We start from the raw sequence: 142,036 nt of genomic DNA on the forward strand, positions 1-142,036 counted from the left end.
CCTGAAGCCCCCCCCCCCGCCTCCTCCGTTGTAACCTCCGCCCCCCCCCCCGGCCTCCTCCCCTGCAGCCCCCCCCCCCCGACCCCTCCCGCCTCCTCCCCAGCAGGCCCGCGCGCCGGCTCCCTGCCAGTAGCGGCCGGGTGGAGGAGCGCGGGCGGGCGGACGGGCGGCGCGGCGTCCTTATCAATGGGCTGGGCGGCTTAGCGCGCTGCCACCTCTTCCGAGGAGAAGCAGTCCCGGGGCTCGCCGCGGCTTAGGTGGCCCTGCCATGGCTCCTCCGGCCGCGGCTGCCGGCCGGGGCGCGGGACCCTGCGGAGGGCGTTGAGCCCCCGGGCCGGGGGTGCGCACAGGTGCGCGGCCGTCGAGGCGCCCACGGGGAGAGCGCGGGGCACCATGCGTCCCCGCCCGCTGCTGTTGCCGTTGCTGCTGCTGCTCGCCTGCGCTGCGCACACCGTGAGTACCGTGCCTCTCCGCGGATACCCTGCGTGGCGGGCGTGGAGGGGTCCGCAGATCTTCCTCGATGGAGTGGGAACTCTAACACCTCGTCCCCAGCAAGGATCATCCCTGTCAGCTCCTCTCCCTATAGCCTTCTCTCCCAGGATAAAAACAGCAAGTGAGTCGGGCAAAGGCAGCTGTAAGATAAACCCCCTCGGCCCCCCAAGCCACCCCTTCCTCCAGGCTGCACTTCGACGGAAACTCTGGAGGCGCCCCTGCCAGCGCCTAATGTGTTCTGGGCACCCTCCATCCATAGTTCATTGGAACCTTACAATCGGCTGATATTGTCACCCTCGCTTTAGGGTCTAGGAAACCGAGGCTCTCGGAGGCCAAAAATCTTGCCCCAGGAAAAGGCGATTGGAACCCACATCCGTCTGCCCCAAAGCCTTGACATTTACACACACCACACACACACACACACACACACACACACGCACACACGCACACACGCACACCCACACCGGACTGCAGAAGGGAAAAAACCTCAAAAAGCTCTGGCTGGAGCTTCCGGCTCTGTGGTGGGAGCAGTCGCAGCTCCCTCCCTCTCCTGTGGGATTTGGCTCCCTAAAGTCTGCACGTCTGGGGAGTTCTGGGAGTAGCAGTCTCCGCAAACCCGGTCCAGGGAGGAGCTGGAAAAGAAAAGAGAAAGGCAGAGTGGGTGGCTTGTTTTCCTTTCCCACAGAAACTCCTGGGAATCCGGGGTCTCTCCCACTGGGATTTGTGAATGAGAGAGTGGCTGTACTCAGACAGGCTGGATGGAAGGAATAAGGAGGGGGTGCAGATTCCAGAACCACTTCTTCCTCCCAGCATTGCCAACTGGCCCTCAAGGCCTCTGTGCCAAGAAACTCCCCAGGAAAAGTGCTTGGGGACCCAATTCTGAGTCTCCAGTCTGTGTCCTGGGCAAGTCCTTCCCGGTATCCAACAACCTTGCCTTCGGTAGTCCTCTCCTGTTTGACTATAAGAAAAACCTTTGCTTCCAAAGCTGATGGGAGTGTTGATGCTCAGGAGATGCCCCCATCTTTCTGGCAGCTCCGTGACATTCCAGCAGCAGTAAGTTTGGAAGGGTGGAATTTGGGACTTTCGTTCCCATCTCCCGTGTAACCGCGGAGCCTCTTCTCATCAGTGGCAGTGCTGGTACTGGAATATGCTGGAACTACAGTACCCACTCATTAATCTGAATTCCCAGTTTGAGGAAATGCCACCTGGGACACTGGGGACAATTCAAATCCTCTAGGTATGTTGTTATAAAGAGCCCAGGGATGGGAGAGGCAACAGCTTCCTCCTTGTGACCTTTCCCACCTCCTTCTTAAGTATTTGCAGTAACCCTGAGGTTGTCAGAAGAAATCAACAGGTGTCTGGGCTTCAGGACCGAGGGTTAACTTTTTCATCTCAAAGGGACCCCTAGGGTATGTCAAGAATAAGCAGTGGGGGAAATGAGAGTCTTCAGTGTGCCTTGGAAGGCTGCTTCCTTATGCTCTGGTCCAATTCCCTTATTGTACAGATGAGCAAACTGAGACCCACAGAGAAAAGACACCTGCCCCAAATCTGCAAGTTAGTGGTGGAGCTGGGACTAGAACCCAGATCTCTCGATTCTCACTCATCCAGGGCCCTCTCCCTTATGTCGTCTTAAATGTCCTTTTCATACACTCATGTACCGCCTTGTATTATTATAAGATGGTTTCCTGTGTGCAAGTCTTGGTCCTCCGGGAGTTTCCTGGGCTTATCCAGACCTGAGGTCTCATACTTCTTGGCAAGAACTCCTTTAATAAATAAGAATGGAGCTGACCTACTTTGGTTGGAGTATTTCCCAGGCTTTGAAACCTTGCTTACCTTCTGTTTTTTTTTTTTTTTTTTTTTTCTCTGAGCGGTCAGACATTTGATTTAGACATTTAAGGGCATTCAAACAATTTTTTTATTCATTTGCCCCTCCCCCTTGAGGGAGATCACAGGCCTCTTCTTAATGGGTATTATTAGGCCAAATTGTTGATTGTCACTTCCCACCCCAGTCCCTCGCCTTGCCATACAGGGAGGTGTCAGGGGGATCCCTTGCAAATAGAAACCAGAAAGTGATGATGGTTGAAGGGGCCAGTGTTCTGAGACCTCCATAGGACATGTGGGCCACACTCCCCTTTGCTATCCCAGGCCCTGTGTATCTCATGAGGGCTTTTACCCGGAATGATATTGTCGTTATTTACTAGTGCATCTGTCCTCCTCCTCCCCAATACACACACCCTGAGAGTTCTTTCTATTCACTCTCTGTCCCTAGAGCCACCCCAGTGTAAGGAGGAGCCCAATGAGTCTGTGTTGGTTGAGTGAATGGGTGAATGAATGAAGGAGTGAAAGAATGAAACAGTGATACCCAAAAGGAGTGTCGTAAACTGTGGCGCTCTCATATTAGCAACGAGTAAGAAACAATGACACCCTGAGGACAATTGTTGCTTGCAAAATTGTGCATAAGCGTGTCAAGCAAATAAAAAATAGTCATTCAAGGTCCGGTTTTTTAATCCGTGGCATCTGGCAAGCTGCCAACTTGATAACCTTAGTGAGTTAAAATCAAGCGAGGTTTCTTGACACCCCTAATCCCGGACACTAAAGCTGAGTTTTCGGCGAGGGGTGCCAGGAAGGGGGCTATGCCCTCCCTCAGCATGGAGGAAGCGATAAGGTGGGAATAATGGAGACACGATGGAGAGAGGGGAGCCCCCAATTCTTTGTTGTGGGGGACTGGCCTGTGCCTCGTATGCTGTCTAGCACCATCCCTGGCCTTTACCCACTAGAAGCCAGGAGCATCTCCAAGTTGTGCCAACAGAAAAATCTTTCCAGACACTGCCCAGTGTCCCCTGGGAGGCTGAGAGGGCAGAACTGCCTGCGGTCGAGAACCACTGCCTTGAAGGTTGTCCTGTTTCCGGGGAAACGTGTTAGCGGAACTACCAACAGGTGTTCATCGCGTGTTGGATTCGGGGCAGTGGGTTTGGTGACAGGGAACGTGGGCCGAAGACAGAACAGGTGTACCTGATGAAAACCCACTTCCCGACAAGCCTTGCACCAAGACTGGACTTGATCTTCTCCAGCCTCCCTCCCACTTTCCCTCCTGTCTCCATCCCATCTCAGTTGATGGCTCAGAAACAGAAGTCGTGGCACACGGCGTTCCTGCATCCACAGGCTGACAAGCTCTGTGGCAAGCCGGGGAGCAGACTTGTAGGAAGGCCTGCAAGGGTCCTGAGGGGTCTGGCTATTGATAACTCCTCAGAGGAGGGTCCCTGGGATTTTTTATGTACCTGAAAAATCACTTTCTCGTTTTCTGGGGAAATATTTGTGGATTTCTTTTGAAATCTTTACTATCTCTAAAATTAACGTGAATGACGACGGTGATAACGGCTTGCCTTTTTTGAGCACGTACGTCACACCGGATACTCGGCCAAGTCCTCGCCAGCACGATCCAACGTCATTCCCACATCAACAATTGGAGCCTTTGGGGCCCCCGGGTGTCTCGGTGGGTTGATCGTTGGACTCTTGTGTTCAGCTCAGGTCATGATCTCATGGTTCGTGCATCGGCGCCCCACATCTGGCTCTGTGCTGACCCTATGGAGCCTGCTTGGGATTTTCTCTCTCTCCCTGCCCTTCTCCTGTTCATGCTCTTGTGTGTTCTCTCTCTCTCTCCAAATAAACTTAAAAAAAAAAAAAAAAAACAATCATAACCTTCATTGTGCAGAGGCAGAAACAGGCTCAGAAAGAGGTGAAGCCATTTGTCAGGGTCGCCCAGCCAAACGTGATGTGAGGACCCAGCCCAGGGATTCCTAACCAGCACAGGCATCTGGTCCCAGAAAGAGGCCTGCACTGGTTTCTGGTGCCCAAGGGGCTGTCATAAAATTCTCTCCCAAGCCTATAAATGACATTAATTTCAGTTTTATCTAATCGTGTTATAAGACATAAAACAAATATTGAATTACACACAGCATTTTATTGAGGCGGGTAGAGATGAGCTTGGGGTCACAAAATCAATCAAACAGGAGGTACACTTCTCAAACTGGTTAGGGGGGTTCTTTCAAGAGATTGCGTATAAGAAGGGGAGGGGCAGAGAAAGAGAGAGAATCCCAAGCAGGCCCCCCAGTGCCAGCGCGAGCCTGAGGCTGAGCTTAAACCTAGAGATCATGACCTGAGCCGAAACCAAAAGTCAGCCGCTTAGCTGAGCCATCCAGGCACCCCTAGGAGGCTCCTTCTCTTAGCTTTGACATCACCTTTCTGCATTCCCATGGAGCCCACCTCCCTCCACCCTGTCCCCCAAATCTCTGGCCTATGACTTCCTTCATGCCATGGGAGGGCTCAGCTCTCTTCCTGGCACCCCTCGCTGAAAGATCAGACTTCGTAACCAGCGTGAGAGTTCCCCGCCACAGTGGGACCCCCAATGTCCCTGATTTGCTCCTTGCTTCCCTGCCCTTAGCAAGCTGAGGTTCCTCACCACTGACCTTCACTGGGGCGTTGGGACGGCCTGCAGCCTGAGGTAAAACCCACAACACTCAGATCCTATCGACTTGCTTACATTATAAACAGAGGGCTGCTGAACATTCATGTGGACTCCAGAAAATAATAATATCCTGGTGCCCAGCCTCAGTATTCTGTGTCTGACCAATTCCAGAGGGCATTTGGGAAAGGGACACTCCTGCTTGGCCATGTCCTGCAGTCCCAGCCCACCATACTGCCAGGGCTCCCAAGGTTTCCAATCTTCTCCAGAATCCCCACATGTCCAACATCAGTCCCTCCTCTGTGGGCTCTCCATGATGTCCATGGGTCATCTCATGTTCCTGATGTTACCAACCTCTTTCATTTTCAATGGACACGCTTGCTTCCTATTTCCTGAAAGTCAGAGAATGAACTTACTCTGACCAACATCTTGCCCTCGTAGACGTGCCTAATTGTCTGCCACTCCCCACCCCTGCCCCATCCCCTTCCCTCCCATCTGTCTCAGTCGTCTTGGGCTGCCATAACAAATTACCACAGATTGGGTGGCTCAACCAACAGAAATTTATTTTCTCATGGTTCTGGAGCTGGATGTCCCAGATGAAGGGCTGGTAGAGCTGGGTTCTGGTGAGACCTCTCTTCCTGCTCTGTCCTCATCTGAGTGGGTACAGAGAGACAGAATGAGATCTCTGGCTTCTCTTCTTGTAAGGACACTAATCCTATCAGATCAGGGTTTCACTGTTATGACCTTAACCTTAATTACCTCCCTATAGGCTCTATCTACAAATATAGCCACAATGAGGGATGGGGTTTCAACATCTGAATTTGGGGAGGACGCATTCGGTCCATAGCACCATCCGAGTGGAAAAGAGGCTCTCCTGCTGCCTGTGTGGCCAGTCCCTACCCCTATGCTCCCAATCCTCCCACCCCAATCCATGGGGACCCCAATCCATCCTGAGATTACACAGTGAAGTCACTGTGCCCAGTCTTTACCGTCTTCCTCTTACCTGGCTGTCCCCATCAGCTGGTCAACTTGCCATGGTCTGTCCACCCGGTAAAGAGCCCTCCCTCTGCACTCTGGGCCTTCTAGCCACAGGTCCACTTCTGCCCCATAATGGCCAGTTACTTGGAAAAAGCATTCATGATGCCTCCCCTTCCACTGATTTCTCAGCCCACTGTAGCCTGCTCGTCCATCCCTCCCCCCCCCCCCCCAACTGACATCCGTCTCTTCATTTTGTGTGGCCTTCATTTTGCTGTCTTCACTACACGCTTTTCGGCCCTGGTCCTACCTAGGGTGACTGCATGATTTAGGAGACAGAAGGAAGGTTGTAAATAATGATGTTGAGACAGCAGGCATACACCCAAGTGTCCTGGGCAAAGTGGGCATGGGACCCTGGCCTCTCAGAGGCCTCTGGTGTGGGAACCTCCCTCCTCTCCACTCGCCTTTCTGCTCTTCACAGGCTCCTGGTCCCCATCCTGGGCCCCTTGCTGCCACTTTTGGTCCCCTATGATCTGGCCGCTGCCTTCACTGTGTCCTTTAGCTGTCGGCCTCTCTGGACCCTCTTGGACCATGAACTTCAAGAGCAGGAACTGTGTCCCATTCACCTTTGCGTCTCCAGTGATGAATCAATTGCTGTCCATAAAGTAGGTGCCCAGTGAATATTTGATGAAATTTTGCATTTTGAACTGGTTGTACGATAAGTTTCCTTTTCTTAGTTCTCATTGTATAAACTCGACTAGTATCGTATCTCCTTTTACTTGAAAACATTGAAAAAAATTCTTTCCAGTCTCAAGTTGGCAGGCAAGTAACTGTATTGTAAAGTGTGTACGCAAAGTGATGTTGAGTTTCTTCACCTTCTTCAGAATTCTACAGAGTTTTAGTTTATCTCCTCCCACATTTTACCTTTTCAGATTCAAGAGTCCAGAGTTACACTAACAGAACTCTCGCTTGATGTCTTTCCTCCCTTATTTTGCTTAGTTATTCTCTCTCTCTGCAGACTGGATTTTTCTCTCGCTTTCTGAAGGATAGAATATGGTTGCCCCATAATTTTCAAGATTACATGCTTTAGGAGTGGGAGAGGTTGACCTTGATTCCCCCTCCCTATACCAAATATCCAAGAGAGGAAAGTGCATTGTCCCAAACTGGGTTAAATTTCCTCTAATGGTCTGATCATTGAGATGGGACCTCACAGCATATCTCAGGATGAAGAGATCTTCCCAGGGAGGAGTTGTTGGCTAATAGGTTGAGCAGACACCTCAAAATATGTCTACCATCCGAGCAAATCCCCCTAAGAAACGGACAGTGGAGGGGCGCCTGGGTGGCGCAGTCGGTTAAGCGTCCGACTTCAGCCAGGTCACGATCTCGCGGTCCGTGAGTTCGAGCCCCGCGTCAGGCTCTGGGCTGATGGCTCAGAGCCTGGAGCCTGTTTCCGATTCTGTGTCTCCCTCTCTCTCTGCCCTTCCCCCGTTCATGCTTTGTCTCTCTCTGTCCCAAAAATAAATAAACGTTGAAAAAAAAAAAAAAAAAAAAAAGAAACGGACAGTGGAAACTCCTCACAATCATCAAGCCACAGGTATGAACTTATACTGTAGTGGGCCAGCCATGATTAACTACTAAGTGACATTCAAAGAGTGATACTTACATAGAGACATTGCTAGGTACATGGTCTTAGAACGTTTACAATGCAAGTGACTTTCTAAAAAGAAATTACTGTAGGTTATACCCAACGAAGCCGAAACTGAATCTAAAATATGAGATACAGGGGAGCCTGGCTGGCTCAGTTGGTAGCACATGTGGCCTTTGATCTCAAGGTCGTTAGTTTAAGCCCCACACTGGGAGGCTAGTTTTAAAAAATTAAAAATAGGGGCACCTGGGTGGCTTCGTCGGTTAAGCATCTGACTTCAGCTCAGGTCGTGATCTTGAGGTTCATGAGTTCAAGCCCCATGTCAGGTTCTGTGCTGACAGCTCAGAGCCTGGAGCCTGCTTCCGATTCTGTGTCTCCCTCTCTCTCTGCCCCTCTCCCGCTCACTCTCTGTCTTTCTCTGTCTCTCAAAAAACAAATAAACATTAAAAATTTTTTCAATTTTATTTTTTAAACTTACATCCAAATTAGTTAGCATATAGTGCAACAGTGATTTCAGAAGTAGATTCCTTACTGCCCCTTACCCATTTAGCCCATCCAGTAACCCCTCCCACAATCTCTCCAGTAACCGTCTGTTCTCTATATTTAAGAATCTTTTATGTTTTGTCCCCCTCCCTGTTTTTATATTATTTTTGCTTCCCTTCCCTTATGTTCATCTGTGCTGTGTCATAAAGTCCTCATATGAATGAAGTCATAGGATATTTGTCTTTCTCAGACTGACTAATTTCACTTAGCATAATACCCTCCAGTTCCATACACGTCGTTGCAAATGGCAAGATTTCATTCTTTTTGATTGCCGACTAATATTCCATTATATACATATATACCACATCGTCTTTATCCATTCATCCATCAATGGACATTTGGACTCTTTCAATACTTCGGCTATTGTTTATAGTGCTTCTATAAACATTGGGGTGCATGTGTCCCTTCGAAACAGCATACCTGTATCCCTTGGATAAATGCCTAGTAGTGCAATTGCTGGGTTGTAGGGTAGTTCTAGTTTTAATTTTTTGAGGAACCTCTACACTGTTTTCCAGAGTGGCTGTACCAGTTCGCATTCCCACCAGCAATGCAAAAGAGAGCCTCTTTTTCTGCATCCTCGTCAACATCTGTTGTTGCCTGAGTCGTTAATGTGAGCCATTCTGACAGGTGTAAGGTGGTGTCTCATTGTGGTTTTGATGTGTATTTCCCTGATGATGAGTGACGTTGAGCATTTTTTTCATGTGTCGGTTGGCCATCTGGATGTATTCTTTGGAGAAGTGTCTATTCATGTCTTTTGCCCGTTTATTCACTGGATTGTTTGTTTTTTGGGTGTTGAGTTTGATAAGTTCTTTATAGATATTGGATACTAACCCTTTATCTGGTATGTCATTTGCAAATATCTTCTCCCATTCTGTCGGTTGCCTTTTAGTTTTGCTGATTGTTTCCTTCACTGTGCAGAAGCTTTTTATTTTGATGAGCTCCCAATAGTTCATTTTTGCTTTTGTTTCCCTTGCCTCTGGAGACATGTTGAGTAAGAAGTTGCTGTGGCAAAGATCAAAGATGTTTTTGCCTGCTTCCTCTTTGAAGATTTTGATGGCTTCCTGTAAAAATTTTTTTTAATTAAAAATAAAATAAAATAAAATAAAATAAAATATGGGATACAAAAAAGTGGAGTTTACAAAGGACAGCAATGGGCAGATCAGTTCCACAGTTCTGAAAAAGAGAGGATTTAGTCCGGAAAGTCTAAGGACTCCTTGAAGTCAGTTCCAAAGAGGTTCATAGACAATATTCCACAGAGCTGCTCTATTCAGAACCTTGGAGTGCAACTATGCTATGTAATTGACAAGGTGAAGGCTTATGGATTTTGTGATCAACAAGAAAAAAGAAATTTGACTTAAAATTCTAGGAAAAGACAAAGGTATATGAAACATTTTGCAGTCTAAATATTTAAAAAGCCAAAGTTTTGACATGATTGCGCCAATATTTTTAAAACTCCAGATGTAAAGATGGGCTGAACTCAAAATCTGAAACTGAAGAAGAAAGTAATGTAATGTGTGTTTCTGTTTGGTTAATTAAAATAACAAAGGGGTGGCTGGGTGGCCCAGTAGATTAAGCTTCCCCTCCCAATCTTGTCTCGGTTTAGGTCAGGATCTCACCATCCCTGGGATTGAGCCCTCTCCTACCCTCCCCTTCACCACAGCATGGAGCCTGCTTGGGATTCTCTCTCTCTCTCTCTCTCTCTCTCTCTCTCTCTCAAAATAAATAAATGCATTTAAAAAATAATAAAAATTTTTATGGGGCGCCTGGGTGGCGCAGTCGGTTGAGCGTCCGACTTCAGCCAGGTCACGATCTCGCGGTCCGGGAGTTCGAGCCCCGCGTCGGGCTCTGGGCTGATGGCTCAGAGCCTGGAGCCTGTTTCCCATTCTGTGTCTCCCTCTCTCTCTGCCCCTCCCCCGTTCATGCTCTGTTTCTCTCTGTCCTAAAAATAAATAAACGTTGAAAAAAAAAATTAAAAAAATAAATAAATAAAAAATAAAAAATAATAAAAATTTTAAAAAGTACAATTTGGTAAATTTTTTTTCCTGATAATCTCTTACTGAATTTATGGGGAATACATATTTTTAAAGGTGCTTAGTTCTGAGGTGCTATTTGGTTTTTTAAAAGTGTTTATTTATTTTTGAGAGAGAGCATGAGCAGGGGACGGGCAGAGAGAGAAGGGGACAGAGGATCCGAAGTGGGCTCTGCGCTGACAGCAATGAGCCTGATGCAGGGCTCAAACCCACAAACCTTGAGATCATGAACTAAGCCCAAGTGGGAGGCTTAATGGACCAAGCCACCCAGGTGCCCCCTGAGGTGCTGGGTGTTCTTTAAAATTTTTTTTTAACGTTTATTTATTTTTGAGACAGAGAGAGACAGAGCATGAACGAGGGAGGGTCAGAGAGAGGGAGACACAGAATCCGAAACAGGCTCCAGGCTCTGAGCTGTCAGCACAGAGCCTGACGCGGGGCTCGAACTCACGGACCGTGAGATCATGACCTGAGCCGAAGTCGGCTGCTCAACCGACTGAGCCACCCAGGCGCCCCCTGAGGTGCTGTTTTTTCTACCAAACAGCATCCCATTCTTGGCACCAACTATTTTGGTATTTTCTGCTCAAAACATTTCACTTATGACACTAAATATGTGGTTTTTTTCCCCCCTCACATTGACAATCAATTCCCCAACTCTCCAGATACCAGCTGGGTGTTCTAAAATTCAATTCAGTTCTGACTCTAAGCACCTGGAATTAGCACAGACCCTACAGGTTGAGGACAGTCCACAAGATGGCTTCTACTTCAGACGCCAGTCCCAAGCCCGGGCCAAGTGCCCTTCTGACCAACCAGCTGTACTTTGGGGGCTCCCGTGACCTCCTCCTTGGAATCGATCATTTGCTAGAAGGGCTCCCAGGACTCAGGAAAGCACTTTACTTACCATTACTGGTTTATTATAAAAGATACAATGCAGGGACAGCCAAGTGGAAAAAATGCAGAAAGCAAGGAAGGGGACATGTGGAGCTCCCAGCATCTCCATGTATTCACCCACCAGGAAGCTCCAAACCCTGTTATATAGGGTATTTACAGGCTTAAAAAAAAAATGTTTATTTATTTATTCTTGAGAGAGAGAGAGAGAGAGAGAGAGCAAGAGGGAGAGAAAGAGAGCAAGCAGGGAAGGGGCAGAGAGAGAGGGAGACAGAGAATCCAAAGCAGGCTCCTCATGGTCAGCAGAGAGCCCCACACAGGGTTCGAACTCACAAACTGTGAGATCATGACCTGAACTGAAGTCAGATGTTTAATCGACTGAGCCACCCAGGCGCCCCTACAGAGGAATCATAGGCATGATTGTTGAAATCACTGGCCGTTGGTGATTAACTCAATCTCTACCCTGTCTTTCATCTCCTGTGGCCAGAAGGGCAGCCGGAAGTGCCAGTCTCTAACCACCTGAAGTGGTTATCTCTGCTGAAGTTATCTGCGACCCCCTCCCCCCCAGCCACTGATCATCTCATCAGCATTTGCAAAGTCACTCATCACTTCGGAGATTTGCAGGGTCTTGGAAGCTCTTGTATTAGAAGAGTCAGACCAAATATTATAACAAAAGATGCTTCTCTCACCCTTACTGCTCCGGAAACTACAAGCGTTTTAGGAGCGCTCTGCCAGGAACCAAGGATGAACACCAAATGTATATTTCTGTTATATCACAATGTTACATGAGGACATCCAGTTTAAAATGGCAGATTATCCACAAGTGTTTATCTGCTCTTCCCTTGGGAGCATCCTTAAAATGATAGTAAAGGAATCACAAAGGTATAAGCCCACAAAGTCAAAGGGAACAAGATAAGACAACAATGAAGCAGAGATTTCAAGAAATCTTCAGGAATGAAACAATGGTAGCAGTCTGGGAAAAATAACAATCTACGTCCCTGCACCGGGTGGAGGGGGATTGATGACAAAGTGTTTGATCGGCCCACATCGCCCTGGAAAGTCTCCAAGCGTGGAGGAGAAACATAAATCCTGACTGGGGGGACCCTCTCAGCCTGATTATTATTATTATTTTTTTTATAGCAAAGGCTACAAACTGTTCAGGCCCACAGTGGTTCCAAGGACCTCTTTAGTGCCTCAAGTGTAACTGTGGCATTGATCGCAGCACAGGGAATATAGCCAATGGTATTGTGACGGTGTGGTATGGGGACAGAGAGTGTCTACACTTGTGGCGACCATAGCAATAAGGTACGGGCTTGTGGAATCATTATATTGTGCACCTGAAACTAATGTAATAGTGTATGTCAACCATACTTCAATTACACACACACATATATATATACCTACATATATATATGTAGGTATACACACACACACACACACACACACACACACACAGATACATATGTATGTATGTAGATATGGCATTGAGGAAGGCCTCCAGTGTGAAAGCAAACAAACAGGAGAAAGGAACTTACAGAAAATGTCGTCCATGCAGAGAGGAGGAAAAGGTCACGTGACTACAATTAATATCCTGATATACAGTTCTTAACAAGGATGCAAGATTCAAGAAGAGGGAGTGTGGGAAAGAGGGTGCTGGAGAAATGGAATCACCAGAGAGTAAGAAAGGCTGCCTGGAAAGTAATTGTATGATGATGACAAAACATTTATTAGGAAACTCAACAGCACATCAGGGCGCCTGGGTGCCTCAGTCGGTTGAGCAGCCAACTCTTGATTTCTGCTCAGGTCATGATCCCAGGGTGGTGAGATGAAGCCCTGAGTCAGGTTCTGTGCTGAGTGTGGAGCCTGCTTAAGATTCTCTCTCTCTTTCTGTCTCTCTCTGTCCCTCTCCCCCACTCATGCTCTCTTTCTCTCTCTCTCAAATTAAAAAAAAAAAAAAGCATATGACACAACGGTAGAAGAGTCGAGAAAGGTGAAAAGATTAGAGGGTCCATCCACGTTGCCCATTATTCAAATAATATGAGTTCTAGGAAGACAGAATAGAGAAGATGAAGGGAGGAAATAATAAAATAAACCATATAACATTTAAAAAATTCCAACATGAAGAACACAAATCTTCAGATAGAAATGGCCCCTGAGTCTCTTGACCAATGAATTAAAAAAGGACCATTTCCTCAAGGAATTTAAAAGCGACTAAAAACAGAAAAATCCGAAATATTTCTACAGAGAAGAGAAAAGTCACATACAAAAGGTTTGGGAGCACAGTTGGGTATCTTATCAATACAGGAAGAGAGAAGGAGAAATGCCTTCAAGATCTGGAACGAAATTTATTTTCAACCTAGAATTCTCTGCCCAAATTATTCATTTGATAATTAATCAAACTAATAAAAGCTTCTTCGCTCCTGCAAAGGTTTCAAAGTTTATCTCCTACTTACACTTTCTTAGGTGGCAACTTCTGCAAAACGAGGAAGTGAGGCAAGGAAAAAGATGTGGAATCTACGAAATCAAAGTCTAGCCAGAAAAGTTGGGGGGAGGGTACCCCAAGCCACCAGGCATCAGGCCCAGGTTGGCACAAGAGGAACGAGGACTGGCAGAGAAGTCTCTGGAGGTAAGACAAGTACAACCGTTGATAGATGTCCCACGGAGCTGTTGGAGCACTTAAAAAAATTAGCCATATGTACATAGAACGCTAATCAAATGAAAAAACAAGGTAATAATTGACCTCAGGAAAAACAAAATGTACAAGAAGAGACATAATCATTTTACATGGCTAGACTCAGCAGTGGACAATACTTCAGAGTCAAAAGAAAACGTTATAAATACACACCATTCATTTCACTAAAAATTAAATCAGCAGAAGTATATGTAATATATGGGGGAAAGAAGTATATGTAAGGAGATTTAAAAACATCTACATCTTTGTCTTCCATAACAGAGTTTTGAATAATGTCTCAGATTAACAAACCAAGAAATAGTAGTATAAGAACATAATTTTAAAATATGGAGGGGCGCCTGGCTGTCTCTGGTCATGGAGCATGGTCTCAGGGTTAGGGGTTTGAGCCCCACGTTGGGTATAGAGATTACTTGAAAATAAAATCTTGAAAAAATATGGAGATAAAAAGGAAAATAAACAGCTAAAAAGAGTTGAAAATGATTGCCTCCGGAAAGCAGGTAAAGGTTAGAGAAGGGAACTGCTGTTTTTCATGATAATTTCTTTGGCACTAGTACAAGTAAAAGAGGGAAAAAAACCATGTACAAACACAAACTCAATTTTTTTACAACTGTTTAAGGGTACTTTTTAAGGACTAATAGTTCTGGTTTTGAGGAAAGTTTTAGCAATTCTCTAGTCTTCATTTGCTGTTTCTCCTGTGAATTTTGAGTAAAATTATATTTAATAAGTATACAGAAATATATGAATAAATATACTAATTTTCAGCTACTAATGGCTACTAATTTTCAGCTCCCACCCCCCCGCTTTTCTGGGTTAATTTAGATGGTCAGGGGGCTTGTGTCCCGTTTATTCTCCCTCTGATGCCTCTACCAGCTGGTTCCTCCATTGAACACACTCTTCTCAGCCACTCCCAGACCCCCGAAGGGCGCCTTTTCTTCTCTACTGGTCACCATCCGGGGCCATGGGCTCAGTCCTTTCAGCAGAATGCTTTCGCTGTCTTTAGTGGGCATGCCACCACAACCCAAAATTATTTTGGCTTATTAAGTTTTATTGGAAGGATCGAGGGTGAAAGAAATGTGGAATGAGCCCCTTCACACCCATCAGGGTGACTGTCACGAAAACAAAACACAAATAGGGGCGCCTGGCCGACTCAGTCAGTAGAGCATGCAACTCTTGATCTCAGGGTCCTGCGTTCGAGCCCCACATTGGGGGTAGAGCCTACTTCAAAAAAAAATACAGTGGATAAAAAACAAAACAAAACAAGGGTTGATGAGGATACGGAGAAAATGGAACCCCTGTGCTTTGCTAGTGGGAATGCAAAATGGTGCAGCTACTATGGAAACCATTTGGTGGCTCCTAAAAAAGTAAACATAGAATTACCATATGATTCAGCAATTCTGTCTCTGGGGATACACTCAAAAGAATCAAAAGCAGTGATTCAAAGAGATATTTGCACACCCATGTTCATAGCAGCATTATTTATAATAGCTAAGTGGTCGTAGCAACCCAAACACCATCCATCAACAGATGAATGGAAGAACAAAATGTAGTGTCTATACACAATGGAATATCATTCAGCTAAAAGGGAATGAAATTCCAATAGATTCTACAATGTGGATGAGCCTTGAAAACATACTAAGTGAAATAAGCCAGGTACGAAAGAACAAATATGTGATTCTACTTACGTGAAGCACCTACAATAGGCAAATTTGTAGAGTCAGAAAGTAGACTAGAAGTCACCAGAGGCTAGGGAAGGAGGGAAATGGGTAGTTATTGTTCAATGGGTATGGAGTTTCTGTTGCAATGCTGAAAAAATTCTGGAAATGGATAGTGATGATGGTTGCACACCATTGTAAAGTACATTATAAATGTACTTAATGCCATGGACTTGTACACTTAAACATGGTTAAAGTAGGGGCGCCTGGGTGGCACAGTCGGTTAAGCGTCCGACTTCAGCCAGGTCACGATCTCGCGGTCCGTGAGTTCGAGCCCCGCGTCGGGCTCTGGGCTGATGGCTCAGAGCCTGGAGCCTGTTTCCGATTCTGTGTCTCCCTCTCTCTCTGCCCCTCCCCCGTTCATGCTCTGTCTCTCTCTGTCCCAAAAATAAATAAAAAACGTTGAAAAAAAAATTAAAAAAAAAAAACATGGTTAAAGTAGTAAATTTCATGCTATGTATATATCACTACAATTAAAAAAAAAGGGTCAGTCGGTTAAGTGTTCAGGTCTTTTTTTAAAAAATATATTTAATGTTTGTTTATTTTTGAGAGAGAGAGAGAGAGCAGGGTAAGGGCAGAGAGAAGGGGACAGAGGATCTGAAGCAGGCTCTGTGCTGACAGAGATCTCAACACGGGGCTGGAACTCATGAAGCATGAGATCATCACCTGAGCCGAAGTCGAACTCTTAACCAACTGAGCCACCCAGGTTCCCCCATTAAACATCCAGGTCTTGATCTCAGGGTCATGAGTTCAAGCCCCACGTTGGGCTCTGCAATGGGCATGAAGCTTACCTTAAAAAAAAAACACACAAATATATATATAAAGTTAAACTGTCTTCTGATTATTATTCTTAAAAAAATTTTGTTTAACTTTATTCATTTTTGAGAGACAGAGACAGACAGAGCATGAGCAGGGGAGGAACAGAGAGAGAGGGAGACATAGAATCCGAAGCAGGCTCCAGGCTCTGAGCGGTCAGCACAGAGCCCGATGCGGGGGGACTCGAACTCACCAACTGCGAGATCATGACCTGAGCCGAAGTCAAACGCTCAACCGGCTGAGCCACCCAAGTGCCCCGTGATTATTATTCTTTCTATAGTCCAAGGTAAAACTGCCAAGGAAGTTGAACTTTTCTTGGAGAGATGTTCCCAGGATAGGTGTTCTGTCATTTCTAACCTTGCTCCATTGCTCTCAAGAGTCCACTCTGTGGGAGTACTCCTTTCTTTAACCCCACAGTGCAAATCGCCACCCATTTGGTAGAAACTTCAGCTCCCTAAATCATGCACCTTGGTGCTGCCTCAGAATCTCTTTCCTACCGTATGTCATGCATAACAATCACAAAAAATCTCAGGGATATTCAGCAATAAGGCTTTATTTCTCTCATGGTGTTCGCAAGTCAACTAGGGTTTGATTGATCCAGGCTGGGCTCAGCTGGCTTGGCTCCAGTCCCTGGGTTGGGTACAGGTCTGCTGCACGACCTGCAAGATACCCCAGGTGGCAGAAATGCAAGAGAGCAAGCACAGCTGTGCAAACATATTTTGAGCCTCTCTTCCTATCAGATCTATCTAATACACCAGTGACCAGTCACATGGCTAGGCCCAAGGAAGGAAGTATACTCCACCCACCTTGAACTCATATGTATAAACTCCTATATGGAATTGGGACTGATAATTCTGACTACGATATGCCTCTTTCCCTGTCCTTGGCAGTAAATCTCCTAAGTCTGTTACGAGTTACTTTGTCAATGTTAACACCAAAAGGATGCTATGAAGTGTGGAAATTCACAAGTGCAGTCCCCCATGGGTTTTGTCCTCTGAATCTGGCAACATAGTCAAGCCTGAAGCATTGCCCTCATCCCCACGATTGAATATGGCTCATCACCGTATCCACGCATGAAAGGGGGAAGCATGTCCCTTTCCTTTTATGGGCACGAGATTGTGCTTGCACATGTGTCTTTTGCTCTACTCCATTGCTAGAACCTAGTCATGTGGGTGCACTTTAGTTGCAGGGAAGCTGGAAACTCTAGTCTCCAGATGGGCAACCATATGCCCAGTTAAATTCTGATTGCAGCAGAGGAAGAGTAATTATTAAAGAGACAAAGATCAGTCTCTGCCAGAGAGGTTACAACTGGAGGTAGGAATGGGAACAGAGCCACGGAATTAAGTATCTACCTTCCTCTATATATTTACATATTTTTAAAAGTGTATTTATTTTGAGAGAGAGAGGGGGGCGGAGAGAGAGAGAGAGAGAGAATCCTAAGCAGGCTCTGTCCTGTCAGCACAGAGCCCCGATGTGGGGCTTGATCCCACAAACCTTGAGATCATGACCTGAGCCAAAACGAGGAGTTAGATGCTTAACGGACTGAGCCACCCAGGGGCCCCTACAATGTAAACTTTTGCCTCTGAGAGAATTGTAGATGGTAAGAAATAATGCGGAAAGATCCCCGCATAGCCTTTTGTCAGTTTCTCCCATTGATAAAATCTTTCAAAACTATAGATAGTACAACATTACATTGATGCAGTCAAGATACAGAATATTTTTGTTACCCCAAGAATCTTTCATGGTGCTCTGTTACAGTCACAGCCACTTCCTTCCCACTCCCGTCCCTTCGTTAATTCCTGACCACTAATTTGCTCTCTCTTTCTATAATTTTGTCATGTCAAGAGTTCATACAAATAGAATCATATGGTATGTAACATTTTGGGATTGGCTTTTTTCACTCCGCATACTTCTCTGAAGATTCATCTCCTTTTTATTTTTTTAAGCGTTTATTTATTTATTTGTTTTTGAGAGAGAGAGAGAGAGCACAGGAGAGGGGCAGAGAAAGAGGGAGACAGGAGACAGAATCTCAAGCAGTCTCCTCTGCACTGTCTTCGCAGAGCCAGATGTGGGGCTCGAACTCATGAACAGCGAGATCATGACCCAAGCTGAAATCAAGAGTTGGATGCTTAACTGACTGAGCCACCTAGGCAGCCTTAGTTTATTCCTCTTTATTGCTGAGTGGAATTCCATAGTATGGATGTGCAGTGATCTGTGTAATCATTCACCCATTGAATAAAAACCGCTATAAAGATTCGCATACTGGTTCTTGCAGGAATATAAATTTTCATTTCCCTGAGATAAATTGCTGGATCATGTAAAAGCTGCATGTTTAGCTTATGTAAAACACTGCCAACCTGTTTCCCAGAATGGCTACACCATCTTACATTCCCACCAGCAACCTATGAGTGATCTAGTTTCTCCACGACGTCACCAGCATTTGTGGTTACTAGTTTTTTGTATTTTAACCATTCTGATAGAGTATAGTGATAACACATTGTGGTTTCAATTTGTGTTCACTTAATAGCTAATAATTTTGGAAACCATTTCATGTGCTCATTTGGCATCTGTATATCTTCTGTGAAATGTCTCCTCGTGTCTTTTGCCTATGTTGTAATGATATTGTTTGTTTACTGTTGAGATTTGAAGGGTCTTTATGCATTCTAGGTATTAGTCCTTTCTTGAATATGCGAATGCAAATATTTTCTCCCAGTCTGTAGTTTGTCTTTTCATCTGCTTAACATGAAGTAAAAGGCTTTAAATTTTTTTTAATTTTTTTTTAAAGTTTATTTATTCATTTTGAGAGAGAGAGAACCCATGCACTTGCAAGCAGGAGGAGGGGAGAGAGAGAGAGAGAGAGAGAGAGAGAGAGAGAATCCCAAGCAGGCTCCGCACTGTCAGCACAGAGCCTCATACGGGGCTCGAACTCACAAACCATGAGATCATGACCTGAGCCAAAACCAAGTGTCAGACGCTTCACTGACCAAGCGACCCAGGTGCTCCTTTTAAATTTTTATGAAGTCCACTTTACCCGATTTTCCTTCTATGGATTGTGCTTTTGTTGTCACATGTAACCCTGGAAGTCTGTTCACTTTTTGTTTTGTTTTTATTTTTTAATTTATTTTTTAGGGACATTTGGGTGGCTCAGTCGATTAAGCGTCCAACTTCAGCTCGGGTCATGATCTCACGGGTTCGTGAGTTCAAGCCCCACATGGGGCTGTCTGTTATCAGCATGGAGCCCTCTTCGGATCCTCTACCCCCTCTCTCTGCCCCTCCCCAGCTCGCTCTTTCTCTCTCTCAAAATATATAAATAAACTTTAACAGAAAGTAATTTATTTTTTAAGGATTATTTTAGCGTTTTCATTTCACTTTTTATTTTCGTAAGTAGGCTCCACGCCCAACGTGCGGCTTGAACTCATGACCTCAGAGTGGCATGCTCCACTGACTGAGCCAGTCAGGCCCTCCAAAGTCTGTGCCTTTTTATTTTCAGTTTAATTTTTCCCTCCGCTGAGCCCTCCCACTGAGCTTTTCTACTTCAGTTATGGTCTCTTTCAGTTCTAACTTTTACATTTGATTGCTTTATATCTTTCATTTCTTTGCTGAAACTTTCCTCTTTTTGCCGAGGTGTATATTTCTAGTTGTTCCAAGTGTACCTGTAATTGCTCACGGAAGCATTTTTATGATGGCTGCTCTACAACCTTTGTCAAATCATTGCAGGTCCCTGTCACCTCAGTGTTGGCATCTATTTTTTTTATTATTATTTATTTATTTTTGAGAGAGAAAGAGAAAGAGAGAGAGAGTGCCCAAGCTGGGGAAGGGCAAAGAGAGAGAGGGACACAGAGCATCTGAAGCAGGCTCCAGGCCCCAAGCCATCAGTGAAGAGCCTGACTCAGAGCTCAAACTCATGAACCATGAGATCGTGTTCTGAGCCCAAGTCGGACGCTTAACCAACTGAGCCACTCAGGTGCCCCTAGTGTTGGCATCTGTTGATCATTTTTCATTCAGTTTGATGTCAACCTTAATGTGATGAGTGATCTTTGACTGAAAGCGGGACATTTCGGGGGCATCTGGATGGCTCAGTTCGTGGAGCATCGGACTCTTGATTTTTGTCTCAGGCTGTGATCTCGTGGTTCGGGGGATCAAGCCCCACATCAGGCTCTGTGCTGACAGCGCAGAGCCTGCTTAGGATTCTCTCTTTCCTTCTCTCTCTGCCCCTCCCCTGCTTGTGCTCTCTCTCTCAAAATAAATGAACCTTAAAAGAAAAAGATTAAAAAAAAAAAAAAAGAAGAAAGTGGGGCATTTTCTATGCCGTAGGGCTCTGGGTCTTACTTAAACCTCTTCGTGGGCTTTTTCTGATGAGGAAGGGGGTGGATGCTCCCTCATTTCTTCCAGGTGCAAATAGAAGTCCAGCTTCCCCACTCTGTCTGATTTGACACTGACAGAGGAGGAAGGGTCCCCCTTACTGACAAGTGAGGGGTGGGACTATCAGCTCCCCACATGGTCTCATAACACTACAGTGGGGGCTCCCGTCACACTGGTGATGGTGAAAGTGCCGAGTGTCTGCCAGGCCTCCTTGTGTTTAGAGAACCTTCCTTTAGCCACTCTTTTAGGGGAGGATGCTGACAACGAGTTCTTTGAGTTTTCCTTCCCTGAGAATGTCTTGACTCTCCTTTCATTCCTGGAGGTATCTTTTGCCGAGTATAGGATTCTGGGTGGGCAGTTCTCCTGCAGCACCTGGGACACCACCCCGGTGGGGAGATGAAGGGGACCTCCTTCCTTCTGGGCTGGGGGGAGAGTCCAGTCTCCGCTGGCATCACGGGCTGGGGGGGCTGTGTTACCACACAACAGGGCTGAATGCGCCAGCTCCTTGCTTGGCCGTCTGAGACACCGCCCTGGCAGGGAGGCTGGGGCCCTGCGTCACAGCCTGGGGAAGGTGGAAGTCCTGGCTCCCCAGCTGACCACAGGCTTTTCTGTGGTGTTTGGCTGGAGTGGGCAGTTATCGCCTATACATTTTCTTCTTGCTAGACTTCCTCTTTCCTGGCCCTTGGCTAGAGCGAGCAGGCTTTTGTTGGGGCTTTTTCCTCTGCATCTGGCTGCATTTCCTTATTGCTGATTTCTTCGGCTCCAGGAATGGGGTATATGGGGTGAAAAGAAACCTGACAGAACTCACCACTTCCTTGGGTCATGAGGTCTTTAGCCACTTTGCCTTCTGTCCACCTTCCAGAATCTTCTAATGCTTCTTTTGTATATAACGTCCAGGGTTTCTTGTACTTCGCGGGAGCAATAGGAAAAACGTACGTGTGCTACATCTCCCAGAAGCCCATCCCTTTGTTTTCCGTTATACTTAAAGCTGTCGCAGAATCCTTCTATATAAAGCTTTTGCCACCTACAGGGTGGATTCTCAGAAGTAAAGTCAGTCGGCCAAAGGGTCTGGACATTTTTGTGACACTTAACATATGCTTACATATATACACTTAAAAGATTGTACCTGTTCACACTCCCTCCTGCAGCGTCTCACCTTTTAAGAGTAATGTTAGCTTCAAAGTGGCACCGAACAGGCTGTGTGCCTACTTGAGACCTTTGGTGAACTAATGGCAGCCTGCCAACCCACAGGTGGATTTTTCCACTCAAGCTCATCTACCGCCTCCGCCGAAAAGCCAGAGGGTGGTGGTGATGATGGGCTTCCGCGAGGACCCGGAGAGAACGCCACAGGGAGACAAGGGCACGAGTATGCGGGGCTGCGTGCCGGTTCTCCTGACAGTGACTATATTCTTAGGGAACGTTTTAACATAAGTGTCTAAATATAAGAGTCATCACAAGCGAGGTGATGAAGTCATGTGTTATAATGGTCAGGCATGAGATGGAAACTTAGGGGTGATGAACGGGGAAGGAATGAATTTTAAGTGTATTTATTTTGAGAGAGAGAGCGCGCACGCAGGGGAGGGGCCGAGAGAGAGAGAGAGAGAGAGAGAGAGAGAATCCCAAGCAGTCTCTGTGCTGTCAGCACAGAGCCCGATGCAGGGCTCAAACGCGCAACCTGTGAGATCATGACCCGAGCCGAAACTAAGACTCGGACACTCAAGTGACTGAGCCACCCAGGTGCCCCACATAATGTGATTTTAGTGCTGGGTAGACACAGATGGTCCTGCAACAGCTCTGTTGTGGCTGACTGTGGGCTCCGTGCCAGGGGAGGTGATGTGTGTGTTTCATGGGGATCACGGATCCAGTCACTTATGGTCAGGGAGTAGCTGGAAGAGAGCAGCTGCTGACGGCTGATAGGTGCTTTCTGACTGCATTAGTGAAGGGTCATGAGATGTGGAAGATCCAAATTAACAGAGAGATCGTCAGATTATTTATGTTTGCCTTTGGAATCGTTTGAATACAGTGCTACCTTAGGTGCCCTTCTCTGGCCCAGAGCTTTTGTTTATTTGGGCCATTTTGGAGCATGGCCTTGTCGCCGGGGACTTCTCCCCCTGTTCCATTATGTTGACATTTCCATCCACGAAGCATTTAGTGCAGGGGTGACAAGAGGGTTTAAGACTTGGTCCTTGACCTCTTGGAAGGCCGGTTTCTGAAATTCAGAACCTTGGGTATAGGACCTTGGTCACATGCCCTAACTACTATGGGCCTCAGTTTCCTTTTCTGTGTCTCTTTACGGGGTTATTTTGATGCTTAAGTAAGTTAATGTATGCGAAAAGACTCTAATATTAAAATTCCATACTCTGTAGGGGCGCCTGGGTGGCTCAGTCGGTTAAGCGTCCGACTCTTCGTTTTGGCTCAGGTCATGATCTCACGGTTCATGAGTTCGAGCCCCACATTGGGCTCCGTGCTGACCACATGGAGTCTGCCTGGGATTCTCTCTCTCCCTCTCTCTCTGCCCCTCCTCCGCTCTGTCTCTCAAAAGAAACAAACTTTTAAAAATTTATAAAAAAAATTCCCTACTCTGTAAAAAGTAAAATAAGGGTTCAATTCATTGGTGTTTTGAGTTGTTCCTTCCTTCCTTCCTTCCTTCCTTCCTTCCTTCCTTCCTTCCTCCTTCCTTCCCTCACTCACATATTTATCAAGTGTCAGCACAAATGAAAGAATGGAGCCATGCTCTGGAAATCTACTCTAGGAAGAGCTAGGAAGCCAGGACTGTGTGCCAGTCCTTCCTGTCCAACACATCCCTCCGTCAGTGTTTGCCTGGGGTGGATATATGCTCTCTTCTGGGGAACAGGGAGATGGTTGAATGTAGGTTTCAAAGACCCTTGAATCAAAACTTAACTTGCCAAGCCTGAGAAATGAACACTGTTGGAATAAACGAAGTCCTGCAGACTAATAGGTCCCCAGAAAGTAACTCACCGGGCTCGGGTGTCCTCGTAAACTCAAGGGCAAGATTTGCAGGGGACAAGCTACAGATGGTTCGAGCATCCTGGCTGTCCCAGAATTCAGTGGCCTGAATTTTCTCCCAGGAGTGGCTGCCTCTACCTCACTGTGAAGAGCTCCCTGCTGGATTTTACCCTCCTCAGTTCGAATCCTCACTGTCTAGCCCCACTCGTGCTCACAGAAAGTCTCTTTGTGGTACAGTGGAGTTAGTGGCACGGATGTGCATTCTTGGTTTTGGACTTGCAGGTGGGTGCCCTCCCCCGACTGTGTGATGTGCTCCAGGTGCTTCGGGAGGAACGGGACCAGTGCCTGCAGGAACTCTCCAAAGAGAAGCCGGGAGACCCGGGTGTGGAGCAGCCGGCCCCAGGTATGTGGCCTACTTTAGTCCACTCTTGGACATGCATTGTGGCCAAACCCACTGCGGTACGGGAGGCGGGGCCAGCTTGGGGACGCAGGGGACGGGACTGGCTGTATTCATTCAGACAATCAGCTGGGGGGAAGGGTCGGGAGTGATCCTGGTGAGCGGTTGACTCACACCTAAGAAGCCACATCAACACCACTCACCGTTTCTCTGGGCTTGTGGATACGGCCTGTGTTTTCATTCCACCAACTTCTGCATCATGACTTCACCAAGGGAAGAGTTTGGTGAGAATTACAAGTCAAGGAAGTGTGCCTCTTACCCATTCTTTCGCCTCCTCTGACAAGTTTGTTGTGTGAGGTAGTCAGAGAGGCAGAGAGGGGTCAGAAAAACCTGGGGTCCGAAGTTGGCTCACACTCGCTGGCTGTGCAACCATGGACAAGTTATTTAACCTTCTGAGCCTTGGTTTCTTGATCTATACAATGGAGGTGATAATGTCTACTTTGGATTATGATGATAAATGAGATAAAGTATGTTAAATACTAGTGATTCTTAAATATTATTAATGTAAACATTATCATTAATCATTAAAAAATACCATTAATTTGATATTTTATATGTTAATTTTATTTTTATTCTGTTTTTTAAGTTTCCCTCTTCTAAGGATAAGGAAGGGTGTAGTATTAAGAAAAGAATCCATTATAGGTCTTCAAACAAAGACTTGTACATGCATATTCATATAGCACAACTAGTCTCAATGGCCAAGAGGCAGAAACAATCCAAGTGTCCATGGACTGATGAATGGAGAAAAAAACGTGGTGTATACACACAATGGAACATTATTGAGTCTTAAAAAGAAATGATGGGTTAATACATGCTACAACATGGATGCATGCATCTTGAAAACAAGTTAAGTGAAGAAAGCCAGTTACAGAAGACCATGGATTGTATGATTCCATTTATATGAAATGTCCAGATCGGGCAATCCATACAGACAGAAATTAGATTAGTAGTTGCCTGGGGCCAAGGGGAGGGAGAATGGGGAGTAACTGCTGAGCAGTTCCCTTTTGGTGGTGGTGAAAATATCTTAGATCTAGATAGAGGTGATGGTTGCATGATACTATGAATGAGTTAACCACCACTGAATTGTACCACTTTAGAATGGATAATGGTTAATGTTATGTTGTATGAATTTTTATTTTTATTGATTTTTTTAAGTTTATTTATTTTGAGGGAGAGAGAGTGCCAGCAGGAGAGGGGCAGAGAGAGAAGGAGAGAGAGGATCCAAAGCAGGCTCCACACTGTCGGAGTGGAGCCCAATGTGGGGCTTGAACTCACGAACTACGAGATCATGACCTGAGGCGAAATCAAGCGTCAGACGCTTAAGCGACTGAGCCATCCAGGCACTCCAAGGGTTGTATGAATTTTAAAATGTACTTTATTTTTTAGAGCAATTCACTGCAAAATTGAAAAGAAAGTGCAGAGTTCCCATACACTCTCTGCTCCCCACTCAAACACACAGCCTCTTCCCCCATTAACATCCTGTACCAGAGTGATAACGCTTGTTATAATCGTTGAACCTGCATTGACACGACATTATCACCCAAAGCCCATAGTTCACATGAGGATTCACTCTTGGTGTACATTCTGTGGGTCTTGACAAAAGTATGACATGTGTCCACCATTATAGTATTTTCTGTGCCCTAAAAATGCTCTGTTGTTCCACCTATCCGTCCCTTTCTCTCCCCTAACCCTTAGCAATCACTGATCTTTTTTATTGTCTCCATACTTTTGCCTTTTCTAGAACATTGTATAGGTGGAATCCTACAGTAGTATGTAGCCTTTTCAGATTGGCTTCCTTCACTTAGCCATATGCATTTAAGTTTTTCTCCACTTCTTTTCATGTCTTGATAGCACGTTTCTTCTTTTTTTTTTTTAATTTTTTTTTTAACATTTATTTATTTTTGAGACAGAGAGAGACAGAGCATGAACGGGGGAGGGGCAGAGAGAGAGGGAGACACAGAATCTGAAGCAGGCTCCTGGCTCTGAGCCATCAGCCCAGAGCCCGACGCAGGGCTCGAACTCATGGACCGCGAGATCGTGACCTGAGCTGTAGTCGGACGCTTAACCGACTGAGCCACCCAGGCGCCCCGCACGTTTCTTCTTAAAGTAGAGTAATATTCCATTGTCTGGATGTAGCACAGTTTACCCGTTCACTTACTGGAGGACATCTTGGTCGCTTCCGCATTTCGATAGTTGTAAATAAAGCTGCTGGGTGTGGACACAAGTTCTCAACTCGTTTGGTTAAATACCCAAGAGCTTGATTGCTGGCTCATGTGGTAAGAGTACGTTCAGTTTTGTGAGAAACTGCAGAACCGTCTTCCAAAGTGGCAGTGCGGTTCTGCGTTCCGCGAGCAATGAAGGAGTGTTCCTGTTGCTCCACATCCTTGCCAGCTTTTGGTGTTGTCAGTGGTTTTTTTTTGTTGTTGTCTTTTTCTTCTTAATTGTGGTAAAATACATATAACATAAGATTTACTGTCATAATCAGTTTTATTTATTATTTTTTTTTAATTTTTTTTAACGTTTATTTATTTTTGAGACAGAGAGAGACAGAGCATGAACGGGGGAGGGTCAGAGAGAGAGGGAGACACAGAATCTGAAACAGGCTCCAGGCTCTGACCGTCAGCACAGAGCCCGACGCGGGGCTTGAACTCACGGACCGCGAGATCGTGACCTGAGCCGAGGTCGGCCGCTTAACCGACTGAGCCACCCAGGCGCCCCTGTCATAATCAGTTTTAAATTTAAAACTTTAAGCTTTAGTGGAAAACACGTAACATGAAATTTACCATCTGAACCGTTTCTAAAGGTACAGTTGGGGTGGTGTTGAGTACATTCACCGTGTTGGGTATCCAGTCTCCAAAACGGTTCATCCCGCAAAACTGAAACTCTATACTCATTAGAACAACAGCTTCCTTTCTCTCCCTTCCCTCAGCCCCTGACGGCCCCCATTCTACTCTCTGTTTCTATGAATTTGACTACTCTAGGTACCGCACGTAAGTGGAATCATACAGCGTTTGTCTTCTGGCTATTGGTTTATTTCACTTAGCATCATGTCCTCAAGATTCATCAAGGTTGTAGCCTATGGCAGAATTTCCACATTTTGGGAATCCATTCATTCCTGAAAGGACACCGGACTTGCTTCCGTCTTTTATCTGTGGTGAATAATGCTACTCTGAACATGAGTGTGCACGTATCTATCTCTTCAAGTTTCCGCCTTCCATTCTTTTGGGTGTATACCCACAAGTGAAATTGCAGGATTGTGCGGTGATTCTATTTTTCATTGTTCCTGGGTCCCGTATACCGTGTTTTTCCATAGTAGCTGTACTGTTTCACATTCTTACCAGCAGCACACACGAGTTCCAATTCCTCCACATCTTCACCAACACTTGTTACTTGGTTGTTTTGGGTTTTTTTAGTAATTTTTTTTAATGTTTATTTATTTTTGAGAGAGAGACAGAATGTGAGCAGGGGAGGGGCAGAGAGAGAGGGAGACACACAAGCAGGCTCCAGGCTCTGAGCTGTTAACACAGAGCCTGACGCAGGGCTTGAACCCACGGACCGTGAGATCATAACCTGAGCCAAAGTCGGATGCTTAACTGACTGAGCCACCCAGGCGCCCCGTCACTTGGCTGTTTTTTGATGATAGCCATCCTAATGGATGTGAGGTGATATCTCATTGTGGTTTTGATCCGCATTTCCCTAACAATTAGTGATGTTGAGCATCTTTTTATGTGCTGGTTGGCCTCTTGTATATATTCTTTGAAGAAATGTTTATTTCAGTCCTTTGCCCATTTAAAAATACGGTTGTTGTTGTTTTTTGCCAGTGAATTATAGGAGTTCTTTATATATTCTGGGTCTTACCCCCTTATCGGATATATGATTTGTAAATAATCTCTCCCATCGTGTAGGATGCCTTTTCATTCCGTTGTTTGTGTCCTTGGATGCACAGAAGTTTTTAGGTTTGATATAGTTGGCTGCATCTAGTTTTTACTTTTGTTGCCTGTGTTTTTGATGTCATATCCAACAAATGATTGCTAAATTTAATCTCAGGAAGCTTTTCCCATATGTTTTATCCTAAGATTTGTTTATAGTTTTAGCTCTTACATTTAGGTCCTTGGTCCTTTTTGAGTTCATCTTTGTATATGATGTCCACCTTCGTCCTCTTTTTTTTTTAATGTTTATTTATTTATTTATTTAGAGAGTGAGCGCCCGCATGTGCACGTGCCTTCTCTTGGGGGAGGGCAGAGAGAGAGAGGGGGAGAGGGAGAGGATCTCAAGCAGGCTCTGTGCTGTCCATGCGGAGCCCAACGTGGGGCTGGATCTCATGAACCGTGAGATCATGACCTGAGCAGAAAGTAAGAGTCGGATGCTTAACTGACTGAGCCACTCAGGCGCCCCAGAACGGCTAGAACTTTAACAGATACTTTGTATGCACGGCTCACCTGAAGACAGTTTCCCATCTTTTCCTAAAGGGTTCAAGTTGGCGCTCTTTGCCACCACTGGGTATTGAGGGACGGGGTGGACAGAGTAAGGAAGGGGTGTAGTGCCTTGCAAACAGGACACGGAATCAGAACGCCTTTCAGTGGTGATAACTGGCGGTTCATGCTGGGGCGGGGTTGGCAGCTTTATCACTTGGAGTCCCCTTGGGGGCATTTTAGGAGCCAGCACAGAATATACGCCTCAAAGTGGCAGAGGATCTGGGATATTTATCCACCAACACCCCATCAGTCAGAACCTGGGCTGTTTCTGGGGAGGGTGCATGGATTCCCCCGCATTTCCCTTTGCCTGCTGTCCTTGGGGGGAAAGTGGGCTCCAGCACCTGGAGAAAGCCTTCAGGCAAAGGGATCCAGGGGCTACCATTTGAAAGTGAGGTTGGGGGGGCGTCTGGGTGGCTGAGTTGGTTAAGCCTCTGACTTTGGCTCAGGACACGATCTCACTGTTGGTGGGTTCAAGACCCACGCTGGGCTCCACACTGAGGGCGTGGAGTCTGCTTAGGGTTTTCTCTTTTGCCCTCTCTCAGCCCCTCCCCAACTCACACACATACTCTCTCTCAAAATAAATAAATAAATTTTAAAAAAAGGGAAGAAAGACAATGAGGTTATTGTGTGCAGGAGAGGTAGACCAAGGAGATAGATAGGAGAGCAAGGTCTTCTCCCGAGGGAGGTGGAGGTGGAAAGGAGCAGCTGCATGTAAGACCAGTGTAGATGGTAACCCAGACGGGACGTGGGGGTGACTTTGCTCAGGGGCAAGGTGGGACAGTGCATGTCCAGGATAACCCCCAAATGTTCCTTCTGAGCAGCGGGAAGATGGGGCAAAGGAAGACCAGGGACTCTGGGCAGTAGAGACAAAGATCAGGAGGTGAGTGTCAGCTGTGCAGAGCTGAGACTTCGGAGGAGGGGCCAGGGCTGGGGAACCCCTCTGCACAGGTGACAAAGGGGCTGAGGTTGTGCGAGGTGAGGGTGTGAGAGAGGAGAAGAGGTGCCCAGGAGTGGACCTCAAGATTGCCAGTGTGCATCGTCGGGGGCAGCCAGAGGCAGGAGGAAGATTCAAGGAGTCGTGGGCAGCGGGGGCCAAGCGGTCTGGATGTTGCAATGTGCTTTAACCGATTCGCCCACCCTCTGCCTGAGGGACAGGGTCAGGATGAGCCTCTCCCATAGTTCCAGCCTTTCCCTCCTCTCTGCTGGCTATGAAAGCTGCTTGTGGGGAGGCAGACTATGGTCTTGCGCTGCTCACTGGGGGGCACCACTGAGCCTGAGTCTCCTGATTTCCCAAACCCTCCTGCTACCCTAGAAACTGTTTGGAACAGCAGGAAACAAGGTCTGCCTGCTTGTCCCCAGTGTGAATGCCTAAAATTCCAATGACAGGGCATGGGTTTTTCATTCAGCTCTGAGACATACAGCCTAGAGATGCTAGGCCTTTGGGAGAGATATGGTGAGCTTCATCTCATGCTGACAAGTAAGGGACACTTATTTTAAAAGTCAGCATCTGATGTGTTTAAAATGTCCCACTGCTCTTCATCCCAGGATAAGGTCCAGCTCCTGACTTGGCCCTTGTCCCAGCCTCCACTCCAAACATGTCCTCTTGGCTCAACCAAATTGCTTACAATTTCATGACTATGTGACTATGCGGGTTTCTCTGTGCCTCCAGGCCTTTGCACATGCTGATCCCTCTGCTACACCACCATTCCCTCTTCTTCACTCGGCCAACCACTCTGCTTTTCAGACTCTTCCAGGAACAATTTCTGCTGCCACCCTGAGTCCTGCAGGACCCTCTGCTCCTCTCCCCTGCGGCACCTTGCCCTTTCCCTGGTGCGTGGCACAGGGCTTGCACAGATCGGGTACTCATTGTGTGTTTGTTGACTGACTTACTGAGTGAATGAGTGAGTGCAGATACTTACTTGGCTGAGAGCAGAGAGAGAGGAGAAAACAAAAGAGCTGGCCCGGAGGAAACAGTGGGAGATGAGACAAAGCCTTTGGAGTTCTAAGGACCCCACAGGGGACGTGGATGGCCCCCACCTTGCCCAGCTTGTCACATACTAGCTGAGGTGAGCAGTGTAGCCCATGCTGCTCATGCAGGGGTGCTCTCTGGAGCCTGACCTGGGGGCAGAGAGGTTGAGCCCTTTGTCCTCCTAGGGCCTCCTATAAGAAGCAATCCGCTGCTCTGCCAGCCCCACTGAGGCCCTGAGTGACCCACCCCACTGGCTGGGCCCCCTGCTTGACATTCTGGGTGTCCCAGTGTTCCTGTCGGCTTCCACACCGCAAGCGCAGATCTGTTCCTGTAACAGCGGGAGGAGGTGGTCGGCTGTGGGCTTAGCACGGGGTGGGGGTGGGGGGGGGGGGGGCGTGAGCGCCAGGCTGGGGGACAGGTGGAGCCAGCCAAGTTGTCAGTGCTGCTGCTTCCTCTCTGTGATCTTGGGCAAGGGGGGCTCATCCCTCCGCTCCTCAACGTGCGCATTTTCTTTTATTTTTATAAAAGAAATAAAATATTAATTTTTTTTAGAGAGAGAGCGAGGGTACAAGTGAGCGAGGGGCAGAGAGAAAGGGAGAGAGAATTGCACGAGGGGCAGAGAGAGAAAGAGAGAAAGGGAGAGAGAAAGAAGGGGGACTCACCCGAAGCAGGGCTCGTGTCACCTGATGCGGGGCTCAAACACACAAACTGTGGGATCGCGACCTGAGCCGAAACCAAGAGTCGGGTGCTGAACCGACTGAGCCACCCAGGCGCACCTCAACTTACCCATGTTATTTATTTTTTTATTAAAAAAATTTTTTGGGAGGCGCCTGGGTGGCTCAGTCGGTTAAGCGTCCGACTTCGGCCAGGTCACGATCTCGCGGTCCGTGAGTTCGAGCCCCGCGTCGGGCTCTGTGCTGACAGCTCAGAGCCTGGAGCCTGTTTCAGATTCTGTGTCTCCCTCTCTCTCTGACCCTCCCCTGTTCATGCTCTGTCTCTGTCTCAAAAATAAATAAATGTTAAAAAAAAATTTTTTTTAAGTTTATTTATTTATTTTGAGAGAGACAGAGACACAGTGCCAGTGGGGGAGGGGCAGAAAGAGAGGGAGGGAGAGAAAATCCCAAGCAGGCTCCACGCCGTGGGCACAGAGCCTAACTCGGGCCTCCTGTTCACGAACCCTGAGATCACCACCTGAGCCGAAACCAAGAGTCAGACGCTGAACCGACTGAGCCATCCAGGCACCCCTCAACTTGCCCATTTGCAAATGGGGATATAATCTTATGACCTCACGGCCCTGCTGGCAGGACGCGAAGGCAGGGATCTCGTTGTCGCGGGGAGCTTCTTTCCTGGCCCGGTTGCTCCGTGCGGACAGGCTGGCCTCTGCCATGGATGGGCAGCCTCCACCGGGCCCTCTGTCCCCCTGCGTGCTCAGCCTCGCCCCGGGAGGTTCCCCACCCAGTCACCCTGTGGACGCCGGCCTCACGCTCCCAGTGCTTGGGGAGGTTGTAAGGGTGCCCTCACTCAGGTTCTGGGCTGACTCGTCTGGAGCAGATCTGGTCATGTTTCCTCCCGAAGGCTCTCGTGGGGTCCTCATTGCGTATCCAGGTCCGAGAAAGCTCACTAGGGACTCCTGCCCTCGTTCCGCCTCTAACTCCCTGGGGAGACGTGGGTGAGGCCCTGAATACACCTTGTCTGGACCTCACTCGCCTCATGTGAGAAAAAGGCTGCGTCGGATTTGCAGTATTTGAGACTGTTTGGCAAGGCCTGGCCGGTGAGTGAGAAGGTGGCCAGGATCCTCCCCCCCCAGCCCCCTCCCCACCACCGCCATCACCTCCAGTGTAAGGAATCTGTGGCTTGGCAAGCCTGGTTTAAGAGCCCTCGAGGCCGAGGATGTCTGAGCACTTGGCCTGCGGGAAAGTCTTCAGGCCTGCTCTGCTGAGAGACTGAGAACGCGGGGTCACTCATCTCCGTTTGGAACGAATGTGTGGCCAAGGGGGAAGAACTCCCTCAAAGACGGAGGGAGAGGAAGATAGAAACAGCAAAGGGGGGGGGCGAGCCGTCGGGCGTGGGTGTCCGTGTCAGAAACACGCAGGCACAGGGCCTACACGCTGGCCCAGCCCTGCTCTGAAGACTGTCCACGTCCCCACCAGGCCACCCAGGCCCACAGGCCCACGGGAACTCCGTCCCTTGGCGCCCGAAGCAGGAGAGGCTGGTGGACTCTCTGTTGGGGGCACAGGGTTAATGGTTAAGCTGCCCAGTCCTCCCTGGAGAGGAGGTTAATGTTTGATCGCCAGACGAGTCGCAGGAAATGCCACTCACGGAGTTGTCAGTGAGCCCGGCACACTTATCACAAATAAAAAATTAACTCTTCAGCTATTCCGGGTTAGGTGGCCAAGGCCTTCCCAGCATTTTGTGGGAACGTTTCAGGGTCACCCTAATAGCTGCATGGACTGCTCTACTGGGCTATTTATTGCTCTGTTTACAGAAGCTGATACCTCCTCAGAGTTGGCTGGTGGAAGAGCTTTGGCTCTTCACAGGGAAGAATGTTCCAGAGAGTCAGTGTGGTGGCAGGAAAGGTGTGGGCTTGGCAATCAGAAAGACCTGGGCATGTGCATTCCTCTGTCACTTAGGGGCTGGGTGACCTTGAGCAAGACACTAATCCTCTCTGGGCCTTAGTGTCCTCGCCTTCAGAGTGGGTCATTCCCTTTTTCCCAGCTTGCCTCTGCTAGCTGGTTGTCCAATCCTGAAGAACATGGGCAGGAGGCAACAGGCTGACTTCTTTTCGAGGGGTGGGGTGGGAGGGGCCACTGGGGGTAAGGGGGCAATGAGGCGAAATTCACAGAAGAACTTAACCATCATACAGTGAGCAATTCCATGGCATTCGGTACATTCACAAAGCTGTGCAGCCAGCCCCCCTCTAGTTCCAAAATGTTTTCATCGCCCCCAACTAACACCTCATGACCTGTAAGTCAGTCCTCACTGCCCCCCTCCCCTGCCCCTGGCAACCACCAATCTGCTTTCTGTCTCTATGGATTTGCTGACCCTGGATTTCTAAATGGAATCATACAGTATGTGACCTTTTGTGTCTGCCTTCTTCCAAGTTCACTCACACTATAGCATGTATCAGTGTCTTACACATGCTGGCTTTTAATGCGATTTTCTCTCACAAGCATTCCTGGCTCCTGATGGCTTTCCACAGCCAAACACCCACCCTGCCCGCAGCTCACCTCCCCCCATTCTTTCCTTGGCACAATGATCTTGGCTCATTTTTCAGAAACAAGCATATGTTTGTGTAACATTTCAGTCTTTTTATTTTTATTATTATTTTTAAAAAATTTTTTAACCTGTACTGTAACCACCATTATTGACCCCATTTTACAGATGAGGAAATTGAGGGTTTGAGAGCCTCGGGATCACCCGGATCTGAAACAGGACTCTCAGCCCAAATCTTTGACTCTAAATCCTGAAGATTTTCTAGTTTGCATTCCAGACTGAGCTGTGAATGAGTAATGTCCTCACCCTCCCAAGAAGGGATTTAGAAATCAGTGGGGGTGCCTGGGTGGCTCACACGGTTAAGCGGTTAAGCGTCTAACTTTGGCTCAGGTCATGATCTCGTGGTTCGTGAGTTCGAGCCCCGCAGCAGGCTCTGCCTGACAGTGCAAAGCCTGCTTGGGATTTTCTCTTTCTCCTTCTTTCTCTGCCCCTCTCCAACTTGCGGGCACACGCTCGCTCTCTCTCAAAAACAATAAATGACTAAACTTTAAAAAAAAAAAAAAAAAAAAGAGGGTCTCCTGGGTGGCTCAGTTGGCTGAACTCAGGTCATAATTTCCTGGTTTGTGGGTTCCAGCCCTGCATCAGGCTTGATGCTGTTGGCACGGAGCCTGTTTTGGATCCTCTGTCCCCTCTCTCTGCCTGTCCTTCACTTGTGCCCTCTCTCTCAAAAACAAATAGACATTAAAAAAAAATTAGAAATTAGAAACAAAAAAGACAGACTGTTGACGCCAATTAATCTTTAATTAGTGTGAGAAGTGGCTTGAAAAGAAGAGCTTTCAGCCAGGGGAGGGGGATTTTGTGAGGCAGGGTACAGTTTGCACAGTGCCTGGGAGGGAAAGGGCTCAGCATACAGTGCTCAGAAGCTCGTCTCCAGCTGGCCTCCTGGAGGGGGACCAGGAAATCAGCCTTCGGCTTCAGGCTCGAAGCTGAAGTGCAGCCTCCATGCAACGTCTGAAGCATATCCCCGTCGGCTAATTCCGTGCCTCTGTCTGCTTGAATACTTTTAGTGGTGGGAAACTCACTACTCCCAACACAGTTTATCCCGTGGAACAGCTTGTGCTTCGTGGTTTAAAGAGAACCACTGCCCCCTCCCCCCGACTATCTAGCTGCTCCTCCTGTGCTGTGCTTTGAAATGCCCTTGCCACCTGGGACTTCAGCCCCTCTGACCCCATCCTGACCACTTCTGTGTGTGGTCCAGCCATCGCCAGGAGGGCAACACCTTTCATGACCTAAGTACTATAGATCAGCTAGTTAGCAAAGCCAGGGAAACCTCACCGAGTTGCCCCTTGGATGGCCTAGGGATGAGGCCAGGGTAGCTAAGAAAGGCAAAAGGAGACAGGAGGAAGCCTGAACCACCAAGGGCTCTTGGGGAGGAGAGAGGGTGAATGGTGGGAAGCAGGGTCTGGAGGCACCTGGGAGATGAATATGGCAGCTGTAGGTGGAAAGAGTTAACCCTGCACAAGCAGACGCCAGGGGACGACCAGAAGGGCAAGGTGAGGGGGACCTTGGATTCCGTTTTGACCTCCATTAGCCTGCACAGAGAGCAGCCGGGGGCAGGGCATGGAGGGACGGCAGACCCACTGCCCGAGTCAGCATGGCCCCGGGGCGGCCTGGCTTGATCCTGGCCCTGTGGCCCCACAACCGGACACGTGGCTCCCGAAAGGCTCCCAGGTTATCATCAGGCCATCTGAGCTCATTTATAAATAAATCGAGGACTGGAAGATTGATGCTCCTGTCTGGTGGGACACAGGGCAGATGGGCAGTTCGCAGAGGGCCAGGCTGTGTTCCAGGCACCGGGCCGGGTGGGGGTTTAGACATGCCACAGGCTGTCCTGCCCTCTCCAGTCACCTGGGCCTGTATTCTAGCCCCCTCCCCATCGCCAGACCTGCCTCTGGGGCCACTCTCCTATGGGGGCAGGGGGTGGGGGAGGACGGCGGGACCAGGATGGCAGGACAGAGGGAGCTCTGGGCCTGGCGAGGTGCTGGGGGCTTCACAAGAGTAAAGGAGACCAATCTCTGTCTGTCAGCTCCAGTGGGCAAAATAGAATTTCCTCAGTTTCGTAAGTTTAATTCTGACTCCATTCTCCTGGGGTGGAGAAACCTCAGCCTTGATATTTTCTGGATCTTCCTCAACTTGCCCAGGGTTTCAGAGATTCACACGGTGCTGGGATACCTGGGGGAGCCCGTGTGGTCTTGAGCTCTACGGAGTGGTGGCTGACAGACCTCTGTGTTTCGTGGGGAGGCATGGGAGCCGCGAGGCTGTCTGTGGTCCTGCTCTAGACATGTCCCCACAGCCATTTATCCTGTGGGCTATCCCACCATCCGGGCCTGGTGGGCAGCGGGGTACCCCTGCCTCTTTCTGGAACCTTATCTGTCCTGCTCATCACTTGCCCTGCTTACCTCCCAAGTCTGAGGGAGGTCTCGCTCCTTTTTTGTTTTCTCAAGCATTTTGTTTACACCAGAATTCTTGTCCACCTCCTCCTGCTCCCCGCCCCCTATACCGCAGGGCCTTTGAAACCCCAAGCTAGGAAGATTATAAGTTTTCCTGACCACCTCTGAGAATGTGAACCAGTAGTCTGAGGAGGAGGGACCAAAAAAGGCGGGGAGAAAAACCAGAATGGAGATGAATACATCAGAAAATATTCTCCTGCACACAAATCATTTAATCCACACCAAAATCCCCGGGTATGTTACTATGCCCATTTTATAGATGAGGAAACTGAGGCCCGCAGAGGTAACTGGCATGCCCAAGGTAGATTTGGGTCCAAAGCTAGCTCTGTCTCCACCACACCACCACTTCAACTCAGGATCCTGTGCTCTCCTCTGGGGCCATGGCTCAGCAGGTGCCCCCTGCTCCCGCAAATGACACTTGTGGCCCAACATTGTTTTTTCTTGTCTCCCCACTTGAGCTTCCCCAACCTTCCACCCCATCCCTCCAGCCGGGCAGTCAGTGGTGACAGTGACCAATCAGAGATGGTGGAGGGCTGCGAGGTTTGCCCGTCACCTGCCCCGGGCCCTGCTGGGGCATTTGAGCCCTGCCTTTCCAGAGGCAGTGAGCCTTGCCTACTGGCTCAGTAACATGAGCCGCCATTTACCAAGCTCCACCAATCTTTTTTATCTCATTGGACGGCCCCTCTCCTCCAACTCAGGAAGCAAGCGCTGGGGCTCAAGATTTAAAACTACCCAGGCTTTGTCCCTTCCCCACCAGTACTCCAGAAGGAACCTAGTGCCAAGACACCCTCCTTCCCTCCCATCCATGCTCCACCTGTGCAGGCCTCCCCGCCCCCACCTCAGAGCAGGAGACTGGTGGGAAGTGGGATGTGAGGCCCTCCACTCACACCCTGGAACAGTGCAAGCAAGGAAGGTCCCTGCCAGCAGTCAGGAGGCCACACAGAACCACCCTGCTTGCCTGGCCACAGTCCCTGAGCCCAGCTGCAGCCATGCACAACCTGTACTGGTTTCCTTCATCCTTTCTCTTTAAATCGATTGACTTTTTTTTTCCCAGCATGCTGTACATTAGATCTTAGACTTACTCATCCTTCATATGAGGCTTTGTGCCCTTTGACTAACCTCTCCCCGTTTTTCCAACCTCAGCCCCCAATGACCATTCTACTTTCTGCTTCTGTGAGCTCGAATCGTGCAGACTCCACATGAGGGAGGTCACGCGGCACGTATCCGTCTGTGTCTGGCTTAGTTTATTCAGCATAGTGTCCTCCAAATTCATCCATGTTGTCACAACGTGGATGTCTTTTTTTTTTCTTATTTTTTTTAAAAACTTTTTTTTTTAACATTTATTTATTTTTGAAAGACAGACAGAGCCAGAGCGCAAACGGGGGAGGGCCAGAGAGAGAGGGAGACACAGAATCTGAAGCAGGTTCCAGGCTCCGAGCTGTCAGCCCAGAGCCCGACGCGGGGCTCGAACTCACAGACTGCGAGATCATGACCTGAGCTGACGTCGTCGGCCGCCTGACCGACTGAGCCACCCAGGCGCCCCTGATTTCTTTCTTTTTTAAGGCTGAATAACATCTCACTGTAATTTTCCTTATCCATTCATCATGTGATGGACACCTAGGTTGTTTCCACACAGTGGCTATTGTAAATAGTGAAACATGAATAGTAAAACGTGGGTCAGATATCTCTTTGGGATCCTGATTTCATTCCCTTTGGCTGTATACCCAGAAGTGGGATTGCAAGATCAATGGTAGTCCTACCTTTATTTTTTGAGGAACCTCCATACTGTTTTCCAATGGTGGCCGTACCAGTTTACGTTCCTGCCAACAGTGTGCGAGGCCTGCCTTTTCTTTCAATTGACTGTTATTTTTTAACTTAGCCCCATCCTAAACAATGATAGCTGTAAAATCACTTTTTAACACATGTTAAATTCTTTCTAAAAAAAAAAAAAAATGTGGAGCTATGGAAATGAAAAGCATCCGACCATGCACCAGCTAAAAGAACGTGCCAGCGAGGATGTGCTTCCTGCACTGGGAGCACTGGGTCTGTCCCCAGACGGCGAGGCTGAAGCTGGGAGAGAGTGTGGCCGTGTCACAGCTGTGTCACAGTGCTCCAGACACGAGCAATGCAACGGGAAAGTAGCATCAGGTCTGCTGCCACCGAGGGTCAGGTGGGAGGGTGGGATCCCAGCTCCACCAGTGGCAGCTCTGTCCCCCCACACATGTCCCTTTGCCTCTTGGAGCTTGCGTCCCACGTCTCTATCATCCCTGCTGTGGGGCAGCGACGTTACCCAATCCCTACGGGGTGCACGATGTCTGAAACGTGCCCGGTGCCAGCCTGGCTGGCCCCTTCCCCAGCCTTTTCGCTCTGCAGGGTTGATATGAAGGGCGTGACAGTGACCCAGCTGTCAGGGGGACCCCAGGCACCCTCAGGGGAGCCGGCTCCCACCTTACCACCAGTCACTCCCCCGCCGCCTTCTGCCAGCACCAGGGCAGTGTCCCTGTGGGCCCTGCGCAGCATGACCCGGGGCAGGACGCCTGCCAGGTGACCTGGCTCCCTCCCCATCTGTCTGGCCAGCTGCACATGGGTTGTCCAGCTTCATGGGCAGGAGGTGTGGGCCGATGCTCTGGCTGACCTGGCCGGCTCCAGCCCTGAATCCATTTCTCCCAAAGTGAGGAAAGAGGCCCCTGGATTTTTCCACAGCTGGGAAGTGCACCAACTGCTTCCACTACAAGAGATGTGGCTCATTATAAATGAGGCATCCTGCTGCCGCGGAGAGTTCTGGGTCAGCCTCACCCCCCAGACTCCAGATGCCGGAAAAAGTCAGAGTAGACAGACACAGTGGGACATCTGTTACGGGCCTTCCCAGCACCGTGTTGCCGTCCCAGGGGCATCTGGGGAGGCCCGAGTCATGGGGTGGGGGTGGGAGCGAGTGGGGGGAGGGGCGAGCAGCGCCCACAGCTGGAATCTGGACAACTAGCTGCCTAGATGGCCGTAGAACCCTGCTTGGGTGCTTTGGGTGGGGGGCTCAGATGGAGAGCTCCAGCGGCTCTTTCAGGGCTCGCTGTGAGAGTCAGGGTGAAGGTTCAGGGACATCCAAGGGGCTGCTCATCTCCCACATTCCTTGAATGACACAGACCCTGGTCCTCAGTCTCCACATGCTTCCACTGTCCTGCACAAGCCCCGTCCGAGCCCTGCCTCTGTGTCCACGCGCTCTCTCATTCTGCACCAGCTCCCTTGCCCAGGGCCACAGCTGTCTGTCACTTCAGGGGCTTCTCTGCCTCCAGAGCCCCTAGCCAGGCATCCTGACCTCAGGCCTGGCCTCCTGGGGGCAGGGCTCCCACTTCCTCTCTCCCTCTAATCCCTCTGGGGGCTGACCCTCCTGCAAGAGAAGAGCCCCATCCGCCCTCAGCCCAGCTCTCCGCATCCTCCCTCTTTCCCTCCTGTCCCAGCCTCACACCCTGCCTCCCCCGACTCCTGGCCTCTCTCCAGCTTCCCTAGCCTGGCTCCATGAGCCTGGCTTCCACCAGGAAGCTGGGGTTGGTGCCCGAGGAGACAGGGCAGGTGGGCAGAGCCTGTGAGGTGGCACCGAGCAGTGTGACTGGAACAGCCACTTCCCGGCCCCTGCATTTCTGGGCTGTGTGACTCCAGGAACCTTCTTCTTTTCACTGCTTATTGCTTCATTTATAAAACCAGGACAGGGCAGGTGCCTTGGAGCACACTGTGGGTGCTTCCTGTGTGTGAAGCACGCGGTGACTGCCTCCCACTAGCACCAAACCAGAGCTGGTAGGCAGAGGACCGGAAGGCCAGGACATTAACATGGAATTTAGAAGTCAGTGCCCAGATAAAAGCCTGCTTCCAAGGGATGCACGCCAGGGAACGGTGCGGGAGCTGGTTTTAACACAGTATTATGCCTGGCCCCCTCCCAATACCGATGAAATCAGGATCCCTGGGTGTAGGGCCCCATCTGTATGTCTTTAAAACTCTGCAGACGGTTCTACCGTGCAGCCAGGATGGAGGCCCGTGGCTGTCGAGTCCTTTAATGCAAACTGAGGCCAAGAGGTATTTCGTCTTCCACTCTAGAGAAATCCACACCAACCCTTAGGAGGCTTATGTAAGATAATGGGTGTTCCTTCCTGCCTTCATGCCTTCAACATGAGCACTTACGGCAGAGTCAAAGATTAAAGATTAAAAGCATGTTAGGGGTGCCTGGGTCGCTCAGTCAGTTAAGCGTCCGACTTTGGCTCAGGTCATGATCTTGCAGCTTGTGAGTTCGAGCCCCGCATTGGGCTCTGTGCTGACAGCTCAGAGCCTGGAGCCTGCTTCAGATTCTGTGCCTCCCTCTCTCTCTCTGCCCCTCCCCTGCTTGCACTCTGTCTGTCTCTCTCTCTCTCTTTCTCAAAAATAAGTAAACATTAAAAAAATAAAATAAAAGCACATTACATACCATTGGTTCCTGATGTCAAGGGGTCAGGACCTGATGGGAACTCCTGGCGGGCAGGGGGGTTGGGGACGGCGACAAGGTGGTGGAGAAGGCCCTTGGCCCCCGCTCCATCCCTGACTAATGCTACTGTTTCTCTTCACAGGTTGCGAGGGGCTGTGGGACAACATGAGCTGTTGGCCCTCCTCTGCCCTGGGACAGACTGTGGAAGTGGGGTGCCCACAATTCCTTCGGATGCTCACAGGCAGAAACGGTAAAAGCTCTCAGCCAGAGGGTCTTGGCTGCGAGACAGTGGGTGGCCCTCTGGGTAGGGCCTTGGCCCGGAGGCCACAGAAACTCTAGGGACAAGCAGTGACTGGAATGGTGACAGGTGGTCTTTGTTGGGAATCGGAGGCCTTGCTGGGGGTGTGGGGCAGGTTCCACTCGTGGGGTCCCAAGGAAGGGGGCCAGGAAGCATTGTATCAGAAAGTGATGAAGGAGACTGGGTTTGCTTCTCTCTGTCCCACACCTGCATTTATGGGCTACCCCACTCCCTTTGACGTTTCTGTCCCCTAAGCAACCAGACCCCTTGTTCTGGCTCCTGGATCTGGGTCCCACCCTGGCACAACCCAACTTTCCAGAAATTTACTTCCTATGTGTCCATTCTGTCGGGCCCTGCTGATAAACCACACCCTCCCTGAAAGCCCCTGGCCTCCTGGGTGATTTCTTGGCGAGGAAAATTGCAGTTTACAAGGATTTTCTTAATTTGAGGCAGAGAAGTACGTAGGCTGTTTCAGACAGGGGATATTCAGGGACTAACATTAGCTGAAGCTCCCCTACGTGCCAGGCATTTTTAAACACATGGGCTCATGCAATCATTACAGCACCCCTACAAGTCACAGACCTTTCTCCTCCACGTGACCCAGTAGAGTGGAGATAACAGGGACAAATAGGGGCTCAGCAGTTTGCTTAAGGTTCACAGCTAGAAGACAGCGAAACTAGGATTCAAACCCAGATTTCTCAGACTTCAAAACTATGCCCTGTCCTCAAGGGCATGGTCAAGGTGGGACTCTGGCCCCGTGGTGGGGGTGATGCTGGGTGGAGGCAAGGTCGCTTCATGGCCTTTGGCCCCTGGCCTCAATGAGGTCATTTAAAGTCTAAAGCCTGACCCAGCCCTGCTGCCCTTCTCCCTTCACCGGTTTGCAGCGAGAAAAGCTGGCCAATGAGGCCCTTAACAAGAAGGAACCAACAAAGATGATTTCACAAAAAAACCCACCAGCATCCCAAAGCTAGGGATGGAAACCAAGACCGGGTGGTGTGGGAGAGGAGTGTGAATTCCTCAGTCTGTAATTCTCTAGTACGCATGTGTGCACACATGCGTGCACGCACGCACACACACACACACACAAATTTGGGGAGCACACTGTGGTAGCTGGCTGTCCCTCTCAGCCTCATTGGTACCCAACATACAGGAAGTGTAGGGGGACCAGGGAGACAGGTTTGAGTCCCCTTCTCTGCTTACTGCTTGGATGCCAGCTGCAGACACAGACAGATCTCCCAAATCTCAAAGCCTTCGTTCACACAGTGCCTTCCCCACCTAAAGTCCAAAACGGGTGCTTCTAAAAATATTTTTTTTTACATTTATTCATTTTTGAGAGACAGAGAGAGAAAGAGAGAGAGAGCACGAGCGGGGGAGGGGCAGAGACAGAGGGAGACACAGATTCCGAAGCAGGCTCCAGGCTCCGAGCTGTCAGCACAGAGCCCGACGCAGGGCTTGAAATCACAAACCGCGAGATCATGACCCGAGCCGAAGTCGGACGTTCAACCGGCTGAGCCACCCAGGAGCCCCCAAAACGGGTGGTTCTGATTAGCAGGAGGCCTGAACGTGACCCCGCTTCTGCCCACATTGCCTCTGCCAGAGCTAAGTCATGTGGTGACATTTAACTGCAAGAGACGTGGGAAAGTGTGGTCCTGCCAGGTATCAGTCTCTGCCTCAGAGCCCAGGCTACTCATTCTCGGCCTCATTTTTCTCACCTGTAAAATGGGGAGAATAAACAAGACAGGTCCCTAAGGCCGTGCTTGGAAATGAACTTTAAATACCTTCCTTTATCTTTTCTCTCCCTCTCTTCTCCCTTCTTGCCCTCCCGCCCATCCCCCCAAGTCCCCCCACCTGCACACACATGCTAGGAAACTTACCAACAGCTTGACCACTCCCAGCGTGACCCCTCCACATCTGTGTCTGGGACCCACAGAACTCTAGAAAGACCCATGAGGTTAATCCACACATGGCTGCCCCGGAGTAAACGCTGGTCAGGTGTAAGGCTAGGACCAGATCCTGGACTCCCTGCCCAGTGCTCCTCCCTCGCTGACCAAGTTCTCCTGTTGGAGGGACTAGAAGCTCTCCTCCTTTCCCAGCCTTCCCTTCACAGCCTTCCCAGAGCCGCGTTGCCTCTGCCTCCCCCAACACCACCGGTCCTACTTTCCCCCAGAGCGCCAGGCAGATCCGTGCTCATGGCCAAATCCTTCCCAGTCAATTGCTAGAAACCCTGCCTGCCTCATTAACTAGTAGCCCTCTCACTCCTCTTTCAGGCTCCCCAGCCCTTTCATTGCTCGAGACCTACCAGAGTTCACCCAGGAGTGCAGTTCAGGTCTGCACGCTGTGGGGGAGGAAGCTGGGGTCCTACGCCTACCTCTGTTGCAGTTTCCTCTTGATGACACATGGTGTCGCTGTGGGGCTGCGGGACCCACCCGTCCGCCTGTCCACAGGGACCCTGCACCCCAAGCGTTACCCACACGTTGGAAGGCAATGTCATCTCCCCTCCCCCACCTCCCTACCGCGGGGCCACACCCAGCCCCAGGCCCAGGGCATCGGCCAGTCCAGGAGCACAGGTCGGGACCAGGCCAGCCTCAGTCACCAAGAACCATCTCTTACCTCCACCTTCACTCCTCATAGATTCCAGCACCCCGGTCTCCTCTCAGGAGGGAAGGCTCCCCTTAGGGATGTCCTACAGGATTCCAGGGCTCACCCACCCAACCCAGAGAGGAGCACCCGATGAGGACAGTCTGGTGTTTTGGTCCAACCCTTCCTTCTGAAGGAAGAAAATAATAATAATAAAGTAATTCTTTCTCAGGGCACCCACCACCTGGGCCCAGACAGGATGGTTGTCCGTGTGACTGGAGAAATGGCAGGCTGGACTCTGCCCCCAGATATTTTTCTGTGTGTGCCAAGGTCTAGAGTGTTCCCTCCAGGATGCATTCCTTTGATTCTTAATAGGACACTGGTCTTCCAGAGTGCCTCATTAAAAAACACACTTCCCGGGCAGGGTCAGACCTTGGCCTTTCTCTTCTATCTTGGGACTGGAGCCTTAAAGCAGTAGAGGTTCCTAACCTGATTAGGGTCCTGGAGCCTTTTGAGGATTGGATGAAACTTTGGACTGGCTTTTCCCCAAACTGCACATATGTATATGCACAAAAATCCTGACCGTGCCCTCAGGGGCCCTGGAGGTACACATTAGTCTGAAATGGGAATCACTGATCTTATCTATTGGGAATTAAACCCAGGGGAAGTGGGTGGGGTTGAAGGGACTCCAGAGAGAGGCTAACCCTTGTCTCTGCGTTTCTGCCAAGAGCCCCGTCAGTAAAGGGCACTGCCTTGTGAGCCACGCTGGGCGCCTGGCCTGGGTCACATTCAGCATCTGTCTTGGGAATCCCCCTGGGTCGGTGAGAAGGGCTCAACACAGGCGGCCCGGCTCAGCCTCTAGGCACACGCTGTCTGATAACCTGTTCTGGGCTCCAGGGAGTGGGTGTTCTCGTAGTTCAACTTCCCATCCAACCAGCCTAAATCTGACCACCATTCTCTCCTGTCTGACAACCTGTAGCTTCCTTGACTTAACTAGAAATCTTCCAGCCCCTACTAAATCCCGAGATTCCAAGCCCCACCGCTCCTGGTTTGTTTGCGAAAGGCCAAAAGGAAAAGGGAGCCATGCCTCGGTGTTTGCAGGTACTCAGCCTGGGCAATTCTGATATGCTGTCGTGCTTCCTGCCCCGTCCTGCAGAGGGGGTGGTTACTCCGCAGGGCACAGAGAAGTCATGCACCCAGGTGACCCCAAGATGACCAAGAGGCGATGCTGGGTTTCAGACTCAGATCTGGCTAGTTCGAAACCTGTGCTCCAGGTCTCGTGAGCCTTCCTTCATAGGCTGGGCATGCCCAGAGTCCAGAGGGCGTGGTCTCCTGGCGCTGGAAGCTGTCCCTGGGACTGCAGGGAGAGTGCCCAGGCGGGAGGGAGGCACAGTGAAGAGTCACGTCCTGGCTGGACCCTGTGGCCCAATTCCGGGCCTTGGTTTTCGTATCTGTAAAGGAAGCCAGCAGCGCCTTCCTCGCTGGGTGCTGTGAGGATTAGATGGGAATCTGTAAATTAGCATAGTGGCTGCTTCTAGAAATGCCAGCCATATTTCTCCAGCTCAGTGGAACCCATTTGACCCTGAACCCTGTGAGCCAGTGGTCCAGACCCTGAGGCCTGTCCGAGAGGAGCACGGGAGGCCCAAATGGGGTGGTTAAGGCGCCTCCAGAGGGTACCCATTAGAGCAGGTGGCGTGTGAGGGCTCCTATCTCCAGGGCTGTGACCAGCCCCCTGTCACACCCGCTGCAGCCGGACCCAGGGACCAGCACTCGGCTCTCCTGGGCATCCAGAGTAGAGGATGCAGCTGGGCTAGTCAGTCCATGGAGGGAAACTCCTCCTGGAGCTCCTTCTTGGACTGGCAGCTTCCCTTCCCCAGTCTTCGGGCTCCTGCTCTACAAGCTCCTTGTGGGCAGACCCCCCTGTTCTCTCACAGAGGAGCTTAGCCCGGGGCTGCTTCTTCTCCACTCAGCTGCTTGTCTAGGCATTCGGCCAACGCTGGATGAGCAGGGGCTCTGGGCCGGCACCGGGAGCCCTCGGGAGCTCATCGTCTGCTGGGCGAGGCAGGGAAGCACAATGAGCTCTGCGGGAGGACCGCAGTGATGCAGAGAAATGCGGAGCTGGCCTTGTCCTGGTTGCTGGACGACCAAGAAGGCCTTCCCTCCCGTGAGGAGCAGCTACCTGGAAGGTTTCCCTCGGTGCCGCTCTGGTGGTTTGCAGGTGTGGGGAGCAGGACGTGAAGTTAAATGTGAAACAGAACTTCCTTGGCGTGGAAGCAGCACCCGGAGCCTGAGTTCACTCTGGGAGTGGCCGGGTCCCTGCCAACCACGCCAGATTCTTGGGGGATCCAGCCTTTAGATGGTGGCAGGACCCCGGATCAGGATACGCAGGAGAAGGAAAGGGGATCGGCACAAAGTGTGTGGCTAAGAGTAAGGGTGCCCGGATGGCTCAGTCAGTTTAAGCATCCAACTCTTGGTCTCAGTCCAGGTCATGATCTCACGGTTTCGTGGGTTCGAGCCCTGCATCGAGCCCCGCGCTGGCAGCGTAGAGCCTGCTTGGGATTCTCTGTCTCCCTCTCTCTCTGCCCCTCCCCCACTTGCACTGTCTCTGGCTCTCTCAAAATAAACTGGGAAAAAAAAAAAGAGTAAGGGTCTGAGATTCAGGGTTCAAATCCCACTTCCCTCACTTCCTCTGCTGTGATCTTAAGCACCTTATTTAACCACTGAGTGCCTCAGTTTCCCCAACTGTAAAATGGGCACAGTATTTACATGTTATGATATATTTTATTATAAAAGTAATTGCCAGGTTCATAGTCTCGTTAGGGTTAAATGAGCTGCTACCTGTCACAAGCTTAGGACAGTGCCTGGCACACAGTCGTCATCATCATGTGTAGTATTACTATAGTAGAGCACAGGACTTTGTAATTGAGCAAATACGCAATCATTAGGGAGTGAGATCAGTGGCTTTTTGGTTGGCGGGTGTATCATCGCTTGGGACTGCTGTCCTCGAGCACTACACTTGGCCCCTCGAGTCCTATGGGACATGACAATCCCTGAAAGAGAACTGGTGTCCTACCAGTTCAAAGCACGAGGACTTATTATTTATCTCCCTTGAACACCCAGGGGTGGGGGAACAGCCCCCTGTTTGGGGAAAACCCTCCAAAAGCCAGCAGTGGCTCCTCAGCCAGTGAGGGTAGAGGATGGCAAAGGGAGGTCCCTCCTGGAGCTCTGAGGGATGTTGGAGCTGAGATCAGAGCCGGAAGGGGAGGTGAGGGGTGCGGTGGGAGGGGACGGCCATGGGGTCTAAGAGAGCCCTGGAGTGAGGCTGGGCCTGAGGGCAGCAAGCTGGGCTGGGGAGCCGTGACCGGAAGTTCTGCAGGGGCCTGGGGTCTGGTGGAGGAGAGTCACTGGGGCCGTGGGGGACTGTGACCTGTGTGATAAGGTCCCCCTGTCTGTGAAACCCTGGGCCTGGCACAGAGGGACGGGCGGGCGGGTGAGGCGGTGAGGGCCCCGGGAGGAAGGCAGCAGTGCTTGGAGGCTGGACGGGGTACGTGTTCAGAGCTGGCATGGTTTGTAGATCGAGGCATCAGGGGTCAGCCGGTCTGCCCGTCTCTCTCACATGTACACACACATCTGTGTCTTTGCCCCTTCTGAGGCCACCTCCCTACATTCCTTTCCCACCACCTCTCCTTCCTGACTCTTACGTCTTCTTCAAGGATCAGCTGGGGCCGAGTGACAGGGCAGGGCCTGGCTGCCCCTAAGGTGTGGCAGAGGGGACCCAAGACACCAGGCCGTCTGCCTCCGGTCCCCACTGCTCACCTGCAGGATGCTTGGCTCCCACAGGCTCCGTGTTTCGAAACTGCACAGAGGACGGCTGGTCAGAAGCCTTCCCTAGGCCTGACCTGGCCTGTGGGGTTAATGTGAACGACTCATCCAACGAGAAGCGGGTAAGCCTGGGCGCCCCTCTTTCTCGGGCTGGGGGCCTGCAGGGTGAGAAGCCCCTGGGAGAGGACAGAGTGGAGCCAGCCCAGGGCCACGGCCAGGGGACCGGGAGCTGCTCCTGCCACCCACCCCCTCCCACTCATCAGCTGGGGTTCGTTGGGCCGGCCTCACTGCCCTAGTCTGTCAGTCTGGAGACGGTGCTCATGGAGACTGTGGCACAGTGTGAACCGCCCCACGCAGCCACGAGACTGAGGGTGATTTAGTCAGGAAACGAAAAGAGCGCCAACGTGGTGGCTAAGTGCCTGGAGCCAGGCTGGTGAGTCTAACCCTGACGGTGACCTTGGTGGGGGTGGGGGGGACTTAACTTCTCTGTGCCTCACTTTCTCCATCGGGGAAATGGGGCTAATAATGGTTCTGACCTCACAGACTGGTCAAGAGAACCAAATGAGGTCATCCAGGGAGGTGCTGAGAAGGGTGCCTGGTCATAGGAGGTGTTCAGTGAATGTTCGCTCTCAGGAGTCTCAGGCTCTGACGGGAAGAAGAGAGCCCAGCTGCTGCGGGGCAGGTCTGGTTTGAGAGAGGGTGCTGAGCTGTGGGCGGAGCTTCCTCGGGGGCTGCAGAGGCCTCCCAGAAGGTGTCCGTGAGTCTCAGAGAGCCCTTCTGTCCTCACTTTTCCTGCCTGATTTATACACATCCTCCAAGACTTCACTCCTGCCCGTCAACTCCAGAAAGCCCTTTCTCCCCACCCCCACCCCCAGGGAGGGCCCTCTTGATATGCTGAGTTGGTTCCACCGTTACCTACTACGTTACACGAAATCGTCTGCATGTGCCCATGTGCATCCGTTTCTCTCACCAAAATGCGAGCTCTTCAGAGGCATTAATTCACTTAACATTTATTAAGCACCTACTGTGAGCCAAGGATGGGTCTAGATGTGGGAATATGGCAGGGACATATCAGAATCTTATTCATTTGCAGGCCCCCAGTGCCCAGCACAATGCCTGGCGCCTACTAGGTGCCCAGTGAATGTTTAGCGTTGTACTGAACACCTACTATGTGCCGGCTTCCTGACACACAATCACACTAAGTCCTCAGAAGGATCCATTATTTTCTCCATTTTGCAGATGAGGACACTGAGGCTCAGAGGGGTTAAGGAACACACTCAGACAATAGTGGAGGCAGGAGTGAAACCGAATCAGTTCCAAAAAGAACCCGTGCTCCTTCCTCTAGCTTCTGCTGCCTCCCTGGAATGGTGCATGCCTCCCCTAGGAGATGCGCTTTTGCAGTTTCCATGGGTTAAACTCCCCAGTGGGAATACGGATGGGCAAGCACGTTTGTCCCTTGGAGAATGGGGTGGGGTCACGTTAGAGAAGCGTGGGGGGCAAAGGGCAGAGTGAAGGGAGAAAGGCTGAGGTTGGAAGACAGACCGTGCCCGCTTCTGAAGTTTTTCTAAGACTCCTCTCTCTAGCCAGTCAGTCCTCTGTATGAAAGACACTGAATGGGGGACCAAGTTGGAGCCTCAAGTTTCTTCCCTCCAAGGGAAGAACTTGTTATCCAGTTGGGGGAGTCACATGAAGTCTTCAGATCTGGCCAGAGTGGGGTAATTTAATAACGAGACCCAACAAAGATTGATCAGTGGGTACAGATGGTCTTGGGGGGGGGTGGGTGGGCTCTGATCCCTGCAGGTTACCATTTCCATCACTGACTTACATGAGGACAGGAAGTTTATGTGTATCACGTTGGTGAGATCCATAGAATGAAGAGGGAACATTCTTATGACGAGCGGCAGCATGGAAGTTCAAAGGAATGCTTTGGGCTGCAAGAAAGAAATTTCCAACTTGCCTAATAAACGAATGTGGCTCATGGAACTGGGCTGCAGAGAACAGCCTCCATGGCTCTTATAAAGTGGCACTAAGAAGCTGCCCAAGGACCGGGCTCTCTCCATTTCTCTCCCTGCTATCCTGATGGTTCCTTCCCCAGGCTGGCACCTCCCTCGATGTAAGATGACTGCCATTGGTGACGATAGCCACAGACTCCCCTGTGCCTGCTTGTCCAGGAGAAGGGATAGCCCGAGTTCCTATGGCTCCTTCCTGAGAGCAAGAAAGCTGCTTCTTCTTCTTCTTCTTCTTCTTCTTTTTTTTTGTTTAAAGTTAATTTATTTATTTTTGAGAGAGACAGAGAGAGTGCACAAGTGGGGGAGAGGCAGAGACAGAGGGGGACAGAGGATCCGAAGCAGGCTCTGGCGTGACAGCAGACAGCCTGACGCAGGGCTCGAACTTACGAACCATGAGATCATGACCTGAGCAGAAGTCAGACGCTTAAATGACTGAGCCACCCAGGCGCCCCAAGAAAGCTTCTTTACCAAACCCCAGCAAGCTGTCCTCACATCTCAGTGGCCCAGTGACTTGAGCCTGCCCACCCCTCGACCGACCCTGGCAGGGGGGTGGAATACAGGATAGGCCTAGGCCAGTGGTTCTCAAACCTTTTGGCCTTGGGATCCTTTTATACTCTTAAGAATTGTTGAGACCCCAGGGACCTCTTGTTTTTGTGAGTTATGTCTACTGAAACCACATTTGAGACTCTGTTGGCTTAGACTAATCAGCTGGGAAAGAACAAAGCCCAGGGCCTTAACCATGATATCCATCCAGGGTTGAAACTGTAACATCTCCAAACAAGGAACTAAGAGTTAACAAAGGTAAATGCAAAGTTTGGACTTAACTCAGAATATTAATTGGCCAAAAATAGTGGAAAGGAGACTTACCTTGGCTTCAGCTCACATAAAAAAATTAAAAAATTAAAAAAATTAAAATTCCCAAGATCGGAAGGGTTTCCAGACCAGCATGATTTCCTGGTGCCTAGATGTTGGTCCACACACTTTGCCTTTTATCCTGAGGTTTGAATCATCCTATTTCTTATTGTTGAAATGTCTTTTTTCTTTTAATCAAAGGGTGATGGAAATATACATTTGTTGGTTTCTTTTTTTTTTTTTAATTTCCTTACTTGGCACATAATACTCTATTCATTAACAAAAGTCAATAGCGGACTCAGATTAGCAGAAAGACCAGGTTTGCTTACCTGGAGCAGAGTTGGGCAAACTATAGCTCTTGAGCCAAATCCAGCCCACCGCCTGCTTTTGCCAGTAAAGTTTTATTGAAACATAGCTACGCCCATTTGCACTACAAGGGCAGAGTTAAGTAGTTGCAAGAGACCAAATGGCCCCCAAAGTCTAAAACGTTTATTATCTGTCCCTTTACAGAAAAAGGCTGCTGACCCCTGCTCTAAAGGATATAGAAGGAAAGTGGCCTAGTCAAGAAACCCAGCAGAGACAGGCAACTTGATCCAGGGCTTCTGGACCCGATGCCCTGTGAGGACTGGTGCACCGTTATAGATTATCGAGGGCTGGGGCACTCAGGTCATATCAAGCCCCCTAGGAGCAGGGCTTTTTCTGGGTCCGAACTTAAAGACATAACACAGGAATGAGTAGAGTTGGCTGGTATCCTGAGGGTCCCCCGGCAATAATGAACCCAGCCACAGGACAGTGCAGAGTAATCAGCCTGAACGCCCCATACTTGTCACCCCATGCCTCCTCACGCTGCCACAGACGGGCCCAAATCTGTTTCTGAACTGAGGGCTGCAAAACCAGGTGTCCTCAGGAGTGAGGCTCATGCCCTCTTGCATGCGGCTCATCCTGCCCGTGGCAAGATTATCGGCTGACAGCTGGGGCCTCTAATTTCTTGACATCTGACTGCTCTTTAATATCCCAAAGTCTAGGCACTATGGATCTAATGCAACCTACCACCCTCTTGGCTCTCTTTCTTGTCCCTGGGAGGTGGCTCCTGGCTTCTGGGACCGCCGTCACATTAGTGGGGAAGCTCAACGTCACATGACAGCCATCCCATCGAAGGCCACCTCTTGCTTTCAGAAAACTTTCGGGCACTCTGAGTCAGATTTCTTCTTGGTAACTTCGTCCCACTGGAGCTCACCGATTGGGTCTTACGCTTCTACCTGTCAATCATCCTAATCTTTCTCTTCCCTAAGTTTACTTGTTAGTTTCCTCAAGGCATAATGTACCCAGTGTTTTCCATGCCTTCTTCCCTTCTCCAGAAATGTTCCAGTTTGTTAATGTGCCTCTTAAAATAGCATGATGCCCAGAACTGGACGAAGCACTCCAAACGTTCCAACTTTGTCCACTGTCCCCACAGCACTTCATTACTGTAACTGAGAAGAGGCCTAATTTTTTTAGCAGCTATCTTATACCTCATAGTTCATACCATAATCTTGGACTGGTGACTCATGTTGAAGGGTGGATGATGGGGGTGGAGGGTGGAGGTGGGGAAAAATGAACATGCCCTGAGTGTCTTCTAAGTGCCAGGCATTGTCTAGATATTCTACCTGATACTTTATTTGTTCTTCCAATGAGCCTGCAAGGTAGATATTATCCCCATTTTACAATGAGGAAGCTGAGGCTCAGAGAAGTTAAGTAATTTGCCCAAGGTCACACAGCTGGTGAGTAACAGTCGTGGGTTTGGAAACCTTGTCTCTTGGCTCTGAAGCCTGTGTTCTTTCCCTACGGTACATTTCTTTTTTTTGTTTTATTGTTTATTTATTTTTGAGAGAGATACAGAGCATATGCAGGTAAGGGGCCGGGAGAGAGGGAGACACAGAATCTGAAACAGGCTCCAGGCTCTGAGCTGTCAGCACAGAGCCCGACGTGGGGCTCGAACTAACAGACCATGAGATCATGACCTGAGCCGAAGTCGGCCGCTTAACCGACTGAGCCACCCAGGCGCCCCTCCCTAGGGTACATTTCTTTTTTCTTTTTTTTTTTTTTTTTTAATTTTTTTTTTAACGTTTATTTATTTTTGAGACAGAGACAGAGCATGAATGGGGGAGGGGCAGAGAGAGAGAGGGAGACACAGAATCTGAAACAGGCTCCAGGCTCTGAGCTGTCAGCACAGAGCCCGACGCGGGGCTCAAACTCACGGACTGTGAGATCATGACCTGAGCCGAAGTCGGCCGCTCAACCGACTGAGCCACCCAGGCGCCCCATCCTAGGGTACATTTCTTAACACCATGGAGCTCGGGCCATTTGAACCTCAAGGTCATTTTCATATGAACAGCTGTCGGCAAGATTTCCCCAATACTATTCTTGTGCCTGTTATTTATTTATTTTTTTTAATTAATTACCCTCTTCTTCTGATTATACCATAGTACTTACCCACTGGAGAAAAATGAAAAGAGTAGAAAAAATACAAATAAAAATAACCACTCTAACCACAAACTTATCATCCAAAGTTAACCATTATTAACCTCTAACATCTTTTTACATCTTTTTTCAATCTTTTTAGAATCTTTTTTCCGTGCATGTTTGAAATTGAATCACATGAAATCATTTCAATCATTTGATCTATAAAAAAGGGCAATTTGATCTATAAAAAAGGGCAATTTCATGTAATGCGACCTAACACTTTTTTTAAACATATAGCAGGAATCACACTGTACATGTAAAATTTGTACTCTGCCTTTTCACTTAACATTACACTCTTAGCACATTCTGACCTCGTTTAAAACCCTTGGTAAGCTGCATTTCAATGGTGGAGTCACATTAAAATAATTTGATTTGAAATAATTTAGTTAATTGTTCTATTGTTGGACATTTGAGTCTTTTTCATCGCAAATTGTTCGGTGATAAACATCTTGATACATAAATATGCTTTTCCATTTGTGCTTACTTCTTAGAATTAATCCCCTTGGGGCGCCTGGGTGGCGCAGTCGGTTAAGCGTCCGACTTCAACCAGGTCACGATCTCGTGGTCCGTGAGTTCGAGCCCCGCGTCGGGCTCTGGGCTGATGGCTCAGAGCCTGGAGCCTGTTTCCGATTCTGTGTCTCCCTCTCTCTCTGCCCCTCCCCCGTTCATGCTCTGTCTCTCTCTGTCCCAAAAATAAATAAACGTTGAAAAAAAAAAAGAATTAAAAAAAAAAAAAAAGAATTAATCCCTAGTGGTAGAAGGGAGGTCAAAAAGAATGCATATGTCAAAGGTTCTCGATACATGCTGCTTTCCAGAGAGATTGAAGCAATTTTTGCTCCCACTACACCCTCACCTGCATAGAATATTATTACAATTAAGTATTTGTTAATTTGATTGGCAATAGACAGTACAGCATTGTTGGTTTAAATTTTTTTCTTGATTCTTTTTCAGATTGTCGTACAATTTATTTTTTTGAACCTAAAAGATGTAGGTCTTAAATTGATCTTTATGTGTCACATTCTTCCATCCCATTGAGATCTTTCTTTTCTGTTGTTGTTGTCTTGTTTAAGTTTATTTATTTATTTTGAAAGAGAGAGAGGGAGTAAGAAAGCGTGTGTGTGCACATGAGCGGGAGAAGGGCAGAGAGAGAGAGAGAGAGAGCGAGCGACAGAGAGGGAGAGAGAAAATCCCAAGCAGGCTCTGTGCTGACAGCATGGGGACTCAATCCTATGAACCATGAGATCATGGACTGAGCGGAAATCAAGAATTGGACACTCAACCAACTTGAGCCACCCAGGCGCCCCTCCATTGAGATCTTTCTGAATCAAAGATGAGTCAGTAATGTGAAGGGGCTGTTGGCTACGTTAAGTAAGTGCCTGCTTGGCTGTGTTAGTGTAAGTGCAGTGTATGGGTCCGGGGAGGTGATGGTCCCACTCTACTCCTTCCTGGTCAGAGAATACACTAGATTTTTCCAGCTGTCCGTTCTGGGTGTCTTATTTAGGAAGGGCATTGACAAACTGGAGCATATTAATTGAGCAGAAGGATAAAGGACTGTGGAAAGATACAGAAGGCACAGGAAAAATGTAAGGCTGAAAATACATGTGAGAGATGAGAGGGTAGAAAAGCTGTATTAAGAAATGACAGACCTCTCTAAGATCTTTGCAACTCTTCCATAAGTCCAAAACTATTCTAAAATGAAAAGTTTATTTTAAAAAAATAATGACAGAGGGGCGCCTGGGTGGCTCAGTCAGTTAAGCTTCCGACTTGGGCTCAGGGCATGATCTCATGGTTCATGGGTTCGAGCCCACCGTGGGGCTCTGTGCTGACCGCTGAGAGCCTGGAGCCCCACTTTGGATTCTGTGTCTCCCTCTCTCCCTCTCTCTCTATGTCTCTGTCTCTGTCCCTCTCCACCTCACGCTCTGTCTCTCAAAGATAAATAAACCCTTTTAAAAACAATTAAAAAAATAATGACAGGTCTTAGGTACATGACAAATTCAGTTTATTTTAAGTGGCTCCAGAAGCAGACTTGGGACAAATAGCTGCAATTTAAAATAGGTTTTAGTCTCACATGAGAAAAAACTATCTAATATTCTGCCCTGTTGTATACCAGACGACTTCCTCAAAAGGCAGTGAGCCCTGAATCCTTGGAGGTATTCCAGCAAAGGCTTGAATTCGGGGTGGGGGTAAGGGGTCCTATACACGGGGTAGAAGTTTGAGTTGGCATCCGATGATCCCCAAGATCTTTACCGAAGCCGAGGTGTTCCGAGTCTGTGAACTGATGTCCGTGGAGTCGGATCAGCACAGCATTAAGAGCTGAAAGGTTCAAGCAGCCTGAGCAGGTGCACTCAGGCTGGGACTGATGCATGCCTCTCTCTGCAGCACGAGTACCTGCTGAAGCTGAAGGTCATGTACACCGTGGGCTATAGCTCCTCCCTGGTGATGCTCCTGGTTGCCCTCAGCGTCCTCTGTGCTTTCCGGTGAGAACACACTGCCAGCTCTGTCTCCCCAGCCTTCCGCAGACACAGATTTTGGGTCTTTTTCAGTTGCTCGGGCCAAGAGAAAGGAAGGTCTGGGTGGGCCACTTTGTTAGCCCTTGATCTAAATGTTACCTGTGGCAAAACATTGATGTTTCTGAGACCTCGTTCATTCTTTTATGCATTCAACATCGACTCGGTATATGTAACTAAGAACGTAACGCACAGTTGCTTTACATGTACTATTTCTGATTTTCACACAATGCTCTAAGGTAGGTATTATCACCCCCATTTTACAAGTATGTTAGCCAGACTCTTGGGTACAAGAAACAGAAATCCACCTTAAAACAGTTTAAGAAGGGGCGCCTGGGTGGCTCAGTTGGTTAAGCATCCGACTTCGGCTCAGGTCACGATCTCGCAGTTCATGAGTTCGAGCCCCGAGTCGGGCTCTGTGCTAACAGCTCAGAGCCTGGAGCCTGCTTCAGATTCTGTGTCTCCCTCTCTCTGTGCCCTCCCCCGTTCATGCTCTGTCTCTCCCTGTCTCAAAAATAAATAGACATTAAAAAAAAATTGAAAAAAAAAACAGTTTAAGAAAGCAAAGGTGACCTGGCACACATAACTGACAAGTTCAGGGGTCTCTGGCTTTAGGAATGGCCGGCTCGAGGCGGTCAAAGGTATCAGCAGAACTAGATGTGTCTCCCTCCCTTTCTCTAGTCTGCGTTGGCCACATCCTCAGGCAGGCTCTCTGCAGGGGCACCTTCCACCAGCTAGGTAACACCAGGACAAAGAGAGCCTCTTCTCCATTAGATGCAATGAAAAGTCCTGGGGGGAATGGGGGGCGGGGGTTGTTCTCATCAGCTGGGCTTGGATCACATGCCCAACCTGAGCCAGGGGTGGAGTACTGTGATTGGTCGAGTCTGTCAACAGGGTGGGAGGGTGGAGTCGCCCCCACCCAGAGCTGCAGTGGGTTCCCCATAAGAGAGCGTGGTTCTCGTACCAGAAGACGAGGAGCAAGCAACCGACGCTGACCCTCCAGCAGAGGAGGAAACAAAGTCCCTGGAAGGTGAAAAGGCTTGCTCGAGGTTGTACAGCCCTTGTGGTTCCGGCCCCTATGGCCCTGCATTCTCTCCCTCCAGGAGGCTCCACTGCACCCGCAACTACATCCACATGCACCTGTTTGTGTCCTTCATCCTGCGTGCCCTGTCCAACTTCATCAAGGACGCGGTCCTCTTCTCTTCGGACGATGTCGCTCACTGTGACGCCCACAGGGTAACATGCCTGCGTGCCCTGGGGTGTGGCCAGGCCGGCCCGCTCTCCCCAGCCTGACTTTGGAGAGGGTGGTAGCCACTTTGCCCTTCCCGAAGGTCCCTGCGAGGCTGCACCCAATGCTTCGTAGAGGGCCCAGCACTGGAGCCGGGCCAGGAGGTTTGGGGAGAGTCCCATGTCTCCCCATGCAAGGTCTGGGTCATGTATGAGAGCAGTTTGTCAGGAAGCCCCTGGGGGCTGCCCTTCAGCTCCCAGCATCCAGGAGTGGATTAGCCACTGTGGCAATTAGATGTATAGCAAGGCTTGTCTTTTCCCTTCATCTGCAGAGTCCTAACTGTAGAGAGATGGTCAAGTTTAAAGAGGGTTGAGGTTGGTGGTAGAAAGAAAAGTATGAGCATATTCCTATATATCTGCACACACAGGTCTGCAGTACAACAATTGTTTTGCTAAGTCTAACACTTTTCTCCTTCTGAGTGCTTAGAGAGCCTTATTTCTTAGCAATATCTCTCTGTGTATCAGTTGAGACTCTCTTTTGCTGCATATAACAGAAAACTGCACCTCAGTGGCTTAAACAGACAGGAGTTGTTTCCCACATAAGCAGTCCACAGATGGGCAATCTAGAGGTGGCACAGTGTCTCCATGATGCCATGGCGGGCCCAGTCATTTTCCCTCTTTCTGCTCTGCCATGTTTGATTCCATGCTTTACACCGCATGTTTACAATACGGCTGCCACAACCCCAGGCTTCACATCCATGTTCCAGGCACAAAAAAAAAAGAGTCAAGATGAAACTTTTTTTTTTGTCTTTGGGCAGCTTTGCCTTTTTATGGTGGGAAAGAATCCTCACCCCAAGACACCCATCTACATCTCGTTGGCTAGAACCATGTCATGTGACCACACCTAACTGCAAAGGAGGCTGGGAGATTGAGGTTTTTTTTTTTTTTTTTTTACCATCATAGTCTCCACAGCAGAGGCAAACAAGAGAGAAAGGGATTGGAGATTCAGATTGGTTCAGTCAACCTGCCTGTCACTTCCCACCACTCACATCTGTAATTCCTTAACAGATCTGTTAAGTTTGTACCATTTGTAGTTGTGTGTGTGTGTGTGTGTGTGTGTGTGTGTGTGTGTGTATTTTGACTCGAACTGAGCCGTCCCTGCAGGAGGGCCTTGTCCCTTAGGGAGATTGGCAGGCTGAAGTAAGAGTAACCAGTGTGGGAGTCAGAAGACTTAAATTCAGACCCTACCCTCTCACTGACCAGCACCAGGGAAGTCCAGCAATGCCCAGCAAGGAACCTTCTAAGGTTCTACTAAACATTAGACTCGTGAGCCAAGCATGGGAACCTCTGAGAAGCAGAGTCTGTGGGTGGCCGTAAGGCAGGAACCACAGCTGGCCAGCAGGACAGTACCAGGTGCCACTCCTCTGTGGATGTGACCTCGAAGCAGTCCATGCAGCAGCCCTCGGGCCATTCCAGGAGCTGTCCTCTCCCCAGGGGTCAGCGCAGTGAAAGGAAAGGGACCCTTGTAGTGTGGGAATGGTTTCCTTGCTGGCGCCCAAGTCCCGTGCTCCACATCCCCCCAGGCATAGCTTCCAGTGATCCTGGCAAGAGACAAACCTGTAATGTCACTGAATCGAGTGCCCCCATCCGGTATTTAGAGGTCTCCAGAACAGATGCAGAGTGCCAGTCAGGGGCCATTTTCACCGTCAGTGTTGCCTGCTAACATAATTGGTACATCCCTTCAACCGTTTCTGGGGAAACAGCATGGAAAGGATTTTGTTAACCCTTTGCTCAGAAATCCCTTTCCTTCTCCAGGCTTCTTTTCTCATCTGCAAATGAGGAACTTGGGAGTCGGGCGACATCTGACACAGGTTTACAACTGGCAGCCAGTTCCAGAATTTGAATGTAGTTCCTGCTTCTGTGATGGCCCATTAACCTTTTTGACTGAGCTACCTGCATGTTGAGTTCCACCCTCTAGAGAACTCTGTGGGCCTGGTCTTCCGATAATGGAAGGCCACAGGGGATGGCCATGAACCTCAGGGACTCGGTCTGCAGCATACCGTGTCACTTCCTTTGGGGGTGGCCACCAGAGGGAAGCCCATGGTTACCCAGCCTGGGGCTCACCTGCCTCTCTCTGTCCAGGTGGGCTGTAAGCTGGTCATGGCTTTCTTCCAGTACTGCATCATGGCCAACTATGCCTGGCTGCTGGTGGAAGGCCTCTACCTTCACACGCTCCTTGTCATCTCCTTCTTCTCAGAAAAGAAGTGCCTCCAGGGATTTGTTGCCCTCGGATGGGGTATGTTTCTCCGTAGGTATAATGGCTGTGTGTATGTGGGAAATGGCACTGAGTCAGAGGATTTGGTTTTGAGTTCCAGCCCCACACTTAGTTAAGTTAGTTAACTTGTGTCATCTTAGGCAAGTTGCTGCTGCTTCTTTTTTTTTTTTTTTTTTAATGTTTATTTTTGAGAGAGAGAGAGAGAGAGAGCAGGGGAGGGGCAGAGAGAGAGGGAGAGAGAGAATCCCAGGCAGGCTTGCACTGTCAGCACAGAGCCTTATGCGGGACTCGAACCCATGAACCATGAGATCATGACCTGAGCCGAAACCAAGAGTCGGCTGTTTAGCCAACTGAGCCTTTCGGGCGCCCCTCGGCAAGTTGCTTCTTGTTTAACCCCCTGGCTTTGGTTTGTTTGTATGTCAAGTGGGAATTAACAGCTAAAATTTAGCCCCAATTTCTGCCATCCAAAGTCTCTTACAATGTGATACCCCCCACCCTCGTTTCATCTTCCTTAGACATTTATTCATATATTTTCATTCTTGCTTCCTTTCTATATCAGGGTACTTTTGATTATAGAAAATCTGGCTTAGATCAGCTTTAAACATAAAAGAAATTAATTGGCTTATCTGTCTGAATGAAAGTCCAGGGGTCACCAACTTCAGGTGAGGCTGGATCCAGCAGCTCAACATTTCTTCGTGTCTTTCCACTTTGCCTTCAGGAACATCAGCTTTGTCATTAGGCTGGTGCTCCCAGTGTAACTGCCAGCAACTTCTGGGCTAACAGCTTCCTTGTTACATCTAAGGAGAGCAAAAGGCTGTGTCCCAGCATTCGCAGCAAATACTCTGAGGTTCACCCTGATTGGACTGCTTTGTCTCATACACGTTCCCTGACCTGAGGAATACACTGATTGGCTTAAGCTACTCAAACCACATGGCTTCCCAAAGGAAATTCAGGATTCCTTTGTAGGAAGGAGACGACATAGTAGTAAGACAGCCAACTCAGCCTCCATCGAATCTCTTCCCCCTTCCCTTTCTGACCAATGCAGATGATAACTCCCATTTCTTGAGCACTTACTATGAGCACGGTACTTTACATGCATTATTTTATTGGCACAACTTCCAGAAGCTTCTCAAAGAAACCTGGCTCAAGGACATGAGGTAATATCCTCAGCTCACACTGCAGACAAGGGCAAACCAGGATTCAAACCAAAGCCTGTCTGTTTCCAGAGCCCCTTAACTCCTATTCTGCCATTGATGGACATCTATCCATCTGTCCATCCATCTGTCTGTCCGTCCATACATCCATCCATCCATGTACCCATCCATCCATCCATCCATCCACTCAACCATCCATCAACTGTTCATTTGATAAACATATGTAAGTTACCCACTGGGTTCTGGAAAGATCGCCAGATTCTTCTGAGTGCCTCACATGCTTACAAGGATAGTCATGTGTACCAGCCATTAATTTCATTTGTTTTCTTCTTGGTGCCTTTAATTAAGAAGTGCCCCTGCCAGGAATGCTGTCTTTTCTGCTTGTCTAAATCCTTACAGGCAGAGGCTCTATCTCCTCACATCAGGGAAGTCATCTGAGCTAGAACTGCTGAGCCCTCCTGTAGACTTTGGCAGCCTAATTAGCACATGACCTTTGGCCAGCAGGAGCTGTAGGGAGGACTCTGCAGATCTTTGGATTTCTGCATAGGCCAGTTGTCCCAGAGTGCTGGGGGACCAGGGACTTGCTTTATGCAGTTGACTGCCCCCCAAAAAGCACCCAGTTCAAAACCTAGTTCACTGACCTTGACACCCAGATCTGCCATGACCTTGCCATATGAACATGGGCAGTTTCATTATCTATAATATCAGGATCATAATTTATTCAGCTTTCTTTGACCACTTCTTTGTGTTCAGAGGGGCTTCTAGAGATTACAAAACCCAAACCAAAAAAGTCTCATCATTCAGATAAGATCAGGCGTGTTCAGTGTGGTATGGCCGTAGACGAAAGTTCCATCATTCAAAGGAGTCACAGTCTGGTGGGGAGATAAAATTGCATTGTCACATCTCCATCACAAGTTTTTAGAAAGCCCCCCTTTCTTCCTCAAATATTTACTGAGCATCTACAATATGCCAGACCCTGGGGGTGGAACAGCACATAAATCAGGGGTTCCTCCCCTCCCCGCCTTTCTGCCTGCACAGCCCTAAGGAGATCCTGAAGGGGCTCACGAAGGTCTAAAGTTCTCCAACTGGGAGAAGCCTTTCTCTTGCGAAAGCAGTGGCCCCTTCTCAATTTGTCCGCCAACTTGTCTCCCCAGAGATAGGTTGCTTAAATGAGTACACACGCGCTCACTGTAAGACTTTGCAAAGAAAAAAAAAATCAAGTAGAAAAAAACTTAACGTCGGTCCCATCTATTGAACACTTTGGAAGGGTTTCCTTCCAGACTATGTTTCCTCCTCCGTTCCCCCCCCCCCCACATTGTTGTGCTCATGCCGTATGGAGAATTTTGAATCCTGCTTCTTTCCACTAACATGTAAGCATGCTCTGTATCCTTCCGCCTCTGCCGATAAACATTTTTAACTAGTCTATGGGTGTATTTAACCCAATACCTATCATGTGGGCATTTAGGTTGTTTCTGATTTCCACCATCATAGGTAACACCGTGATGAATACTTTTATGGGCAAAGCTTATTTCCATGTATGATATGGAATCCTAGAATTAGGATCACTGAATCAGAGGGAGTGAACGCTATTGAAGTTTTTGACTTAGCCGACACTTTTACTTTTCGCAAGGTGGCTGGGGTGTCAGTCTGTGCCTGGAAAAGGGCCATACCTCTGGCTTTTATGGGGACGAATGAAGCTCCCACTCACTGAGCTGGTGGTTCTCCAAGTGGAGCCAATATCAAGAGTCACATGGAGGGTGTGTCAAACCCAGCTGGCTGGACCCCACGTTCTGTGCCTCTGAGCCAGTTGGCCTTGCGTGTAGCCAGAGACTCTGGATTTCTAACGAGTCCCCGAATGACTCTGATACTGCTAGTCTGGGGACCACACTATGAACCCTAAATCAAGGCATTATCGGTTCTCCCGCTTTCCACCAACTCTGTTAAAGATGGAAGGCAGTGAACAGGAAGGCTTTCAGAACCCATGTTTTTGCCCAAAGCATTCAAAATTGAGGCAGGAATTTTTTTTTTAAGTTTATTTATTTTTGAGAGAGAGAGAGAGTGCAAATGGGGAAGGGACAGAGAGAGAGGGAGACAGAGGATCTGAAGCAGATTCCACACTGACAACACAGAGCCTGACGTGGGGCTCGCACCCACAATTGGCAAGATCATGGTCTCAGCTGAAGTCAGGGACTCAACAGACTGAGCCACCCAGGCACCCGAAGGCAGGGAATTTTTTTTTAGTGTTATTTTTATTAAAGTCATGCACATACTTGGTTTAAGGAATTAAATAGTGTGGAAAAAAAAAAGCAGTCTTCTGCCCCCACTTCTGCTCCTCAGAGGTAACACCCTCAAGATTCCTTAGCTGGTCCTTCTAATGTTCACTCTCATGTTTCTGAACAAGATTCTGCTGTTTCCTGAGTTGTCCATCTGAGGCGTTACCGGTTGCCTCCTTATGATGGAAGATAAGGATATAAAGTTCTCCATCCTACCATTAGTTTTTTAGTTTTTGGTTAAGTTCGAATCAATGTATATATCATTATGTCTGTGTAAGTGTTGTTTACTCTTGAGCCAAGTGATGTACAATGATTTTACTTCCAATGTTTAACCTTTTGTTTTTCATGGAGTCCCTTTTTTTTTAAGTTTATTTATTTATTTTTGACAGAGAGAGAGAGAGAGAGAGAGAGCATGAGCAGGGGAGGGACAAAGAGAGAGAGGGAGAGAATCCCCAGCAGACTCTGCATTGCCAGTGCAGGCCCCACATGGGACTCGAACTCACTAAACACGAGATTATTACCTAAGCCAAAACCAAGAGTCAGACGTTTAACCGACTGAGCCACCCAGGCGCCCCTTCATGGAGTCACTTCTAATTGATTTATTTGTTTTGGGTTGCTGTCATTAATTCCCCTAAATTCTCCACCAGAACCTGAAAACCCTCTAATGCTATTCTCCAAATCAACCAATGCCAACAGGAAATCTATTAGTTCATATTTGGTTGGTTTCTTCCTGCTGGATTCGTTTCCTAGGGGTTGCCTAACGAATTACCACAAACTTGGTGGCTTGAAACAATAGACATTTATTCTCTCGCAGTTCTGGGGGCCGGAAGTTCGAAATCAAGGTTCTGGCAGGGCTGATTGCTTCTGAAATGCTTCGTGCCTCTCTTCTGGCTTCCAGTTGTTGCTGGTAGTCCTTGGTGGTTTTTTTGGCTGGTGGCTGCATCATTGCAATTTCTGCCTCCATCTTTACGTGGCCTTCTTCCCTCGATGTGTCCTTTCCCTCTGTGTCTCTCAAGACCTCCTTGTAAGGATGCCAGTCATATTATATTAGGGGCCCAGTACAACTGGCATCCTTATACATATGGCCTCTTCTTTTTAAAAAAAATTTTTTTAAACATTTATTTATTTATGAGAGACAGAGTGAGACAGAGCATGAACAGGGGAAGAGCAGACAGACAGGGGACACAGAATCCGAAGTGGGCTCCAGTCGCTGAGCTGTCAGCACAGAGCCCAACCCGGGGCTCGAACTCACAGACCACAAGATCATGACCTGAGCCGCAGTCGGACGCTTAACCGACTGAGCCACCCAGGCGCCCCATGTATGGCCTCTTCTTAACTGATTACACCTACGAAGACCTTATTTCCAAATGAGGTCACCCTACAAAGTTCTGGGTAGTTATGAATTTGGGGAGGATGCTATTCAACCCAATAGACCCACCGGGGTTCTTCTTAGAGCCTCTGCCCTCCTGCTCTATTTGGGCTGGTGGTTCTTTAGACTTGCTTAGTTCCCTCACTCTCATGCGGAGAATTTCCTTCATTTTCCTCAGCAAATCCTATTCCTTTATTTCTTGTCTCTTCCCCTTGGTTTGCTCCCTAGTTGTGTTGGGGCACATGTTCCGGTACCTAACAAAGAGTGTGTGGAAAGTACGTTTTTGCATTGCATATCTGAAAATATCTTTTTCAACGTTCACACCTAATTTGTGGTTTTCCCAGGCATAGAAATTAGGTTGAAAAATCATTTCCCCCCAGAATTTTGGAGGCCTTCTATTTGGGCAGCTGGGTATAGAATGTGCCGTATTATTCTGTTTCCTGAGCATTTTTACTCTTTGTAAGCTACAGAAGCCTCTCTCTGTCCCCCGTGTTTTGAAACGCCATCGGGATGTGTCCCCACGAGAACTGCTTTCATCCTTTTTGCTGACATCCGGTGGTCCTTTCATCTGGAAACTCCCATCCTTCATTTCCTGGACAATGTTCTTAACATCACCTATTTGATTTCTTTCCCTTTGGTTTTTATCCTCTCTTTCTGAAACTTTTAATCAGATGGCACACATCCTGAAATGGACCCCTGAGTTTCTCATTTCTTTCCTCCTGCTTTTCATTACATTCCTTTTGTGTTCTGCTTTCTGGGCGATTCTTGGTCTTTATCTTCCAACCCATCTGTGGGTTTTTTAAATCTCGGTTATCATGTATTCAATTTCTAAGCCCTCTTCCTTGTTCTTGGAATGCTCCCAGTTTTCAGCATCCTGTTTGGGTCCTGCAGAGGTGATCTTTCCTCTTATCTCTCTGATGATATTCCCTAGAGTTGTTTGTTCAAGTTCCTCCAGCAGCCTGCATGGTCTGTTTCCTCTGAGTTCCTTCTCTCTGATTGTTTTGGTCCTTGCCTTTGATGTAATCAGCTTTCCACAGATGTTGGTGACCTTGACTGTTCGTGTTTAAGAATGAGTCACTTCAGGGACACCTGAGTGGTTTAGTTGGGTAAGCATCTCAGGTCGTGATCTCAGGTCGTGATCTTACCGTTCATGAGTTTGAGCCCCCAGCGGGGCTCTGTGCTGACAGTGCAGAACCTGCTTGGGATTCTCTGTGTCCCTCTCTCTCTCTGCCCCTCCCCTGCTTGCATTCTCTCTAAATAAATAAACAGATAGATAGATAAATAAATAAACAAATAAACAAACAAACAAACTTAAAAAAAAGAAAAAGAATGGGATGCCTGGGTGGCCCAGTTGGTTAAGCGTCTGACCTTGGCTCAGGTCATGATCTTGCAGTTCGTGGGTTCCAGCCCCATGTTGGACTCTGTGCTGACAGCTCAGAGCCTGGAGCCTGCTTCAGATTCTGTGTCTCCCTCTCTCTGTGCCCTCCCCTGCTCGCCTTCTGTCTCTCTCAAAAATAAAAATAAACATTTAAAAAAAAACACTAAAAAAAAAAAAAGAATGAGTCACTTCAGAGCTGACTGAAGGCCCTGTGTGTGGGGTGGGGGTGGGGGTGGGGGGGTACGTACGTGGTATGTCTCTCAGGGAGACTGGCCTGGAAGTGGCCGCTGTGTTGGGGGGTCCCCAGCATCACCATCTGTAGGCCCTTTGTCTGAGGCTGTTTGATTCCTCCAGAGAAAACTCCTTTGATCTCCTCCCTGGGGTAGAGGTGTGTGTGGAGGGCTGGAGCTAGGGTATAAACCTGGCTGCTGGAGGTCTGGAAGCCGCGCAGCCTAGGGACGTGGCTCTTGCCATTCAAGTGCAGACAAGCATGTCCATTAGAAATAGAACGAGCCAGGGCGCCTGGGTGGCTCAGTTGGTTAATCATCCGACTTCTGATCTCAGCTCAGGTCACGATCTCACAGATTGTGGGATCGAGCCTTGAGTCACAGAGCCCGCTTGGGATTCTCTCTCTGCCCCTCTGCCTCATTCTCCCTCAAAATAAATGAACTTAAAAAGAAATAGAATGGGCCACATATATAACCGAAAATTTTCTAGGGGTACCTGGGTGGCTCTGTTGGTTAAGTGTCCGTCTTGGCTCAGGTCATGATCTTGCAGGTTGGGAGTTCAAGCCCTGCGTCGGGCTTCCCTGCTTGGGATTCTTTCTCTATCCCTCTCTCTCTGCCCCTCCTCCACTCTCTCTCTCTCAAAATAAACTTAAAAAAATAAACGCAAATTTCCAGTAGCCACAGTAAACCCATTAAAAAGAAACAGGTGAAATTAATCTTAATAGTATATTTCATTTAGCCCAGTGTAAAAATACTATCATTTCAACATACAATTAACATAAAAATTAACACACTTCACATTCTTTTATTCCTACAAATCTTCAAAATCCGGTGTCTTGCACTTACAGCACATCTCCCCCGGGACCAGCCACGTATCAAGTACTCACTCGCGACATGTGGCGAGTGGCCACTAACAGCACAGGTGTAGACCATCACTTCAGCCTTCTCTTCCTGGCAGAGGCCCTCCTGAGTCTGGCCCGGGCTCCCAGGAGCCCCGGAGCCCCTCGTGGCCTTCAGGATCCATCTGATGCCCAAGGCGTCCTCAGTTCCCAGGGCGTCCCTGCCACCCTTGAAGCAGGAGGCTACCCATTTGCACAGGATTTCCTAGGGGGTTCCATGCACCTGTTCACTACTGGGCTGGGGTAACTGACCTGTCCCTGTGCGGGTGTTGAAAACTGAGTCCCCTCTCTCCCGTCCCTCCCTTTGCTTTTATTCTTCAGGTTCCCCAGCTGTTTTTGTTGCTTCGTGGGCCATCAGCAGGCACTTCCTGGAAGATGTTGGGTAAGCTGCTTGAAGGAGAGGTAACGGGAGAGTATTTTATATCATCCAGCTCTTCGAACAGGATGGACACTTGTTGGGAGCTATCTAGGAGAGGCCTGTTTTTCAAACTGGGGGCCACAGGCGAGTTCTCTGGAGGCATCGTCAGCCTCAGATGTGCTCTGAGCCAGAGGGGAGAGTCGGTTCTGATAGCACTGGGCACACAGCCGCAGTGCTCAGGGTCACCAGCATGGGCCATTCATACGAAGGGCTCCTCAGAGGACTAGCCTTTCCAGGTCAGCTCAGCTCTCCACGCCTAACGGAGCCTGGCTGTCCACAGGTGCTGGGACATCAACGCCAACGCGTCCATCTGGTGGGTCATTCGAGGGCCTGTGATCCTCTCCATCCTGGTGAGTGGCCATCTTCCTGAGCTGGGCTCCAGTGGGAGAGAGGGAAACAGTGACTGGCCTGGACAAAAGGCCAAGAGACAGGGCTCCCTCCTGGTGCCGGGAGGGATCAACCACAGAACTTCCAGAGGTTGGCGGGCCCGCAGGAGGGTTTAGAAGCTCCGCCCCCTGAAGAAGGGCGGATGGAAGTGGGAGGGGCAGTTAGGAGGTTACATAACTCCCTTTGGTCTGTGAGTAGCCACTGAAATGTGATTAGCCGAGCTCCTTGCCCTAACCTGGCTGCCTCTGTGATGAAACCCCCCCCACCTTCAGATCCTTTGGGTCCTGTCCTGATCTGTTTTCTAGGCATCCCCTTGTTACTGGGAAGAATCATTGAGCTGGGATCATAGGCAGGGAGCTGAGGAAAGCTGAGTGAGGCATGGTCTTGGGCCCTCAGGGTGCTGTTGGGAGGGGCGGGGAGGAGATACAAGAGTGACTTAGGGACAGGGAACCCAGAGGGTCTCAACTAGGATGCCCTTCAGAATCACCTGGGAGCTGTTTAACAATACTGATGGCCAGAGCGCCCGAGTTCCTCAGTCAATGAGCGTCCGACTCGATTTCAGCTCAGCTCATGATATCACGGTTTGTGAGTTGGAGCCCTGCATCAGGCTCTGCGCTGACAGGCGAGGCCTGCTTGGGATTGTCTCTCCCACTCTGTCTCTGTCCCTCTCCCCGTCTCTTTCTCAAAGTAAACCAATAAACATTAAAAAAAAAAAAAAATACTGAGGACCAGAGATTCTGCTCTTGTTCTGGGGAGGGGCCCGGACACCAATCTCTGGTTTACGTTCTCAGGTGCTTCTACTCTGCAGTCAGGGTTGGGAGCCCTGGAGCTGAGCCTGTGGGTGTGGATATGAAATAGGGGGACAGAGGACGGGGGACACCCTCGGGTTGTCTCCTGGATGGAATCAGCCCCTCAGCCGGGCGCAGGGTTCAGGGGGACCCCATGGCTACAGGACCAGTTGACAGGAAGTGCCCTTCATGGGTTCTCTGGGGTGGGGCAGGGGTGCCGCACAGGGCAGCAGCCCCTCCTCTTCCACTGGCTGGCTGGTGACCTTCTAGGGGCAGTTGGGGGGAGGGAGCCATCCCGCCATCCCATGACCTCCCTCCTTTTTTCTTTTTTAACGTTAAAAAAATTTTTTTTGGAGGTGGGGGGAGGGGCAGAGAGAGGGGAACAGGGGATCCGAAGAGGGCTCTGTGCCGACAGGCTGACAGCAGTGAGCCCGATGCGGGGCTCGAACTCGCAAACCATGAGATCCTGACTTGAGCGAAACTTGTAGGTGCAACTGACTGAGCCAAGCAGGTGCCCCTTTTGAGCATTTTTTAAAAGTTTGTTTATTTATTTTGAGACAGAAAGTGAGTGCACCTGCGTGAGCGGGGAAGGGGCAGAGAGAGAAAGGGGGAGAGAAAGAATCTCAAGCAGGCTCCATGCTGTCAGCACAGAGCCCTACTCGGGGCTTGATCCCACGACTGGGAGATCATGACCTGAGCCAAAATCACGAGTCGATGCCTAACTGACTGAGCCACATAGGTGTGCCCGCCCCCTTTTTCTAAATAATAGACTTCATGTAAAAAGAAAAGTTGGAAGATACAAAGTCTGGTTTTCAAAAGGGAATAAAATCACACATACTTTTAGCACCTAGATACACACAATGAACACACATGTGCTTTTCTTTCCTTTTTCTTTGAGGAAAAACATACTTTTCTCAAAATGCTTAATATAGTTTTGTATTCTAGTTTGGTTTTTCACTTAGCAAGAGATGTGAGGTGTCCCATGTCCTTTGAAATTATCTAATGAACCAATGTGCTATGACTGCATGATATTCCCACAGGAGGGCATTTCCTCATTCAGTTAGGCCAGTTTCCTTGCTATAATTCTGGGAATCTGACAGCCCAGCCCAGGAGAGCCACAGCGGAGGGACAGTGGGCCCCAGCGTCCTGGCAGATTTCATGGGACTGGGTCTATCTAGTGATTGAATGTTTGGTGGATACTCCTGATGCAACATATCTCCCAACAAGGGCACCTGGATGGCTCGATTGGAAGAGCATGTGAATGGGGCACCTGAGTGGCTCAGTCAGTTAGGTGTCTGACTTCGGCTCAGGTCGTGATCTCACAGCTTGTGGGTTCGAGCTCCATGTCGGGCTCTGTGCTGACAGCTCAGAGCCTGGAGCCTGCTTTGGATTCTGTGTCTCCCTCTCTGTCTCTGGCCCTCCCCACTCATGCTCTGTCTCTGTCTCTCTCTCTTTCAAAAATAAATCAACATAAAAAATAAATAAAGAAAAATATAAAAGGTTTTATCTTAAAAAAAAAAAAAGAAAAAAGGAAGAGCTATGACTCTTGATCTCAGGGTCATGAGTTTGAGCCCCACATTGGGTGCAAAGACTACTTAAGTAAGAACTTAAAAAAACAAAACGAAACAAAATAAAAACCTCCCAACCAGTTGGTCACAGGGCCTGGAATTTCACTATTTGGGACTATTCTTGGGATCTTAGAGATTTTTTTTTTTTTTTTTTTTTTTTTTTTCCTTCCAGTGCTCCCTATTAAATTGAATCCAACTCTAAGACAAAAAATAAATGGAAAAAAAAAGCTTTTATTCATATACACCATGCATAGCCAGCTCTGAGCGAGAGGCATAAACAAACAAGCTGAGAAGCATATTCCTGAAGAAGCAGCTGGGCTAGGAGTCCTGACAGGCCTCTAATCCTTGTCTTGTGGCCAGCATTCCCAGGCCCCAGGCTGTTTGTGTGAACAATGAGGGTGCCCGGCTGGCCGAGCCCACTGATCCCTGCTTCTGTAAATGGTGCTGGAGCCCGTAGGTGGGTGAGAGAGGAGGAGAGGTACCACCGTGTGGGCATCTTTATAACATTCTGGCACTGGGCCCCGGGAAGGCAACACCAAAAGAAATAAACAGACGACATTCCTGTCCTTTAGGAAGTTGGGATTGGGACTGGCGGATATGTGGACACGCACAAGTTTGACAGACGCATGCGTTTGTCCTCTTTCAAACATTTCAGGTGCTTACACAGCGACATGATCCCTCACTGCAATATATCAGGAAAAGAGGTGATCAAGGGTGGCTTCCTGGAGTTGGTGATTGAACTGCAAAGTGAGGCTATAAGGCTCTGAGGCAGTGGTTCTCAAAGTATGGTCCCCAGGCCGGCAGCTTCACCATCACCTGGAAGCTTGTTAAAAGTGCAAATTCTTGGGCCCCACCCCAGATTTACTGACCTATAGCCTTGGGACCCCACCCCCACCCCCCAGTCAATACCCTAAACCTTAAGAACCTCTGCTGGTGGGGCACCTGGGTGGCTCAGTTGTTAAGCATCTGCCTGTTGGTTTTGGCTGAGGTCATGATCTCAGGGCTCGTAAGTTCGAGCCCCACATCGGGCTCTGCACTGGCAGTGCAGAACCTGCTTGGGATTCTCTCTTGCCCCGTCTCTCTGCCCCTCCCCTGTTTGAGCTTTCTCTCTCTCTCTCTCTCAAAATAAATAAACATTAAAATGACAACAACATGGGGCCCCTGGGTGGCGCAGTCGGTTAAGTGTCCGACTTCAGCCAGGTCACGATCTCGCGGTCCGTGAGTTCGAGCCCCGCGTCAGGCTCTGGGCTGATGGCTCGGAGCCTGGAGCCTGTTTCCGATTCTGTGTCTCCCTCTCTCTCTGCCTCTCCCCCGTTCATGCTCTGTCTCTCTCTGTCCCAAAAATAAATAAAAAACGTTGAAAAAAAATTAAAAAAAAAAAAATGACAACAACAAAACCTCTGCTGGAAGAAAGCCGTGCTACTCAAAGTGTAGTTGAGGACCAGCTTTGACATCATCTAGAGCTTGATGGAAATATAGACTTTCAGATCACCTGAAACCTGCCTTTTAACAAGGTCCCCAGGGGTTTCAATGCACCCCCAGTGTGAATAATCCCTGATGGCAACTGAGCAGACCTCAGAGCTCCAGCAGCCAGGGGGTAGGAGCGGGTGCCGGGTCAGTCATCCCCTCCCATAGGTTTGCTCCACCAGGACTGTGGGGCAGGTGAGGGGAGGCACAGTGGTGCAGTCTCGGGTGTGGCCTGCAGTGCCTTCTCTGCCCTCAGGTCCAGGAGTCAGGGGCCTGGAGGGGTGGCGATCACCTTCAGCCCCACCTCTGTCTTGTGTTTTACAGATTAATTTCATCCTTTTTATAAACATCCTAAGAATCCTGATGAGAAAACTGAGAACCCAAGAGACAAGAGGAAATGAAGCAAACCATTATAAGTAAGTGGAAGGCAAAGACAAGGCTTGCTCAGTCAGCACGTATTTCCTGAGCACCTATTGTTGACCCAACTGGACCTAGTTCCTGGGAGGTTACAAATGTAAATAGGAATGGGGGCGGGGTGGGGGGTGGGATGGGTCCTTTGTGCAGCCTGAGAAGGCTGCCCAGTGGTGGGAAGATAAGAAATCTCTCAGGATCCCAGGAAGCAGAGATTTGTGCTTGGGGCAACGCCAGGGACTCTCCTGATGGGTTTCGGGGACCCAGCTTCAGGGACATCAATATAGGTCTGTGTATTGTTCAAGGGAGAATGGCCTTCATCAGATTTTCAAGATATGTGATCCAGAAATACTCTGAAACCTTTAAGAAGTTGACGGGAGATGATGCTGTACTAGTTTGCTAGGTCTACCATAACATAACCACACACTGGGTGGCTTAAAGAAGAGAAACTTACTGGCAGTTCTGGAGGCTGGAAACCCAAGGTCAAGGTGCCGGCAGGACTGGTTTCCTCTGAGGCCCCTCTCCTTGCCTTGTAGATGGCTGCCTTCTCCCTGGGTCCTTTTGTCTGTGCTCAGAGGTGTCTCTTCCTCTTCTTAAAAGGACGCCAGTTGTGGGGCGCCTGGGTGGCGCAGTCGGTTAAGCGTCCGACTTCAGCCAGGTCACGATCTCGCGGTCTGTGAGTTCGAGCCCTGAGTCGGGCTCTGGGCTGATGGCTCGGAGCCTGGAGCCTGTTTCCGATTCTGTGTCTCCCTCTCTCTCTGCCCCTCCCCCGTTCATGCTCTGTCTCTCTGTCCCAAAAATAAATAAAAAACGTTGAAAAAAAAATTTAAAAAAAAGGACGCCAGTTGATTGGACTAAGGTCCCATCCTTTTTTTTTTTTTTTTTTTTTTTAAATTTTTTTTTTTCAATGTTTATTATTTTTGGGACAGAGAGAGACAGAGCATGAACGGGGGAGGGGCAGAGAGAGAGGGAGACACAGAATCGGAAACAGGCTCCAGGCTCCGAGCCATCAGCCCAGAGCCCGACGCGGGGCTCGAACTCACAGACCGCGAGATCGTGACCTGGCTGAAGTCGGACGCTTAACCGACTGCGCCACCCAGGCGCCCCAGAGATAGGTATTTCTGAGGTCCTGTAGTTAGGGCTTCAATTTATGAATTGGGGCTGGGGAGATGTAATTCAGCACAGACGGTTAAAGACAAATCAGTGTCCAGCAAGGGCTTTCTCTGTGAGGTTCTGAGCTTTGAGAATCCGGCAGTGAGTTGGATTACTTGGTGACAGATTCTCCAGGACATCTTTAGAGCAGTGGTGTCCAGAGTAAGCTGGAGCCGGGGATTCAGGATAAAGCTGCAAGATGGAATACAGGATGCCCAGTTCAGTGTGAATTTTGGATAAACAACAAATAGTGTTTTAGTTACTTACTCAAAAAAATATGATCCTTTGTTTGTCTGAAATTCAAATTGAACTGGGCATCCTGTATTTTTTATTTGCTAAATTTAGCATCCCTAATCTGGGAAGAAAAAAAAAGCACATCTCCTTATAGGTATTTATTATAAAAAAAAAAAAAAAAAAAAAGAATCCTGGCTTTGCGAATAATATGTTAAATAACACATGCACATCATTTATAAATAATAAAGTTGTTTGGGTGGGTTTGTGTCCAAATGTTATTTGCCGATAGGGGTGCGTAATCAGGTATTTTGGGGACTGGCCATGGGTGGTGGGTATGTGGGAGTTAGAAATTCTCTAGAATGAAAAGTCAAACCACAAAGGTTGGGGGGGGGGCCCTCCGCTGGCCTCCTGCAGTCAGGCAGGTTGGGTGTGTGGAGCCGTGCCCTAGGGGAAGGGGGCAGGACACCGCAGCGGGTCTGGGTCTGTGTCTGTAGGCGCCTGGCCAAGTCTACCCTCCTGCTGATCCCCCTCTTCGGAGTCCACTACATCATCTTCGCCTTCTCCCCAGAAGATGCCATGGAGGTCCAGCTGTTCTTTGAATTGGCCCTTGGCTCGTTCCAGGTAAGTTTCGCGGGACTGTGACTTTCGGGAGTTCTCTCTTTCCTTAAAGAGAAATGGAGACCACAGAGGCGGCAAGCCAGGTCTTCCCAGAAGGGTCCAGCAGGGGGTTTTGGGGTGCCTGCTTTGGCCGACATCCAAGAGAAGCTGGGCAGGACCTCACTGTGCTGTGGGACCCAAGTTCCCTACCAGTCAGATGGGGGTGGGAGGTAAAACTAAGGAGAGAGACTGACTCCAGGGAAGACGAAAGGGAAAAATAACCCCACATACTGCATTGCACACCTCTCCACAGTTTATAGGTAGTCAAAATAGCCTTACTGCTGAGGGCTATGGCTGAGCCATCAAAAAGCAGGGCAGGAAGAGGAACATTGTGGGAATGAGGGAGAGGGCATCTGAAAGAGAATAATATCTTCGTCTTCATACTGGGAAGTCCATAAAAAATGCCCCAAACCGAAAAATCCAGAAGTAACATCATCAGCATATTCTTCAGAACCAGTGAAAAGAATTCCAAGTAGTTGCCTCTGAGGAACAGGAAATGGGGGCAGGGGTGTTAGGAGGCTGCTGTTGTTTTGTGACAGCAATCATTTGACTCTGAAACTTGCATGCATACACAACTTACTGAGAATAATACCCAACCTAAAAATAAAAAAGGAAGAAAGAAAGTGAGGGAAGAAAGCAACCTACCTATTCATTCGAGATGTTGTGAGGCTTAAGAACAAAACAAAACAGTAAACGTGTTTAGACAGAAGGACTCTTAACATGAATCCCAAACGTCACAGTGTTATTTTGTTTACTCATCGCTGTCTCCTTCCAAAAATAATATGATGTAGCTTTCAGGAAAACCATACAGAGGACAAAAAAAGAAAAGAAAAAAAAAAGGTAGTGAAGGATCGGTGAAAAAAATAAAAATAAAAACCAGAATTGAGTTCATACAGAGAAGCAAATTCAGGAGAGTGCTAGGAAGGTGGGAGAACTTAGAGATTTCCAGTAGCCAGAGCAAAAACAGAAACACAGTCTGTTCTAAGATTTATAATATCCGCAATGGAAACAAGCAAATTCCCAGGAAGAGCCTAGAGATTATAGGCTTCAGGGCCTGAGAGAAATTTCTCCCAGCGGATTTTCCTAAAGAAGCCAGCCTGTCCGCAACAAGATTGATTATCCTGCAAAGTCCTCCTCACTGGGGAGGCTTTGGTCTCAGGACGGGGCTCAGAGTCTCCCTTGTTGCCTGAGTTCAGTTCAGGGTGGGTGAGGCCGGGGTCACTCTTCTGTCACTTTCAGGTTCCGGGGAGGACACATCACTGGGCACACGTCATTGAGTAGAGTCAGGTCTTCTCCACACCCTGCCTTCAGACCCTACCCCAGGGCTGTCCCCTCTGCCCAGAGCTCCCTGCCGGTGCCCCAGGCTCCAGAGAACCCAGCCTCTTATGTAATCCACATTCTTCGTTTCTTCATCCAGAGTTTCCGTGTCCACCTGCTCTTGTAATGTGTGGGAAGGCTGGGCTCACAATGGCCCATTCAGCAGGTGGTGGATTCCAGGTCCACATGGGTGGAAGGCCATGACCTGGCTTCCAGAAGTGGGTAGTGACCTCACTGAGAGCACAGATACCCGTGTCTGCCTCCCTGCACAGAAAGGGAACTTCCTGTCCCCTGGAGTTGGGGCTTGTGGCTGGGGCTGGGCCATTTGGTTTCTCTCTAAGGAAATGGCTTGTCAAGAGAAAACCCAAAAGCACTTTCAGAATGTTCTCACAGAAACATTCTATGTTTACAAAGAAAATGGATCGTTAAGGTTTTTTTAAACTTTGCTCACACACAAACATATATCACTTGATTATCTATTACCCATGTATATTTTATATAATGTATATATTTTAAAAATTCTATATTATAGAAAATTTCTTCCATATATTAAAGAGAATAGTAGATAGTGAGCCCCCATGTAGTCATTGCCCAGTCAAGGAGGGTATGTTTCATGTCTGTCCCCAGCTGCTTCCTCCTCCATGTCCCCCTCATTTTAATCAAAGACTGTTTTATTCAAATGTGAATATTCTAGTCCGAATCTCTAAAAGACAGGGGCTGAACGAACACACACAGAACCACAATACATTATCAACGGCATATACTTTTATTTTAGTGTTTATTTTGAGAGAGAGAATCCCAAGCAGGCTCTGTGCTGTCAGCACTGAGCCCCACGCGGGGCTCGATCTCACGAACCGTGAGATCGTGACCTGAGCTGAAATCAAGAGTCGGACACTTAACCGACTGAGTCACCCAGGCACCCTGTCATATACTTCTGGCTTTTTCTGATTGTACACGTAAGAGTTGTTGTAGAAAATTTGGAAAATAAGGAACCATTAAAAAAGAAAAAAAATCATCCATAATCTCATGGCCCCAGAAATAATCTGCTAAAAATGATGGTGGGTTTACTTCTACGTCTTTTTTTTTTTCTTTTCTTTAAAGTCTCTTTTCTATCCAGGAAGACACTTATGTACGCACAGCTTATATAATTGAGGTCATGCTATGTGTGGTTTCCCTTTTTTTTTTTTAATGTGTGGTGTCCTATCTTGTGTGTTCTAATTCTCTATCTTCCTGTTGCCTCCACATCACTAAAATTCTTCAAAGACTTCATTTTTAATGATTGTATAAAAACTGTGGAATTTCTTTTTTTTTTTATTTAAAAAAAAAGTTTTTTTTTTTTTAATGTTTATTTATTTCTGAGACAGAGAGAGACAGAGCATGAACGGGGGAGAGTCAGAGAGAGGGAGACACAGAATCTGAAACAGGCTCCAGGCTCTGAGCTGTCAGCACAGAGCCCGATGCGGGGCTCGAACTCACAGACCGTGAGATCATGACCTGAGCCGAAGTCGGCCGCTCAACCGACTGAGCCACCCAGGCGCCCCAAAAACTGTGGAATTTCTTAAACTCACTGGCTGTAGGAGGCCTGCCCTATATGTACCTGGGGCACAACTCACTTTCCCTCACCCAGGGCTCTGGCCCTCACCTGAACTGTGAAAATGTGTCTCCGGATCTTGGAGGCCCAGGCACCCCCAGGCCCCATGAGGTGGGCGCCATCCACAGCCAGCAACCTGACCACTGGCTCTGGGCCAAGCACAGGGCCAGTCCTGCCTAAACCCCTGTGACCCAGTTCCCTCACCTGTAAAATCGGGGCCCTCCCCCTCCCCCCTAGGGTTTTGGCAAGGGTTCAGTGAAGCCCCTAGAGCCCAGAACCCCACGGTTATGTAGGTCAGACAACTCCACATCTAGTTGTCTCACCTTAAAGCCTGACTTTTCCATCTGCTGACAGAGGCTCCCAGATGAGAATGCCGGAGAACCACCTGGGATTTTTTTTTTTTTTTTTTTTTTTTTTTTTGAGACAGAGAGAGGGGTGGAGGAGGGGCAGAGAAAGGAGACAGATTTTCGGAGACAGATTTTCAAGTAGGCTCCATGTCCAGCACAGAGCCCAATACGGGACTTGATTTCTCCATGTGATCATGACCTGAGATGAAATCAAGAATCAGACACTTGACTGAGACTCCCAGGTGCCCCAGTCTGAGATCATCCGTCCTCAGGCATTCGGATTTGGGGTAACCTAGGCAAAAGCTCCCAGGCGATCCTAACGTGCTACAGAATTTGGAAACTGCAGCCTTGAGTAGGCGTTCCTGCCGCCCACTTCCCCCAAATGGTCTCTGTTCTATGTAGCAGTCCCCGATGCCCGATAGTCTAAAGCAAATCCTTGAGTTTTGTCACTCTTAAAATGCCAACAGTCCTGAGCCATTGTATGTATTAAGTCCACCATAGCTGGGCTGGTTCATCATCCTCTGGGGTCCTTTCCAATGTGGTAAGTAGGTAAAGGCAGGTCTGGATGGGACCGGGAAGGGGAGGGGAGCCCCCCTGAGGTCAGCGCTATGGCACGCAGACCTCTGAGGGGAAGGGTGCCCACCAGCCAGGGAAGCTGCAGGGCAGAAGGAAGGGCAGGCTGACCTGAGGGGTCCCTGAGGAGGTGAGCAGAGACCCTGCCCTTGGCTTATGGTCCCCAACAGGCCTCTTGGCCTCAAACCCTGCATCTCAAGACTAGAGTCCCTGGCCGAGCTCCGTGCCAGGACCACTGGGAAAACAGAAGCTGCAGATACTAGTGAGGAAGGGTCCTGACAGGCACAGACCTCCATCACACCAGGGAACATAAGAGTGCACACAGCCCCGAGGCCCCTAACCAAGGAGATGTATACGGGGAGGTCGCACACACCCCACTTTTGGCAGGCCAGCACCAGCACGCGGGCTTTGCTGATTTCACATTCACACCTTCGTGTTTCAGTGTGAAGAGCTGGCCGTGGTGGACCACCTCCGGATTTCCAGCTGATCTTGAACATGAGCCCGCACCAGGCCCAGGGTCTCGCAGGGGCCGGCCCCTCCCCCTACCTGAGGGACAGTGCGCTTTGGGCGCCACCAGTCTCTGCTTCTCCCAGATGGCCCGCCTTACTAACTCAGGGGACTGGCCTGGTCCCCACGGGCCCAAGTTAGCAGCTTCTACTCTGTGGTTGCTGGAACCACAGGCGTCCAATGCCCGACGCTGGACACTGGGCTCACAGACAAAAGGGGCCCTGCCCTTGACCCAAGGAGCTGAGTCTATGCTGGATGATGCCAGCAGAGCCAGGGGTACAGTAGGGGGCTCAGAGGAGGTAGCCTCAATTCCCCCTGAGGTGAGAGGTGTGAGAAGGCTCTGGGACACTTCCTGGGGAGAAGTGAGCCTGGGGCTGGCAATTCAAGGATGTGGGGGGGGGAAGCTGAAGGGAGGCTGGGTACAGGAGTACCTGCACTGACCCCTGCTGCCTTGCCACCCCCCCGCCTCCCTCCGCAGGGCCTGGTGGTGGCCATCCTGTACTGCTTCCTCAATGGGGAGGTGAGTTCTCAGCTGGCCTGGAGAGAGGAGCTTCCTAGCCACTGGGTCCCTGTTCAGGAGCTCCCCGGAAAAGGTGGTGGGGAGAGGTGGGGTGCGGGCTGGGTCTCCTGAGCTCACTTCGTGGGAACATCGAAGCACCCAGAAGCCTAGTTCACACAATTACTGCGCATGACCCTCAGTTCAGCACAAGGGGGATTCTGTATGTCTGGGCTGGAGCCTGAAAATGTTTAACAAGCTCTCTCCAGGAGGTTCTTACCCTAGAGCAAGTCCAGGAAAGAGGGAAGTATGGGCACCCCAACAAGAACCCGGGCTCCCGACTGCTCTGCTGCTTTGCCTGGTGGGTGACCCTGCTCACTGCCCACTGCCCTTCAATGGGCCTCAGTGTTCCCATCTGTAAAATGGCGCAGAGGCAGTAACAGCAAATCCATCCTCAAGGACCCTCCAAATGAGTGTTGACTCCTGGGAGGGCCAGACACTTACTATGAAGTCTCTGCTCCTGTGCAGAGCAGTTGGGGGAGGACACACACAGAAGCAGCCCAACCACTAGTTGAATACAGTCCTTCACACAAGTAAGGCCTTTCTAGAACTGTCGACCATCAAACTGGTTCGCCACACTTGAATGGGAATAACCTGTTTTCCAAAACTCAAGCATGAAGCCTGGCTTCAAAGGTTTGGGCTGCTACAGCTGGGCACCGTGGAGGACATTTCCAAAGAGCAACTCCCGGGCCCCCAGATTAAGTTGTGAGCTAGGGAGGCTTCATGGGAAGGAGTCCAGTTTGTCCCAGGTGATGACCTGATTAATTCTGGAGTTCTGGAATTTGTGAAACAGCCCTAAGCCCCTTCCTTGGGACCCAGGCGGCAAGATTGAAGGTGAAAGTGTCCAGGAGAGAGGGGCCCTCAATCCCTACTGGATGTTGGGGCCGGAAATGGCCAATCTGAGGGGCCTGCAGGAGAGGGGAAGATACGAGTCGTGGGACTATGCTGAGGTCCCGGGGTGGGGGTGGGGGGGGGCGGTGAATGGGACTGTGGGTACAAGGTCGGTTCTTCTCTCCTCCACTGATGGTGGTCTCTGGGGGCAGGTGCAGCTGGAGGTTCAGAAGAAGTGGCGGCAGTGGCACGTCCGTGAGTTTCTACTGCGCCCCGTGGCCCTCAACTCCACCTTCAGCAATGGCACCAGCGGCCTCACCCACAGCACCAAGGCCAGCACCTCAGAGCAGAGCGGGGGCACCTGCAGGGCCAGTGTCATCTGAGAGGCTGCAGCAGGGCCACGCATGGGACAGAGACCAAGATGGGTCACGAGAAGCCTAGACATTGCTGCAGGACAGTCCGTATCGGTCTTCTCAGCAGACATCATAGGCTTTTCTCCTGTGACCAGGAACTCCCCTCCTCTGGGCCTTGGGTTGGGGAGGGGGCTGTGGTGAGAATTCCTCAGAACTGATCAAAGCACAGGCACCATGGGGCAGGACGAGGGCCTGGGATTTGGGTCTGTTGTGTTATGCGAAGGGCAGTTCAAGGGTTCCAGAAGGCAGGGAAATAAATGGTAGCTGGGATGGGTCTGGCATGTAATTGCCCGCTCTCCTTTAGCCCTCGAGACACAAGGTGAAGGATGCTGAGGCTGGCCTTCCCTACCCCTTCCTGCAGGAATAAGCTCGAAGCCCAGGAAACATGGCAGTCGAGACCCTTGGCCCTAGATGGACCCTCCTTATCCCTCACTACAACTCACCTGTCCAGTAGCTCTTACCCTAGAGCCTCAAGACAACTGGATTAACCTGACCATGTCAGTGAAGCCAAGAGAGACGCCAAGACCCCCAGCTTCCTTTTAGTAACCCAACAGGGTACAAGGCACCCTCCCGTGCCTCCTCTTTCACAGTCACCTGCAGCCCAAGAGGCAGAATAGCCAGGAAGGGGGCAGGATTCCATTGGGCAGAAAAAGAAACAGGTTCACGAAGGTCCTGTGACTTGCCCAAGATACTCAGCAAGCAGGGGCACAAGTTCAGTCCAGGGCTTTTGGGTTCAAATCCCTGTGCTCCAAGGCTGTGTCTGTCTTCACTCCTAGGCAGGGGGGCAAGGGCCTGTCTCCCTGTCCCATGGGGATCTGTCTCCCCTTTTTGTCTTTGGATTTTAGTTTCCTGGACTATTGGCACTCCCTCTCCCACCAGCCGTGTGAGGATTAAATGGGACTATTTGAACCCTTTTACAAAACACAGCCTATTAGTGTTCAGGGGAAAGCATTCTGGACAGAAGCCCCAACATAAAGGAAAAGGCATCTTGCTGGTGGGGGACCTTGGACAAGTGCTGTCCCCTCCTGGGCCCTGGCTTCCCACCCCTGCATCTCCCCACTGCAGAGACAAGGAAGTCACCCCTTTGTACCTTGTGAAGGGTCTCTGGAATGAAAGCCCAGGTGCTTATTTTCCAGGGCCAAGAACGCAGCCTGTATGGTTGATGAGCTCTGCTCTCTGAAAAACTGGTTGGCCCATGACATCTTTCTTGATCTCCATGGACTCCACATGCATTTGGAAATAGAAGTTTTTAAAAAGCTACAGGGGGTGCCTGGGTGGCTCAGTTGGTTAAGCGTCTTGATCTGGGCTTGGGTCATGATCTTACGGTTCAGGAGTTGGGGCCCCGCATCGGGCTCTGGGCTGAGAGCCAACGCAGAGCCTGCTCAGCATTCTGTCTCTCCTTCTCTCCACCCCTTCCCCACTTGTGCTTTTAAACTTCAAGTTTAAAAAATTAAAAAAAAAAAAAAGCCACAAGGGATAGATAGAAGCACCCAGAAAGGGCACCTGCAGTAATAAGGGTGGGGCAAGAGACCAAAAACCCATACAGTGACCAGCAGCCAGGATGGACCAGGTGGAGGGGGAAGGGGCTAGTGTGGAATGAAATGGTTGAAGCTACTGGGCAGAAAAGAAACTGGGAAGGGGGCAATTGGCTGCACAAAAACGCAGATTTGCCAGCAAGGATGGAACTCTCCACTGGTTCCTGGTCCCCTTCACCTGCACTCATCCCCAGGGCGGGTGGTAATCATTACAAGTGTAGGCAAGTCCCCTTTACCCCCTGGATTCCAGCAGGTCCAGATATGTGCTCTGGGAGCCAAAAATGGTACCTTGAGGCCGTCTGACCCTTGCCGAAGACAGACACGCACACATGCTCGCCTCAGGGAGGACTGTGTATTGGAAGGTTGGTGGGCCATCCTGGGAAGCTGGTTCGAAGAATTAAGGCAGGCAGGATTCCCACAGACAGCAGAGATGGCCGGCTGCTGGCGGCTGAGGTTATTCATTGGATTATGCCCCACCCCCACCCCCACCGCAAAGGTAGGGTTCAAATCAAGTCAAAGGGTTTAAAAACCTATTATGTGCAAGACATTGAGGGAATCCTCAATAACATGACCAAAGCTATAGCAAGGAAAGGTGCACAGAGGTCCTTTGGGCTGGTGGAAGAAAGTCCTAGGCACTGACTGGATATGCTTAGCTGGAAGAATGATCTGCTCTGGGCAACCCCAGGGGATCCCAGGGACCCACCTGCCCCTATCCTGGCACACAGTCAATAAAACAAGGGTGAACTTCACTTAGCTGTGTAGCCAGCCCAGGCACCAGTCACCCAAGCTGCTTCCTAATCTAGTCCCATCCTGGGAAGAAGGATTCAAGAAAAGAGTTTTAAAATGTGTTAACTTCTAAAATCAACATCCTAATAACTTCGCTAAGGCTGTGCAGCTGGTGGCACTAGGGACGCTCCTGGCCTCTGCAGGCCAGCTGCAAAGGCCACTGGGCTGGTTCTGGCCAACCACCAAAATGTTATGGACTAAGCAGCAGCAGTTTCAAGGTCACGGTCCCACCCCTACCCCCATCAGAGGTCACGTGTTGAAAAAGTCCCGTCTTGACCACACTTTCTTGTAGAACCTGACGTCCTCGGATTTAGGAGGGAGGCCTAAAACTTCCTTGGTTGGCTCCAGGGATGGGTGATGCTGTTGACGTGAAGGCCGCTGATGGCATTCAGAAAGAAGAGGAAGGAGGCCGTGAACTCGCACCAGAACATCAGGGTGAAACCAATGAGTGTGACCTGGTTCCAGAGGAGGATCACGAAACTCAGGAGCCCCCCGGACGAGAGGATGAAAGAGACGAGGAGGAGGACACAGCCCACAGCCCACTTGCGCCGTGAGTGGAGGTCTTCACACACCTGGGACACCATGAGGAGCTCCAGGCCCAAAATGGCGACCACCACAGCCAAGGCGCCCACGCTGCGGGCCAGGACCATGCCCACGGCCAGCCCAGGCACGTGGGCCTGACTCAGGTCTCTGAGGCAGCGTGGCCCCGTCTGGTTGGAGGAAGTGCAGAAGTGCCAGAGCCCAAAGAGGCGGTCCTCAGCCAGCAGCCAGTGGCCATCGCAGATGGAGACGGAGGAGAGGACCAGGGCCAGGGCGGCGCACACAATGATGAGGACCCGGATGAAGGATTCCAAGAAGGGCCGCTGGGGCCTCCGCCGGGCCAGCAGCCTCTGGGCCTAGAAGACACCACAGATGGCATGTCAGGGGAAACCCTTGCCCACGCTCCCGGCTTCCCATAGCCTTATTTTCTGTTGCCGTCCCCTGCGAAGCTTGGGAAGCCCACCTTTGCAAGTAGCTTCCCTCCCTCCCAGCCCCTCCTTAACTTGCAGCACAGACCCGCCTTCTTGGGGAGCCCTTCCCCCACTCCACCTGCTCCCTGTCCTCTGTTCAAGACCCAGAAGCACGGACTGTCCAGCTATTCACCACAGGCACGAAGGGTTCCCTGACCTTTCTTTCTCTAACGATCTTTATGAAGAAGAAATCCAAATTCTACTGACCAGCAAGGTGGCAGATCCTAGTCTGTTCAGAATTCAGAAAACTTGTCAGACCAGGCCAGTGTGACCTTGAACTTGCAGCGCCCTGTGGGTTTCTTTGTATGCAAAGCAAGAACCCTGCCTAAAGCACTGTGAAGGTTGTTAAAAGCACTGGAATCTTATTCTTTTTTTTTTTTTTTTTTTTTTTTTTAACTTAGCCTTCTAATACAAGGCTCCATTTTCCCTCTCCCAGGATTTCCCAGTAGACTTCAGTTTCACCCTACTCTCCACCCAGCTGGTTCTGCACATTCCAGGCTAGGTGTTATTACCTTGTTTTCCTCAGTACCGAAAGCGATGTTTGCACCTTACCCTTTAGTCTTGCTCAGCCTGAACCTGAACCCCACCCAGCGCTGGCCAACTGAACTGTCTAGCAGCTTCTGGGCGTGGGGGAGCCACGGAGGCTCTCCCTCAGCCTCTAGTTGCAGCCCTGGAAGAGTGCACCCACCCCTCTCTTCTGGCAAGCTGGGCCAGGCGTCCGGTGAGGTGTCCCTTATCTCACAGCCCTGGGACACCACCCAGGCATGGGTCCCCTCCCCAACCCAGAAAGCAAAAAATAAAAAGAGAAACACTTTGAAGAATCAAACTCCTTACGACACACCATAAGCCCTGCACCTTCTGCCCTGCCTCCCCCTCCTGCTTCACCTCCCAGCACACGCTTCCTGGCCCCCTCACTCAGACACGGCTGCACTCGTTCTAGGCCCAAGGACAAGCCCAGAACTTTCTTCCTCAGACCTACTGGTCCCTCTGCCTACAAGAGTCTTCCCCCGACTGTCTCCTTTTCTCCATTCTTCATGTCTCAGTGGAAATGTCACTTCCTCGCAGAGATCTGTCCTGCCTCCCCAGCCAAACCAGGTTCCCTCCTGTCAGGAACCCTATTTTCTTCTCTGTTCTGACCACCAGTCATCCATTTCCTTTTGATTTGTGCTTATATGTTGTCTAGCTCACACAGACACCGCTCACCAAGAGGGCAGGGCCTCCCATGCAGGCACTGCTGCGTCCCCAGTACCTGGCACAGTGCTTGTCCTGGGCATTCAGTAGGTCTGCAACCACTGTCACTTCCATCTGAAACTCCTGTCCCAGCCCCCCGCTTTTTTGAAAGTTTATTTACCTATTTCTTGAGAGAGAGAGAGAGAGAGAACACGAGAGGGGGTTGGGGCAGAGGGAGAGGGAGAGAGGATCCCAGGCAGGCTCCACATGCTGGTGCAGAGCAGGAAACTCGAGATCATGACCTCAGCTGAAATCAAGAGTTGGATACTTGACCGACTGAGCCACCCGGGCCCCCCTGGAGCTCCCTTTAAACGAATCTCCTGCCCCGTCATAAATTACCCCCTTGACAGTGCCTATGGAAGCAGGTTACACCCCGCTTTGGGAGGTAAGCAGACAGCTCATGGGGCTCTGTCACTGCTGGGAAACTGAACAGGGACTATGGGGTGCACCCTATACATGTGCAAATGGAGGCAAGTCTGGGTCATGCTTTTCAGGGAGGGACAGGAAGCAAAGTCACGCTCTGGGAGACTCCTGCTTCGGTCAGAGCCCCAGCAGGAACATCAGACTGGTTGCTGACCTGCTCACCTAAGTGGGAGCCACCGTGAATTTTCTGCCCCAGGGATACATGAATAAGGACCTGGTTTGCTTTCAGCACTTCTGCCTAAGCAGGGGCTTGTTTTACTCAAACCTGTGAGGTTGGCAGAGTAGGAAGCTCCCATGGGGGCGGGGGGGGGGGAGCGGAGTGGGGAGGTGGCATAAAGAGGGAAACTATGTCACCCAGAGGCCAGATGACTTACCCAAGATCTCTACCTAAATCACAATAAAGCCTGTTACGGCTGCCTGGACAAACGTATAATGTCCAGGATGCATTCAGCCAATAAATACCGACTGGGGCCTTCCAGGTACAGGGTCTTTGGTTAGGGGCTCAGTATTACTGGTGAGAGGAAGGAGTAGAGAGTGTAGAGGGATGCCCCAGGGGTCAGGGCCCCAACTCCCCTTGCCTCCTATGCAGGGTTCTAGGTGCCGCAGGAGGGGAATAGGGGAAGCTGAGTTGGCCCGCTCGGGCCCTGTCCTCACTCAGCCACAACAGGTCATTCTTTTTTTTTTTTTTTTTTCCTTTTCTTAATTTTTGAGAGAGAGAGAGCAAATGAGCACGAGCAGGGGTTGGGGGGGGGGGTGGAGCACAGAGAGGGAGACACAGAATCCAAAGCAGGCTCCAGGCTCTGAACTGTCAGCACAGAGCCCAATGCGGGGCTCGAACTCATGAACCATGAGCTTGTGACCAGAGCTGAAGTTGGACGCCTAACCCACTGAGCCACCCAGGCGCCCCCACGACAGGTCCTTCTTACCACCTGGACACATTGGGAGTCCAGGAGTCTGTGTTGTATTTCATCATAAAAAAACAGCTTGACTACTAGGAAACAAACCAAGGAAAATTTGAAACCTCTGTGTCTACAAACCATTAAAGGTGTTTGTCCTTGGGCAGCTTCTTAACCTCTTTGGCCCTTGGGTTTTTCATCTACAAAATGGGGTAGGTGACCGCTGCAGGAAAGCAAGAGCCATGAGGGTACCTGGCCGGGTTACAATGCCCCTAGAAGTTGGCTGGTAAGGTCCTAGGATGGGAGAGCTTTGGAAGCAAGGCCTCAATCAAGTCACAGAACACAGGACCCAGAAACCTTTTGACCCTAGACATCACGCTGTCTAGACAACAGGTATGTCCCATCCCTCCCTCAGCCCCACCTTCCTTGGGCACAGACTGGACTTTAGTCTCCCGGCCCATCACACTGGGATCAAAGAGAAGACAGCTCACGTCAGTTCATTTCTTCCCCCTTCCACCTCAAAGCAGGGCCTCCTTTAAATTCTCTGATCGCCAGGGCGCCTGGGTGGCTCAGTGGGTTAAGTGACCAACTCTTGATTTCGGCTCAGGTCGTGATCTCACAGTTTGTGGGGTCGAGCCCCAAGGAGGGCTCTGTGATTGACAGACAGTGCAGAGCCTGCTTGGGATTCGCTCTCACTCTCTCTCTCTCTCTCTCTCTCTCTCTCTCTCTCTGTCCTTCCCCTGCTCACGCTGTCTCTCAAATAAACTTTAAAAAACAAACAAAAAACAAAGAAACTCTGATCACCAAGAAAACTCCCAAGAATTAAAAGACAGCATATAAAGGTGTTGGGGAACTATTGATAACATGAGTAACAATAATAATATATATTGGAGTCTTCATTCCTCACCACCCTGCACCACACTGGTCACTGTTGGCAGCTCCACTGGCTTTCAGTGACCTAGGGCCTGAAACCCTCTCCTGGAGAGGCAGCTGGTAGCAGTGTGGTCAGTGGAGGGCCAGTGGACAAGAGGGAACCAAGGCAGTCGGGTCTTGCCCCCGCCCTGCCCGCCTGCAGCTGTGGGACCTTGAGCAAGGAACTTTAATCTCCTTTCCTCGGAGGAAAAAAATGTGAGTGTTTCTCTTTTCCCTCTCTAACCCTCAATGATTTCTATGATCTGTAGGACAGGGTCACTTGACGCTCCTGGGCCACTGAGTCCAAGGCTAAGGGTTTCCCTTCCGCAATCCCCCAGGACCCCACCTGCCCCCCCTCACTACTCATCCTTCACGTCCCCAGCCCCCACCTCCATACTTGCCTCTAGTCTCACTGCCCACTCTGTGCAGGCCCAGGCCAGGCCCCTGTCATTATTCACCAGAAATTTCTTCACCAGTTTCCTAAAGAGTTGGCCAGCCACCGTCCTTAGGGCCACAGCCCGCGCCTGCACTGGCCTGCATGACCCCTGCCGGCCTGCTTTTTAGCTCTCTGTCCCCGGGCATGTTATTTATCCCCTCTTTCTCTGGGTTTCCTCCCCTATAAATGAAGGTAACATCATCTACCTCCGCTGGTTGTCTGGTGGGACTGGAATGAGCTATCACTTCAAGTGCTTACAACAGTCCCTGGGGCTGATTTAAGGGGCTACTAGGCAGCAATGACTAGAGTCACGCTGGGACAGCGCCCCACCCTTGGGGCAGAGGCTCCGGGCTTCGCCCACGAGCTCCCACAGCCTATCCAGCTCCCAAGGCCTATCCCACGGCCTCCCCCTCTTCCTCCGCTTACTAGGTCCCCTCCACCTGCTGCCAGACTTCAGGCCCCTCTGGGCCCAGCACACAACGCCCCTGCCAGTTAATCCAGCTTGCAGCTTCTGCACCTCTTAATTTAGCACTCACTTCCAGATATGTCTTCTAAATCCTTGTTTACAAGGATTTACAAGGATCTGCAGCTGCACCTCTCGGGCTTCTCGAGGGGAGAGACCACACCCGGTCCCACCCTCCTCACTGCCAGTCCCCTTCTTCCCAGGGCCTGTCCCAGATGCTCCCTCATCAAGACTCAAGATTATGAAGGAAAACAAAGACAAGGGACTCAATGCAACTCGCCGTCCTTCTCCAAACGCCTGTGTCCGGAGGCTTGGGGGGGTGGCTACGATTTCTCCTGTTAGTCAAAAGTGGAAAGGGCAGGTACGATATGCAGCCAAGAAGTCCTGTTTTGAATCTCGACTATGTCGTTTGGCTGGCTACCATGAGCAAGTTACTTCACCTCTGGGCCTCAGTTATTTTGTCTATAAATTGGGCAGAACAGCGTCTACCAGAGTCACAGCTGGGGGCGGGGGGCGGTCTGGGCATTTGCAGGCAAAGTCAACTGAGCCTCTCTAATCGTTAGAAGGTTCCAGCCAGAAGACTCTGGGGGAGGCGAGCTGGTGAAATGCCTCCGCGGAGAAGCAGCTTGCTCGCCTGGTAGCTGGCGGTCGCGCCACTGACTTGCCTTTGGACAGCAACGCACCAGAGGGCAGGGGGCAGGAACGCGTAGGTTCTGGGCCAACAAAAACATCTTGCACCAGTGTGAGAAGTCAGACCTTTGGGGATGCGAGTCCCTCTCCCTCCCCTCGCCACAACCTTCTCTCTCTCTTTTATTTTAATTTTTAAAACTGGTTTTTATTTAGTTTTGCGATAGAGACAGAGTGCGAGCAGGGGAGGGGCAGAGAGAGAGAGAGGGAGACAGAATCCCAAGCAGACTCTAGGCTCGGAGCTGTCAGCACAGAGCCCGGTGAGGGGCTCAAACTCCCTAACCCCGAGATCTGGACCTAAGCCGAAGTCCCCCACTTAACTGACTAAGCCACCCAGGCGCCCCTACAACCTTCTCTCTTAAGTGCCTGCGCGCCCCAGTGAGTCTGTCCCCGCCCCAGCACCCCAGATGCGTTTGGAAAAGCGCAGAGATGGTCTTTCTAGCCCCCGCCCGAGAAAGTTCTGGCTTCCCCGGAGTCGCATCTTCATGTTATGTAAGACAAGCCTCACTCTGCAAGTGGACTGCGTCCATCCTCCACCCCAGACGCGCCTCTCCTTTTTAAAAAGGACCCCTCTGGAAAGCCTAATCATAGCTACTGGTGACCCCAAAGAGAGGCAGAAAAATCCACCGCAAGAAGCTTGGGGGCCTCGGGTGCTAGCAGGGCCCCGAGCGGAGGCCAGAGGAGACCGCGCTGCAGGAACAGCGTCGGGGGAGGTGGGGGGGGGGCAGCGCCCCCAGGTTGCTTCCCGCCCACCTGCCTGCGAACCCCACAAGCTTGCAACAGAAGACAGGCAAGGCGGGGATCCGGGGTTCCGCGCAAAGTCCCTTCCCACCTCCCGGTGGGGCAGACCCCCGGACCGCTCCGGGAGGGTCGGGGGGCAGCCGGCCCAGCGCCCCGCCGGGTTCCCGGGGTTACCTGCACCGCGATGGCAGTCATGCTGCGCCCGAGCTCCGCCGCGCGCTCCTCCTCGCGCCCTCCGGCCGCTCCGCAGCGCCGCCAGCTCGGGGCCCGGCACCCCTCCCGGGGGGCGGAGCGGGGCGGCTGGGGGGCGGGGGAGAGGGAGGGGGCAATCAAAGCGGAGCCCGGGAGCCGGGGGCGGGCGCGTCTGACCCCGCCGCCCTCCGCGACTCGGCTTACGCTGAGTCAGCGCGGGCGGCCCGGAGGAGCCCCCGGGCAGGGGCGAGGAGGAGGGCTCGGGACCCTGTGGGCGCGAACCCTGCCCGAGCCGGCAGGGGTCCCCCGAGAATGAGGGAGGAGCATCCGGCTCTCGGGGCAGGGCCGACCCGGCTGACTTCGGGGCGGGAGTTACTTCCCCGCTCCTGAACCTGGGGCGTCGACATCTGGGTCTCTGATTCCTCGAGGGAGGGCCAGGCGGGCGCCGGAGGAGTCCGCCCCAGCCCCAGCTTGTCCGGAGGAGGCGCTAAGGTCCAGAGAGACTAGGCACGCGCCCGGGCTCTGCTGCTTTCAACCACCCGCTGTGTGGCCTTGGGCTGCTTGTTAAACGTCTCTGAGCCAGGGATAATAAGTAAAACATTTGTGAAAGATCGGGGTCTTGCGAGGCCCTTAGTATGTGTAAACGCAGTGGGACCTTCTGGAGCCATCCTTGCATCACTGTTCTCCTCCCCGGAGGGGGATATACAAACCTGCTCCCCTCCTGGCCTCAGGGACCATTGAAAAGGCAAATACAACAAGGCATTGTGCTTCCTCGACTTTTTTTTTTTTTTTAATTTTAATGTTTATTTATTTTTGAGAGAGAGACTTTAATTTTAATGTTTATTTATTTTTGAGAGAGAGACAGAGTGTGAGCGGGTAAGGGGCAGAGAGAGGGAGACACAGAATCCGAAGCAGGCTCCAGGTTCTGAGCTGTCAGCACAGAGCCTGATGCAGGGCTCAAACTCACGAACCGTGAGATCATGATCTGAGCTGAAGTCCGTCGCTTAACCAACTGAGCCACCCAGGTGCCCCTTGCTTCCTCAACTTTTGACAGGGCCTGAGTTCAGAGGAGGCAGCCCATAAAGTCCCCACACCGGAATGGAGTGGCAACAAATTCCAGACTAAGGGGGTTGTGAGGAGGGCGACTTCTGCTTAAGGCAAAGCGAGATCCTCTTTCTCCTTAACTGAATCAGGGATAAACGAAATGATCGGGCTCAATTAGGCAGGCAGGCAGCTTCCTGGTGACTTTACCCAAGGCTATTTGAAATAACTACGCTTCTCCTGGACCTGAAAATTTCTAGATGCTAAGAAAACCCAGAAAGCCATGTGAGAAAGGGGGAAAGTTACAGTGGTCTGAATCTCCCACTTAGATGTTCCTTTTGAGTCCCTCACTGCCAGGTTCTCCTCCCTCCACAGCCCTGGGCTCTAGAGGAGGGATTCACCCAGGAAAGGAGGGCCTGGCCCTGTTGGGGTCCCTTTACAGAGCCCTAGGATGCTCTGTGGGAGGGAACTTCTGGGTTTCTGGGGCCTGAAGAATTTCACATGATCAGGAAGGGAGTGCCTGGAATAAAAATCAGGAAGAACTGTTAGGTTGGGTGATCCAGCCCCATTGTGCGCCTCCAAATGCCTTCTACGATTCCATGTGTGGTCAGGCATGTTTGGGGATATATTGTCTGTTATGCTTTCTTGGTAAGAATAGAAAGTCTTGAATCAGTGGAATTTAGAACAACATGTCCTGTCAGCAAGACAGCTGGAGAAGCAGAAATGGCTTAGGAATAATAAGGAGGAAGTAACTGTCATTTTACGGTCTTAAGAAGGCCTGGACACAGCCAGGAGTCTGGATGGAGTCTGTGCTGGTCCTTTGCATTCTAAAATCCTTGGTACCTTGGTGCCCAGGGCTTGGGACTCAGTGGGTACACAGCACTCCCTTGGTGTACCACTCTACCCCTGGGGAGATGGAGAGAGAGGCAAATAACTCACCAGATGACTGTCCGTCCAGAGGGGCAAGGGTTTCCCCATGCCGTGGGGGCCATGGCAGGGGCAGAGGCAAGGGGTGGGGTGATAGGGTGGGACTCCCAGGAATTAAAACCAGAAACAGCATGGGGGTGAGTGGGTGGCCTCTGGGACAGCACCACCTGCCTTATTCCTTGACTGTCTCTGCCTTTCCTCTAGGTGGTGTGACAGATTCAATACCTGTTCCTCCCTCTTCCCGACTTCTAGGCCTGGCCTGTGCTGGGGAAAGAGAGATGGCGTAAAGAAAGGAAAGAATCGGCTCCCATTCCACCCCTCTGACCACACTTGTTTGGTGGGAAAAAAAACCCAGGCATTGCTCTCAGAGACTTCCAAGGCGGAGACACAGGTACTGATTAATGAATCAGCAAGTAACAGATCTATTAGTCAGTCAACAAGCACTCCCCCACCTCTGGGCCTTTGGACTTGTTGCTTTCTGTCTGAAACGTACTTCCTCAAGATACTCACATCTGACTCACCACCTCACTCTTTTGAAGTCTGGGCTTAGAGGTCACCTCGTCAGGAAAGCCTACCGTGACCACCATATCAAAAACAGCCCCCTCTATTCCCCTCTTCCTTCTCTTATCACTAATCACACATGCGCTTGAGTGCACACACGTATCCTCTCCCTCTGTAGTGTAAGCTCCGAGGGGCCAAAGACTTTTCCATCTTCATTGGTATATCCCTGGTGCCTAGGACAGAGCCAGGCACATAGTAGGTGCTCAATAAATATTCACTGAATACATAAATGAATTGAATACCTACTATGTACCCACCACTGTCCTAGCCAATGAGGGACAAGGAAGAAAAAGACAAAGTTTCTGTCAGTGGTAAAATGCTTGGGTTGTAGGGTTAAAATCTGCTTCCCTCTCATTTCTGCTTCCTCCCTGGCCTCCTCAATTCTGTCTCGATACTCCCTCGTGCCTTGGGTCCAATCCATCCTCCTGCCCATAGGCTTCATCATCTCTGAGCTGGATACCTGTGGAATGGCCTCCTGCCTGGCCTCCCTGCCTCTGCTCTCACCTCCTCTGTCCCTTCATGAGGCTTCCCAGCCCCTTTCCCAAAGCCCACGACGCTCGAGGCTGGAGTTATCTGACCCATGCCCACCCCTCGGTGCTCAGGTCCAGCTTGGCTGGCCTGCTTGCCGCGTGGGCCCAGGGCAGGAAGCTCCATCTGGTCTCAGGGCTTCTGTGCTCACTGTTCTCTCCATGTGGCAGGTCCTCCCCCCCTGCGGAGCTGGGGTTGCTGGGCAGGGGCCTCCCTTGACTCCCCAGCCTGAGCAGCAGCCCCCACAGGCTTGCCTAGATTACCTTTTCATGTTCTTAGTCATTAGCTCAACTTCTCTCTTCGCTGCTTGATTTTCTGTCTTCCGCTCTAAAATACCAGAAGCCCCCTGAAAGTGGAGACTGTCTCTCACGGCCGCATGCCTGGTTCCAAGGATAGGGACTGTCCGTAAAGCTTGCAGACTAGGTGACCAGGCTTCAGACGCATCCTGGGCCAATCACTTCCCCTCTGTGTGCCTCTCTTTACTGCCCAACGGGGAAACGTATCCATCTCGGCGTCCTGAGGGTCACATGCAACAATGTGTGCAAAGTGCCCTGCAGACCGCTCGGCATCCAAGTGCCCGATAACCTGTGGTCACCTCCATCCCGTGTCCCCGACCCCAGGGAACCTCAGATCAGAGAAGGGGCTCAATCCCTGAATGTCAGCCTGAAGAGGGAGATCCCTGCCCTGGAGTTTTCTCCTCTGAGGGGTTGGTGTTGGGGGCTCCAGGTCTAAGGGGCAAGGCAGGCAGACACTCCGGAGACCCAGAGGCAATGACAGGGATTCTGCGGTTCGCTGGGTGGCTTGAAAGCTGATGACTAACCCTGCCTGCCCCGTGCCCTGCACTTCGGACCTCTCCAACTCTTGCCTGGTTTCTGGCCTTGGAGAGAGAGCAGCACCACCGGGCTGCCCCTCCCCTCTCCCCTCTGCACCTCCCGCTGCCCTGCCTTCACCCACCAGGTCTTACTCTTCTCCCAGCCCCCTCCTCCTGGCCAGTCCGGCTCTCCCTCCACCCAGGCCTCCTCCTGCCCTTTGCTTCCTCTGCTCTGCACTCCAGCCCTGCATTATGACCTCCTCTCAGGCAGAGGATTGCAACACAGACCTTGTTTACCGCATTCTAGTGGGGCTGGGGGCCAGGGGGTCTGCCTCTGTCTCACCTTCTTTCCAGAAGAAAGAAGGTGTAATGTTTACCCTGCATCTGAAGAAAGGGCCTGAGGCAGGCTTAGCAAGCCCCATGGCACCAGCTTCTGCTTGGGAAAGTGGGGAGAACTAGCTGTGGTTGAAGCAATGAATGAATGAAGCAGGAAACACACACACACACACACACACACACACACACACACAGAGGCACATGCTTTTTGAAGGGCGTGGGAAGTGATGTACAGGGACATCTGAGGGTGGGGGTCTCTGCTTTCCAAAGCAAGTCCTTCCTTGAGATGGGAGCCCTCCAGGGCACCAGGAGCCAAAGATTTCCAGGCAGACCTCATACCTGTGCTGGGGAGACTTCTAGCACCTTCTCTTTAGACTTGGACTTAGGACTTGTTGGCACACACCGAGGCACCCAGTCTCTTGGGGACAGTCCCCTGTTAACGAAACACACTCAGAGAGGTTGCATAGAGCAGACTGCCATCCCATCCCTGCCTGAAAAAGGTGGTGTTCTGCCCTATTCAAGGCACCCCGTTGACATCAAAGTGCCCGCAAATCAAGATTAGGCAGCAGGAATCGGTTGGTGAGCACAGACTGATGACAAGGGGAATTCAATGGTGTAGACACGGCTTTGCCTGAGCTCTGGGGAAGCCCAGGAAATACTCTCCCCCCAGTTTATTAGATTTGATGTTTACAAGAAAGGCACGCTGGGTCAAAGGATCTGGGAGGGAGGAGTGATAAAGGAGACAAAATTCTCTAGGGAATTCATTAGGGAGGATTGTCTCCCCAGGAGGAGGGCGGTGGCCTCTATGTGCTGGCTGCTTACATCCTCCGTCCTTGGACATGTTTTGTCCACAAAGTGTTTTTAATTAAAAGCAAAAAAAAAAAAAAAAAAGTCAATACAAAAATCAGGAGACTTGACACAAATTCCTGATTTTTAGCTTTGCTAGGAAATACGACAGCTTGGAACCCTGAGGGTCCCTTTTCCACATGGAAACGATGGCCACTGTGGATAGATGTTCTTCGGACAGACCGTGCTCGACGGGCCCCACTCGATCTTACTCCAGGCTCTGTCCACGCCTGTGTGTTGCCTGCCTGGCCCTTGTAGGGTTTCCGTTTGTAAGCCCAGCTCTGTGTTGTGCTGGTAAAGTAACCCAGCCATGCCTTCCGAGTCTGCATGTTTCTACCCCACCACCCCTGGCTTCTCTGGCTTGGCCCTGGTTTTTGTTCCCTGTAACTCTGGCCTGCCCCAGACCCACCCCCGTCTCTCCTGCCCAGACTTATGACCGTCCTGCTACAACCCTCACTCCTATGGCAGTGATGTCTCCCTCCCTCGTTCAGGGCCCGGACACAGAATTCCCTTTGTCCAGGAGAGCCAGTCTGCTCAGTTGAAAGAGAATCAGACATCTCTCCCGTGCTCTCTCTCTCTCTGCCCTCCCCCGGCTCAAAGAATAAATAACATTTAGAGGGAATCAGACAGCCCGAGTGCTCGTTCCTCTGGGGCTAGGGGTCAACCCAGTCCGGAAAAGCTGTGACCAAAGGCTGGGGACAGGGTCACATAGTATAAGATATGGCCTCCTAGGCAGCAAATGCGGTGGGCCAGAAAGGGACGGCAGCAAGGCAGGGTATATACCGACCAGCCAGGCCTCTGATTCATCTCTTTGCAAACTTCCAAGCCCACTGCCTTAGTTTTCAGCTGGCATCTCCTTATCGATGGTGAAGGGACCCTTCTTCCTTTCTTCCAAGTGTGTCCTGGATGATATTTTGTCTCTGACCCTTGCAAACTGATTTTATTAATGCATTTCAGGATTTCTAAATATGGCAGGGGTGCCTGGGTGGCTCAGTCGGTTGGGCATCCGACTCCGGCTCAGGTCATGATCTCATGGTTTGTGAGTTCGAGCCCTGTGTCTAGCTCTGTGCAGACAGCGTGGAGCCTGCTTCAAATCCCGTGTCTCCCTCTCTCTGCCCTCCTCCGCTCGCGCTCTGTCTCTCTCTTTCTCAAAAGTAAACATTAAAAAAAATTTTTTGTTTTTAAAGAATTCTAAATGTGGCATTCTCTGGCTCTTACATATCTCTGGATCTTTCCACCCCGTCTCTATTTTTTTGGACCCTGGTTTAGGGCACAATCAACCATTCTGCTCCAAGCATGGCCCGGTGGCATAATCCTTGCATTCAAGATCCTTCTGGCATTTAACTTTCTTTTTTCATTTCCCCTCTGGCACCCCCTTTAATATATTTGCTATATTTCCTTAACCATGTGAAGACCCATGTGTGTGCACATGTGCTTTTGTTTCTCTTAAGTGGCATTGGGCTATAAATCTTATTCAGGGTCCTATTTTTTTTCCCCACCCAACCACCTGATTTAAGACTATCCCTGTTAATGTACCTATAGATCCAATTCAATGTTTTCCAGATGCTAGGTTAGGTTCCAAGAGCGGCTACTGAAAACGATTTGGCAGAGGCATCACCAGCATTTATAAGAAATGAACAGAACTTAACAGAAAATATCAGAGTGGCTCAAACATAATTAGGTAAATCTTATTTCATGAGTTTTTTGTTGTTGTTGTTCAAAGATAGATATAGGGGCGCCTGGGTGGCTCAGTCGGTTAAGCGTCCGACTTCGGCTCAGGTCATGATCTCGCGGTTCGTGAGTTCAAGCCCCATGTTGGGCTCTGTGCTGACAGCTAGGAGCCTGGAGCCTGCCTTGGATTCTGTGTCTCCCTCTCTCTCTCTGACCCTCCCCCATTCATGCTCTGTCTCTCTCTGTCTCAAAGATAAATAAACGTTAAAAAAAATTATTAAAAACAATAGATAGATAGATAGTCATGAATTACAACGTGAGAAGTATTTCTTCCTGTGGGTCCCAGTAAGAAAAGTCTGAAAGCTCCTGGTCTAGCTCATTGTTTCTTACTGCTACAGAGTGCTCTATTCCCCCACTGTATTGTATTTGCTTATCTTTTTTTTAAATTTATTTATGAGCGAGACAGACAGGGCATGAGTAGGGGAGGGGCAGAGAGAGAGGGAGACCCAGGATCTGAAGCAGGCTCTGGGATCTGAGCTGTCAGCACAGAGCCCGATGCGGGGCTCGAACCCACGAACCGTGAGATCATGACCTGAGCCGAAGTCGGACGCTTAACCGACGGAGCCACCCAGGCGCCCCCCCCCCCACTGCCCCAGTGTCTTTATCTTTTTGATGAGCAGTAGGTTACTTCAGCGCCCCCGCCCCATGCTGACCACTGATGAATATCTTGATTCACGTTCTCTCGTGTGGAGAATTACCTTCATGCTATGAAAACCTCCAGGTACACTACCAAGCACGTTGATCCAAAGATTACAAAATCTGGGACGGCTCATAGACCAAGTTGGGATACTTGACTCACAGGGAGGATTAAATCAGTATAAAGTGCACAGAGAGATAAGACATGGGATGGGATACCTGGGACAGGGTGCGGGGCGGGGCATGTGCTACCTGGCTCCTGAGTATGCAATGCTTACATGTCATATGTCTCCATCTCTCTCTCTGACATTAGCCTTTTCCATTCAATGTGAATTATATGGGCTAGAATTGAGGTTTGAGTAAGGGGCCCAGCAGAGAGAAAGTGCCCTGGGGCAAACACACAGCCTTGCTCTATTGGCGTCAAAGGGACAGTGGGCCTGACCCAGCTGTAACTCACCAGAGGTCTGATGAACAGCCCTGGGCTTTATCTGGCAGAGGGACCCTGGGGCAGAATGGGTGCCCGCCCGCATCAAGATCAAGAATGTTAGGTGTCTTGGATGCCTTGTGTAGATCTAGCGTATTATAAATAGACTGCGCCCCATGAAAATGTAACATATCAGGAATAGTTCCCATCTTCTCTTCCTTCAACCCCTTTCTATCTATATTCGCAGTATGATCTTTTGGTCCATCTGTTCTGTCCTATCTGTCTGTACTTAACACCTTCCGAGTTGCATCCTTCCCATTTTTCTGACAGAACTGAATGTTCTCAAACAACTTAGCAAATGCACATGACCTGTTCCCAAGATACTGGGGCATGAAGCATCTGTGTATGTACTTGAAATTGTTAAGTGTGCCCGTCGCTCCTCAGAAGGAGTCCTTGGCGCCTACCAGCACCAGCAGCTGCATCAGACTTTCTGTCTCCCCACATCCTTGTCAACATTGGATTTTATCCTCTTTGTTAAAATTTGCTGTTTTGGCAGACGGCCTCTCCTCTGCTGTCCTGCCTGCCAGTCCCTTGTTGTATATTCAATAAACTATCTCTTTAAAAAAAAAACAAATTGCTCTTTTGATGGGTGTAAAACAGGGCACTTTTATAGCTTCAGAAAATGTTCAGAGTTCTACATGATAGTTTCTTGATTGAGCAAAGTACATGTTTGCATGTGGATTCCCAGATTCCTTGCAAAATCCTCCTCCAGTCTGCTTCCCATGACTGGTGACCACTGGTCTAAACTGTTGACCCTATGGGGTGCCTGGGTGGCTCAGTCACTTAAGTGACCAACTTTGGCTCAGGTCACGATCTCACGGTTCATGAGTTCAAGCCCCACGTCAGGCTCTGTGCTGACAGCTTAGAGCCTGGAACCTGCTTTGGAATCTCTTTCTCCCTCTCTCTCTGCCCCTTCTCTGCTTGCACTCTGTCTCTCTGTCTCTGTCTCTCTCTCTCAGAAATAAATAAACATTAAAAAAAATTTTAACTGTTGACCCTATCAAAGAACCATTGTTCTCAATTTTTATCTGTCTGAGGACCTGTTGATGTGCTCTGTAGGGGTGGTGGGGTGACAAGTACATAGTAGGGGCCCAGAAGGCCCCCCAACTCCAACTTCCAAATTGAGTAGAATTCATGATATAGGTATATGTTACACATTTACACATTTATTTGTAGGTATAAAAAGGTTTTCCTAACCATGGAGGTAATATGTTCCAAACGTTCTCCCCTTGTGATTTTCAAGCTTTCCTCTGGAAGTTTCTTGCTTTGACTTGGGTGTGCCTCTCCTGGAAGTTGGTTATACGTGGTGAACATGCCTGGCCCACTAGAGCTGTATCATGGCCCCAAGGCTGCAATCTTGGAGGACTGGGGTACAGGAGGGGAAGAAGAAATTCTCATTTTCCCTGAACACAGGCTCAGGTCTCAAAGAGGTTAAGAGTTTCAGACTTGAAGGGATCCAGAATTCACCACTGGGACATCAAAACCTTTTGGAGCGGAAGATATTTCAAGATAGGTTGTTCTGTGTGTTTGTTTTTTTTCTGAACTGTTTTGTCCACCTAAATGCAGAGCTTCTCGAAAGAACTTGAAGGGAAGGAAAAACTCGTTTTCCCTCTACCCATCTTTGGTTCATTGTCTGGGGCCCTGTACATTGGACTGACAAAAGACAGATTAACAAGAGGAAAACAAGTTTGTAAGCATGAGTATTCCCCACATACACTGGGGAGCACTCAGTGATTAGTAACTCAAAGGGGGGTAGGTTAGAACTTGGCGATGCAGCATTTTAGTAAAAGAACAATAGATTTTCATTTTATTTTATTATGTTTATTTATTATTGAAGTATAATTGACATACAATGTTATAGTAGTTTCAGAGGTACAACTTAGAGATTCGACAATTTTATTTATTTATTTATTTATTTATTTATTTATGTTTTACCTTTATTTATTTTTGAGAGACAGAGCACAAGTGGGGAAGGGGCAGAGAGAGAGAAGGAGACACAGGATCTGAAGAGGCTCCAGGCTCCGAGCTGTCAGCACAGAGCCCGACACGGGGCTCGAACTCACGAACCGTGAGATCACGACCTGAGCTGAAGTCAGACGCTTAATTGACTGAGCCCCCCAGGCGCCCCGAGATTCGACAATTCTATACATTGCTATACATTTTTGTTTGTTTTATCATAGATTTACGTATCCACTTTAAAATTTCTATTACAAACATATACTTTATAATATGCATAGTATTTTATAAGTGTGGTATATTATAAATAATAAACATTGGAGGTGTGTGCTCAACATTTTTTCTGAGAGGGCTGTAATGTGAAATATTGAGTAGCTGTATTTCCATGACCCTGGGTACTCCAACTTGAAGACATTCTCTGGGGTTCCACATATGTGTCATAACCATGGTAAGTGTAGTCACCAGCTGTCATCACACAACATTATTACATATTATCATTATTTTTATTTATTTTGAAAGAGACAGCACGAGTGGAGGCAGGTCAGGGAGAGAGGATGAAAGAGAGAGAGAGAGAGAGAGAGAGAGAGAGAGAATCCCAAGCAGGCCCCACACCGCCAGAGCAGAGCCCAACACGGGGCTCGAACCCACGAATCGCAAGATCATGACCTGAGCCAAAGTGTGTGGCGTAACCAACTGAGCCAGCCAGGAGCTCCGTGACTTAGTTATTTTACAAGAGGAGGTTGGCACTTCTTAATCCCCATCGCCTATTTCATTCATTTCCCCTCATTGGTAACCACTGGTCTCAACTGTTGACCCTATGGGGCACCTGGGTGGCTCAGTCGGTTAAGTGATGACTTTGGCTCAGGTCATGATCTCACGGTTCATGAGTTCAAACTCCACGTCAGAGGGTGAACAAACCACCACTTTGTTCTCTGTATTTCAGTCTGGTTTTGTGTGTTTGGTCTTTTTTTTTTTTTTTTTTTTTCCTTTTTAGATTCCACATATAAGTGACACCAAAATGGGAAGACACAGGAAAGAGACGGAGTTTCTAGGGCGGCAAGTACGCGGGGCAGATTAATGGAAGGTCAGGGCTCGGCCGTAAGCTTGTGCTGCAGCGCCATCTCTGGGCTGGTAAGGGTCTACTGTTGATCAAGTTTTGTCCATCCCTGTAGAGAAGGGAGGAGGGATACCTTTGTGAACCTAAGTTCTGCTTCTAGAGAAACAGGGGGAGGGCGGAGAGCTTTTCTTGTATCTGCTTTTTCTCAGTTGCCTTCAGCTCAAAACGATCCTTAGGCCACCGTGACCTATTTCAGGGCGGCTTCTTCTGCCATCCTTCTGACTCAATTGTCACGAATCCCCTCCCCAGAAGCAACCAGGGAGGAAGGACTCTTATCACTAGAGACTAAAAATCCACATCCCACCAAGACAGACATTGTCACAATACCGTCTTGTCTCCCATCAGCTCTCCTGAGAGCCTGTTTATCTTTCCAAAAAGTCATTTGTTTTCCCACAAGTGCCCTTTCTCTCCTGTTTCCCCTATTAAGAAGCCCATTTGTTTTTTCCAGCAAGTACCTTCTTCCCCTCTCTCTCCTCTATTTAGGTGGTATATAAGCTTCAAATTCCAACTATCTCTTTGAATCATATTTTGTGAGTGTGTGTGTGTGTGTGTGTGTGTGTGTGTGTGTGAACTCCTGTTTGTACATGATTAAGCCCTGTCTTTTCTCTTGCTAAGTTGTCATCTGTCTGTTTAATTCACAGGCCCCCATAACCTAGCATAAGAGGGTAGGGGAAAAGTTATTGTCCCCCAACCATATTAGACCATCTTCTTTCTTATTATGAGTCTGCTTCCTGGTGACTTTCTCCCCCCCACACCAGTGGTTCCCCAACCTTGGCTGCTCAATGGACGGAAGTTCAGATTTAATGGTCTGGGCTGGCCAGTTAACAACACTATCCTAGAGTTACAGCTGGGGCACACCCAGCCCAGGTACCCTCCCCAACATTCTCCAACTTCGCTTTCCCCAACTTCCTTCCCTCAATGACCTGGAACTCAACTGGGTGTGAGGCACTAATTAACATTAAGTAGTAAACGGCCAATTTACTTCCTTCAAGGAAGTAAACTTTTAACAGGAAGGTACTGGTTTAGGGAGACAGATCCCTAATTCGAAGACTGTATGGCAGTGTAGAAAAGTGCAACTAGAGAGAGTTTTAGGCTGAGGGAGACCCTAAACTAGGATTGTCAACCCTAACTGCATGGTAGAATCACCCAAGAAAAAATAAAGTAAAATAAAATAAAATAAAGTAAAGTAAAGTAAAGTAAAATAAAATAAAATAAAATAAAATAAAATGGCACTCAAGACCATTCTCCACCCCAGACCAATCAATTCCGTGTTTTGGGGGGGGCAAGGCATGGGTGTTCTTCCATAAAGCTCCCCAGATGATATGTGCAGGCAGATAAATAAGGTATAAATGTGTGCTCTGTGTTATTAGGGGCACAAGAATTTGGTAATGACGAGGGAGAAAGGGGCAGGCTGAGGGGCAAAGCACAAGCTAGCGCCCCCCCACCCTCCGGTGGGACGGGTGTCATATTCCTTGGACACTCCCAGCTACCCCCAAACCAGGAGAGGACGAAAAAACAAATGGTGAAACTGATAAGAGTCTCCACCAGTTTGCCAGAAAGAGGCAAGCCCATCATAGCCTAAAGTTCAAGAACTCCCTATTGTCTTAATGTTAATACTTTGCTAGAGGGAAAAACAACTTCAGCTTGACAACAGCTAGACCTCCAGGAAGTCTTTACATGTGAAAGTCTCTTTGGAGACTCCCTCTTGACTTCCCTCCCATGACTCCATTAAATGGTTATTACCCCCCACACTTGCAGTATAGCTCTTTCTGCCCCTGGGCCCTGTCCCCCCTGTCCCCGAGCTTTAACAAAATCACCTTTTTGCACCAACAGGCATCTTCAAGAATTCTTTCTTGGTCTTTGGCTCCAGCCCCCCCAAACTTCATCAGTAATATTTGCTGAGTGCTTATTATGTCCAGGTGCCACACCAGGCATGCTCGAATATATTATTTGATTTATTCCTCACATTACCTTTTTTTTTTAAGTTTATTTACTTATTTTGATAGAAAGCATGCGTGAGCGGGGGAGGGGCAGAGAGAGAGAGAGGGAGAGAGAATCCTCTGCATTGTCAGCACACAGCTGAACACAGGTCTCGATCTCATGAACCGTGAGATCATCACCTGAGCCGAAATCAAGAGTCAGTGGCTCAACTGAGTGAGCCATCTCTCTCCCATCGCCCTTTTAAGGCAGGTAATACTATTATATCCATTTGGAGATGGAAAACAAGCACAGAGAGGTTAAGCAACAGACCCAGGCACACACAGACAGTAACGGCATTGTGGGGGTTTAAATCTAGGCCTATCTGCGAGGTCAGCGCTCCGAACCTCAGCATGAGACTCACAACCCGGACTCACTACTCACATCCTGGGTGCCCTGAAGAGGCCCGTGTTTATCTGAAGAGTCTCCTAAGTTTACCACGGCTATTTTCTAGAGATTTTCCAGAATCCCCAGCTGCCAAGGTGGTGAGCAGAGAACCAGGAAATGCCTCTCTCTGGGCAAAATGTAACTGGAGACTGGAGCAGGCAGGAGAATTGTGGGTCTGTGGCTCTCGGTCTGCCCACCCCACACCCCTGGGCAGAGGGGCTGGGCTGGGTTCTTCTGCCACTCACCCCAGGTCACTACTGTGAGGGTTCAGAACGAGTTGCCCCAGGATGTGCTATTTTGGCTTACAAATTACATTGAGCTGAAAATGATCAAAGCACAGAAGACAGGAAGAAATTTTGGCCTTTCCCTTAATTGCCTAAAAGTATGTAGGTAGACGGCTTGCTCCAGGAAGGCAGTTATCACCAAAGGTAACTACCGGATGATAGGAACTAGGGGTGACGGAGAGGGAGGGATTTAGCAAAGTCTGTTTGTTAAAATTCCTCTCTGTCTCGTTCCAGAGAAGCCCCGCAAACATTTATTTACCATTTTGTGAATTGTCTTCCTTCTCTTTGAAGTCCCAGACCCCCACCCACTTCTCCTTAGTTCAGGGAGCCATGCATGCCTCATTCTGCCTTACCGTCTTGGAATCTCGCTTTTAGGTGGGGTCTCAGCATGTACGCATTTAAATTTGACTTTCTCCTATTAGTCTGTTTCATGTCAGTTTAATTCTTGGACCACTAGAACCTTGAAGGCTAGATGAAAAGGTCTCTTCCCTAACACCACCGACGGAATTGCTCCAGCAGGGCATAAATTTGCCCAAGTCTGTGGGCAGAGGACCCCACAAATCCCAGAAAATTACAACGCCTCCCTCTGCTGGCCTCTGCCTGAGATTACAGTCAAAGGATCAGTGTTTCATTCCCCCACCAAAGCCTTGCACCCAACTGCCTCCCATACACACACCCCTTCTGGTTACAGTTCTCTGGGGAGGGCGGGGGGGTGGGGCAGAGAATGACTCTTGCCCACCGTCCATGTCTCTCAATCCCAAAAGAGCCACAATCTCAGAATCCCATGCCCCCTGGCCATGGCAGTGGGCATGTGGCCGAAGGCAGTGACAGTGATGTGCCTGAGGGGTGGACACATAACCCAAACAGGACAGTCCTGGGGCATTATATGTGTGCTATGGAAGTCCCCATTCTCCTGGTTCTCTCCAGCTGGGAGCCTGGGTTCTTTGTGGGCTCGGCTCTCCCCCCACATAAGAAGCCTTGTCTACCACTGTAAGGAACAAGGCCGGTGTGCAGAGAAACCCGCTGGGGGTGGGCGGGAGCCTCACATGAGTTCTAAGATCCAGAGAGAGCTGACCACTGCCTTTATCAAATGCAGGCTTTGCTGTGGGATTTGAAACTTAAGTGGGGGAAAAGGCCCTAAAGGAGGAAGTTGGGAGTTCCTTGGAGGCTTTCCCGTCTTCAAACTTCCTTGTGGACGTGGCTGAACTAACTAGCCACGTGTTCCCGGGAGTACCCTGGGTCAGTGAGCACACTACTTGTTAGATTGGTTGAATTCCTGTTTGTCAAACCCTTCTTCTTATGTATGTCTTTTTGTCCACCCCTCAACGAAAATGCCACGTTCTCTAGCTCTCTCCTGAGCTGGGAAAGATGCTTTCCTTCCTTCCAGTCTTTCTGGTCCTGTGTTTTTAAACTGGGAGGGCCTCAAGTCCAGCCTTAGTTTACCTAGTGATGTGGCTGGGGGCCCTATGGCAGGAGCACACCTCCTCCTTCCTCACGTTCACACAGCTGCTGGCTACAGTGATATGGGAACCTACAGGGGCAGGATTTCCCACAAAGGGCAAAGGCTTGGCTTTCATTGCCCTTAGGGCTGGGGTCCCCTATTCAGCAAGGCCAAAGGAGAGAGCAAATTTTAAGGCCTGCATCATTTCTGTATTCTAGGGATGGTGACAAAATTCTTCTGCAGGAAAAGATTTCCTATTTTCTTCCTTCCTTCCTTCCTTCTTCTTTCCTTCCTTCTTCCTTCCTTCCTTCCTTCCTTCCTTCCTTCCTTCCTTCCTTCCTTCTTCCTTCCTTCCTTCCTTCCTTCCTTCCTTCCTTCCCTTCCTCTTTCTTCCTTTCTGTCTTCCTTCCTCCCTTCCTCTTCCTTCCTTCCTTCTATTCCTTTTCCTTCCTCCTCCTTCTTTTCTTCCTTCTTCCTTCCTTCCTTCTTCCTCCTTCTTCCTTCCTTCTTTTCCTTCCTTCCTTTCTTCCTTCTTCCTTCCTTCCTTCCTTCCTTCTTTTTTCTCTTCTTCTTCCTTCCTTCCTTTCCTTCCTTCCTTCCTCCTTCCTTCCCTCCTTCAGCGGACGAAGGAAGGAAAAGGAATGCAGGGAAGGAAGAGCAGGAAGGACTTCTTCTTCCTTCTCCGGAGGAAGTCCTCCTCCTAGGACTCTTCCAGCCTTCAGAAGGATTCCTTCCTTCCTTCCTTCCTCGTCATACTTCTGTACGGAGTTCTCTCTCTTCCTTCCTTCCTTTCCTTCTTCTTTCTTTTCTCCTCCCCTCTTCCCTCCCTCCCTTCCTTTCTCCTCCCCTTCCCTTCCCCTCCCCTCTTCCTTCTTTCCCACCCTCCCTCCCTTCTTCCTTCCTTCCTTCCTTCCTTCCTTCCTTCCTTCCTTCCTTCCTTCCTTCTCTTTCTCTCCTAATGATCTCTGAAGGGTTTGGAACAAGGATTGTTGGGGCCAGACACACTAGGGCAGGACTAAAATGGGAACTCCCATTGGTGGGCCCAGTAGCAAGTTCTGGAATGTAGAAATATGGTGTATCTTTTTGTTTTTGTTTTTTAACAATCAGAAACCTAATTTTTTCTGACATAGCAAAAGAGCTGGTGTTTGGGCATCCAGGGTTGATACAGAAGGAGAAGAGTCAAGAGCGAAAGGTGCATCTCAGCCCCCTCTAAAAGGATTTTCTCAGATGCATCATCTAACAACCTTGGCTTTTCCTTAGCCAGAACTGGCCATTTCTATCTGTGAATAGACAGGAATTTATAGTTTTTGACTGGCACACTGCTTTCCCATACAAAACTGATGTCCTTTTGTAAGAAGGAAAGGAGGAATGGATATTAGGTGGGTGAGAGGCAGTGTCTGCCATGGGATCACACTTGGTCCATGCTGGAACGTTCCAAGATAGGCGTCGCCTTTGAGTCTCTACTTAGTGGCTCTCCTCACTGTTTGCATTTATTTCCATTCTCCATTCAGGTCCCAGATACAGATAGATGTTCTGCAGGGGGCTGGATGGCATTATTAATCTGAGTATCTCATGCAAGGAAGATACATGTACAAGCTGTCCACCCGCAGCTCACAGCCATTAGGATGGCTACTGTCAAAAATGCAGAAAGTAACAAGTGTTGGTGAGGGCGGAGAAATCGCATCCCTCGCGCACTGTTCCTGGGAATGCAAAACGGCACAGCCACTACGGCCAACCGTGTGGTGGTTCTTCAAAAAATTGAAAATAGAATTATCATGTGATCCAGCAATCCCACTTCTGGGTTTGCACCCCAAACAACAAAAAGCAGGGTCTCAAACACATATGTGCACACCCATGTTCAGAAGCTTTATTCACAATAACGAAAAGGTAGAAGCAACCCAAGTGTCCGTCAATAGATGAATAGATAAACAAAATGTGGTATATACACACAATGGAATATTATTCAGCCTTTAAAAGGAAGGGCAGGGGCGCCTGGGTGGCTCAGTCGGTTAAGCGTCCGACTTCGGCTCAGGTCACCATCTCGCAGTTCATGAGTTTGAGCCCCGCGACAGGCTCTGTGCTGACAGCTCAGGGCCTGGAGCCTGCTTCGGATTCTGTGTCTCCCACTCTCTGCCCCTCCCCTGCTCACGCTCTGCCTCAAAAGTAAATAAACATAAAAATAGCAAAATTCATGGAATCAAAGAGTAGAATTATGGTTGCCAGGGCCGGGTGGGGGAGAGTGGGGGAATAAGGAGTTAGCGTTTAGTGGGTATTGTTTTGCAAGATTCAAAAGTTCCAGGGTCGCCTGGTTGACTCAGTCGGTTAAGCGCTGGATTCTTGATTTCAGCTCAGGTCGTCATCTCACGGTTCATGAGCTTGAGCCCTGCATAGGGCTCTGCACTGACAGCATGGAGTCTGCTTGGGATTTTCTCTCTCTCTCTGTCTCCCTCTGGCCCTCTCCTGCCCACACTCTCTCTCTCTCAAAATAAATAAATAAACATTAAAAAAATTTTTTTTAATTAATAAAAATAAGAAAAAGTTCCAGAGATGGACGGTGGTGATGATCGTAGATCACTGGGAATGTACTTAACACGATTGCACTATATACTTAAAAATGGTTAAGATGGTAAATTTCACGTGATGTATATTTTACTACCATTGATCTGATTTGAGGAAATCTCAGCAGTGTTCAGGCCAGCCCCGGGGTCACTCTTGAGCTTTTATTCGTGGCACCCCAGCCACCCACGGAACTGCCCAGATGGGGTGAAACTCCAAGAGAAACAGATCCATTTCCCAGAGAGATTACTACTCTCAGATGCCATGTCAGTGCTCTGATTTGGGACAGGAACTAGTCACCATTCTTTGGTAAGAACTTTCAGGTCAAAACATTGAACCAAACGTTTGTCGAAACTACGGTGTCCCGTTATGTCACCGGAACATTCTGGGACCAACCACTCGGCAGTGTGCTGTATGAGCTCTTCTAGGGTGAATGAATTGTTTCCTTTAGGATTCTTGGAGGAGTCCGTCTGTCTTTCCAGGCACACTCCACCTTCAGTCACCCACGACACCGAATCTATACCACCGTCACAAGCAAGCCCTGAAGGGGCACGCACGAGTTGTGTTACGTCCACGTCAGCTGTATTTACTCACAACGTCAGCTGTATTACTCAGCAAGGGTAACGTGATTGTAGAGAGGTTTCAGGATTCCAAACTCAATGGCATGGCAGCACACATTTCACTCGGCTCCACACAGGTCACATAAAGCAAAGCGCAAGACAAAATCACACAACAAGCAAGGTACGATAAGGAGTAAGAAGTTAATGACCCAAGCGCACAGTGAGTCTGTGAGCACACAGTGGAGGTGAGGCCCAGATCTGGTCCGATGCGGTCCAGCTCAGCAATCCGCACACACTCCTTCTTTTCCTCAGGCAGCGGTGGGCCGCTGTTGCATTTGGAGATCCACAGGGCACAGCCTTCGGTGGCAGTCGCCTTTCAAATGCAGCCCGATGGGGAAGGGTCAGTGTCTGGAGGTTCTGACAGTTGGCCGCAAAAGTTCTTCCTTTTTATTTTTTTTTTAAATTTTTTTTCAACGTTTTTTATTTATTTTTGGGACAGAGAGAGACAGAGCATGAACGGGGGAGGGGCAGAGAGAGAGGGAGACACAGAATCGGAAACAGGCTCCAGGCTCTGAGCCATCAGCCCAGAGCCTGACGCGGGGCTCGAACTCACGGACCGCGAGATCGTGACCTGGCTGAAGTCGGACGCTTAACCGACTGCGCCACCCAGGCGCCCCAGTTCTTCCTTTTTCAAGTTCAGTCAGTGTTGGGCCTTTGCAGATCTCTGGTTCTAGCGATCACCAGCGTTCATCCCTTTCTTCCATGCTCTCCTGGCTTTCTTGGTTACCACTTGTGGCAGTTGTGGGTGTTAACAGCCTGTGTTGAGTTTGCTGCCGTCTCGTCTTAACCGCAATGCCCTTGGCTGCTTACGCGGCTGCTTGACGTGAGTCACTGCTTGACGTGAGTGACTCCATCTTGCTCTCTACAGCCATCTTCAAGAAGTCTTCTGTGAGGCTGTGGTGGTTGTAGCATCTGGCCTGAAATGGCTTCCTGAACATTCCTTCAAAATCCAGAAATACGTTAAAAGAACCTCCAGCCTAGGAAAAAAGTTTTCAAGGGTTTGGGAGTTTTGTTGTTGTTGTTTTGTTTTTAAATTTTTTTTTAATGTTTATTTTTGAGAGAGGGAGAGACAGAGCACAAGCGGGAGAGGGGCGGAGAGAGAGGGAGACACAGAATCTGAAGCAGGCTCCAGGCTCATGAGCTGTCAGCACAGAGCTCAACGCGGGGCTCGAACTCACAAACCATGAGGTCATGACCTGAGCTAAAGTCAGACACTTAACTGACACACCCAGTCTCCCCGATAGATTTCTTTTTTTAATTTTTTTATTTTTTTAATGCTTATTTTTGAGAGAGAGAGAAAGCCAAAGCATGAGCAGGGGAGGGGCAGAGAGAGGGGGAGAATCCAAAGCAGGCTCCAGGCTCACAAGCTGGCAGCACAGAGCCCGATGCGGGGCTCGAACTCATGAACCGTGAGATCATGACCTGCGCCGAAGTCAGACGCTTAACTGACTGAGCCACCCAGGCATTCCTCAAGAGTTTGGGAGGTTTTAAAGAGCTGGGAAGACCTGAGTCACTCCAGAGCATCCATTCTTTACCTCTTTTGCAAATCAGAGCCTCTGAAAAAAGTCATAAGAAACCTGTCATAGTATTATGATTTACAATAAGAAATGTATATTTGATCTTTGTCCCCATTCTGACACAGAGTCCTGAAACCCTTGGAAATTCCTAAGTGGGGAGAGGTGATAAAGGTGTCTTGTTGTATAAACGAGTGAATGCACCTAAGGATGGGGGCTGGATGTCATGAGAACCAACCTTGTGGCTGGAGGGTTGGAACTTTCAGTGCCCCCACCCCAGCATCCCAGGCGGGGAGAGGAGCTGGAGGTTGAACCAGTGGCCAATGGCCAATAATTTAATCAATTGTGCCTGTGTAATGAAGCCTTCATAAAAACCCAAAAACAGGATCAGAGAGCTTCTGGGTTGGTGCTGGGACGGTGGTGCACCTGGAGAGACCATGGAACCCCCCACCTTTTTACACGCCTCACCCTACATATCTCTTCCATCTAGCTGTTCCTGATTTACATCCTTTGATGATAAAGCGGTAATCTGGTACCTAAAATGCCTCTCTGAGTTCTGTGAGCGGCTCTAGCAAATGAATTGAACCCAAGAAAGAGGTGGTGGGAATCTCTGATTTATAGACAGCGGTCAGAAGCCCAGGTGACAGCCTGGCTGTGACTGACATCTAAAGGGGAGGAGGGCAGTGTTGTGGGACTGAGCCCTTAAGCTGTGGAATCCGATGCTGTCTCTGGGTAGATAGCATCAGAATTGAGTTGAATTGTAGGACACCCGGCAGGTGTCAGAGAATTACTTTGGATGGGAAGCTCCCCGACCTTCCACACATTGAAAGGTGAAGACCTCTAGCCAGATCAAGACCCTTGGGGCGCCTGGGTGGCTCAGGTGGTTAAGCGTCCGACTTCGGCCCAGATCACGATCTCATGGTACGTGTGTTCGTGCCCCACATCGGGCTTTGTGCTGACAGCTCAGAGCCTGGAGGCTGCTTTGGATTCTGTGTCTCCCTCTCTCTCTCTGCCCCTCCCTAGCTCACGCTCTCTCTCTGTGTCAAAAATAAATAAACTTAAAAAAAAAAAAAAAAGACCCACGTGCACTGGTTGTCCATTTTAGTGTGTTCTTTTGGGGAGGGAGGTCCTAGGTCTAGTTAAGCCCAGGTTAAGGGCTTGGGTTCCAACTTCTAAACAAGTGTTGCATAGACAGAAAGTGTGTTCATTTCTCTTCTCTATCAGGGAAGTGCAATTAACGAAGAGAATCAGAGGGTGGTCGTCAGGAAAGGGTGAGAGATTAGGGAAAGTGGGGAAGGGGATTCTGCAGTGGCTGACTAGTCTGCTGGCCCTTGAAGACCCCTAATCTTCAAAATCTTAGGGCCACTCTTTTCTCCTTCTAGGACCAGCCTTGTCTTATCCTTGAGGTTCAGGAACCAGATCTGCCGTGTTCCCATGGCCATGTATCACCTTCCAGGCTAAGGTGGGCCCCCATCCCTGGGGCTACTGGAGTGGTGGAGACCTAGCTGTCTTAGTCAAGGGTCACTCCTGATCCCTCAACCCCACCCCAGGTCACATGGTACCTTTGAGGGACTGGAATCTTTCAACTGCAGTGGAAAGACGGCCAGTGATAAGAAGAAAACCACAGGTCCAAATGGTATCACTTAGGCCATCACCACATCTGGCCAATACTTAACCTAAATGCTGTTTTAACCTCTCCCAAAAATGTAAACCTTAACCTGACAGTCAGGAGTTTTCTAGTAAGCACCATCTGTCACTTGGGGCCCTCTCCATCCCCTGAAGGAAGATGAGGTAATCCATGTAGTAAGCTCCCCCTAAGATGCTGTGGAACGCGTGGCATTTTCGCTAACACCGATTTCAAGCCTGCCCTATTCTATATCATAAACGCTTTTAGATCATAAGGTCTGCTGCCCATTCAAGTCCAGGCTCAGTCTGGAGAAGGGAAAGGTCGCCTTGGGCTGATAAGTGGAACAAAGTGGAAGGCGCCAGAGAAACCCGCAGCAGCTTAAAGAGGTATTGTAAGAATCAGAGAAGGAAAAAGCTCTCCCATGAACCCCAGGAGGACACAGGGCCACAAAGAGTCCCATGTTTGATGTAGGCCAACTGTGATTCCTCGCCAGCAAGCACGGAGTAAGGAACGGCTCTTGACTTGGCTATTCTCCGTGTCTCCTGTCTCCACAGGCAGAGCTTTCTGTCTTCCGGGCACCCCGTACAGCATGAGGTACAGGAGCCTCTGCATAGGGAGCACTCAGTAAGTGACACCTTGCTCTTCACCAAGGCAGCCAGCTTCTGTCAGATTCCATTGGACCAGAGCTGGCCCCTGCAGTCACAAAGGGCCCCATGCTCAAGAGGGCCCTTGCTTGCTTGGTTCAACTTTCGGCTGCCACCATCTTGAAATTCTTAGTAGTGTTTGTACAAGGGGCTCTGCATTTCCATTGGCTCTGGGCCCGCAGCTTCTGCACCCGGTCCTGCTTGGGTAGGAGCAGATACAAGGGCAGAGCAGGGCCAGAGCCAGGACTGGAGAGGTGGGGAATCCAAATCTTTCCTACCCCTTCATTTTGCAGAGGAGGAAACAGAAATTCCAGGGGCAAGAGACCTGAGGGACTTTGGTTAGGCTCCAAAGGGAGGCTCTCCACCTCGACACCAGACTCCTCAACGCTGAAGCAGCTCCTGGGAATATCCCGGAGGCAAAGGCTCAGTGTCTGCTTCCTGCAGCTGCAGCCCAGAGCAACGGGGTATCCGGGTAGTCGTGTCAGATGGACTGGAATTTGCCAAATGAGCCCACTGACCCAATCAAAGGGACTCAGAGACTCGGAGCACAATGAAGCAAGGCTTCAATCAACGTTCTTGCAAGAGCAGGTGTCTGATGGACAGGCACACTTGGGGCGGTTACAGCAGACAATTTATCTCCCAGCATGAAGTCCCTCCCCTGATTCCTCATTGGCTGATACTCTGGAGGTCACAGCCTTGCCAGGAAGTCGCCTATGCCCATGTAAGTCAAAAAGTAGTCTGGTTGGAACAAATGTACATTTCCTTGAGGTGACGCAGAGACCTCAGTTCTTTGGCACGTGCTCATTGCAAAGCCCGTGAAAAATAAGCCTGCGAAATGGAGAGGGGAAGAAGAACCAAGAAGGGAAGTGTCTTAAGGGTTTGGGACTCCATTGTCGGGGGAAGGGGTTTGTACATATTTCCAATAGGTTGTAAACCTATTGTTGACTACACAGCACAGCTTTTATTTGGTATTTCTGAAAATGAGTCATCTCACTTGCTCCTCACAGAATCCAATTCCTAGCTGTGGAATCTTGGACAAGACTCTTGGTCCTCCTGTGTCCTCATGGGAAAAATGGGAATAACACTCAGAGCTGATGCAGGGACTCTGTGAGGCATGGAAGGGGTGATCACACCCTATAAGACTTTAAACAATTTTTTTTTTTTTTAGAGAGAGAGAGAGAGCTCATGAGCAGGGGAGGGGCAGAGAGAGAATCCCAAGTAGGCTCCCCCAGAGCTCAAAGTCACAAACTGTGAGATCATGACCTGAGCTAAAATCAAGAGTCAGATGCTTAACCCACTGAGCCACCCACGTGCCTTGCCCTATAAGCCTTTTTGATAAGTGTTAGTTCACCTTGCCTGTGTGCACGTAGAGCCCAGATGGTTGCCGCACCCAGAGCATTCAGGGGGACCCTTAGGCTCTCAGGGTCTGGGCTGGGTGGCCTCCGTCATGGGCTAGCCCTGTCCTGCACCGTGAGGTCTATTTGCCTGCGTCTCCCCTGGCACCTTGTGTCCAAAAACTGAGACAGCTGCCCAGAGCAGGCGTCGTGGAGCAGGGCCCTGGAGGTTCCTTACTGGGTTGGTCTTTACCCTTGGTCACTGGATGTTGAGGACCTTTTGGGAGGGAGGCTGTGGGGGTAGGGGCGGGTGGACCACTAAGGGAAGGGAGGAAGCTTCCACTTACTAACTGGGTACTAAAAGCAGCTGATCTATCTGGGCTCAGGGGACAGCTCACAGTGGCAGTCAGCAAATGCTCCCGGAGCTGAGTGAGTGAACAGAGAACTGAATAATATACCTGGGTGGAGGAGAAACACTCCTTCCAAAAGCCTGCAGGCCGTGCTTCGGTTTGGGTCTGTATTTCAAAAGCCGAGCAGAAATTCCCTTGAGGCCCTGTATGGATTGGCGTGTGTAGCCGGAGGCGTCAGGAACGAGGGACCTTTGCCCTGCACTGTGGGTGTCTCCAGACTCTTGCAACTTTCAGTGCTTAGGAAAGCACTACCTTATCACTCGTGCTCTCTTTGCCTCTTGCCGCCGGGGAGTTCTAGCTCCAAGCTGGCTTGATTTGTTCCTTCTTCCTGGGTGGTGGTTCAGGACAGGTCAGGAAGAGGCAGAAGAGTGTAGAGCAGTGGTTCTCAAACTGTAGAAAATCTGGCACCCTATATATATATATATATATATATATATATATATATATTAATAATATATTATATATATTTTATAAAATAATATATATAATATATATTTTATATATTTAATATATATATAAAATGGAGGAGCCTCAAGTCTATGAGGCTCACACAGAAAAATAGGCTGCCAAATTAACATTCATCATTATCTGCTCAGTTTTCCATTAATATTAACTTGTTCACTTAGTTTAGTTTTGAAGACTTTATTTTTAAGTAATCTCTACACCCAGTGTGGGACTCGAACCCCCAACCCCCACATCAAGGGTCGCACACTCTTCCGACTGAGCCAGCCAGGCGCCCCTTCTACATTTATGTTTTAATCGGTTGCCACTAAAAAAAAAAAAAAAATGTGTATGGGAAAGCAGTTAACGTTGAGAACATTCTACTCATTAACTTGGGAAAGCCTTGTTTCGTGGTGGAAAGACCTTGGGCCCCTTAGGAGCAAACTCAGGGTGACCAACCGTTCAGGTTTGCCTGGGGCTGAGGAGGTTTTTTGTTTTTCTTTTTGTTTTTTTAGGACACAGGACTTTCAGTGCTAATACCTGGGCAGTCCTGAGCAAACTGGATGCATGGGTGCCCTATGCAAGCTATTTCTGTCCTCCAAGCCCGATGTGCTTACCTGCTGAATTGCCGTGTTAAATGAGCACAGAGCCAGGAGTGAGGGGATACTCAGCAGGTGCTCACTGTTAGAAGCTGGTCGCAGTGAGGGTTTGGCCTCCACGGGGCTCAGGCATCCTCACTGTTCGGGGTAGTTAAGAATGGCTGGGTTACTTCTAGAAATCTGGCTTCTCAGGGAGTCAGGGAGCCAGCCCAGGGCTTTAGGAGATGTAGAAGCGCCCTGGCTTTCCTGAGAGCGGCAGAAATTTGGGGAAAACACGGCTCCTGATGGTGGGAGAGGCCTGGTTCCGTATGGGGAGATTCAAGCCCCGGGGGCTGGGCTGCAAATAGGGTAATTGATTCTTCACGTGCCTAGTTTTAAAAATTTCTACATAAAAGCAGAGATAAAACCCATGTACCTATCCCCTACTTTCAACAATTAGTAACTCATGGCCACTCTTGTTTTATCTCTGTTACTACCTACTCTCCTTCCCCAACGGTTTTTAAGCAAATACATCATATTTCATATATAAATACTTCTGTGTGTATCATTAAATGTAAATGTAAGAGCTCTTAAAAAAAAAAAAAAAAAAAGCATAACCTAGGGCGCCCGGGTAGCTCAGTCAGTTGAACATCTGATTCTTGATTTTGGCTCAGGTCGTGCTCTCGCGGTTCCTGAGTTCAAGCCCTGCATTGGGCTCTGTGTTGACTACGCAGAGCCTGCTTGGGATTCTCTCTCCCTCTCTCTCTGCCCCTCCTCTACTCCCACCCTCCCTCTCTCTTTCTCTCTCTCTCTCAAAAATAAACATTAAGGGGCGCATGGGTGGCTCAGTCGGTTAGGCGTCTGACTTCGGCTCCCATCATGATCTCACAGTTTGTGAGTTCGAACCCCGCATTGGGCTCTGCGCTGATAGCCTGGAGCCTGCTTTGGATTCTGTGTCTCCCTGTCTTTCTACGCCCTCCCCCCCTTATGCTTTGTCTCCCTCCCTCAAAAATAAATAAGCATTAAGAGAGAGAGAGAGAGTGATTTTGTTCAAATTAGGATCCAAACACAGTGGGCACATTGCACTTGGTCGATTTGTCTTGTAGGGATTCTCCCCTCGTCTCTATGTTCCCCTACCATGCATTTATTTGGACGAAGCTGGGTTTTTGCCCCATGGCAGCTTGTACATCTGGATTTTGCTGGTTTCAACCCTCTGGAGTCCTTTTACATGTTCTTCCTCTACCTCCCACACTTCTCGTCAGCAGAGAGTTAGATCCGGAGCCTTGATCAGATTGAGGTGAGATTACTTGCAAGAAAAGACAGAGGTGGAGCAGTGGGTCCTCGTGCGCTGCTCTCTGGCGACAGAGAACTCTTGAAAACGCTCGAGTCTAATTTACCCACGTGTGGCAGGACCTCTGGAAACCTTCACGTCCAAAAGACCAGGAGCCTCAGCAGCTGTCCCTCACAAGGTACAGACCTGGCCTCCCTAGGCTCCCGTACCCATCCCTGGCCAGGGGCACCCGAATCCCTCTTCCCAGTCACAGTGGTGGGGGGATCTGCTCCAGGGCGGCTCTTCCCCAGACTCTCCCTGCCCCCCAGGACAGACTGAGGTGGGGACAGGAGGCAACTGGAGGGTCCCCGTTTCTATCTCTTGCCCTGGAGGAGGCGAGGTGGCGTATTCGGAGGAGGGCTCTGGGGCCAGACACCTGGGTCACAGCCACTCTGCTGCTTAACTCACTTAACCTTCTGGATCCCGATTGCTTGATCTGTCAGCTGGGGATAATTGCATCTACTCCGTGTAAGGGCTTAGAATAGCCTTCCCAGTACACAGCTGATAAACGCTGCCAAGTTTAGTGGACCTTCTCCAGATCGGCTCTTCCATCTGCCTGAACACCCAGGTGAACCTCTCAGACAGTGCGGGTGGGAAAGGCAGCGGCCTGGGTTGGGAGGGGGCCCGGGGAGGTGGCATCACCCAGACACAGGTTCCCCGGCTCTCTGATGCTTGCAGGAGGAGTGAGTCATCTCTTGGAGTTAAGCATTGCTTTGTTCCCCCATTTCTCCTTTTGAAAAGCAAATACTCCTAGACGGCATTAAATCCCAAGTAATTTCTGGAGTTGGGAGGGAGGGGAAAAAAAATGCAGAAAATGCAGACTTGGCAGGGAGTGTCTATAAAGGCAGCTCCCTTCCCATCCTCGGGGGCAGTAACTCACCAGGTGAGGGGCTCGGGGCAGACTGAGCTCAGAAATGAATGGGGCTGTCCCAGGTTGTCCCAGGACGTCCTGGAGAATGGCCGCGTGGGCACACAGGCCTTCCAGAATCATTCTTAAAGGATTGTGTGTGTGCGTGCGTGGGTGTGTAGGGTTATGAAAATCTCCAGGGTGGGATGGAACACGAGTATTTAGCGACCACGTCATATTATAACTTAAGTTTGAGAGAGGAAAAAAGCCCTTCCGAACTGCAGCACCGCCTGCAGAAGTAGAGCCCGACACAAAGTATCAGTGAAGCTGTGATAAGCTGGTAAGAATGAGGACCTGGAACACAGGTTTCAATGAGGCTGGAAAAACTGCGAGGCTGGCTTGGCCAATGGAGGTGTCGGCGCGCCCTCTAGAGGCCAGGTGCCCAAAGTACAGCGCGAGCCACGGTCAAAGCGCCCCGCGGCCCCGCTGCTCTGCGGGGCCCGTGGAGCTCAGCTCGCGGAGCGCGGCAGCCTACGCGGCCCGTCCAGCAGGGAGGCAAGACTTACACAGAAGACAAGGCGCTGGGGGACGAGGCATTGGCCCAGGCAGATGTTCGTCCTGGCTTACCCTGCCATACCCCCAATCCACTGAGGATGGGAACTGAGCATTGGGGGTGGTAACGTGCAGATTAAGGGCACTGGGTTTCTCCTCGTTTAAAAGAGGCTTTTGCAAATATTTAGTTTTCAGATTTAAGACTCTCATCAGGCCTCTTCTTTGAAGGAGTCTTCCCTCCCATCCTTCCTTCCTGGGAGACCAGGGTGGTCTCTGGCCTGGGCCTGTGTCTGGGGCACCCCTGGATCCCTTACTGGTGTGTGGATGTCTCCAGGAACTCAGGACCTGCTGATGTCTTCGGCCCCAAGCCCAGCACTCCCGTGGCCCTGTGCTCACTTGCCCTCACCTCGTGGTTGCTGGCACTGCTATCCTCGAGGCCTGGTTGCCTAGCTTATAAGTCCTGCCTATGTGCCTCTTCCTCAGATTCCCTTTGCACCTTGCAGAGGAAGTCAGCGCCTGGGTTATCCTTCTGGGACCACGAACGCTTCTGGGTCCTGGAGCTGTCCCACCCCAGCCCTCAACATGGGCACACTGTTTTCCCTGGCAGAGGCCTTCAAGCCTTCCCAAGATCTGCCCGAGTGCCTGGAAGCGGGGGGTGGGGGGGCACCTGTTTGAAGCACCCCCACCCTCAAATACCACGGTATTTTGCGCTTAGGGGACTTGATCTCCCTTCTCCATATTCAGCCACAGGAGGGAGAGAGGAAGAGATTCTTGGGATTCACCTCCTGCCCTCTCGCACTCTCTTGCCAGCTGCCTTCTCCCTCCCTCCTAGACCTACCTAGAGGCTCCTTTTTGTCCCAGGGAGTGAAATCACCCCTTCCTTAGGCCAGATCTGCATTCTCTTTACACTGTAGTTTATATGAATGATCCACTCTCCACCCTCCAAGCTCTGCTGTTGATAAGTAATGGGAGGGAGGCTTTTGGAAATGAGAACCTTTTTTCTCTCCATCAAGTCAGGTTTTCAAGATTGCTGTCTTTTTAGGATTAAAAAAAAAACACAAAAAAACCCATTAATTTGGAATGTGAGCAATCACACATTCGAAAGACCCTTCTTTTCTAGGTCTATAACTTCAAAAATGACAGCAGAAGATTATTATTATTTTGCTTCATTTCTATGTACCCAGCTTTGGTACTTTAATATAATTCTGCACTAAAGGCAATCAGGACTCCATTAGAAGGTTAACGGATTCCAGGGATGCCTGGGTGGCTCAGTCGGTTGAGCATTCAACTTAGGCTCAGGGCATGATCTCACAGCTCATGAGTTCGAGTCCCGCATCAGGCTGTGTGCTGACAGCTCAGAGACTGGAGCCTGCTTCACATTCTGTGTCTCCCTCCCTCTCTCTGCCCTTCCCCTGCTGGCTCTCTCTCTCAAAAATAAGTAAACGTTAAAAAAAAAAGAAAGAGAGGAGGTAATGGATTCCATGTCCAGGGAGGAGAAGACAGGGATGGGCCTGACCTACCCTGCCGTTGGCCTCCAACATCAGAAGGTTACAGGGATATGGGGTGGGCCAGAGGGGCGGGAAGTGCTAACAGAACAAAGGGTCTGCGTGCAACCATTGGCCACTCATCACAATTTGCGGGTCAAGCTGAATAATAATTGTAGTTGATAAGAGCAAGTTTCGTCTAAAAAGACCTGAGGCTATAGTGATATGTGGGAAAGTTTATATGAAGTATATACAAAAAGACAGTGTTTTAAATGTATTTCAGTGGTAGGGAGAGTGTGATGTATGGATCTCTTATTTCTTAAGTCTCTGTCTGTTTATAAAACGATGTCCAATGTGTTCTCTATGTTTGCAAGTGGGGATGGGTGAGTACAGGAAGCGTGAGCAGGTGAGAGGCGACCAGGATGGGTGGCGTTGGGGGTCACGCAAAGTCACAAACTAGAAAGAAACCTGAGACTGTGTTGCAAGATGAAGGATGAGATAAGTCTCCGGAAGGAGAGACTAGCTGCCTCGATGTTAGTCCTTGAGTTCTGGGAGATGAAACCTCTAGTCATCCTGCTCAATTAAAATGAGTCCTCAGAAAGCAAGGGTGCTTTCTCCCCTCCTCCCTTCCCCTCTTCTCTTTTTCTGACCTTTTCCCTCTCTTCCCCCTCATTTTTCAAGGCCTCTTGCTGTATTCCTAGAAGCTGTCAAAATAATCACCACCATAATTCTTCTATAAGGGTAAAAGAAGAAGTGTAAAGGTGATGATTAGAAGATGATCCCGTGGTACTGATATTTATTTATTTGTTTATTATTATTTTTTTTTTGAGAGAGAGACAGAGCATGAGTGGGGGAGGGGCAGACAGCGAGGGCGGCACAGAATCTGAAGCAGGCTCCAGGCTCCAAGCTGACCGACGCAGGGCTTGAACACACAAACCATGAGATCTTGAACCCAAGAACCGTGAGACCGTGAGATCATGACTCACAAGCCTAAGTGGGATGCTTAACCAAATGAGCTACCCAGGCTCTGCATGATCAGCACAGAGCCTGACTTGGGGCTCGGACCCATAAACCATGAGACCTGAGCCAAAGTCCGACACTTAACTGACTGAGCCACCCGTGTGCCCCGTGGGGCTGGTGTTTTAAAGCACGTATCAATGTAAATGTAGTAGCTATTGGATTTGTGGATATTTTTGTAACAGTCTAGGTCTTTTCCTTTCCTTTTTAAAAAGATTTTATTTAAAAAAAAATTTTTTTTAACGTTTTTATTTTATTTTTGAGACAGAGAGAGACAGAGCATGAACGGGGGAGGGTCAGAGAGAGGGAGACACATTATCTGAAACAGGCACCAGGCTCTGAGCTGTCAGCACAGAGCCCGATGCGGGGCTCGAACTCACGGACCGCGAGATCATGACCTGAGCCGAAGTTGGACGCTTAACCGACTGAGCCACCCTGGTGCCCCAAAAGATTTTATTTTTAAGTAATCTCTATACCCAATACAACCCCAAGTTTAAGAGTCTCTACCACCGACCAGCCAGACTCCCTTAGATCTTTTTCGTGAAGGACCCAATAGTAAATATTTTCAGCTTTGCGGGCTACACGGGATGTGTGGCAACTGCTCAGCTCTGCTGTTGTAGAGCAAAAGCAGCCACGGACAGCATCCAAATAAAGGGCGTAGCTGTTGGCCATGAGAGCCATGTTGTGTGCCAATAAAAGTATTTATGAAAGCAGATAGTGGGCCGTACTTTGTGTATTGAAAGCTTCAAATAATCAGTTGTGATCAGACTATAATTTTGGTTTAAATTGTTTAGGATATTTATTTGTTTGCTTTTTAGAGACAGAGAGTGGAGACTGCCCGCGGGTACATGCATGCATGAGCAGGGAAGGGGCAGAGGGAGAGGGAGAGAGAGAGAGAGACCATGAGATCATGGACCTGAGCCGAAATCAAGACTTGGACCCTTAACCGACGGAGCCACCCAGGATAGGATATTTATTGAATTCAGTTTGTAATCAGTGTTCAAACATTTATGAACAATTATTCTCCAAATGCGGTTTATTTAAATTCTGTTGTGTTTAATAAAAGCGTGAATTCCCGTACAAGTGATGGGAAGTACTCCTCTCTGCTCTAAAAAGCCATTCTGATATTAAAATATTCTACCCATGGAAAAGCAAAAAATATTCCACCCATGTAAATGACAGAATGTAAATTCCCACATCTTTCAATTAGTAAAACAATTCCCATGTAGGTGGTGTGGCAGAGACTGGCTGGCCACAAAGCAAACCCATTTGCTTTCTCTCTGAGCACACACAACCAAAATACATTTCTCCACCTCACCTAGAGTTAGGGTACTGTGGGACTGAATGGTAGTCAATAGACTATCAGCCCAAGTGACGTACGTCAATTCCAGACCTGGCCCGTAAAAACCTCCACCCTGTGGGGCACCTGGGTGGCTCAGTTGGTTAGGCATCTGACTCTAGATTTTGGCTCAGATCATGATCTCATGGTTCATGAGATCGAGCCCTATGAAGCCTGCTTAAGATTCTTTCTCTCCCTCTATCTCTGCCCCTCCCCTGACTCTCAAAATAAATAAATAAACATTAAAAAAAAAAAAAAAGCCTCTGTCTTGCCTCCCAGGCCACACACTGAATACTGACAACTCCAAGGCTATAGGGGAGGACAGAGCCAATGTCTGGAAGGTGCCATCCACTGAGTGGGAAACCTGCTTTGAGCTTCCCATGAGTGAGCCATAAAATTCTATTGTATTGAGCCACTGAGATTTTGGGCTTAACTGTCACAGCCAATAATGTTATCTTAATTACGGTAATGGCAGATAGCAATGGAGATTTATTAATTTATTCTGGAATATCTTTGAAGGGAGTAGGGTAAAGGAAGGCAAGAAGATGGAATTTTTTTTTTTAATTTTTTTTTTCAACGTTTATTTATTTTTGGGACAGAGAGAGAGCATGAACAGGGGAGGGGCAGAGAGAGAGGGAGACACAGAATCGGAAACAGGCTCCAGGCTCCGAGCCATCAGCCCAGAGCCTGACGCGGGGCTCGAACTCACGGACCGCGAGAGCGTGACCTGGCTGAAGTCGGACGCTTAACTGACTGCGCCACCCAGGCGCCCCAAGAAGATGGAATTTTGACATCCATCTGTCCATACATGTAACAAGTATTTATTGAGGATTTATATGGTTAAGTTCTGAAGAGACAAAGACAAAGGCACAGCCCCTGTCTTCAAAGACCTCATCCAGGAGGGAGCAGGCAGTTATGCTAACAAATAATTGTTTTTGTTTTTGTTTTTGTGTTTGTTTGTTTTTGGTGTATTTACCAGAATGGGTGGAGAGAGAGGGAGCAAGCAGGGGAGGGGCAGAGAAGGAGGAGAAAGAGAATCCCAAGCAGGCCCCTCACTGCCAGCTTGAATGTGGGGCTCAAACTCACGAACTCTGAGATCATGACCTGAGCCGAAGTCAGACGCTTAGCCAACTGAACCACTCAGGTATCCCTAGCAAATAATTGTGATGCAGCACTTAGAGTGTCCTGTGATAGAAATAGATCCATGTGAGTTCGTAGGATAGAGGAGGGAGTTGCCATTTCAGAGGAAGGAGAGACCGGCTTCTTCCAAGGGCGTTCATGGCTGCCACAGCCTGGGGCCAGCTGGAACTATAACTTACCAGGGGGAAGTTGGGGAGGGCAGGAGTACCAGGAGGTGGGCTCGAGAGGCAGATATCCCTCAAGCCCCACCAGGCAGGTGGCAAGAGGCAGGTGGTGGGGTCCAGGATTGGGCTCTGCATAAAAACTACAGGATTCAGCAGAAATCTACTCTCACAGCACTACCATCAAGAAAAGGCTGCCAGGGGCACCTGGGTGGCTCAGTCCTGTGAGCGACCCAGTTCGGCTCAGGTCATGATCTCACAGTTCGTGAGTTTGAGCCCCGCATCAGGCTCTGTGCTGACAGCTTAGAGCCTGGAGCCTGCTTCGAATTCTTTGTCTCCCTCTCTCTCTGCTCCTCCCCCACTCATGCTCTGTCTCTCTGTCTCTCTCTGTCTCCTTCAAAAAATAAATAAAAACATAAAAAAGAAAAAAAAGAAAAGGCTGCAAGATGAGCTGGGCCATGGGCTTGGGTAAGCTTGTGGGGACTCCTACAAAGGAAGATGTTTGGTACCGTCATAGTTCTTCCCTTGGCCTCCAGAGGGCGCGCCAATGCTTCCTACGAAGGCTCACTCTTGGAGTACAGTCGTGTCCACCCAGCATCGGTTTTTTTCTGTGGTTCCAGTTACCCCAAGTCAACCACCCACCGGAAGCAGCCGATCCTCTTTTTGATGTAGAATCAGAAGGTCAGTAGCAGCCCGATGCTATGTCACCATGGCTGCGTCATTCACTTACTTCCATCTCATCACGTAGCCATTTTGTCAGCTCATATCATCACAGGAAGGGTGAGTACAGGACAATCAGATCCTTTGAGTGAAAGCGAGACCACATTTACATAACTTTCATGACAGTATATTGTTATAATTGTTCTAGTTCATTATCAATTATTGCTATTAATCTCTTCCCGTGCCCAAGTGATAAGTTACACTTTATCGTGGGTATGTATGTATAGGAAAACACAGAGTGTACAAAGTGTTCAGTACGATCCACGGTTTCAGGCATCCACTGGGGACCTTGGGATGTATCCCCCATGGATAAGGAGGGACTACTGTATAAACAGAGGGTCTACTGCGTGCAAGGTACAGCTCTAATCCCACTGTCTAGTAGGCAGTGGGACAGCAGATACATACATAGATCATTTACATACCATGCCTGTGACTGGTCCTCCGAGAGACATGTACATAGGATATCATAGGATCTCGGAGAAGGGGTTGGCTATGTGTCCATAAAAGGGAAAGACTCCTTTTCCTTACCTTCTGGGGTTAGTACACCAATTTTGTTTCCTCCACACAATAAAACCTGGCTCCTTTATGGGGCAGATGCTGAGTGGCAGGCATTTTGTACATCTAAACACATCAGATTTTGTTGAATCCTAGTAACAGCCCCCTTTCCGGATGAGTAAATGGAGTCATGGAGAGGTTAACTAGTAAGTGGAGGTGCCGGGATTTGAATCCAGACCTGCCGGCGCTGAAATAAATCCCTTGCTTTAGGCGTTCTGTTCTAGGGTATCCCAGGAGCTGTATGCTTTGCTCATCAGGCCCCCAACTTGCTGACCCAAAATATCCTCTGCCTTTACCTTGCTTATTACCTTCATTTCTGGAATGCTAGTTGACTCATCATATGTTGTCCCAAGACATGTCTCTTCCATAATACCTTTATAGGCTTTTAATAGGCAAATTTGAATAGGCTTAAAATGTAAGATGTATTTAAAGTACAACATTATATTTTCCTCTGATCGCATATTTTTGTTTAAAAATATTAGCCTTGTTGAGGTATACTTTAATACAACAAAATGTACCCATTTAAAGTGTATATTTCGATGGATCTTGACAAATTTATTTATTTATTTATTTATTTATTTATTTATTTGAGAGAGAGAGAGGGAGTGGGGGAGAGGCAGAGAGAGGGGGCGGGGAGACAGAGGATCTGAAGCAGGCTCTGTGCTGAGAGCAGAGAGCCCAATGCGGGGCTCCAACTCAACCAACTGAGCCACCCAGGCGCCCCTTGATAAATTTATACGCCATGTTAGACCGCCATAATCAAGATAGAGGACATTCGTACTATACAAAAGAATTTCCACGTGTCCCTTCTCAGTCAATTCCCCATTTCCATCTTGGCCCAAGGGAATCACTGATCTGGGTTCTGACCTTATAGATTAGATTTGTCTTTTCTGGAGTTTCATATAAGTGAAACAAAAAATACATACTCTTGTGTCTGACTTCTTTCACTCAGCAAAATGTATTAGATATTCATCCCCGGACCAGTATTTCTATATTACTGTGGAACAGTAGTTTCATTGTGTTAGTACAGCACGATTTGCTTTTCCGTTCTCCCATTATGGACATTGGAGCTTTCTCGGTCATTGACAGAAAAAACGGCTACGGACGCCTGTGTACTGGGTTTTGTGTGGGCACATGTGTCCATTTGTCTGTAGTCGACACCAAAGAGAAGAATTGCTCAGCCATCTGGTAAGATTTTTGTTTCACTTTATAAGAAACTACTAAATTATTTTTTAAGTTTATTTATTTATTGAGAGAGAGAGAGAGAGCATGAGTGGGGAAGGGGCAGAGAGAGAAGGAGAGAGAATCCCAAGCAGGCTCTGTGCTGGCAGCACAGAGCCCGACTCGAGGCTCAATCCCATGAACCGTGAGATCACGACCTGAGCTGAAATCAAGGGTTGGGTGCTTAACTGACAGAGCCACCCAGGTGCCCCAGAAACTACTAAATTATTAAGTGGTTGCGCCATTTTATATTCCCATTAGCAGTGCATGAAAGTTGCAGTTGTTGCACATCTTCAATGCTTAGTAGTGTTAATCTTTTGTAATCTGAGCCATTTTAGTGGCTACGTAATGTTACCTCATTGTGGCTCTAACTTGCATCATTCTGATAACTAATGATGTTAGGCATCTTTTCTTGTGCTTATTGGCCTTTTGCATATCTTCTTTTCTGGAGTGACTATTGAAATCTTTTGCCTAGTTTACAATTGGGTTGCTTGTCTTTTTTTTTTAGTGGGCTGTAAGAACTTTTTACATATTTGAGATACAATTTCTTTGTCAGATAAATGTATTTGTAGTATCTTTTTCCAAGCTTAGGCTTGCCCTTTTATTTTCTTAACTATGCTCTTGAAAAGGTAAAGGTTTTAATACTAATGAAATGCAGTTTATCAATTTTTCTCTTCTAGGGTTTGTACTTTTTGTGTCTTATCTCAGAAATCTCTGCTTACCCCCAGTTTTCAAAACTTGTCTCCTATGTTTTCCTCTAGTAGTTTTATTTTTTTTAATTAAAAAAAAATTTTAATGTTTATTTATTTTTGAGAGAGAGACAGAGCATGAATAGGGGAGGGTAAGAAAGAGGGAGACACAGAAATTGCAAGCAGGCTCCAGGCTCTGAGCTGTCAGAACAGAGCCCTACATGGGGCTCGAACTCACAAACCATGAGATCATGACATGTGCCAAAGTCGGATGCTTAACCAACTGAGCCACCCAGGCGCCCCTCCTATAGTAGTCTTATAGCTTTATCTTTTATATTTGGGTCTAAGATCCATTTTGAATTAGCTTTTTGTACCTGGTATGAAATACGGGACAGATTTATTCATTTTTTTTTTTCCCATAAGGACAAGAGTTGTTTCAGCTTCATTTGTTAAAACAAATGAAGGGTAAGGATAGCCTTACCCCCACTGAACTGTTTTGGAGCCATTGTCAAAAATCGAATGACTAATAAAACTCCAGTAATTAAAAAAGTGTGGTATTAGGGCCAGATTAGGCACGGAGAACAATGGAATAGAATAGAGCCCAGAAATAAACCCACATGAATATAGTCCACTGATTTTTGACAAAGGAACAAAGGCAATTCGATGGAGAAAGGGTAGTTTTTTCAACAAATGGTGCTGGAAGTATGGCACATTCACATGCCAAAAAAAATAAAATAAAATATATACATATATATATATGGGTTATATAGAATATATATAAATATATATAGAATATATATATAGAATATAGAAATATATATAGAATATGTACATATATATTCTAGACACTGACCTTATACCTTTCATAAAGATTGACTTGAAATGGATCATAGACCTAAACGTAAGATGCAAAATTATAAAACTTTTAAAAGATAATGTAGGACATAAACCTATGGCTTTGGTGAGGACATTTTAGATACAATACCAAAAGCCCAACCCATAAAAGAAAATTTTAAATGCTTGCTTTGTGAAAGACACTGTAAAGAGAATGAAAAGACAAGCCACAACCCAGCAGAAAATATTCGCAAAAACACATGTCTGATAAAGCACTTGGATCCAACCCAGACAAAGAACTCTTATAACTCAACAATACGAAAATAAACATACTGATGCCAATACTACCCCCACTATTTTGCCCAATTAAAAAGTGGGCAAAAGAGCTCCAAAGACACCTCATCAAAGAAGATAAGCAGATGGCAAGTGAATATATGAAAAGATGCTCGACTTCGTAAGTCATTAGGCGATTGCAAATTAAAAGAACAAGATATGACTATACATCTGTTAGAAGAGCTAAAATCCAAACACTGACTATACCAAGTGCTCACATGGATGTGGACCCAAGGAACTCTCATTCATGGCTGTTGGGAATTCGAAAATGGTGCAGCTACTTGGGCAGGCAGTTCGGCAGAGGGTCCGAAAGGACGCCTTCCAAAGATGATATGCAAATGGGCAACAGGTACCTGAAAAGGCGCTGACCATCATGAATCAGAGAAATGCAAATCAAATCCACAATGAGATATCTTGTCACACCGGTTAGAATGGCTGGTATTCAAAGACAAGAAATAACAAGTGTTGGTGTGGATGTGGAAGAAAAGGAGCCCTTGTTCACGGTTGATGGGAATGTAAATCACTGCAGTCACTATGAAAGCTTTTTGAGATTACTCAAGGGGCGCCTGGGTGGCTCAGTCGGTTGGGCGTCCGACTTCAGCTCAGGTCACGATCTCACGGTCCGTGAGTTCGAGCCCCGCGTTGGGCTCTGGGCTGATGCCTCAGAGCCTGGAGCCTGTTTCCGATTCTGTGTCTCCCTCTCTCTCTGCCCCTCCCCCGTTCATGCTCTGTCTCTCTCTGTCCCAAAAATAAATAAACGTTAAAAATAAAATTAAAAAAAAAGAGATTACTCAAAAAAAAAATTAAAAACCGAAGTACCATATGACCTAGCATTCCACATCTGAGTATTTATCCAAAGGAAATGAAAATTCTAACTCGAAAGATATATGCACCCCATGTTTATTGTAGCATTATTTACAATAGCCGAGAAGCGCGAGCCAGCCAGGGTCTATCAGTGGATGAATGGATAAAGAAACTGTGGCACCTAACAGATGTCGGTGAGGATGCGGAGAAAGGGAAACCCTCTTGCCCTGCTGGTGGGAATGCAAACTGTGCAGCCACTCTGGAAAACAGGATGGAGGCTCCTCAAAAAATTAAAGATAGAACTACCCTATGACCCAGCAATGGTACTCCTAGGTATTTATCCAAAGGATACAAAAATGCTGATTCGAAGGGACATATGCACCCCAATGTTTATAGCAACACTATCAAATAGCCAAATTATGGAAAGAGCCCACAGGTCCATCGACAGATGAATGGATAAAGAAGATGTGGTATATATATACATACAATGGAATATTACTCGGCAATTGAAAAGAATGAAATTTTGCCATTTGCAACAACGTGGTTGGAACTGGAATGTATTATGCTAAGCAAAATGTCAGTCAGAGAAGGATAAATATCATATGATTTCACTCATCCGTGGAATTTAAGAAGCAAAACAGATGAACTTAGGGGAAGGGAAGGAAAAATAAGATAAAAACAGAGAGGGAGGCAAACCGTAAGAGACTCTTAAATATAGAGAACAAGCTGAGGGATGTATGATGGGCCTTAAAGAGGGCACTTGTTGGGATGAGCACTGGGTGTTATATGTAAGTGATGAATCACTAAACTCTACTCCTGAAACCATTATTACACCACATGTTAACTAACTTGGATTTAAATAAAATTTAGAAAGAAGCCGTGGTACATGTGTACAATGGAATATCATGCAGCCATAAAAAGAAGGAAATCTGGCCATTTGTGACAAGGTGGATGGACCTCGAGGGCATTATGATAAGTGATATAAGTCAACAGAGAAGAACAAATCCGTGTGATCTCTCTCATATTTGGAATCTAAAAAACAAAAACCAACCTCATAGATACAGAGAACAGATTGGTGGTTGCCAGAGAGAGGGAAGGAGGGAGTGAAACGGGTGAAGATGATCAAAAGGTACAGACTCCAGTTATAAAATAAAGAAGTTCTGGGGATGGAACGTACAGCAGGGTGGCTATAATTAATAATACTGTATTGTAGGGGCGCCTGGGTGGCACAGTCGGTTAAGCGTCCGACTTCAGCCAGGTCACTATCTCGCGGTCCGTGAGTTCGAGCCCCGCGTCGGGCTCTGGGCTGATGGCTCAGAGCCTGGAGCCTGTTTCCGATTCTGTGTCTCCCTCTCTCTCTGCCCCTCCCCTGTTCATGCTCTGTCTCTCTCTGTCCCAAAAATAAATAAACGTTGGGAAAAAAAATAATACTGTATTGTATATTTGAAAGTTGCTGGTTGCAACAGAGGATGGTGGGCGGGTGAAATGGGTCAAGGGAGTCAAAAAGGGTAAGCTTCTAGTCATAAAATAAATAAGATAAGGGGATGTAATATACATCATGGTGACTATAATAATACAGTATTGTATAATTGAAAAGTGCTAAATTTTTTTTTAAATGTTTACTTATTTTTGAGACAGAAAGAGAGAGACAGAGCATGAATGGGGGAGGGTCAGAGAGAGAAGGAGACACAGAATCTGAAACAGGCTCCAGGCTCTGAGCTGTCAGCACAGAGCCCGACGTGGGGCTCAAACTCACGGACTGTGAGATCATGACCTGAGCCGAAGTCGGACGCTCAACCGACTGAGCCACCCAGGCGCCCCTGACTGAAAAGTGCTAAAAGAGTAAATCTTAAAAGTTCTCATCGCAATAAAAAAAATTCGTAACTGCATAATGATGGATGTTAACTAGACTTATTGTGGTTATCATTTTGCAGTCTGTACAAATACCAAATCATGTGGTACACCTGAAACTGATATAATGTTATAGGTCAGTTATAGCTCAATGAAAAAAGATTAAAAAAAATTAATTGGTCGTATAATCGTAGGTCAATTGCTGGACTCTATTCTCTTCCATTGCTATCTGTGTCTACCCTGATGCTAATACCACTCACTACTGTAGCTCTACAATAAGTCTTAAAGTAAGTAGTGAAAGTTCTCTAACTTACTTTTCTCTAAGGTTTGAATTTCCGTGTAAATGTTAGAATCAGCTGGCAAAGCCTGATGAAATTTTGATTGGGATGGTGTTGAGTCTACAGATGCATTTGGGGAGAACTGACAGTCTAACGTTGAGTTTTCTGATCCATTAGGATTGTATACCTCTTTAAGTGTTCTTGAATTTGCCTAGCAATGCTTTGAGGTTTTCATTGCACAAGTCTTGCAAATATTTTGTTAAATTCATCTATAAGTATTTCACGTTTTTGGATGTTGCTGTAAAAAAATTTTTTTTTTACTTTTGATTCTCAGTTGCTCATTGCTAATACATAGAAACAGAAGTGATTTTTTATTTTTAAAAAATTTTAATGTTTATTTATTTTTGAGAGAGAGAGACAGACAGACAGAGCATGAGTGGAGAAGGGCAGAGAGAGAGAGGGAGATACAGAATTCTAATCAGGCTCCAGGCTCTGGGCGATCAGTGCAGAGCCCAATGCGGGGCTTGAACTCACCGTGAGATCATTACTTGAGCTAAAGTTGGACACTTAACTGACTGAGCCACCCAGGCATCCCAGAACTGATTTTTTAACATCGATCTTGTATCCTATGATGTTGCTAAACTCAATTACTACTTCTTGTAGATTTTGATAGATTCCTTAGGTTTTTCTTTGGATATAATCGTATCACCTGTAAATAAAGATTGTTTTACTTCTTTCTTTCCAATCTAAATGCCTTTTATTTCTTTTTCCTTACCATGTGGCCTTGCTAGAAGCCCCAGTGACTGTTGAATAGAAGTGGTAAGAGTGAACATCTCTACCTTGTCCCTGTTCTCAGAGGGAAGGCTTTCAGTCTTTTTCCTTTGAGTATGATGTTAGCTCGAGTTTTATTATCTACGCCTTTCATCAAGTTGGAGAAAATTCTTTCTGGTCTTAGTTTGTTCAGAATTTGTATTATAGATGGGGGATGCCATCTGTTAAATGCTTTTTCTGTGTCTTGAGGTGATCACATTTTGTTTTTTGAGTCTTTCAACATGGCGAATTGCAGTGATTCGTTTCTGAATGTTGGGCCAACCTTGTGTTCCTATCATAAATCTCGTTTTATTCTTTTTATATATTGCTGGATTTGATTTGCTATTTTTTAAGTAAGGATGTAACCTACATCTATGTTATGTTTTGTCTTTTACCCCACTTACTGCAATATTTATGAGATTTATCTGAATTGTTGTGTGAGTAGTTTGTCCATTCATTACTGTATATTACTCCGTATTACTTATCTGTTCTCGTGTTGATGGACCTGTGGGTTATTTTCAGTGTGGGGCTGTTGTGAATAGTGTTGTTATGGACATTTTTGTGCAAGTGTTTTGGTGATGCATTTCATTTGGAATACCCTGGAAATGACTTACTGGGCCCTACGGTATAGACATGTTTCACGTTAGTAGATACTATCAACCAATGCGTAAGATATTTGAGCTGAAATATTTGTGCTACTAGAATATCAACAGTGTATGAGAGTTCTGATTGCTTTACATCCTTGCCAACTCTTGACATTTATTTGTCTTTTTCCTTTTTGCTATTCTGGTGACTGCATACTTGTGTCATATTGTGGTTTCAAATTGCCCTGATGACTAGCAAGGTTGAGCACCTTGTCATGTGTTTACTGGCCATTTGCATAGCCTCTTTTGAGAAGTTCAAGTGCTTTGCTCTTTTTTTCCTTTGTATTATCTGTCTTTTTATTATTGATTTGTGGGAGTTCTTTATATATTCTGGATATGAGTATTTTGTAGGATAGACATTTTGCAAGCCTTTTTTTCCCTCTCTGTGACTTGCCTTTGGACTCTCTCAATGGCATTTTCCACTGTTGTTTTAAATTCTATTTAAAGGAAAACGTTTTTTTCCCTGGTTACACGTGAAAACTAGATTCCCAGTAAGCCCTATAGCTTGCTAGTTTTTTTCCTACATGACAAAGTGTCCTTAGATGAGGTGAAAAAAAACCTCCCATAAACAATACAAATGTATGAATTCACCTATATGAACTTGTAGAACAGGTAAAACTAATCTAGGATAGAAAAAAATGAGAGCAGCGTTTGTCTCTGGGAGCATGGTGAAAGATATCGCCTGGGAAGGGGCATGATGGAACTTTCTGGATTATAGTAGTGCTCTATATTTTGATAGGGATCTGGGTTACACAAGTAAATGCATTTGTTAAAAGCTATCCAGTGGTATATTTAAGATGCTTGCATTTTATTGGAGATAAATTTTACCCCAAAGACACAATAAAATTGTAAACAAATGTTCAAGTACTCAAGTACTCAAGTACATACCTGTTTAAGTAATAGGGGCAGGCATACTAACATCTGCGACTTACTCTGAAATGCATGGAAAAGAATTCAGGTAAGAGGTGCCTGGGCGGATCTTAGCTCAGCTCAGGCCTCGATCTCAGGGTGATGAGTTCAAGTCCGGCATTGGGCTCATGTTGGCTGTGAAGCCTACTTAAAAAAAAAAAAAAAATAGAAGAATTCAGGTTGCCGGATAAAGGAGTGGATGAATTGCTAGATGATAAAGCAACTGGAGTAAAATGCTGTGCTAAAAGTCTAGGTAGTAGAGACATGGGTATTCACTGTGAAAGTCTTTCAACTTTTCTGTGCGTTGGAAAGGTTCCCTAACAAAATGGAGAGAAATAAATAGTAAGTTGAACACCCTCAAAGTCCCTTGAAGTTGAAAGGAGGCCAGCTTTTCTCGCTCCCTGTCACCAGCTACTGCAGACCTTCCCTCTGTCCGTGGATCCCATCTGCGCTGGAAAAGGGTTTCCTGCCTAAGAGCCCCTGACACGTTTCCCTCTGTCCATGCAGGAGCTCAGATTCCTGTATGAGCGTTTGAGTCTTGATGGCTCCATTCAGAAGGGTGACTCTATCACCGCAGTGATGCCCAAAGAACACCCACTGTGAGTGGCAGGTCCTCCCTGGTTAATTAACCCTTTCAGGCACACCACCTTGGTTCATGGAAAACCCTTGGCCTTCTGCTTCCTCCGGCAGAATTAGACTTTGGAGAGCGGAGCTGGGACTGAGACAGAGCCTCATTTTTTACCCTCCAAATTATAATTTTAAAAACGATAATACTCTGGGCACCTGGCTGGCTCAGTCAGAAGAGCATGCAACTCTTGATCTTGGGGGGTCGTGAGTTCAAACCCCAAGTTGGGTGTAGAGATTACTTAAATAAATAAAAACTTTGGGGAAAAAAATAAAATGTTAATACTCAAGGCTGGCAAGGATGTAATGATGAAGGGCCCTTTTATACATTAGTATTAAAAGCTTTTTTTTTTAAGTTTATTTACTTATTTCTTTTGTGAGAGAATGAGAGAGACAGCATGCATGCAAGCCAGGGAGGGACAGAGAGAGAGGGAGAGAGAATCCCAAGCAGGCTCCATGCTGTTACTGCAGAGCCCGACTGGTCTTGATCCCACAAACTGGACCCATGACTGGACCCAAACTCAAGAGTTAGAGGCTTAACTCACTGAGCCACCCAGGTGCCACACCAGTAAGAGCTTCTTATGTACCGAAGGGATACAGGAGTGCTGATGCATAGGGGCACTTGTACCCCAATGTTTATAGCAGCACTCTCAACAATAGCCAAATTATGGAAAGAGCCTAAATGTCCATCAACTGATGAATGGATAAAGAAATTGTGGTTTATATACACAATGGAGTACTACATGGCAATGAGAAAGAACGAAATATGGCCCTTTGTAGCAACGTGGATGGAACTGGAGAGTGTGATGCAGAGTGAAATAAGCCATACAGAGAAAGGCAGATACCATATGTTTTCACTCTTAGGTGGATCCTGAGAAACTTAACAGAAGCCCATGGGGGAGGGGAAGGAAAAAAAAAAAAAAAGAGGTTAGAGTGGGAGAGAGCCAAAGCATAAGAGACTCTTAAAAACTGAGAACGAACTGAGGGTTGATAGGGGGTGGGAGGGAGGGGAGGGTGGGTGATGGGTGTTGAGGAGGGCACCTTTTGGGATGAGCACTGGGTGTTGTATGGAAACCAATTTGACAATAAATTTCATATGTTGAAAAAAAAAGAGCTTCTTATGGACATAATTTATATATGTATAAAAAGATTCTATATTCTGAATCAATAAGTTATATCCAAGGATGTACCTATATATAAGTGAAAAATCAAAAATTTTTTAAAGATCTAAATATGAAGATATTTTATAAGTTATAATAAGCAAAAATGGGATATTACCTATCAGGGTACTAATTAAATGACAGTTCAACAATATGTTAGAAATACTACGCAGACATTTTTCATGACATACTCTTTTTTTTAAAATATAATTTATTGTCAAATTGGCTAACATACAGTGTGCAAAGTGTGCTCTTGGTTTTGGGGGTAGATTCTCGTGGTTCATTGCTTACACACAACATCCAGTGCTCATCCCAACAGGTGCCCTCCTCAATGCCCGTCACCCATTTTCCCCTCTCCCCCACCACCCCCATCAACCCTCAGTTTGTTCTCTGTATTTAAGAGTCTCTTATGGATTGCCTCCCTCCCTCCCTATTTGTAACTATTTTTCCCCTCCCCCCCCACCATGGTCTTCTGTTAAGTTTCTCAAGATCCACATATGAGAGAAAGCATATAATATCTTGTCTTTCTCTGCTTATTTCACTCAGCATAATACCTTCCAGTTCCATCCACGTTGCTGCAAATGGCATGATTTCATTCTTTCTCATTGCCAAGTAGTATTCCATTGTATATATTAACCACATCTTCTTTATCCATTCATCAGTTGATGGATGGACATTTAGGCTCTTTCCATAATTGGGCTATTGTTGAAAGTGCTGCTATAAACATTGGGGTACATGTGCCCCTATGAGTCAGCACTTCTATATCCCTTGGATAAATTCTTAGTAGTGCTATTGCTGGGTCATAGGGTAGTTCTGGTTTTAATTTTTTTTTAATGTTTATTTATTTTTGAGAGAGAGAGAGAGACAGAGTGCAAGCAGGGGAGGGGCAGAGGGAGAGGGAGACACAGAATCTGAAGCAGGTTCCAGGCTCTGAGCAAGCTGTCAGCACAGAGCCCAACACGGGGCTCGAACCCACAAATCGCGAGATCATGCCCAGAGCCAAAGTCAGAGGCTTAACCGACTGAACCACCCAGGTGCTCCTATTTTTAATTTTTTGAGGAACCTCCACACTGTTTTCCAGAGTGGCTGCACCAGTTTGCATTCCCACCAATAGTGCAAGAGGGTTCCCCTTTTCTCCACATCCTCGACAGCATCTGTTGTTTCCTGAGTTGTTAATTGTAGCCACTTTCATGATATTCTCTTACAGGAGAGAAATGAGGTTATAGAACTTTATACATGATGTGATCCTCATGATATGTTAAAAGATTATGAGAGATTATTTGTTCTCCTTTTTATAGTTTCTGGTATTTTCCAAGTTATCTATAATACATGCACACTGTTTTCAAATTAGAAATGGAATTTCATTTTATTTTATTATTATTTTTGAAAATGTTTATTTTTGAGAGACAGAGTGCAAGTGGGGGAGGGGCAGAGAGAGAGGGAGACACAGAATCCAAAGCAGGCTCCAGGCTCTGAGCTGTCAGCACAGAGCGTGATGCAGGACTCGAACCAACAAACTGAGATCATGACCCAAACTGAAGTCGTATGTTTAACCTACTGAGCCATCCAGGCACCCCAGAAAAGGAATTTTAAAGGCAGCAGTCTGAAACTGGGACATGAAAGAGAGGTCTACTGGGAATTCATAATATGATGCATTTAAGGAGACTGTACCTTGAAAGGTTTGTTTAAAAACTCTCCAAATCATTTGCAGAATATTTTGCTTATACTATGAAGACAGTGCCGGTCTCCATTTAGGCTCATTTTGATGGAAATGTTAAGTCAGTGGGTAGAAGGAACAAAGATTACCACTGACGAGCAGAACTTTGTCTGCATTGGGCTGGAGCAAATGCGTTACAAAATTCCCAAGAGTATAATTGCAAGCAAGGAACTGTCCATAGTGGCAAAGGTTGCTGCCATTGCTGTCTTGCCACATGGATGGCATTAGCTGCAAATTCCTACCATCCGCAGAGGAAGTGAAGGGTCACTGGAAGGGAAGGGAAGTAACTTTCACTTAGAGAGTCCCTAGAGTTTGCTTCGTGATGTGAAGTTTGCAAGCATTGTCAGTCGTCTAATCCTTAGAGCAGCCTTGTGAGCTGTGCATTATATTGTTGTAGCCAGGAAGTGACAGAAACCCACATCAAACTAGCTCAAGCAAAAAGGGGATGTAATGGTTCAGTTATCTAGGAAGGACAGCTTGATGGAGGCCTCATGTGTTAAGGTCATGAATCTCTGGCAGGTTCTACTCCTGCTAATGGCTGCAACCGTGTCTTCCAACGATGGGACTTTGACGCTTCTTCCATTAAGAAATGGGGCTTGTGTTCTCCTTGAAATTGGGTGAGCTTATGATGATGGCAGAGGGGATGCTGTGTGACTCTGGAGGCGAGGTCGTAGAGATTCTGCCAGCGTCCCTTGGGACACTCACTTTGGGAACTCGTGCTATGAGGAAGCCAACTGCACGTGGAGATCGCTGGGTAGGGGTGCTGGCTGACACCCAGCATCAGGCACCGGGTGCGAGCCTGAGTGAGGAGGCTCTCAGAGGACTCCATGCCCACCATGGAAAACCAGGTGAGCCATTCTGAACGACAGCCATCCCATGGAGCCCAGTCAAGTCCAGAACGAGGAGAATGAGAATGACATATTGTTGTCATGAGAATGACATATTGTTGTTATTTGTAGCCACTAATTTTGGGGGTGACTTGTTACACACTAACAGAAGAGTGTTTTCTGGGGCACCTGGGTGGCTCAGTCAGTTGAGCATCCGACTTCGGCTCAGGTCATGATCTCACGGTCTGTGAGTTCAAGCCCCGAATCGGGCTCTGTGCTGACAGCTCAGAGCCTGGAACCTGCTTCGGATTCTGTGTCTCCCCCACTCTCTGCCCCTTCCCTGCTCATGCTCTGTGTCTCTCTGTCTCTCAATAAATGAACGTTAAAAAAGAAAAAGAAAAAGAAAAGTGTTTTCTTTCAGTGTCCAAATGAAGTCTGAGGTCAGAGCTAATCTGTTAAGTCATGTCCACCCCCGGTAATCACTGTGGTCCAAGGAGTGGAATTCTGTGACTAAGGTTGCCACCTGTACATTCTCCCCTTCCCCTTTTAATGACACCTAGTTCTCTTTGGGTTGGCCAGGTGCCCAGCCTGTCTTATAGCTAGGCAAAGCTACATGGCTAAATTCTGGCCAATGAGATATAGGCAGAGACGTATGTGATTCTTTAGGGACAGATCCTGTATTTGTTTCCTATAATCCTGCCTGATTTCCTGTTGCTTAATAATTTATTACAAATTTAGTAGCTTAAAGCAACACAAATTTATTGTCGTACGGTTCTGGAGGTCAGAAGTCTGACACGGATCTCATTAGGCTAAAGTGAAGGTATCAGGGGGTCTGTATGTCTTCCGGGGGCTGTAGGGGAGGCTCTCATTCTTTGTCTTTTTCAGTTTCTAGAAGCTGCTGCATGCCTTGGCTCATGACCCCTTCCATCTTTAAAGCCAGTGATACTATGTCACTGTGATATTGATTGTTCTCTCTGTTTCTTCTACATTTAAGGACCCATTGGGCCCAGCTGGATAACCCAGGATCCTCTCTCTATTTTAAGGTCAGCTAATTAGCACTCTTACTTCCATTTGCAACCTTAATTGCTCTTTGCCATGTAACCTAACATATTCATAGGTTCTGGGGATCAGAACATGGACATCCTTGGGGTCTCATTATTCTGCCTACCGTAGATGGTTAGAGGAGAGTGGGTGTCCTTTTGTCCTTTCCTCCCCCTTCCTGCTATCTTGAATGGACTCAGATACGTCCACTTCTGGGACGAGGTACTGTGATTGGCAGCCTACCAGAACCACTTTCGGCAGTCACTCAAATGAGAGAGGGAAGGGATGCTGGCTGGGCCCAAACACCAAATGTCCTCTGTAAACATCTGCTACAATAATGCTGCATAACCAACACCGCCCCCCCCCCCCCGAGATCTGATGACATTTATCATCAGTGGGTAGTAGCTCACAGGTCTTCAGCTGATGGTGGCTCAGTCGGGCTTCTCTGCGACCAACCGGGCTTAACTTTAGGCTGTGGGTTAAGTTAGGTGTGATCTATCTGTCTCTCATCCCCCTGGGACAGCAGCTCCTCAGGAATATTCTTCTCATGGCAGATGGCAAAGCATATGAGGGCAAAGCAAGCCAAGTAGGCCCATTTAGAGCTCTTGCTTGCCTTGTGTCTGATCACATTTCATTGGCCAAAGCGAGTCTCATGACCACACCTCTTGTCAATGGAGTGGAGATGAAAATTCTGGCCATTTTAGTGGGAGGGTCTTCAAGGTGAGGCAGCAAAGTTGCACGGGTATGTAATTCTCTTCTTTCTCTTTTTTTAATTTTTTAAAATGTTTACTTATTTTTGAGAGACAGAGCGTGAGCGGGAGAAGGCAGACACAGAGTCCGAAGCAGGCTCCAGGCTCTGAGCTGTCAGCTCAGAGCCCGACGTGGGGCTCGAACTCATGAACTGTGAGATCATGACCTGAGCCAAAGTTGGATGCTTAGCTGACAGAGCCACCCAGGCACCCCTGTAATTCTATACATGAAGAGTACAAAGGGTTGGGAGCCATCATCCACTTGGCCACGATAGTGTAAAGCAAACCATTTCCCTCACCACTGGGGGAGGCTTGGAGGGATTTTTCTTTAGGTCCACTTGACCTGAGGGACTACTAAAGTAATTTCTTTTCCTCCCACTATTTAAAAAAAATACATAAAACATATAGAGACGTGCAGAGACTAATATATCACATACTGGAATATGTTCTTACAACCCAAATTTGAAAGATCATTTTTACTCAAAAGAATCCCCTAGATTTGTATTCTATTCTTTATATACATATATATACATATATGTATACATATACATATATAGTTATAATTTAGTATATATATTTCATATATAATATATACGTTTTTAAGTGGGCTCCACATCCAACATGGTGCTTGAACTCATGACCCTGAGATCAGAAGTTGCATGCTCTACCGACTGAGCCAGTCAGGTGTCTCTATTCTTTTACTACTCCTGGAACATCAAATTTTTGAGACCCCCCCCCCCCCAGATAAGAAATGCATTAGTTTCTGATCCAGAATCCTGGTTCCCATACACTGTAATATTACCATACTTACTTTATGTGGACATAGTCCTGACTATTCACGGTACCTGTATCACTTAGGAATTGTATTTGGCTGTGAGTAATAGTACCCCGAAAAAAAGGTGACGTAAATACACAAGGGATTATTTTTTGACAGAAGGAAGTCTTCAGGTGAGCAGCCCAAGGATGATCCAATACTTCTTCAGAATCATCAATCATTAGGAATCGGGATCCTTCTCTGTCACCATTCTCGAGATTTCCTCATGGTCCTTTATGTTTGCTGGAGCTCCCTCTATCAGGTCTGCTTGTATATCCTTTTTCTCTCTCATCACTCCCTGTGTATTCTTCTAAAATTAGGTACTTGGTTGGAGAGGATGACCTTTGTGGACCCAGGAGAATGTCCTTTGTTCAAGTACATTAGTGGTGGAGTACATTTGTGACCTACAACTTCCCAGATTTCAAACCTATTCTCTTTTCCAGCTTACTGTTCCCATTTTTTTTTCTTCCTCCCTATAACAGAATTACATATCCATGTTCTTTGCCAGGAAACTCTGTAGTGCCTCCCATTGGAGTAAGCAGAGTGAACATTCCTGCCCTGCTGCCTTTGGACTTGGCCATGAGACTTGTTTTGATTAATGAAATGTGAGCAGCTATGACCCAGGCAGAATCTTTGAATGTGCTTGCATACCTTGGTTCAGCCTCTCGAACTTTCTGCAATCTTCTAGGAGAAGAACACACTCCCAGATACCTGCTAGTTCAAGAATAAGGAGATACATGGACCATACCCAAACCCAAACCTCAACCTGATTCAGGCTCAGCTGATCTCAGGGAAGCCCATCAGGGTCATAGCTGAACAGCAGACCCATGAGTGAGAAGTATTTGCTTATTTTTATAAGACAGAGTTTTGGGAACTCTTTGTTACAGAGCATTACAATGACAAAAAGTTGACTAATACATCCACCAGGCAGGTCAACTCAGGAAAAAGAGTTAAGGATACTATTTTACACCTTTTGTGTTGAACGTAACAAGAAGCCAGCTATATCAGTATGAAAAAGGGAATGTATGGCTCACATTTATGAATAGCTCAGGGGTAAATCTGGCATCTTGACAGCTGAATACAGAACCCAGATGATATTGCAGAGCTTTGTGTTTCCTTCTACCTCTCTTTTGCCCCTGCTTCTCTTTGAATATTAACTTTAGTTTTTGCTATGGTAAATAATTTCTAACACGCTGCTGGCAGCTCAAGCTTATGATTGGGAATCTCTACAGCTAGAGATTCCCAAGGATGGGGGAACTTTCCATTGAGACCTGGCCAATCAAGGTGCTTCATGCTCCTGGCTATGGGATTGGTCCACTCATGGTCAGGTAGCCCAAGAAATCATTCTTGCCTAGAATTTTTGTGCTGGGATCCTTAGGAAAAAGTATCTGTGCTATATTCTAGGGTTCTATTGAGCTAATTCCTCAGGAATAGTGGAGCAGAGATATTTCCTCAAAAGAAGGGATGCTGGTCCAACTACACATGAACACAAAAGATACACAATCTAAGACTGGGAAGAGTAGGCTACTTCAGTCAGAACCTCTCAAATCCTCAAACCGTAAAAAAAGATGAATTCATTCTTTATTTATTCAAAACTCTTCTGTTGACCAATAATAGTTATCATGTATTAATTTTTCTTTTGTGTATTAGGCATTTATTCAATCCTCACTCATAGAGATGAGGCAATTTACATTTTTTCCAACATTTATTTATTTTTGAGAGACAGAGAGTGAGCAGGGGAGGGGCAGAGAGAGAGGGAGACACAGAATCTGAAGCAGGTTCCAGGCTCTGAGCTGTCAGCACAGAACCTGACATGGGGTTCAAACTCATGAACCCTGAGACCATGACCTGAGCCAAAGTCAGAGGCTTAATCGACTGAACCACCCAGGTGCCCCAAGATCATCCCATTTTATACACAAACTATCTCAGGCTCGGAGAAGATAAGAAACTTGCTCAAAGAACAAAAGTGGTCACACCGCGATTCAAATTCAAATCTGCAAAGCCCAGGCTCCTTCCTCCCCAACATATTACCTGATGTACTGGGAGGGCCACACAGAGGCAAAACCGTGTTAAGGGTGGGGTAATCACCTCTCCAAAACCCCTCCCACTTTGCAGTCCTCCTTTTCTTTCGGCACCTCTCCTACTCAGTGGCGATGCTCTGGGGCTGGTGGGTGAATTCTCAGTGTGGTCACCTGGGCAGCAACTGAAGCTCTACCTGTTCATGATAAAACTGCTAACCCCCGTGCTTTAAGGCCCTGGATCTCTAACACAGATGAACCCAATCGAGTGTTCGCAAGAGAGTCCTCCAGGTAATGGTGTCACATTTGCACTTGACAAAGACCTTCAGGGTCTTCTAGAGGGCTGCCGGTGGAGGGAACCAGCCCACAGGCAGCCACACAGAGTGGGCAGGCACATTAGTTTCCTGGGATTCCTGCAACAAATCACATAAACTAGGTAGCTTAAAACAATAGAAATTTATTCTCCCATAATTCCGGATGCCAGAATTTAAAAAAAAAAAAAAAACTTTTTTTCCCCCAAGGGCAAGAATGTCTTTGTCGAAGTGGGATGCTGGGGCGCGGGGGGAGGGAGACTCTCAAAGGCCTGGAGCTCTCCCAGTACTCAGCTGCATGCCCCACTGTGGCTGGCAGATCCAAGTGGTGGTGACAGCCCGGGGCCAGCAGCCAGGGTCAAGGGCCCCAGAGATTACCCCTCCCCACAGTGCCATGCCACATGCTTGCTTTCTCACCAATTTCCCTGGAAAGACTTTATCGGACTTTATAGCTACATACAAAAGGAAAATATCCGTAGTCTAGAGCTATGTTTATTCATTACTTAGCAAGGATACTCACCCCAAATCATAAAACATTCAGAAAAAGCTATCAGTTGGGGCACCTGGGTGGCTCAGTAGGTTAAGTGTTCGACTCTTGATTTCGGCTCAGGTCATGATCTCGTTGTTCGTGAGCTTGAGCCCCACGTTGGGCTCCACGCTGACAGTGCAGAGCCTGCTTGGGATTCTCTCTCTCCCTCTCTCTTTCTGCCCCTCCCTCCCTCATGCTTGCTCTCTCTCTCAAACAAACAAAAAAAACTATAAAGAAAATTACCAAAAAAAAAAAAAAAAAAAAGGAAAAGCTGTCAGTTGACCAATTCCTGGTCTTCCAAGGGTTGAGTTGTATCCAAGGCGGGGCAGTGGTGGGGGTGGTGTTGCAAAGCAGGGGCCGGATTCTCTGGATGAAGGCAGAGAGGGCATCCCAGGGCACCTCTGTTGCCCTGCAGTTTGTGGTTTACAGATCTTTCGAGGCGAAGATGGCACCCGAGCTGTCTTTCAACTCTAGACTCCTGAGGGAGCTTTGCTTATTTTCTGGTCTGTTCTTAGCTACCCCATGTTCTTTCAAAAGAGAAGTCATGCAGAATCACACAAATAAATAACTAAGAGAGGAAACATTCTGATCTCTTCCTTGGGAGCTGCCAAGGGTAGAGGCGTTGTCTTGCCTTGACCCAGGCCCCAAAGGCAGAGCTCTGCTAAAGCCTGCCTCTGCTGGTTATTCTTCCTGCCCTGTCCTCAACTCCAAACACCTGTAATTTAATTTTAAACACCTTTAATCATCTGGCTACTTAAACCACCCCCTCACAGCTTCCCAGCCTGACTCACATCAAGGGAGGCATTTCCGGTGCCTTCTCTTTCCCGTCCTACAGCTTTCCTTCCTATTTATCCCGGACAATGCCCTTCTGCTCAGCCTCATTTTATTGATGAAGAAACTGAGGCATATAGTGGCAGAGCAAGTCCATTATTGATCTTCGACACTGGTTCCCAGGCTTTTGGCTTTTGGAATTACTCTTGTGTAGGGAGAACATCCTGAGACAACCTACACTTACTTGCATTTGCAGTAACTTCCCACTTAATGGAGCCTGGCCAAGGTGGGGAACAGCCTTCTGTGGCTCTAGGCCAGGACCTGTCCGGATAATGGGGAAGGAAGTATCAAGGGTGAGGATGTGCATTAGGAAAGGCCTCCGGGCTGCTAGGAAGTTGTGTCTGCCGGGCATTGTGAGGTTCTTTACTCTATCAGCCCATTTTCTAGATGAAGAAAATGTGGCTCCAAGAAGATTCGTGATCTGGCACCTGAGAGATGGCAGTGGGATTCACGGGTGAGTCTGTCGCCAGAGGCAGATTGGAGGTAAGAAGTACCTCAGGGGAGCTGTGGATGCCTCACCGAGGAGAGGGGAAGACTGGGTGCCCTGCCCTGCTCCTCTGCCCT

The 142,036-nt window shown here is 48.5% G+C and overlaps 2 protein-coding genes and 1 long non-coding RNA gene across 4 annotated transcripts; 1 reads left to right on the forward strand and 2 right to left on the reverse strand.

The window, feature by feature from the left end:
• The first annotated feature begins 393 nt into the window (after positions 1-393).
• SCTR (secretin receptor) lies at positions 394-79,307 on the forward strand. The gene is made up of 13 exons (XM_030323701.1): positions 394-453; positions 23,864-23,984; positions 40,792-40,899; positions 47,365-47,468; positions 55,089-55,186; positions 56,320-56,452; positions 58,586-58,739; positions 66,340-66,400; positions 66,717-66,786; positions 70,971-71,062; positions 72,938-73,064; positions 77,914-77,955; positions 79,035-79,307. Exons 1-13 carry the CDS (start codon positions 394-396, stop codon positions 79,203-79,205), a joined length of 1,341 nt encoding a protein of 446 aa, XP_030179561.1. The 3' UTR covers positions 79,206-79,307.
• Positions 42,429-43,793, reverse strand: LOC115521194. Of its 2 annotated transcripts, none has more exons than XR_003970986.1 (3): positions 43,558-43,793; positions 42,822-42,881; positions 42,429-42,659 (listed from the first exon to the last, which is right to left on the reverse strand). It is a non-coding gene; the product is annotated as an uncharacterized LOC115521194 (long non-coding RNA). The 2 variants fall into 2 exon arrangements; XR_003970987.2 differs by having other exon boundaries at positions 43,247-43,793.
• A 1,796-nt stretch (positions 79,308-81,103) lies between the features above and the next one.
• TMEM37 (transmembrane protein 37) lies at positions 81,104-88,579 on the reverse strand. The gene is made up of 2 exons (XM_030326232.1): positions 88,529-88,579; positions 81,104-82,452 (listed from the first exon to the last, which is right to left on the reverse strand). The coding sequence occupies exons 1-2, from the start codon at positions 88,547-88,549 to the stop codon at positions 81,880-81,882; spliced, it is 594 nt and encodes a 197-aa protein (XP_030182092.1). The 5' UTR covers positions 88,550-88,579; the 3' UTR covers positions 81,104-81,879.
• Between the last annotated feature and the right edge of the window lie 53,457 nt (positions 88,580-142,036).

Source organism: Lynx canadensis, chromosome C1, assembly GCF_007474595.2.
Source record: "Lynx canadensis isolate LIC74 chromosome C1, mLynCan4.pri.v2, whole genome shotgun sequence".
Taxonomy (NCBI): domain Eukaryota; kingdom Metazoa; phylum Chordata; class Mammalia; order Carnivora; family Felidae; genus Lynx; species Lynx canadensis.

Bases quoted from the DNA above. Each gene is read 5' to 3' on its own strand.
- TMEM37 (XM_030326232.1), bottom strand. From the start codon at position 88,549: ATGACTGCCATCGCGGTGCAG. The intron at 82,453-88,528 runs GTAACCCCGGGA...GGTGTCTTCTAG, and splicing joins TGACTGCCATCGCGGTGCAG to GCCCAGAGGCTGCTGGCCCG.
- SCTR (XM_030323701.1), top strand. From the start codon at position 394: ATGCGTCCCCGCCCGCTGCTGTTGCCGTTGCTGCTGCTGCTCGCCTGC. The intron at 55,187-56,319 runs GTGAGAACACAC...CTCTCCCTCCAG, and splicing joins AGCGTCCTCTGTGCTTTCCG to GAGGCTCCACTGCACCCGCA. The intron at 66,401-66,716 runs GTAAGCTGCTTG...GGCTGTCCACAG, and splicing joins CACTTCCTGGAAGATGTTGG to GTGCTGGGACATCAACGCCA.